Source organism: Dermacentor silvarum, chromosome 1, assembly GCF_013339745.2.
Source record: "Dermacentor silvarum isolate Dsil-2018 chromosome 1, BIME_Dsil_1.4, whole genome shotgun sequence".
Taxonomy (NCBI): Eukaryota; Metazoa; Arthropoda; class Arachnida; order Ixodida; family Ixodidae; genus Dermacentor; species Dermacentor silvarum.
This window is the reverse complement of record NC_051154.1, coordinates 45,407,194-45,510,368: the sequence shown is the minus strand read 5'-3', so window position 1 is coordinate 45,510,368 and position 103,175 is coordinate 45,407,194. Positions and strand designations below refer to the sequence as shown.

The window sequence follows — 103,175 nt, the reverse complement described above, 5'->3', positions numbered from 1 at the left end:
CTTATCAAGTGAGGCATAACCAGAAGCCCGCCGCAACACAAACAGGGATGACTAACAGCGAGGATGGAGTGTAATCGGGGCGCAATATGCTGCGCGGCATCCTTGTGTTGTCTCTCCTTGTCCTGTCGTTTAGTGCTCCTCCAAATAGGTTTCACAATGTACCAACAAGCTCAATTTTCAACCCACCCTTCCAGGGGTGTAGCCAGGGGGGGGGGGGGGGGGTTCAACCCCCCGAAATCCCCCCCACTTACCCACCGTTTGTTCTCGTTGCTTCGCGCTGACGTAATTCATGAAACCGGTGCTACTATCACAATTTCATTTCTGGGCGCTTCCGTTTGGGTTGGCAATTTACAGCGAATCATGTCTGCATATGGAAAAAACTGTCACGGTGTTTGTCAAGGCTTTGACACTCTGTGAAGTTTTGGGCGAGAATTTGGCGGCCGCATTCTGAAGCAACAAATGCGCAACAAATGAAGCAACAAATGCGGCAGCCGCATTTTCGATGATGGCGAAAACGCTCGAGGCCCGTTTACTTAGATTTAGGCGCATGTTAAAGACCCCATGCAGGTGGTCGAAATCTCCGGTATACATTTCCGCCGCTTCCCTTCAGGTTAGGCCGCGCTCGCGCAGGATTTAGTCTGCGCGAGAAACGTCTCTTGTTTGCGATTGCGCCCCTACCGAAGGCTGGTAATTACTGTTGTGTTGTTGAATCCAAAACCAGTAATTACGGAAGGCAGGTAGTTGCTGTTTTGTTGTGGAATCACAAACCAGTAATGTACACACGAAGGGGTTGATGACAGCAGTGAAATTCCACCGACTCGCAACAGAATGCACGAAACAGATAGCCGACAAGCATGAATTACTACTGTGCGCAGTACAGCGTAAGTAAACTCTTGTTGCAGGCGCTGACAGTTCTCGTCGGAGTTCACGGGTCCTGAGTAATTGATGATGTGCACTATGCACTGAACAAGACCGGAGTTCATTCCTGCATCACTTGTACACCAATCAGTCGAGATTCTTTGAGGTACGAGGCCGCTTCCTGTTTGCACCGGCGTAATTAGTGAAGCAGAAATGAGTTGCACGCACTACTTAAAATGCGTACACATGCCATATCGATGCTGTGCGGTGAAATATTCTGTACAATTCTGAATCTGTTGACGTAAAGGCAAATGACGGCTGCACGCTCGCACACAGCGGTAGACACAGCGGCCCATGCACTTGCCGCAGGAAATGCAACCTTCTCGTATGAGGGAGCAGGGCGACGAAAGCATCGAAAAAAAAAAAATAAAATAAAAAAAAGCCTTACGCGTTTTTGCGCGTATTTAGGTTTTCTAGCGCAAAGACGCAGCGAACAAGCTATTGCTATGGGAGTATAGGTATAGCCTGGTCACACGTGCATTTTCACGCGTATAGCCGTCCTTGACTTGTAAAACGCACTTCGCCCCGACGAGACGACGCCATCTACGCTTAACGGAAATTAACAATTAATGATGTCTTCTCCCATCGCACGGGTCGTCTCAATGATGCGTTTTCGAAGACTGGTCCATTCAGTGGCGCGATGAGAGACCGTTGCTCCAAACACCCACTGTACCTGTCGTACTTACCGTATTTACTGAGCTTACTTTACTGTTTACTTAGTTTCTTCACAAGCACACGCACACGCGAGGGGGGGGGGGGGGGGCGGTCCCATGTCTTTGATATACATGTATAGAGTCTGCTTAAACTACCGATATTTACTATCGATCACGTGACGTAGAAGAAAGCAGAAGCTTGCCCCCCCCCCCCCCCCCCCCCCCGAAAAAAATTTCTGGCTACGTCCCTGCACCCTTCCCACTTCGCCCTGCTAACCCCCCCCACACGGGTCCCCATTCACACTCCAGTTCTGTATCGCGGAGGAATTTGAGGAGTAGGCGAAGCATCTCCCCTCCTAAATATACAATGTTCTCGCGGTAACAAAATGTCACTTGCATTTGTGGGTGGATCTCGCTTAGTTTAGTATCAAATGCAGGATACAAATTATGGTCAATGTCACCAACAGGTTGACAGCGCACATACGGCGCCCCGCTGTCCTGCAAAGGACTTTGGTCCCGTCTTGCACCGTTGCGCTGCAGTTTGCGCCGACCCTATATGCGAATGCGATAGAGGAGGCCAGATTCGGGCCGGTGTATATAGTCCTTTATAGTGACAAAACATTGGCGCAAACGAACGAAAATGGCCCAGGTGTGTCCCGAGGATTCTTCTTCCATTAAAAGTCGCCAAGTGTCGTAGTGCGAAAGCATGCCAAGCTAGCCACAACTATCTGCTCGTGATTCAAGTTGAAAGGCAGACTGCATATTTATAACCAGAGCGATATAGACGAAAGCAAATAATTAGGAGCTTCACGTTCATTTAGTTAAACCGTTTCGTCCTCAAGAAAAAACAAAAAAAAATCATGTAAGTTCTTTTACCTGGTAAAAAAGCAGTCATATGGCTCAAAATGCCGTGGGCCATCATCGCCGTGAGCCGAGTCCGTTGCTTGGAGGCGATTACAAACAGAAACCTATACGAGTCCCGCGCAATTAAAGACTTTCTACCCCGAGATACAGTTGCTACTGTACCTGGGATATACGCAAGCGATATACGCAAGCTATGCAAGTCTGCTAGAGCCACCCTTCAACACATGTTGTGGGGATGTAAAATGTATTAAGACAAATTTTGGCAGTCTCCCCGGAAAATCTACGAGCGCAGTGGGCGGCCGCGCTGCTCAGCTCAAAACTCAAGACCAAGTTTGATCCGTCCAACGAGCCAACGAGCCATGGAGGCCGTGCGGGAGCAACAGCTCCCAGGATTCCATATAAAGTTCTCACTCATCGTCATCGTTATGGACGTGCCCGTCCGCAGTTTCTAGGCCCCATTTACCTGCCTGCTTTTCCGCTTGCTGGCATTTGCGAAGCGATCGATGGAATGGTGCCTCACGATTTTTGTGGGTGTGCAGAACGGCAAGCAACAATGCTCTCGAGCAAAGGTAGTGCTTGGCGCTCCATGTAGTGCCACGCATGGAAACATTGGCCACAGATGATTTGCCTAGCTTGGGCCATGGAATTTGTGCCCTCCTACTAGAGCATGGCATGGAAATCTTGAGCGCACGGTGCCTATGGGAGCCGGGCGCCGTAACGTGCAAGCTTGTATTTCAGTGGGCGGGAACCACTTTGCTAGGCGATTTCATTCGAACTCGATGTCCTTTTTGAACTCTTTTGTTGACAGTCACCGCCAGAAAAGCTAGTAGGCTTAAGGAAGTTGGAAAACGATCTCGCTTGATTTGCGAATCTCGCCCAAGCTGAGAAAATCTCGTTCGAATAAAAAAGCCTACTTTGGTCAATGGGCTCAGTATTTTTCAGGCCGACGAATTGGGAAATCTCAAGGGACCAAGTACAGCTTTGTTCATAGCTGTTTGATGCAGTATGAACATGCATTTTGGTGTTCACGTTGCCACGTAAAACGATACGCAATACACACGTTGACCGGTATCACAATGGCCGACTCCGCTGCCCGTAACAATTTAAGAGAATGGTGTGAAAAATGAAGTTTTGAAAAAAAAAAAAAAGAAACCTGTTTTTGAGACCAATGTTCAGGCATGAAAGAAACATCCAATATGCCTAAAATCCACGAGGCTTGTAGCTTGGGCTCTTTTAAGTAGCAATCTCATTTTGCACGAGCTGCAGCTCAGCTTTCTTTTTTTTTCCAAAGTTTTGTGTCCCTAGTATGCTAACCCACCACCTTGCTTAGGTGGTGTTGGTTCTTGAAAAGCTTCTGTGAAAACAGTCTTTTTACAAAGAACTTCGCCATATGTCAAGAAATATAGAATATTGTCCTAAACATGCTAAATTAGGAAGTCAATGCTCAATTCGGAGCTGCTACCGAATGAAAACACTTCGTCCGTAGGACATTTGAATAATGTCCCAATGACGATGCACCACTTTGGAGACAAATAGGACATACGCCGGACATCCACTTTAGGATATTATACCACAGATGTCCCAAGGTTATCCATATTGCGCATTCCTGGAATTTGATGCTTTTGGTTTCAGTCGACAATGCATACATGTAAAAAATGACCGTAACTTGTGGATGGGTTATTGTGGAAAATAAATTCTTTTTGCTAAGCAATCCTATTAAATGGACAGGAGTTTTTGAAATGTGAAAAATAGAAAAACAATGTTTCCTAAAAAGATGCATTTTCGAAGGTGGTGACATATCTTAAAATACATTTTTGTGTTCCCTCTCATACTGCTCATGACTGCACATTTGTTTAATGTTTGGGAACTCGCCGTGGTGGCTTAGCGGCTATAGTGTTGGGCTGCCAAGCACGAGGTCGTGGGATCAAATCCCGGCCGCGGCGGCCTGAATTTCCGAAAGATGGGGGCGAAATACAAAAATGGCAGTGTCTTGTGCATTGGGGGCACGTTAAAGTACCCCTGGTCAAAATTAATCCACAGTCCCCCACTACGGCATGCCACGTAATCAGACTGCGGTTTTGGCCCGTAAAACTTCAGTAACAGTGGTGGTTGCATTCAAGATGGAGACCATGTCTTGGGAGCAGTTTCCAGAACTGGAAACGTCCTCCATGTTTGGTAAATACACTGACAAATATTTTTCAAACATACAATGATTCCTTTGTTTTTGCATCATTAATCAAGTCAATTGCCGTAGGAAAGAATGAAAAACATGCCCCGCAGAATGAATGTCTCGCAGAACAAAGCCACCCACGGAACAAATCAAGTTCGTGCTGCGAGTCACAACTGCACTGTGAACGCCTCAACAGTGAGGACCACGGCAGCGAATTAGCCTGTGCAAAGAAACAAATTAAGCATCCCCTAGGACTGAGTTATTGCTTTAGAACGAACACACACAGCAGCACCATCACAGCTTTCCACAGCCGCCACAAGATGCAGTGTGCATAGACATCAGAACAAACATAACGAAGGTACAGACTCAGCAGTAACTGTTGCAGCCCCACAACGTTTAAAAAACAGTGGCCAAACAGCTGAACGTGTTCACGAGTAGCACTGCCATGCCGTGAACCTTGATGTCACAAGGTTGGCTGCAGTCCCACATTCCGTCTGACCAAGTGTGCTTAAGGAAATTAGCAGCTTCTTTCCCTAAATGTCTTGAATTTATGTTAACCCTTTCTGGTCAAATGATTCGTGCAGGAATCAAAATTCTTTGCAAGAAATATCTGACAAGAAAAAAAAAACTGTACTGAGCCGGCAACTGGTACATCTGCAAGGGCTGCACAGATGGCTATACGTATAAGCCAACTCAATATGTGTGTGCTGTCCCGTGTTGAGCCATGTTGGGCGACGATGTAGTTTTCGTGAATCGTAAGCCTGCGGGAGACCTGGAGAAAAACCGTTTTTGCAAAAAAATAGTCTCAAAATAATCTGTGCTCATACTTTACACCATTATGATTGTGAATTTAAGAAGTCTGAGGAACCACACACTGATTCCAACTAACTCCAAAGCCTTGAGTTAGAAATTCACGGGAAAAGCTCTTGATATAACCTTCAATATGTTGCTAAACCAAAATATAAATTTTTCATTTCAGCAATAAACTTAGGGCAAGAATGGGTTCACACATTATGGACGAGTGTTTCCAACAGGCAACATACCAGAAAAAATTTGTTATTGCCGAGTTTTGATACTAACTGGGCACGAAGTTTCTGCCTAAATGTCTGGTCAGAGGAGACAGACCGATACAAGATCTTCAGCTGCAGTGGTGCCATACACATGATGTGAAGCAAATGAAATGTACACCTATGGTTCACATATGACGAGAGCTGTCTGTACAAATTCCAAGCAAAGCCAAAGGTGGCTTGGGGTGAAGCTCACTTCCAGTTTCCTGCCTGCAGTTTTTTCCCAATTCCAGAAAAAGTTTCCTCAAAATATTTCTTTTCGTTATGCTAATTCTCAATGTGTCTCAAATTTTCTATCTAAATATTCAAAAATTTTTGGGCATTTATATTTGTATATATATATATATATTTATATTTATATATATATATATTTATATATTTTATATTTGTATATTTTATATTTTGTAAAAATATAAAAAAAAACATTTCTACCATTTGACCAAACAACAAATGATTTGGTGCTACCTTGGAGTTACCTTGCTATAAAACAATATTAAGAATTATCTCAAACGCATTCTGATTTAGCACTTTAGCACCAGCACAGACGTGAAGGAAGCTACCTAGCAGGTAGAAAGTGAGGACTCTAAACTAGTTTGGAACACAAGTAGCACATGAATGCTCAATTTTATTCACCTAATGCCATGAGTTTGAAATTCTTGTACATCAGCTGCCACAAAGCACATTTGCAACAGCAATAAGTTGAATGAAATAAAACATACATAATGATATACAATGCCATGACCCTTCAACATTTAAGGTTGTCAAGGGACAGAAACAGATTCGTCAATATGACCACATATTTCAAAGCATGTGGATTAAATAAGAATAGGCCTGAAGGGAATGTAGTACAAGATGTGAAATACACCTTCCTTCAATAACTTTTATGGACCTCATAAAACTTGTGTGTTACTATAGAGGATCCAGAAAGAAGGCGAACTTGAGAGGTGAGAGGCACTGAAAACATAAGGCAAACAATGTCAAGGCCACTGGCACTGGCACGGTCACGCATCATCTATGGCAACTTTCGGTTGATCTAGAGAAGCCACATGAATACCACAGCAAATACCTGAATTTGTTGGATTTTGATTTGTCATAACATTCCACAATAGAACATTGCAGAAGTCACACACAGACAGTTTTGCAAAAGGTGCGTATGTGCCACCAGCTTCCTACTTTTCTAGGACACTGTCATTTTGAAGTGACTGGTGCTAGCTCTATAGTGGCAACCAACAGTGTAATGATACAAATTGTGCAACACTGTGTGCAATATGCTGCACCCTTGAACATCCAGCTAAATATATCCAGGCCTATGTGCACAGCAAGAGCTAATTATTTTACTGCAAAGAAATAAAGAAAAAAGAAAAGAACCCTCTTAGAAGAGAAAGACTGCTCCAGATCACCAATCTCCATTACACAGCCCACACAATTTTTCAGTGCCTCTTGAGCATACATTTGCACAAAAAGAAAGGGGAAAACAACAATTTATCAACAGCACTCAGTGCTTGAGTATGACAGGCCTGTTACAGCTAGTGCATTCACTTTCTACTTCAAGTAATGCCTAACTGTTTGAAACGGTCACAATACACATAATGTTGTTCATAATAAGAGCACAATTAGGTGCTCCGTTAATGGCACATATGGTGAAGTCAAAATGAATACCAGATTTGGAGAATGAGACTTCATTATATTAATATATCATTTGAGTCAAAGTGCATAATTACACAGTTGAGATCTGCATACCATCATTCAAAGCATAAAAAATGGATAAAAGAAAATCACACACACACACAAAACTTTCATCCATTGTTCTGAATAAGTACTGAATCGATTTAGCACAACACCTGCTGCTAAATAAAACAAACAATCAAAAGAAAAGTCACCCCTAACTCATACTATTTAAACTGAATTTCATAAAAAGTATTAGCACACACCTTTTAATAAGTTTTCATTCAGGATGGAACAAAGAAAGAAACAAACTAGAAACCAACTCAAACAAGGCTGCTCCTCGAAGCTTTATGGCAATGAAGATGCCGCCTTCTGTAGAAACTGCCGCACTTTATCAGAATCCCTTGCGATCCATGCTGCATTCAGCCTGATGTTCTCCAGGGACTGCTGGACGACACGCTCCACACCAGGAAAGTAGTTCTGGCTGAAGAACAACTGCAGTAGCATTAAGAATTGTCAGAATTTGTACCAGGTACGTCCGGGGTCAGTCCGAGGTCCTTTTGATGCTTCGACGTATATTCAAATGTGGATGCAAGCCTCAAGCACAAAAACCTCCGACAAAGCCAAACGTGGCCCCAAAAAACTAGCATTGGAAGTGGAAATACATTTGTTAACTTGGTGGTTTTAATAGACAGCCCAAGCAACTGCTACAAACAATTGCACAATACTGCCTGCCTATATGACATGCATCTGAAATACTAACAATGCTAAAATATAAGAACCCTATTGCAAAACTGCAGCATTGTTATAAGCGTTGCATTTTTAACAGCGAGCTGCACGTAAAAAAAAGCATATGGCATGCCTTTTGTAATTCGTAAAAACAATTTAAAGCTGTGTCACAAAAAGAAGTTTACTGCTATAATTAATACTGTTGCAGTTATAATGGTTATAATTAATATAATTAATACTGCTACAGACAAGAGTACTCTTGTTCCATTACAGACATAGCACTTTCTGTATGTGATGATGAACAAATTTACCGAATTTATAGACAACCATGTCATGGACACAGCAATACCACTTGGCGAGGAGCTTAGGATTTTGTTCAAAAGACAGCCTGTCCTTTCCTGCAACTTTTTCAAATGCAAGTGATCTCTTGCGCTTGTTATGACAGTACATAAAAATGTGACGGCTATGAAACGAGTTTATTCAGAAGTCATGACTTGTGCTGTTAAATTGCTGTTAAATGCACTTTTGCCAAATAACCATCATAGAGCAGCTCAAAAAGAGCAACAAAGGATTTGAATTCGGTATTACCGGTCGTCTCGAGCATGAGGTCATCGCAACAGCAGACAACTGTGATGTTGCTAACTTTGTATCTCCCTTACGTCTGCATGCCCCAATGCCCCCCCCCCCCCCCTTTTTTCATATGAACTCCATGCAAGCACAGCAGATTCATGTCCAGACACTACCAACTCTGTCTTCTCTGGTGGAGGTAGTAGCACTAGAGCATACTTCAACTCTACTCTGTGGAAAAAGTCTGCAGCAGTGCTGATTTTTCTCTATTGCAGCTGGCTCGGCCAATTCACCCTTGCTTGTAAAAGAGAATACAGTGGACCCCGATTTATACGACTTTATACGATTATGCAAAACCGTTGTATAATCGAAAAACTAATAATATAGCCAGTGATGCTCAGTCTTGCCCAAAAAACGGGTACAGACTGCCTGAATAAGCCCGCGGCACGAACCTGTGCTACCAAGGAAGGTAGATTAAATTATTAAAAATTACCGTATTTATTCGATTATAACACGAGTTTTCATAATTTTGGTTACCTGAACTCGACCCTTGCGTTATATTCGAATAACAGCAAAAGTGACTATTTTAAACCAAATACTCTAAATCCCATGATTTTTAGCGTTAAGTTGACAACCTGTAATTTATGTCTCGATCCAATCCATAGACAAGTCACCGAAGTCGGAATTTGTTTATGGTTGGAATCATGGAATAAACAAACAAAATAGGAAAGGCCCTGAAGTCACGTTTTTGAAGTCAAAAGTGCAGCCATGTTGGTGTGCCATCTCCCTCTTCGCCTCCAATCAGGGGTTCTGCGGAACTGTACGTTCGCGCTGTTCGCTGAGAAGCATGACCACTTTTTCAGCGCGCATGTTTTACGGTGGTGCATTTAGTGAAAGCTTCTAGAGGTCCCCGTTATCAATAGCTTGATTTTGAGGCGCACACAGCTGCAGAATCACGGTGAGAAAGAACAGCCACATCTACAGTACCGCCGCAACCTCATCCAACAGCTGGTGGGTGACATGAGGGCTAGAGCCAAAAAGCGGGGCCCGTCTGCGTGGAAGGAGTGCAAGGAAAGGCTAGATGGGAGGAGCCATTTCATCTACAAGCTCACAGGATGAAGCAGCATTGCAAGGACTGTGCTGCTTGTAGCGATCAAAAAAACAACAAACGGAGGCAGGATGGAAACTGTGTTTTTCTGCAAAACCTGCTGTAACAGCCCTGGCCTGCACCCAGGAGAATGCTTCAAGCGGTATCATCACACACTGCTCTAATATCGGTAGATGAGTTGCCTGCAGAATCCAAAAGAAAAAATAAATATCCTGCAACTTTTTCCTCCATACTTTATGGTTTTCTTCACGGCGCCACAAACTGTCAAAATAGTTTCGGACCAGGACAGCCCGAAAGTGGGTAAAAGTTTCGGACCGCAAAGGGTTAAAAGCTTAAAGCCACTTTCAGCTTGCATATGAACTCCATGCAAGCACAGTAGATTCATCTCTACATAGCCCGAGTTCTTGTTCATTATCTCATCACTACGTTCTATGTGCACCTCACAGCCATAAGTTTTTGCCTGGGCTTCAGCTAAACACTTTTAGTGACAACTGTGTGCTCTATTCTAAACGACCCAAACATGTAGCCATCGCTTTGCACTGCTGCTACTCCCAGCGAACCATGAGTGCACAAAAAGGAAGGAGACATTGTGAATGAGCAAGAGGGACAAAATCTGACTGGACGACACGCTACATGTGGCATGCACACATAGACACATGCCACACATACACACATGTGGCATGTGTACATGTGTACATATGTGGCGTGTACTATCGACCAAAATAGTTTACGGACCACAAGATCTCAGAAAACAGAAAACAGCCTTTAAAAGTAGCCAGTAAAACCGTACATCACAATGTTGTTCGCATATACCAGTAGAGGCTGGAAATGGGAAACGAGGCTGCGGAGATAGTCAGCTTTTTGTCAGATCCCTTGGTGCGTAAACTTCTTTGGTCAATAGTACATGCCACACATGGACACACCACAGTGTGGCATGTACATGCATAATGTACATGCTACACTGTGCACCGGACCAAGGCCCCTGTAAGACCATGTGGTAAGTCTTCCATGACACCTCGACAATCCAAAGCCATTCAAATTTAGGATTAAAATTATCACTTCAGAATTTCAAAGTCATGTAGACACAAAAGGGGCCCACAAAAGGGTCTGAAGTCATCTCTGGTCAAGCACTGTGTGGCCTGTACTGCACAATTACAAAGGGGGCACTTGCTAGTCTATAAAACACTTTCTGAGCTTCAATATTCTCCATGCATAGCACTATAATTTCTCAGTATCCACTAAAGTGGCACTGTTCGCGCACAACGAAGCACACAAAAAAAAAATCTTTTGATTGAATCATAATTAAAAGGTCCACAAAGAATAAATGCAGAATTCAAGTGGCAGGAAAACTATGGCAACTGCACCACAAGGACATCATGAGATGTGTGCATTTTTTCACTTACCTCTATCTCCAAAGCTTTTTCTTCAGTGGCAAAATTTTCAGTGATGCACTAAAAAATACAATACACACATGGTGTTAAATTTAAAGTACTGACAAATAAATTGTGCTTACAGATCAATCACTTGCTCACACATTTGAATGTGCATTATAATAATGGTGATCAACACATTTTTTGTCACAACTTAAGTAGGCTCTCCAACTTGCAGGGGAAAGTCTAAAGAAGCAAGAGGGAGGGCGGAAGGAGGCTGACTTCAGCAATATTTCTTCCTGCTCTCCCCACACCACTATGGAGTGCTGAGTGATGGAGTGCCCCCCTGCACCCCCCAACAAAAGTGGAGAATCATGCTCTGCCCGTCGCGCCGCCTGCAGCAGAGAACGGCAGCGCATTTGGGTTATCGCCTATTAAAAGCGTGCAGTGCATTTACAAGTTCCGACAGCACTATGCCACACACACGCGTGCTGTGAGAAAGGTGAAGACACTTATCACAACAGGGTTGGAGATGATAGCTGTGAATGGCGTCGTGCGAAGACCCGCGAGATTTGCTGGTCGGGAAAACGAAATGAAATCGAGCTGGTGAGCCACACCGGAATAACTATGTCACCAGAGCAAAACATGCCACTCACTTCGCACCGCCTACAGCAGGTAAATGCAGCGCAGTTGGGTAAATCGAATATTAAAAGCGTGCAGTGCATTTACAAGTTCCAACAGCACTATACCACACACATGCGTGCTATGAAAGAGACAGGTGAAGACCGAAAATGCTTATCGCAATAGGTTTGGAGATGATAGCTGTGAATGGTGTCGTGCAAAGACCAGCAAGATTTGCTGGTCGGGAAACCAAAACGAAACCGAGTTGGTGGGCGGTGGGTGAGAGCAAAACATGATGCTCACTCCGCACCGCCTGCAGCTGGGAACAGTGGCGTGTTTGGGTTATCGCCTATTAACAGCGTGCATGCATAAAAATGTCGCAGTTTCGCCCGAGAAGCAAAGCATTAATTGCGATAGCAAATTAGTAGAGAGCTATTCGGAGTAGGGATAGTAGTTTTATCGGCTGCATAAACTTGGACATATTCGCTTACTAACTGAATTAACAAGCGTGGTGTCAGCACGCACAAGCAAACATGAATAGATCACACTCAATGACCACAGATGACTGTCAAAATGCTGGCAGCAAGCGCAGCCGCCGCAGCGAGCGAAGGTTCGTGCGGTCTATCGCTTCAACAGAAACTGAGCGGCGAATGCACAGCGCATACAAAGGTCAGAGCCGTGTGGAGATCGCTTTTAAGAGATGGTGCGGGCGACCGCCACAGCCGGGCAAAGTACAAGCGCTGTTGTTGGTAGAGTAGAAGCTCCCCCCCTCCCTCCCAGCGCTGCCTTCCCGCTTTCTTGCTTTCGCGTGGGAGATTGAGTGGCCAGTTCCCCTTGCGCCCGGTTGCAAGATACGCATTTGGTGCCGCAGCACAGCGTCGCCCCCCCCCCCCCCCCTCCCATACCCCCACGGCCTTTCACGCGACGGAAGTCGCGTTTGCTTTTCGCCGTGTTCACTCTCCGTGATAGCGCGCGTCCCCCGCGCGCTTTCACTCGCGCATACGGCGCACGGCGAGGATTTTATCGCCCTTGGACTTTATAGGGAACCGCACGGCGACGGCAGAAATCCGGTGGAAGTGTCCATATAATTGCTATCGCAATAAAATACGGGCATATGTGCAAAGGACCATAGCCTCTGTGAGACCATGTGGCAAGATCTCCCATGGTACTCTCTTTAGGTTGACCAAAAGGCAAAGCACACGGACAGATTTAGGTAGAATAAGAACCAGCAACTGCACTGTGATGACAATGCTGTATCTTTTCTTGCTTTCATGTCTCCCACTAAGACGCTAGAATACACCTCAGCACCAGGAAGAAAGGTTTATAGTATTCCACACACAAAGAAATGTTTCAGTGAAGCATATGACATCATCCTGCTCATCTGTTAGCAGGGGCTGTACACAAGTACTTATAAGGACTGGCTGCAGACACTGAGAAAAAATTCGCATCAGCTTACTAGAAAAGTGGACAGGGGCTATTCACTGAGCACACTATCAGACTTTGCACAAGTAAACCTAAGCAATATTACAAGTAAATCTGATACCTAAGCACACATGTTCAAACACATCAGCTGTGAGCCAAGGGGGCCTTTCATTTCAACATCCCCAGGGCTGTGCATGCGACTTTTATGAAACTGGATCCTACCCCAGAAGCATTGTGCATGAGGAGAAAACAAAAATTTAACATGAAAACCCAACCAGAGCACAAACTTGTAAATATTTTCTATGTCTTGCACACCTAGATTGGGTACTGCCACAGACATGTTTGTGTTTCTGCATTCATGGGACAAGCGCTCAGCATCGCTCCCGTGTGTGAGCTCACAAAAAATTGCGCATGTGATGTCATGAAGCTTTCATTAAAATTGAAACATTAAAAAGAACTTAATGTATTATTTCTAACTACTTTTAACATCATGCCTAACAGCACTCTTGTAGATGAAAAAGCACTGCTGACTAAACTTTGCAGCACCAATTTTTGCCAGCATTTCCAATACAGTCGAACCTTGATATAACGAAGTTGTATTTGCAGCGAAAAACTTCGTTAAATCGCGAATTTCATCAACTCGAGGTTTTAAAGTTTCACCATTAAAAACAACTTCAATAAATTCCCAGAGTATTCTTCATGGATAGTATCTTGTCCGTAAGCATTTATAAACAAATTGCAAGAAGGTCGGGTCATAATTGCTCAATTATGAGCACCAGCGCGTGCGGTGCAGACTGCGCCGAGAGCAATGCATCAACGTGGCTCATGGCGTCTGAGATTTGCATGTGTTGCATCATGTGGCACCATAAATCTTGGACGCAATGGCTGATCGCGCTTAGTGCCCACAGAGCGCGCTGTTGCATCCTGAATCGGCAGTGCGCATTCTTTGGTTGTTCGAGGCAGCCCCTTCAATCAGCGTCACCTCCTTCCGTGGAAGCGGTGACCAGCACAAAGGCCACTCTCCTGACCTTGACAGGATGACCGTCACGGAGAGCAAGAAACCAGCTAGACTACTTTTGTGGAAGCAACGTGAACCCCCAGTTTCCAGAGTGCCTTGTCCTTGCTTCGAAGGTTGGATATCAGAGGCGGAGTTCTGTGAACAGTACGACCCCTCTGATTGGCCGCACCAAGGTCATCGAATCCCCTTGTATAGGGAACTAGGGAAGACGGCTGTTTTATAAGCGGACACCTTGGGTGCAGTGACGTGATCTGATGTGTGCTGAGATATGTATTGAGTCAGACAGTCAAAGTTCTCCTACATGGAGTGGGCTTCCATATCTGGAGCCACTGTAAATACGATAAAATAAACCCTTTTTCTCTCGCTCCTACTCCCGGACGTACTCTTCCCAGTGCCTGGATGGATCACCGGCCTAAACGCCACCCCGAGTCCCAACAGTGCCCACAGATTAAAAATAAAAGTGTAAAAAGATACGGATATTGGTCCTGAACCAAAAAATAAAAAAAGTCAGTTTCCCCAGAAAGGGGGAGCATTGATGGCGATAGCGAAGAGACAATCACAGGAAGTAAGGTTCTTAGTTTTATAGGTGTCACGCATGCTCAGGCAAACATCAACAGATCTCACTCGATAACCACAAACTCGCAGTCACAGCGTGAGTGAGCGCTTCGCACCATGTCTCGGAAACTTGAGATTACCCGACTGCCAACACTAGATGGGTGGGAACAATGAAATGCGCGTGAAGGCATTAACGATTTCAGCACCGGCCTTTGCACTTGCCGCAGAGAGATTACCTCCAAGACACAGCGTGCAGCCTGCGCATGGACGCACATCCTTGTGTGGGCCTCCGTCAGCGTAGGTTCTCCTCTGCCTATGTCCTCCTCCGTGGCACGCGAGGAGTGAAAGGCAGATAGGCGCGCGTTCCTGCCCCCCCAGTGTGTGCTTGGTCACGTTACCACACGTTCGTTACTTGCGCAGAAGGAATCGTCAGCTCTCGTATTCCTCCGAGTTGTTTCTTTACTCACTCGACAAATGGCGTAGCGGTGTTTCCTGCCTACCGTGTCCCGTGGGCGCATGCGCTTTGACAGCGGTTTAGCCGCTCAAACTTTTCATGCAGAAGGACATTTGAAATAACTTTTGCCTCAGTTGACATAGTTTTTGGGTAGATTTACTAGCCATACAGTCCAAGTACATGCTTAAAATGGCCGAAAACTTTGTTAAATTGAAACAGTGTCACAAAGTTACTTCGTTAAATCGCGAACAAAAATACATGATTTTCAGTGCAACTAAGATCGGAAAATGAAAATAGTTCATTACAACGCGAATTTCATTAAATCAAGGTTCGACTGTATTTCAGGACTGCAGAATACTAAATTCCAAGTTCTCAGACATACCTTGACAAGCCTGGCAATGAGGAAGCCAGAGCCATAGCGCTTCCTCACAGCATCTTTGTTGTTTTCGAAGAACCTCCAAGTGAGGTCCCTGCCCACGGCAGTGAGGGCACAGTAGATAATCACAAAAACAGCATCTTGCGACTTTACTTCATCCTGCACATCACAACATTGAAAGACAAAATAATTTTGCCATAACAGTGCACATCTTGTTCTGCCATAAGTATAAATAAGACAGGACCAGTTTTTTTCTGCACACTGTATACAGTTCATACCTGCCAACCTAGCAACATAAAAATTCGGGAGACCACCGCGCAAGGGGGGGTAAAAACATTTTGCCACCGTTTGAAACGGCGCACGTGGTTCAGAGTCCATACTTGTCACCTCTCCACAAAATGACAAAGCATGGAAACTCCGTCGTGTACGATATCATAAAGTGCCATCTGTCGCTCTAAGATTAGTTTGGCATTCCGCACTTCACTCGACAACCTGACAAAGCCAAAAGCGTAGCGCACTCACGATCATGTAATGACTGGATTGCTAAAAATGCGTGAGCCAGCCACAGACGAGCCAATACAAAAAATCCAATATGGCAGCGCCCGTTGGTTTCTTGCGTTCGAGGTAGTGCCGGTGGCCACTACCACGATTCGAGGTGCATGCTGGTGACTAACTGCTCCTGCGCTGCTTTCTCGCATGGTTATATTACAGGGCATATTATAATTATAGCGATAGGACATAAAAAAAAAATCAGAATGAAAAAATTTTAAAAGACACTGTGCTGTGGCGACTACTTTTCCGGAGATTTGAGGTCGCGTCTGTACAATCGGGAGATGCGGGCAAAATTCGGGAGGCTCCCGGGAAACTCGGGAGAGTTGGCAGGTATGACAATTCTAAAGATACAGAACATTTGCACTATGCACGCCGAGGATAGCGCACAAGAATGGCTGAACAGAATGGTTTGAATCTTGGCACCATTGATCTCTTAACCTAACTTCAGACCAGAAGAGGAGAGAATGTGTAAAGAGCTCTGGCATGAAAGGCCAGAGCGGTAGAAGATGGATGACATGGGCAGTCTGTCGATTGTCTCTCCACTTCTGCCCTTTATAGATTGCCAGACACACAGCTGACAAAAATTAAATTGCTTGAAATTACTGCCACTTATGGATATAAGTAGGAATTCTTCAGAAAAAATTTGCCATATACCATGCATATGTGAGAATCGCTGATAAGTGAAGCTTTTTTTGATGTTTACGAAAATAAAAATGAAGCGGGTGGGGATACAAGGTTAAATGGGACCGTGTTTACTCTGCAGAAGATAAGGCCGGTACAACCAGTATGGCGGAACGTTAGGCTAGCCCCACTACGTCGTCTCCTTCATCTTGTTGGCGATTGTATTCTTTGTCACCCTCGTGGCACCGTGACATAACCCCCGGCGGCGAAAGCGCCGACCCGGCGCCTGCTAGATGGTGGCCGCATGGTATAGCTTGAGACAAACCACGTGGATGACATCAGATGACGCGGACGGCCGGGAAGCATTGGCTGGAGCTATTTATAAGTAACAGCACTGAGCTGTCGGACTACGTGGTAAGGGCCAGAGTACCGGGAGAGCAGTTTTTCTGATAGGCCCACACGCCGTGAAGGAGTCCAAAGGAAGACGAGGTCGCCAGCAGAGAACTGGACATCACGATGACAGTTGTCATAAAGAGACGTCTGTCTTGCCTGTGAATCAGAAAGGTGATGGTAGGCAATCTGGCGTGCCATGGCGGCAGTAGCTATGGTGCCGCAAGCGCAGTTGGCAGGAGCGTGTCGACAGGCAATGTCGGGTCACATCCAAAGAGGAGATAGAAGGAACAGTAGAGAGCGGTGTCTTGACGTGACGTGACGAGTTGTACGCGAATGTCACAAATGCGAGGGCGGCATCCCAGTCACGATGATCTGAGGAGCCATACATCGAGAGCATATCTGCAAGTGTTCGGTTCAGGCGTTCAGTGAGGCCGTTCGTCTGAGGGTCGTATGCTGTCGTTAACTTGTGTTTCGTGGCACAAGAGCGAAGTAGATCTTCGATAACCCTAGATAAAAAGTAGCAGGCCCTGTCTGTGAGAAGCTGGCGAGGAGCTCCGTAGTGCAAGATGACGTCTTGAAGTAGGAATTCTGCAACGCCGGTAGCGCAACTGCTCAGGATGACTCGTGTGACGGCATAGGGAGTTGGATAATCCGTCCCCAACGGTAATATACTTATTTCCAGCTCTGGGGGTAGGGAAAGGGCTCACTGCCCATATTTTTGCTCACTGCCCATATTTTTGCTCACTGCCCGTACGAGTGTGAGGCACTCATGCTTTGTAATAGAGCAATTGCATTCAGCGTGTGAAAGCAGGTGACTTGCGTGTGCAATAACTCTGTCATGCCCACGTTGACACTCAGCTAAAACAGCGCCAATTCCGTAGCCACTAGCATCTGTATGGACCTCTGTTGGGGCATATGGGTCGAAGTCAGCAAGAATGGCGGAGTAGTAAGCAGGGTGATAAGGCGTGTGAAGGCAGTAGCTTGGTCAGGACCCCATGCTCTGGCATGGAGGCGCCTTTCTTGAGAAGGTGAGTCAAAGGCCGAGCAATGTAGGCAAAATTTCTGACAAATCGACGGAAATATGAGCACAAACCTACAAAGCTGTGGACGTCTTTGGCACAGGTCAGTACAGGAAAATCAAGAACAGCACAAAGTTTTGTGGGATTGGGGCGGACGGCAGACGAGTCAACGAGATGACCGAGGAGATTCATTTTCTTAAAATTTTTGCGCAAACAAACAGGGACGAAGAAAAAGGAGAACACAAGGACGAGCGCTTTCTAACAACAGTTGTTCGAAAGCGCTCGTCCTTGTGTTCTCCTTTTTCTTCGTCCCTGTTTGTTTGCGCAAAAATTTTAAGAAAATGAATCTGTTCCAACTAGGCCGACTCGCAGTTATGCTTAAGACCGAAGAGAGTAATTTGGCGGCGACCAAAGTGGCACTTCAAAGAATTCAGTTGTAGTCCAGCAGCACGGAAGACAAAAAATAGATGAAAGGCGTTCAAGGTGTCTCGCGAAGGACAGTGAGAACACGATGGCGTCGTTGAGCGTGTCCATCATGCGCTCAAAGGTGGCTGGAGCATTCCACAAGCCGAACGGCACGACTAGAAAATGATAAAGGCCATCTGGCGTAACAAATGCGGACTTCTCACAGTCAATGTCGTCAACGGCAATCTGCCAGTAACCGGAGCGCAGGTCTACTGATGAAAAATACATCGCACCGAGTGGGCAATCAAACGCGTTGTCTATGCGTGGCAGTGGATAGACATCCTTCCTTGTTATCTTGTTTAGCTGTCGGTAATCTATACAGAATCTCCAGCTGTTGTCCTTCCTTTTGACCAAGACAACAGGAGAAGCCCACAGGCTCGACGATGTTTTTTTTTTTTCTATGCCACCAGCAAAGTTAGAAACAACTCTATATGGCTGCCAGTACAGTTATTAGACATGTTGCTGCTTGTACTGCCACCAGAGACTGGATATACAGGCCTGCATAATTAAGGAACGTGTACTAGACCCTGTTGCTGTCTTATATATGGGCGTCCAAGTTGGGCGAAAGAAGGTGTCAAATCGCCACAGCCACGTCAGAAACAGCTCTGAAAAGTGTCAGTTCAGATATTGTATGTCGTGGCACACATACTGTGACCGGAGACTGTGTGCACACATGTACAATGAAGGAACTTGTACTATGTTCCGTGACAGAGGTCCCTTTCCACTTTTAATGTGCTTCACCACACAACACGGCTATGTAGCGGAGAAGCTGACTTAAGGAAACCAGCGATTATGCAATGCATATTAGACCTCTGCCTCATGCACTCTGCTCAACGCATGTCTCAATCTGAAGTGAACTGAATTACGCCTACACTGGCTACACACAAATGGCTTGGATTAAATGTGACTTTGGCTACCTACCTAATGCATAATGAGAATTACGATGCGGCTGTGCTGCATGACGTTTCTTTTTTTCTTTTTCCTTCTTTTTTTTCTTTGATAATTTTTTCTTTTCGCTGTTTGGTTGGGGCAGTTTTTGGGGAGATTTATGGCAGTGTCCATGCAATCAAGAGGATTAGTTGAAATTTGGGAGTCTATCGAAGAAATTAGGAGTTGGCAGGTATGCTGTTGGTCTTTTGCATTGTGCATTACTATACCACCACTCACAAGACAGTTTCTTCACATTACACGTCATAAGAAATTTGTCAGTGTTCATAATCACGTTGTGTTTATGCCTAACGCCATTTCACGCAGTTGCACGGGTGTCATGTGATCAATTGAGGCAATGCACCAACCAAACTCACGCCTTGTATCTACTAGAGTCTGTTCTTGTCTTAGTGTTGTTGGCGAGTTGGCATAACGATCAAAAGCGGAACTTGCATCGAGAGATAACAAGACATAATAAGAAACATTCGTTTCCAGCCTTCTGTCATGCGCATGATTTCATGTCATGCCCCAGTTCTCAATGTGTGCAGTCTTTGGTGGCTAGAGAGACAGCTTACCAGACAAACACCGAAGTAGTCTTCCATGAAGGTTGGTAACCACCAGTATTCATAGTTAGACATTAATGTCTCCAGTGAACTGGTCTCCAAAGGGGTCGTCTTGTCGTAGCTGTTGTTATAGCTAGGAACCATTGCCCCTGGTGCGTACCAAACGAAGCACCAGAGTGAGATACAATACTCACTCTCTGCCAATGGTCACTACACATTGTTGGCGCGCTTTCCGCTTGAGGGTGTAACGTTCATCAAGCTCCACATTGCTTACAGCCACTACGCAACGCTGCAACTGACCTCCACACTCGGCTGCTTCTGTTGCCAACTTTTTCCACTTCTCTTTGCCGACTTCTTTGCTTTTTGTCTATGGTTGCACAATACCGCAAGAAACACAAAGCCGGGACAGCATTGCAGCATCATCTACGAGGCCCTAGCATCACACAGAGGCAACATTATTGGTGTGGTGATTGATAGTGGGTAGTGTGGTAGCAGATAGTGGTTAATGGGCTTGTGTCTACTCAGCAAACCAGTGAGATTGTGCCTAAAAAGCATCGATACAAAAGAAAACAATGCGAAGCTTGCATGAATACCATCAACGGTAAATACACTAGTCTGCTATAATGACACAGACATCAGCTGCACTCACCGAAAGAGCAAACTCCAGGGTGGCTTGAATGAGTTCCGGACTGGTTACACCAGCCAGGGCAGCTGAGAGTCGGTTCTTCTCCTCCTGAAGGTCAGTGCTCCTATACAGCTGCACAATTTTAGAGAATTTGTGCTTGGACATTTCTGAAGAACCCGAGCCAAACGTGAGAGAATACAGTACACACAGCAATAATGAGCGAGAAAAAACAAACCTTGTATAAATTCAGAGCATAAATTACCCCGAATGAACAAAGCAGGACATGTAAAAGCAAACGTGAAAACCCAACGCATTTTTTTTATTATCTCAGCCCGATAATGATACCACGTCACAGGCCACGTCTCCCAATGCCATGTTTCAGGCCACGCAATAGTCTTGTATGGCGTATTCACACTTTTTTAGCCCATTTCAGTTCTTAAGCCAGCTCTTTCGACGTTTCAACTCAAATTAAAAAAGTTGACACAATCAAACGTAACAATTTTTATTGGCTAACAATGTTTTCAATGTATCTAAATGGAACAAGGCTATTGGTTCACTCAAATAATTTAGCTTCGCAAGGCACAGCAAAAAAATGGCCGACATGAGCATGGCCACATGACATGGGCAGTCAAAATTTATTCTCATCTGGTGTTGTGGCTGCTGTAAATGCTGGTGATGTGCAGTGCTTAAAGTCAGAGGAAGCTCAGGGGGCCCGCCCCCCCCCCCCTCCATTTTTTTAAGGAGGGGCTGAGCCCCTCCTCGGCAGGTCAACTGTGGCACTGCGGCATCCATTCGACAAGCACTGGAGGCGATCTTATTACCAGTAGTGCTATCTGTGTGCCAATTCTTATTCTCCAATTTTTTGAGTAATGATTTAATTGAGATTAATCAGTTGATGTGGCATGAGCAAAGACACCAAAACGGGTATCGTCGTACTACTGCATGCATTTCCCCGAGGCACTGCACATGAGTCACCACCCTTGCTCGACTAAGATTCTTGGCACAGCATACTGTTTCATGAGCCGCCTGAGCGTGAAGCCTTCCTACTCGTGAATTAGTGAAAGTTCACCTTGGTGTCCTTTAGGTTACCAGTAAATTTTCATTCGCTTAGTTGTGCGTTATGAGTGCTGTGTTATACCAAAGACGCATGCAGTAAGTGTGAAGCCATGAAATATATTGTTGTAGTGCCAGAGGTTGTCAATGAAGCAAAGCAACTAATGTTCTGTGTTAAAGCTAAACTTATTTGCTGCAAGATCACATATGTTTAATTCTTTACTTCTCGAGTTAACGTTGAAAAAAAAAAAAAGTTTCCAAAATGTCAATTTCCAAGTGCTTCATTGCTTCAGCACATTAAATAAATGCCCGAAATACACTCAGAATATTATATTCATTTGCAGAACACCTATACCAGTTTGTGTAATTCTAGATAAAGTTGGCTTCACTACACCTGCTTGAAGCTGCGTTTCTCCGTGCCAAATAAGTAAAGAAAAAGTGAACGTCCCAAACACAACTTCTGTGACAGTGTGAGGTAATAGGGCACACACAAAAGATAACTTTACTAACGTTTCGGCTAGTGGTCCTGCCTTCGTCAGAAGACAGGATCACCCTATATATATATATATATATATATATATATATATATATATGTGTGTGTGTGTGTGTGTGTGTGTGTGCATGTGTGTGTCTCGGTATATATCTGTGTGTGTGTGTGTGTGTGTGTGTGTGTGTGTGTGTGTGTGTGTGTGTGTGTGTGTGTGCGCTGTGTGTGTGTGTGTGTGTGTCTCGGTCGGGGTGAAGGCTGGACCCCAGCCGAAACGTTGGTAAAATCCTGGTATTTTTCCTACATGCTTCTATTGTTTGACCTGTTTCACCGTCGGATCTTGCAAACAATAATTTGCGAGTGTGTGTGTGGCGACAGCACCAACCCAGTCGCATATATAAATCCCCTTTGTGATTGTACTCAAACACGACTCGGTGCTCATGTAATAAGTACAATTCCATCTTGTACCTTATTTGATTGAACTTCAGCGTTGCCAACTGTAGCCAAACGTTTTTAGCATGCAGAAACCACGAACACAAAAGTGATGAGATGTTGCTTTTACCTAGAGATGCTTCACATCCTAACTATGGCGCAACCTCTCAACCAAAACAACGGTAATTTGCCACCAGTAGGATGGATAACCGTTGGACCATTAGAGTTACAGAATGGATACCAAGAGAAGGGAAGCGCAGTCGAGGGCGGCAGAAAACTAGGTGGGGTGAGGAAGTTAGGAAATTTGCAGGCGCAAGTTGGAATCAGCTGGCGCAAGACGGGTAATTGGAGATCGCCTTCATCCTGCAGTGGACATAAATATAGGCTGATGATGATGATGATGACATGCTAGGTGTCTCAGTCACATTGTATGACCTACCGCTTAAGCAGCTGTTTTATCACTTTTAGTCTAATTGTGAACAATGCTCTTATGCAGGAGCCGAAATGTCATCTTTACTAAACCTTTTGTGGTTGGCATTTGGCTTCATCTTTCATCATCAAGCAAAATATGTGCAGTAATGTTCCATTTTAGTTGCTCTGTATGTGAATATTCTTTTGATATTCTTGTTGCAACCACCGTACTACAGCTTTGTCACTTGGTTGAACTTTGCTTACTTAGTTTCTTTTTCTATGACAGGCTGATTTTGCATCATAAGACACTGTACGAGCTGAATTTGGTATCACCATAAAATTCTGCACTTCTATGTTGTGAACAAGCATATACATCTTGCAGAGTCCCCAAATATAATTCACCTATTGAAACTCAGCATGCACCAAGCTATATAGTAGGACAGGAAAACAATAGGTGATGCTAAATCCAATTCTGGATTAATACATCTGCCATTTATTCACTGTGAAAGCTAAAACACCAATGTGGTTCATATGTGTCACAGGTGCCAAAGCAGAGTTCTCATCAAGATGAGCGACGAAATACTGCCCACCACTCCGGTTTACTGCCCACCCCTTTGAGGGGGGAACTCCGCAATTAGAATGATCACTTTAGTCAACACTTGTGTGTTTCGTTTACGCCACTATCTTGGTGCCATCGTAAAGAGGACAGGTTGGAGCATCAGATTGTCGCAGCGCCGTACTTAGCCATGCAAAAATAAAAGCAAAAGAAGTGAGCAAAAAGAGGAAAAACTAGCATCGCAATTTGTGTACTTTTTACATTTTCTTTAAGACAGTCTTTGAAAAATGTAAAACTCTATCTAGAAGCAAATCCAGCCTTACTAGAGAAATTACCGAGGCTGCCGCAATTGCACGTGCGGGAAGTAAGTGCATCAGCTGTCTATCGATAGCCTTATGTAAAAAAGAGCTGACCTTCCCGAGTTCAAATGCCAGGGTGCGATAGCGTTATGAGCAGGTTCTGTGCATATGTGTGATCTTGTAAAAGTGTTCAAAACTAGCTGTGCACCAGCAAAATAAACATTATTGTTGAAAGTCAGCGCTATGTCTGTGTGTGCCTCTCGTGTCTTCATCTTCATCAGTTCCGTGCTGTAGCCTTCTACGATGTTCAGCCAACTAGCCCAACTGGTCACTCTGCTCAGCCCATGGGCGCTGCCGAAACAGCCGTAGCCAATGTTTATTGGCCGGAGCTTCAGGATAAGGCGACGGCAGCGCCGCCGCAATTTCAACGCTTTTTGCATCAGCCTCGGAGCTTGCCAAGGCGTTCGCTGGACCCACTCCCCCATTCTAGTAGTACACTCTCTAACCTCACTGTGTTTCCGTTTATTCCTCCTTCCGCCGCCTCCTCCTAGTACACTCTATCGGCAGTATTGGCATGCGGAGTGGCGTTATTGTCATGGCCCCAAACAGGCAATGCCACTATAGTGCCGCTTTCAAAAGAGAAGTTGTGCTAGCCGGAGAGGCATTGTCAAACATTGAAGCCAGGCAGGACTTCAACATCGATGTGAAAAACGTCATTGTTCCGAGGGGGCAACAGGAGATTCTTTTTGAGTGCGCTGCAACAAGGATGGCATTTACCCAGGAACTTTGATCGTGTGCTTCTCCAAAAAGTGCAGCATCTCTAATGCGCTTGATGATACTGAATAGTGCACCGTTTGAAGATGGCAGCAATAAGGAAGATAGCGACGAGGCTAGAGGCAATGTTGATGTAGAATGAGCTTCACATGTTCATATTCAATAAATGCCGTTTTCATTTTGTGAACGCGGTCCTCGCTTTTTTGTTTGGCCTACATTCCAGGTAATTTCTTTTTTTTTTTTTTCTGCCTTTGTACTTATGGGGGTCGGCTTAGAATTGGGGTCGGCCTAGATTCGAGTAAATATGGTAAGTTGTTTTTGATGTAGGAAAACATACATTTCATACATTCAGTAGCACATATTTCTGTTATGGAAGGCAATCAAATTATTCTGTGCTCAGGACCAATAAGCAAATGTTGCCTACTTTCACACACATAGCCCACATTGCAGAAAAGTTACGCTCTTAGAACAATATGAGAGTACTACAGGGTCCTGCATATTACGCTTAGCATGTTCAAAAAAAGATTTCGCGCTTATCGTTGCGCTGTTCTTGCTGAAATTTTGCAAAAGGATAGCATTCTGTAAAATTTCAGCAAGGACAGCGCAGCAGTAAGCGCAAAATCTTTTTTCGAACGCACTTAGCAAAATGTGCAGAATCCTGTATATGTCTCAAGATACATATTCCGAGGTTTTAAGGAATATATAAGGAACATACCTTCAAGAACTCATTGTACAGCTTTCTATCAGCAACTGATGCTGCTGCCTGGTACACCTTTAAAAAGAGAAAACATATTAATCTTACACGTCAAATTTAAAGAACAGAAGGTCAAATATAATAGAAAACAGAATATAACAAACTCTTCAAGAGACTAACAAGTAACTGATCAAGCAACTAATACTCCAAACAATACAGTGTTGACATCAAGAATTATTTTTTTTACTAGACAGTGTTACCATTCCTTGGGACAATTCTAAGGGGAAGAAGAGTGCTGTAAATGCAGAACAAGCTTTGAACTCGTCACTTACAGCGCCACGAATGTCGGCAGGAATTATGGCTTTGCCTGCGATGTGGGCGTCAAGCCGCTTTCTGGCTTCAGCCAAGACATCTGGATCCTTGAAACGGGCCAGACGGTCAATCACAGTGCTCCTCAACAGTGTAGCCAAGTGACCTTGAAAAATATTTCACAGGATATTTAGTTTAGTTGCACAGGTACTGTTTTTACCAGAATCTAACGTGCACCTTTCTTCCAAGAAAATGGGTCTAAAAATTGTCTGTGCATTAAAATCTGATACGAAACCAAAACTACGTTCGCGGCGTTGGCAACCGCCTAGCCTCAGAGCCATTAGACGCAGTGTCATCGCTATCACAAAATGGCAACAGAGCACAATTTTGTGAAGGTTGCTGTCGGTTCATTTAGTGCTCGACTACCATCTTGACCAGTATTTTCAGCCAATATGTTCTGGAGATACTAGGGAGGTTTAGAATAGGGGTCTGGAGCTTAGGATGCCCCAACAAGCACCGCTTTGCATTCGTGGCTTGCCCCGCCGGGTAGGTGCTTTAGAATAGGGTTCCCGGCTTGCATTAGTGTCACACGATTGCAGCGCCCTTCTTGCATGTGGAAGGAAAATGAAAACTTAATGCCAGAGAAAAAAAAAAAAAAAAACATGAAATAATGCAATCCATAATATTTGACAGGATGATAGGTATACCTGAGAGTATTATCTTTAATGAGGATGGTTCATGCGTTTTGAGATGTTTGCGGCGAGGTTGAGACGATGCAAAGCAGGTTTGGGGCACTAAAGCTATTTTTGAAATTTAGCATTAGGGACATGCGAAAACACAAATCCAAAGATATTGTTTAGGTTCGGCGCATGCGCTATGGCGCGACACTAATCGTTAGGGGCCCAATATCCTTAGGGGCCCCTATTCTAAAACAGCCTACTATCCCTCTCGCGAGATTTCAGGCGACTCGGCACAGGATGTATCGGTGCAATCGGCCCCAGCGTTTCTGCCGCTGTACCAAGCTTGCTATCTGTGTACAGTGCCAGGAACGCTGTCGGACGCATACTGCGACAAGTCCGATGCAGTCTCGTGAAAGCGACAGTAGTATCACTAAAAGTGATTGCTCAGGAATAGCGCTCCTTTATGCTTGGAATCATAATCATGAGAAGGAAATTTACAGAAGAATAAAATTGGGCTGGAGTGCATACGGCAGGCATTGCCAAATCCTGAGTGGGAGCTTACCACTGTCGTTGAAAAGAAGTGTACAATCATTGCATTCTACCGGTGCTAACATATGGGGCAGAAACTTGGAGGTTAACAAAGAGGCTCGAGAACAAGTTAAGGACCGCACAAAGAGCGATGGAACGAAAACTGTTAGGCCTAACGTTAAGAGACGGGAAGAGAGGGGTGTAGATCAGAGAGCAAACGGGGATAGCTGATATTCTAGTTGACATTAAGAGGAAAAAATGGAGCTGGGCAGGCCATGTAATGCATAGGATGGATAACTGGTGGACCATTAGAGTTCCAGAATGAATACCAAGAGAAGGAAAGCGCTGTCGAGGACGGCCGAAAACTAGGTGGGATGATGAAGTTATGAAATTTGCAGGCACAAGTTGGAATCAGCTAGCACAATACAGGGGTAATTGGACACCGCAGGGAGAGGCCTTCGTGTTGCAGTGGACATTAACATAGGCTGATGCTGATGATTTTGGAATCTGTGGCCAATGAAGCGCAAATGGTGACTGTGAAGGTAAATTTTTTTCTGATCGTGAACGTGGGGACATGTTTTACTCATAATTTTAAAAATCAGGCGCATGTTACATTCAGGTGCATTGTACATTCAGGTGCACTTATATTTCATTACTTAAAGCTCACAAAAATTGGCTGTGCGTTAGATTCGGGGCTGCGTCAGAATCGGGTAAACACGATACTTATATTCACAGCTCATTTATTTTATTTTATTTATTTACAAATACCTCACAGGCCTACGAAGAGGCATAGGGTGAGTGGGGCGTGTGTTACAATAAATACAATCGGTTAAAAGATATCGATGCTACAAGGAACACAATAAATTTGCAAAAAACCAGACATATCGTCATGCACAATACAGTCAACGGCCAGTTTTTCAGGACATGCCTGATAATTCGCACGTCTTCATGGCACTGCGACGTACCCCACGGAGCCAATGTATAAGAACATAGGAAATTCCGGACATTAAAGCCCTTCGACGTTAAATTTCTCGGACTTTTTTGCCATGACCGCAGATCCGAAATGGCATTAATCAAAGCCACCACCACACCCGCCATTTTGATTATCTCGCAGCATCAAACAGGCGTTCTTGTTATCCTTGCCGTACGAGCACCGTACGTTGCAGTACGAGCACCGAGACACCTAATAAGTGCAGTGGCAGGCCTTTAGAGCTATTTTGGACGTTGCTGTAGTGATTTGAGCCCTTGAGGGCAGTAAAAGGAACGCATTTGTTTTTTGGACCTTTTAGCGGTTCCTAAGGAGTCCGAAAAATCAACGTTGACTGTATTCATGTACATTATGAGGAAGCTTGAAAGATAAAATAAAAAGCACTGCACAATCTGACAAACCAGAACTACATTTGAGGTTCCAACTGCATACAGGCACATAAACAAAGTGCTCAGGTTACTCCATTGGTTTTAATAATGCGAATTCTAAACTTTCTAGACTGGAAAAAGTAAAACACAGCTACCTTCTTACCAAACACATCCCACATAGGTCCATGATTTTCAGTTCAGTGTAATCCCGTTAATACATACCTGGCTGGAACATAGTATAACTACGCTCTAAACGGTAGTATGCACTAACCGGCAAGTACAAATGCTTCTCTCTACGCGCGACACGAGAAAAAAAAAAAAAAAAAAAAAAGCACAGTAAGTAGCGTAAAGCATGTGTAAATGGTTCTTTTTTTCATTGAGCACAGTGGCTCAATGAGCTTTGCTCAATGCGCGCATGTGTGTGTTCGTACAACCATCTACAGAATGAGAACCGGCATCGTTTCTTTGAAACAGAATGTGGTGCCAATCATTTCATGCAATTTGTGTGCCTATGAAATGCATGTCATTCTTGTGCCAGTACCACTTGCATGCATGTGTGTTTGTGCATGCTGACCTAATCCATGTTACACGAAAGCATCTGTGCAGCAAGCTGTCTTCATGCCAGCATTGCTCCTAGCCATGCACGAATGCAGCGCATAGCTTGTTGAGCCAGCACAGTGACTGTGGGTTGCTTTTTTCTGCAAGCGACGTATGCTTGCAACACCGCTATGCACTATGACCTGCAGACAGGTTAAGATGCTTATCACGATAGTGTTGGCAGCGACAGGCCATAAAGATGTGTCCGTTGGTGGCTATGTTATTTGCCGAAGCCATCACCATGTCTCCGTGCATTTTCAATGCTTATCTATAGACCTTTTCATCGGGTGAGGAGGAAAGGGAGCACGGCGAGCCTTTCCTCCTGTCTGGCTTGTGCGAGCCGGCGCGGTGCTGCTTGAATGTGTTGCCGCCACACGCTGCGAAATGATTTGGAGATGTTTTAGTTCTTCCTCCGTGAAATTTACGTGATGTCAGTTCATACGAGGTTGTCGAACAACCACTGTGTAGCCTTTAGGTGCAGCAGTAGCTACAGTATGGAGAAATTTCTCTTGGGTGCACAAAAATGCGACGCATATTATCAGCCACAGTTTGTGTATGTGTTGTGAATTATTTTGGGTGTATTGGCTTTCACTCAACGAACAGAACCGGCATCTGTAAATTGCCAGTGTGAATTCGAAAATCTTTTTACTGTCTGATCGCTTGGCGTAGGAACTAAAACAGGAGATTGCTTGTTTACAGTCAACCCAATGCAACCCTGAAACATCGAAGCGCCAATTGTTATAAAGCATTTTCGTCAGCCACCGGCATCATTCTCACACATATCAGGTCTAGTAGACTTGAAATCACTTTACTATGTGTACGTTAGCCTCCTGTATGAGGCTGATGGCCTTGCTCAACAGTAATTACTGCGGTTGGTAAACCAGCATATTATACATACTATAAGCATTGCCATTTTGCCCTGTAAGGCATAACATCCAAAAGAAGCGCATAAAAAGAATCCAATGGCTATTTGTGAAGACATGACTAAGACATGGCTAAGCCGCACTAAGGACTCACATGGTCATGCCATGTGCTTAGACCATGCGCCATTTAGAACAAAGGGATATAAAACACAGCATCAACCTCTGCCTCGGATGCTCGTGCAGTCTGCAACTGGTTGCTCAACCACTCGACAAACGTGATTCACACTGTACAGTATGCTGTAATTACTAACCAAAACTATTTTATTTGGGGGCAGAAACCTCGTCCAGCATACAAGGTAGTTGTGCAATGTATCTGCAGAAAAGAATTTGAACACTTGTCAAAGTAAACAGCACAACATACTCCACAGCAGAATGGTGACCCCGCTGTTGGGATCGTCATATGTTTTTTAACTACTCATTGCTGGTAAACAACAGCTTAGAATTACAGTGAGAATGCTGCAGTACGGTCACATTCAGGAAACAAGCTTTTAGAATTACACAACTGATCTCTGAGGCTGATAATAGACTCAAACATGCGTGCGCACATCGCGATGGGTGCCACCTCAACGCCACAAAAACTCCAGCCATGCTGACTTAAATCACTTCAGTATGTCTCTCAGAACCCACGTCTTTTATGTGCGAAACAGTCATACTAAATAGACCGAGAAAAAAAAAAAAAACTGCCGCCAAACGTACACCAAAGCATACCACATGGAATGCTTGCCCGAGCCAGCATGCTGATTGGCCATAGATGGCACCACTGCCTAAGCAATATGGCGGCCCCCATGAAAGAACAGTATTTATATACATCACCACATCCGCGCCAAATCTGGTATCACTGGTAGACCAATCTATGAACTTTCCGAAAAGGCGTAAGTAAGATCTTCTGCAGCAGAAAGTGATATAAGCCACACTGTGAGTCAAGGCAGAGCAGTTGGCCTCAACGTGACAAAAGGTGATCACGAACAGGTAGATATAGAACGAGGCACAGAGAGCCAATACATTGACTTTCGGTGTCTGGTTCGGCTATTCTTTGCCATTATGTCTTGACTGTTATAATATAGTAAGTGGGTATGCATTAACTTCACAATATATTACTTCACAAACTCCCAGGCATGCTCACACTATTACAGCATTGCAAGGTGAAATTAGTGGGAGACATTACATGGTGCACTTCCTGTGAACAGGTAATTTCTAGGCCATAGGTGCGTGGATTGTGTGACATTACTATCAGTACTAAAACAGACCATTTCTATCCAGAGAACTCACTTTCGTCAGGCTTAGGGTCCCAGCCTAATTTGCTGAAAATACTGGCTAGGAGACGTCGGCCATAGAGGTGCAGAAGTGGCTGAATGTCAGTATGTGAAAGCAATTGATTCAGTTTTCCCAGACATGAGTTGATGGAGTTCCAGACAGTGTAGTTGTCTTCTTCAACATAGGCCTTCATTAGGCGAAGCATATCAACAGTCGATTTGTGGCCACTTTGTACCTGAAGAAAGACCAATCAGCAACAAAACATTATTGCCCCTCTTGGGTTACATTCTTATACAGTATAGACCACTTATAACGTAGCCGTTTATAGTGCAGGACCGGATATAGTACGGTCTTTTCAGACTCCTGTTAATTTTCCCATAGCACTCCATGTATACGCATACCGCTTACAGTGCAGCCGCGTGAGACGAAAGACCGGTTATAATGCGGCTTCCGCGGGAAAATCTCGCCGACAAGGGCGGCAGCGAGCACGCTTCTCAACAAGGTGCCTGCTCTCGGCCGACGTGTGCATTATTCAATGCAATCAAACTCTCGTTAATTCGGACTTATTTGGCCGCACATCGGTTAATTCGGACTACTTTCGGAGCGCCGCAAATGTGCGACGCAAAAGAGCAAGAACGGCGCTGGCGTCCAACCGAAACGAAGCGGCGGAGTCCGCATCGCCACAGTCATCAGTTGAAAACGTACGTGAATGAGAGCAACGCTTCTAGCAACGCCGGTACGCTTCGAGCCTATTTGTGTCTTTAAAGCCTGTATTCTTGCTTTTACCGCTGCGCATAACACCGCGTTGACCGCGGGCTTTCATAACTGCGTAGTCGTCATCCACGATCGCATCGATAACGGCCGCGTTTTTCTCCATAGCGGTTGCGGTGAACAGTAGTTTCGTTTTTACTCGGTACGCGCGTCGGTCGTGTGCCAAAAAAACTGCGTAGTCGCCATTGATGATCGCATAGATAGCGACCGTGGTTACGACTGCAGTTGCAGCGAACGGTAGTAAATTCGTCCAGACTTGGTGCGTGCGTCGGGCGCGTGCCTTCAGCACCGCAATGTCGCCGTTCATAATCGCGTCGATAGCGGTCACGGTTTTTTCCACAGCGGTTGCGGCAAACTGTTGTTTCGTTTTGACTCGGTGCAAAGCTGTCGAACTTAAAGAGCACCGGCTACATCGCGATAGTACAAAGCGTGTCTACATGCTTGGTCTACATGCTTTGCATACGTGCAGGGCTTGAAAATCGTTATTTTGGTTATAGTGCGGTACCGCTTATAGTGCAGATATTCGCGCCTCCGGCGACTTACGTTATAAGCGGTCTACACTGTATTAGGATTAACAATGTGTCGTCAGTACATACTACGCACATAAAGGTAGAAAATTTACTTTAGGATGCTATTCAGCAAAACACCATAGCCACTTAGCCACCGTAGCGGGTTACCAGTTTTTTTAACATGCCACAGTAGCCATTTTGATTTCTATGCTTTTATTGAATGTGATTTTTCACCCTAGATGGCAGAGCGGGCATTCCTTCTGTGCTGGGGTCGCCCTGTTTGAAATCGCCCTGCTTTGGGGTCGCCCCGTGAGATTTTTCCACGCTTTCAAACAAAGATGGCATCATCCATGCACCATTTTAGTGCGGTAGATTCCTATCTGTTAGATGATGATAGTAAGAGTGACGAGCATGTAGACTTCTGTGTTTCATTCTTTAAGCAATAAAGACGGTGATGACACTCTAGACGACAGTGAAAGTATGGACGAGACAGATGCGGAGTCCCGTGAATTATCTGCCGTACAATGTTTCCAGATTTATTTTGGCGTTCTGAACACGTTAGTGAAGTATTTCACATCACTAAAAAAATTTGCCATTTTGGTACTGTTACTTTGGAAGAAATTGCTGGTAAGGGGAGAAAAAGGGCACCTTACCAGGCTCCACTGCAAATTTTGCTTATACACCAGAAGTTGTAAGCCACCATTTATGGAGCGTTTCACCGGAAGAAATTTTAAAATTGGTTTGTTATTGCAGGAGATAGAAGAAATTGAACTGTCCTGTTACCATGCCACTAGGAGGCAAGCGTCACTGTCAACAGACACTCTCTCCCCCTTTGCCTCGACTAGCGTCTGCAAGCGACGTTCCTTCCCGGCCTTCTCCCATACCAGAGATGAGGGACCGTATCACATTCCCGTGACGAGCCCCGTCTACTTTTTTTCTTCTCTTCCTTTGTTGCTGCTTGACACATTACCAGTGGTGGCATTGTGCAAAGGATGAATCATAAAAGTCACATGCCATGGTCTGTGATGTTGCAAGCAGTGCATCTTGACAAGAGGCTTTTGTGAGTGTGACCTTGACTCTTATGCTCAAAGCGCGACTCCCTCAAGAGAAAGAGTGTGCAGCCTTCTCTTTGACATTTCAACCATTTTCGCGCCACACAACCGTTTCATACTTTGCAGACACAATCACCAACACATGATCTACATGCCACACTTGTTTTTTACCTGGTAAGGCGCCCTTTAAAAGCATGCATACATGGGAGGTCCATAAAGTGGCTTAGAATCTCCATACAGGGACACATTATTCTCATTTTTGTGGGGCAGAGGGGTAAAAAAAAAATTGTTTAGAGGATGTTGATAGCTATAATCAGGCTCTTCTGAGAACAAGAGGTAGCATTCTCATCAGTGTTCAGAAAGGTACTATCAGGAAGACGTAACATGGCAGGAGAGCTTGCTTTAATTCCAAGACATGCTTTGGTCCCGTAATGCTTTGTGTACCGTTTCTTCATAAAGTACTATGTCTGAAGCTATCAAATGGTGAGTAATTCCTGCTTGAATTAAGACATCTGCTTTTGTAGGCTTGTGTGGACCATCTCAACGAACAGAAGCACTCCTAACTATATGTTATCACCTTCACATAATACAATGGCCCTTGAAATCAGATACCTTGCTAAACTGGCAACATCAGGAAGCATCAGACTAGTATTGCAGTGGTGCTACTTTGGTTATGTTTCTACAGGTTACTGCACTAATTCTGAATTTACGTTTGAGAGCACATTTTTAAACATGCTAATTCTCAGCATAAGATCACTGTTATAAAAACATAGAAATACTGATTAATCCATACTTTGTCATAACTCCGCAGCATGAAAAATACGATAGTACTTTGTTAGTATGTTCCTATTCGTTACATTTTTTCCACTTATATACAGCGACGCACTGGTCCCATTTAGTTTCCGTAGAATCATGTGTACAGTGGAAACCTGGTTATGTGTCCTCCGATTATGCAACGTCCCGGGTTTTACAAGTTTTGTAAGATCATATACAAGTGAACCCCGCAATAACAAAATTGATGGGGAACGTGAAAAAATGCACTTTCGTGAGAATTTCGTTGTTGCAAAATGAGACAGCACAGAAAAAATCCACTGAAAAACGAAAGCTTATTGTCAAGTCTATTAGCCTACTTTGGCGAACCTTGCTTGAAACTACAAAGAACTGCATTGCCGACAGCACAAAGTGCCCCCCATGTGTCAAGTCAGCAATGGCGGCACTAGCATGGAGCAGTATTCTAGATCCCTTTCGGGGATATGATCACTTTTACAAAGAGTTCACGTGACCAAGCATTGGACAAGTTGGCATCTATGAGCAACAGCGTTCCTGCAGTGCTTAACACACTGTCTTGGCACAGCAAAAGGAACACAGTCGCCCGTAGACGCTGACGGCGTCCGGTGCTGAGTCGTGCGAAATCTCACTAAAGTTTTTGACCGAGAATATGGCCATTTTCTAGCAAATCTCTGTCCGGCAATGCCAAATCTATCAAGATTCCTACTGGGTGGTATCGAAATTCAGCGTGCCTGAATCATGGGCTGTATTTTAGGACGATCACTTTCCGTGACAATACAGGTGGAGGCGTGGCAGTCCATGCAGTGGCTACCATCTCGAGCGCCATAAACGAGTTCATGTCAGTGGGAAATAGATTTCTTTGCTTTCACAGCACTTGTTTTCTGTGTACAAGTCAACTTAACACAGACCGAGCTGCAGAGTTATCATACACTACAGTGGAATCTCGGTGATACAATCTTCACGGGAACCGGAAAATAAAGCGTATCATCCAAAAATCGTATTATCCGAAGCAAGCTCCAAAAAGTATGAAAATAGGCGCACTCGGTGACAAACTCAATAGCAAACTTACGTGTGGCGTCGAGTGATACTACTCCGCCTGACACGCTATGTGGAGCAGCATCACTCGACTCCACGCGAGAGCAGCAACCAAAGCACTTTTATTCAGTAACGTTGAAACAGCTCGTCCGTAATGTAGATAAAAAAAGTTCCTTCCAGAAGTTAAAAAACAAAACCGCCATTTCCTCACTCAACTAAGCAGCGGCGCACCGCAAGTCGGTGTGGCCGCACTGCCACCTTTTTCCTCCAGTGTGGCTGGGGCTTAACACTCTGTTCAAGGGTCGCTGGAATGTCATTTAAGCTAGCACACTAGAATATAGAGCTACAAGCTTTAGAACTACCAGTAAATGCCCACTTCTGTATAGTCGTATTATCCAATTTAAAGTGAAAACGCGATCACAATAACCATATGAAAATAGATTGTACTCGCATATACGGAAACGCTCACGCATTCAATTGGTCGGCGCTTCCTTGTGCCATTCGATTATGGAATGCCCTTCCCGGTTCCATTGTCTCTGAAAAAAATCCTGACAAATTTCGCCAGCTTCTTCATCAAAAGTCACCTCTTTTACTTGTAAACACTCCATCCCTACGTTCTCTTATCACATAAATAACAACCCGATTTCCCCAGCCACTTCATACAAGTACTTGGGAATTAATTTCGTGCCAAACCTTTCCTGGAACCATCACATTACTACCATATCTGTTAATGCCTCAAGGTCACTGGGGTACTTACGTCGAACCCAGCGCAAATCACCCTCCAACATCCGGAAGCTAGCTTTCCAAACGTTTGTTCGCCCGCAGCTCGAATTTGAAATCAGAAATCATCTTTAAATTGGAAATCAGAAATAATATAACCAACCTCAGGAAATTACCAGAACTAAAGAAAAAAGTATTAGGCTATCCAATAAGACATGGCGAGGAATGGATAGTACTGACACCTCAAGTTATTCTTGGAAAAGAACGCCTTCACTATACTCTCCCGTCTCTTCTTAATGGCTATGCTCTCATTAATTTTGATTTGTTTTCCCGTTTGTGCGAAGAACTTCATAGTAAGTGTTTAAATAACATGGCTCAAGTTTAATTACGTGTACAAATTGCTGTTTTGTGTATTCGTTGGCAATTCCTTGGTGTACTTATCTATGTTTTAAAATTTTACAACTTCTAGTACTGCCCCCCTGCTGAACATAAGGTTTGTAGACTCGTCAAGCTGTCCTGGCGTAGCTTTTTTCTACAACCCCTCCATATGTACTGTAAGATGGGAAAATAAAGTTTAATTGAATATAAGCAGATAATATGGGAACTAACATTCTTGCAAATTTCGTTAATGCAGAATTGCAGTTCAGTGACCTTTTGTTGTCGAGAGATACGAAATGCATTGAATCCAATACGGGTTTATTGGGGCTATGAAAATATTCCTTTGTGGTGAGAATTTCGTTTTCTCAGACTTTCGTTTTCACAAGGTTCGACTGCATTCTTTCTCCATGGTCCATTAAAATAAACCAATGGGGTTCTATTGTAGTTAAAAATATGTATTAACAAGTACAACGGTTCTAATCAAACATGCATGGAATTAAGCATAAGCACACATTGAAGAGCTTGCTTACAAGAGCAAACAGGTCACTCTGAAGACCCAGCCGGTCCAATGGAGGCAAAGTCTTGCTTTCCACAGCAGGGATTAGCTGAGACAGCATTTGAGGGCCGTACATGGCTCTGTAGCAGCCTACAGTTCCAACGTTGATCTGAGCACATTCAGAATTAACATTTTAATGCCCAAGAATGATAAAATCTCTCTCACACATACACACACACAATGCTCCCAAACATCACACATCTGCACATATGTGAGGAAGTGAAAACCTAAGAGATTATCACGGTTAAAGTATGGGTCTGCTCATACAAAAAGAAAATGCACTGCTGTCACCTGAAGAGCACAATGCGCGAGTGCCTGGCTCACATGCACCATCTCCGTGGAGTATTCCCTACTGGGTTGCAGACAGCACTACTGCCAAGCATGTGACATGTATTGACAATCACTTCCCTTCCACCAGCTGCTGAAGTGAAGCCGCGGCAATTACACGATTGCCGAAGTGCTGTTTGGGTGCAGCATGCCAGCCGAAGCTACACGGTGCTGGCACCTACGCTATCCTTGCACTCGTACATTCGGGAATCAGTACATTGATGGTGTTTTCTCTCGTACAATTTCAGAATCAAATTTAGTTTACAGAATTTGTTGGTAGGCTTTTAGGCAAAAAGCTGTTGCAAACACCTTGAAATTGCTTGAAGGCCCTTCATGACAGCAGAACAGTTAGCATGCATAAAGAAAAAAGGTACACATTGTTAGAAACTAGTGCTTTCTATAAAAGAATTCAAATGTTTCAATAGTTTTATTGCTAAATGAGTACTAATTACATAGATAATTTCAGCTCTTTTTGCTGCACACTGGACAAAAAGCACAAGCAACAAATATTTTGCCAACTTTAGCGTTCACATTCATAGCACAAATAGGAGAGCTGTTTCAATAGGAGAGCTAATCTTATTACCTTGACCCAGTCAGCAGAAGTCACGCCATCAAGTATCAGCACTGATGAAGAATGCTCCAGCAGGAATTGCTTCATGATCGTATTGGGTGCGCTTGAGGTTGTGATGCTAATTGGAACCATCCAGAGTGAGCCGTCCTCTGAAAACCATTCAGTTTCTGCTCAGTTGGAAACAAGCATCAGAGCCTCACAGCACAGACACATACTTGTGGCCTTGCCATCAGCATTGAACTTCTCCTGGGTCAACATCATCACTCGGCTATCTCCATCTTGGCAGCTTGTTACCTGTACAGGACGAATTGTGCACCCATGTAGTTACACCTGGCTGTACTTGCAAGATCAGCCCACTAGCTGCCATTCTTGCTTACAGATATCACAGGGTAGCCCTTCTGTTTCACCCAGGTGTTCATGATGGCTTCAACAGGGACATGACAAACTTCACCAAGGCAGTGCCACAGGTCCTCAGTGGTCGTGTTGCCATATTTGTGCTTGGTCAAGTACAAGTTCATGCCTTCCCTGAATTTCTAAAGAACAAAAATTAAAACAAATTATTTCTTACATATCAACAAATGTTTAAGCATAGAAACACCACCACACTTCAAAAGGTCCGTGTTGGCTACACACAAAGTAAGAGTTAGGCCTCTGGCTTCTCCACCTTGCTTGCCACAATAGATGGCAAAAAAACTATACAAAGCAAACACGTGGCTCTTTGCTGACCTGAAGAAAAAATGTTTTCATCAGGACAAAATTAGGGTGGAGAGGGACTCGATAGTATACAGTCAAACCTCAATATAAATAACATAAATATCAGTTATTAAACAACTTATCGGATATAAAAAATCTAGAATTTCCAGCCCGACATTAGTGTATACCAAATACAGCCAACTTCCACTAATTCAACTCTGATAGGGCCATTGAAATTGATCGAATTAGCTGGTGGGTCGAACAAAAAAAAAAAGATGCTGAAAAAACGCGAAGACACACCACTGATTCATTTGGCAGTAATGTTTACCTGATTCTAACACACCCCCGAATCAAACGCACAGCCTTTTTCTATGTGTCCAAAGTAGAAAACTAACAGACAAACTGTAAAGCTCCTAAACAATGTAGAAATCCAACGCGCACCAGATTTTTTTAGCAAGAAAAATGGGCAAGAGAATATGTGTTGCACAGTGGAGGCCGGTTTCCTAAAAATACAGCTGTCCTATACCAGCAAAGCATATGAACACCACAAACCCGGTTCTGAGCCCAATTTTCTTGGGGAAAAAAAAAAGCAAGCGTTAGAATCGGGTAAATACCGTAATCACATTGTGAGCTACCATTATTGTTTGAAAATCTTCCTAGGCCAGGCTGAAAATAGGCACTTTTGACGCAAGATGACGTGTGTTCAACACATTCACTGTCCCCTAAGCACTGCCGAAACAAGACGCTGCCAATAAAGGGGTCGCTACTGGGGTCCCCATAATGATCAGGCCTGTGCATGCTGACTGGTCAAGTGAGAATTATCCGGCGAAGGCCCGTATCAGGATCGAAACAATGAAAGTTGGGGCCTATAGAAATGCATTGGTGCCGGTCGGGACCTCCAGCCGAGATCGAATTAACAAAAAATTGATTTAACCGAATTCAAATTAACAGAATTGTACTGTACATCTTTAGAACAAACATAATGAAAGTATTTTCCTGTCAGATTTGTCTTTATAGCAAGCTTCACCTGAATTTGCAACATGGTTTCAAATATAGTTTGAGCAAGTGCTTCCTCAAACTTGTAATTAGGAGAAAGCATTATATACTCATGCAACTATGGTAATCTGACACAGCACTCCTTAACCTCTTCAGTGCCTTGGTACCCAATTGTACACTTTGCTTTTATTTCTATTAAAAAAATTCACCAACGATTACGATACTCCCTAATGTGAAATTTGAGCGCAGCTGTACATGTGTTTTCATTTCCCGATATATTGGCTGGTACGGAAAACCTGTTTCGTGCAGCACGCTGCAAACGGAGCGAAGTGCAGCGCGACTGCCTCACTAATCTGGAGATCGCGAGAGGCAGTGCGCGGGTGGACGCGTGGGCGCAATTTACAGCAGCCGCCGCCAACAAACCTCCCAGACGACGCACGTTACTCTGGCACCATCTCGTAGTCATCATCGCCGCATTATGCTTTTCTTCTCGCGCTTTTGCCACACCCTCGTCCGCTTTCCGCCGCATGGTTCCACTGCACCCTCCTCTCCGCTTTCCCCCTCACGCTTCTTCTCTGTCGCCATTCTTTGCATCCCCTGCTGTGCTCCGCGTTCGCTCTCATCTTTCGCTGTGCTTGTTCACTCGGTTACAAGGTAGGACGCTGACGCTCGCCGCAGGAATGGGCACCTAAGAGCTGCGCTCTAAATATAACTCGCCAGCGATTACGTAAAAGATTTATCCCGAAACTGTATGAAAATTAAGCGCATTATTGCCATAAGCTTTTGTGAAAATTTTCATCAATTTAGTCTAGACCACTGTGGTGTCATAGACTATGAAAAGCACCCGTAAAGTGCCTTTAGAATATTGCAAGTTGACATGAAAATCCATGTTTCAGCATCAAGATACCAACCCACCTGGTGAATATCTTTATTTCTGTATTTTGGCCAATAAAAAAAAAATTTTTATGAAAGCATCACGAGGAGATACTAGTCATTTTCTCCACTTATAAAGTGACTTGAAAAGCTATATAAGTCCCTAAACATTGGGCCTGACGACGTTATAGCATGCTACAAAGAGAGGATGGGATGGGTCAAACAGCTGGCATGATCAAGCAAGAAAACTCTGTTTATATGAAACCAAACCCCATCACCGATTTTGCAACATGATACACTATGTAAAGAAAAATAGTACAGCCGAATTAAAGAACTTACAGCATCACCGATGTAGTTGTGGAGCATTCTAATAACCGATGCACCTTTGTGATACGAAATGTCATCAAAGATTTCATCTATGTCACTGGGATGTCGTACAGGCACCTGCAAAAGACATGCTTCGGTCAAGTCAACTATGTTAGCCTAGGTTAACTTTGCTGATATTAAAAATTCTTCACTCAGATGTTAAAAGAGTGCTTACATGTTAATTTTTGAAGCTTTAACAACTCTACCACATCCTTCTCACACATAAAAGTATGACACTCCGCAAGTATGAAGGTGAGGAAAATTATAAAGTATTTTAGTTTGATATGTACTACAGTTAGTCTCGAAATACCGAACCTGGAATCATCAACATTATCATGACGTCCTGACACAGTAAAATTTGCCAACCTTGTGTAGCAATAATGCTAGACGGGATGACGTTACTCGTAAGAACAAGAATGCTGCTTGCTTTTCTTCTAGCTGCGCTTGAAGAAATGCAGCAAGCCAATGCATTAAGGCAGGGGTTCTCAAGTACAGTCATCCCACGGAACCCTGCTAAGCTCCATAAAGTGCCAAGGAACCCCCCCCCCCGAATTAACCGAATGTCGAGTTATCGAGGGTATCAAGAAAACAATAAACAAATACTTCACTACGTCATCACGCTTCTATTTACTCAATGAATCGTCAAATCTTGTTTATATTTAGCACAAGACCAGTGCGGAAGCTGAAATTCTCTTCATCTCATGACTGATTAGCGCTAGCAGCGGCGAAGGCCTCGCGACATCCTTCGCAGCGGCGAAGGCCTCGCGACATCCTTCGCGGCGCGCGTTTTCATCTGAGACGCGCTTTGCACACCAACGGGCGCACATCTCGATTATTTTTTCGCCACTCAGCTGCTCGCCAACAAATTGTCCGGCCATCGCGATGTAGCTGGTGCTTTTTATCTTCGACAGCCTTGTATTGAATCAAAGCGAAACTACTGCTTGCCGCAACCGCTGCGAACGAAACCGCGGCCGCTATCGACGATCATGGACGGCGACTTTACGGTTCAGAAGGCAGGCGGCGGCTGACGCACGCACAAAGTCAAAACGAAACTACCGTTCGCTGCAAGAAGTGCGGACGAAACTGCGGCCGGTCGCTATCGACGCTGCCATGGGAGGCGACTGCGCAGTTGTGAAGGCACACAGCCGACACGCGCTTACGATCGCCGCTGAGGACCACGGCGATGCGGACTACGCCGATTCGTTTCGGTTGGACGCTACGCCGTTCTTGCTCTTCTGCGGCGCGCATTTGCGACGCTCCGCGCATTTTTGTTTTTTTCCTCCAACGTATACGTCAGTGCGCACACTATCGCCACCGACCCTCTACAAATAGGAGAAACGCGCATGGTGGTAAGCTACGGCCTCCGAGATTCAAGTGTGAAAGCTTAGGTGCGCTGCCCATTCTCAGAGGTTGGGTGGCTAAAAGCTGCTTGCGTATTTATTGCACAGTTCGCGCGTTGCTGTTACGCACTGTGATGTGCTTTTCGACACTCGGGCATGTGTAATGGAGGTTTTTTCGATCAAGCGCACCTCGTGTTCGCCGTTTTAGACACTTGTCGAGAGCGGGACCAGGGAAATTTATCAGTGGCTCGCGCAACCCCGAGCAGGGGCCTGCGGAACCCTAGGTTCCGCGGAACCCACTTTGAGAACCCATGCATTAAGGCATCATGATCCATCCACCTCTTAGGTGTTGAAACAAAAACTGGTTCATAGAAACAAGTATTGTACAACAGAAACCCACTGATACATTTGTTAGGGATCTACAATAACATAATTCATGATACAGAAAAATTAGGGATGCGTGAAGATCAAAATTTTCGAATACGAATCAAATACAAACACTGAGCTTCTAATATCAAATAATGATATCCCCATCAGTCACGAATTATGATCGACTGTCGATAAATGTATGAAATTTACATAATTTTATGCCAAGGTGCTGCATGCTCCATTAAGAGCAAGTCAAGGTGGTAGACCTTGACTTACGGTCAAGGACCTTAACCGAGAAAGCGTAAGAGTGGGGTTGAAGATTAATATTCAGAAGACAACGATATTGTTCAATAGCCTGGCAAGGGAACAAGAATTCAGGATCACCAGTCAGCCTCTAGAGTCGATAAAGGAGTATGTTTATCTAGGTCAATTACTCACAGGGGACCCTGATCATGAGAAGGAAATTTACAGAAGAATAAAATTGGGTTGGAGGGCGTATGGCAGGCATTGCCAAATCCTGACTGGGAGCTTACCACTGTTGTTGAAAAGTGTACAATTACTGCATGCTGCCGGTGCTAACATATGGGGCAGAAACTTGGAGGTTAACAAAGGAGCTCGAGAACGAGTTAAGGACCACAAAAAAAAAGCGATGGAACGAAAAATGTTAGGCCTAACGTTAAGATACAGGAAGAGAGCGGTGTAGACCAAAGAGCAAATGGGGATTGCCGATATTCTAGTGGACATTAAGAGGAAAAAATGGAGCTGGGCAGGCCATGTAATGCGCAGGATCGATAACCAGTGGACCACTAGAGTTACAGAATGGATACCAAGGGAAACGCAGTCGCGAACGGCAGAAAACTATAGGTGGGGTGATGCAGTTAGGAAATTTGCAGGCGCAAGTTGGAATCAGCTAGCGCAAGAGAGGTGTAATTGAAGATCACAGGGAGAGGCCTTCGTCCTGCAGTGGACATAAATATAGGCTGATGATAATGATGAAGGTGGGAGAATGATTCTTTCTGCATTTTATTCACCATAATTACAGTTATAAGTATCTAATTATTGTGCACTCAGTAATGATACATTTCTTCATAAAAAACAATTAAATCACTAGCACCAATTACTTGCACAAGTTAATTATTGGTAGCAAACATTACTAGAAAAAAAATTATTTCACAATTGCTACAGAAACATCCGTCACACCTCCAGTAGCATAGAAATGAAGGTACTTCAGATAAGCAGAATGATCCATTTACCCTAAGCTTAATTTTTGTGGAATATTCCTTGCCACAACTGCACAGAAATGGCAAAAATAAGTCGCATCCACAAATGCGTAAACTATGACTGCAATATATGCACATGCATTTATTGGTTATTTAGTTTGGTTATATTAGAATGTTCAAATATTACAAGTACATTGTCAATGGTAAAAAAAAAAAGACTAGTGGTTACACTTCTTAAACGGTTGTGTATTTGACTCATGTTAACTAGGGAAATCGAAGGTTCCCACTAGCTGCGTGTTCTCGCCAACCTGTGCCTTATTGTACGGGGTGATTATTTTTAAGTATTATGGAACTTTTAAAAAGTGCCTGCTGCAGATAACAATTTTAGTCCTTGAGCTGGATTGTTCAGAGAGGCGGACAATACTTGCATAAAAATCAAAATACATATTCAAATAATGAATAAAAATTTGCTAATTAACTTAATTATTTACTTTACTGCCCACATATTGTAATTTATGAAGTGTAGCCAGCAAGTTTGCCAGGCGTATCCACTTGGAATGAATTTTCAAAATGACACCAGTTTGGAAAAATGCGTCATGAAACTCGTGGGAAAGTGTGCTGTTGGTCCACTTAAATTTTTAACAAAATGCTTTTTTATGCATTGAAGCACAAAAGTAACTGCAACGCCTATGTATTTTGTCTCACACTTTGAAATAATATCTCGAAACTGGCGTCATCCTAGTAATTCATTTCAAGTGGATGCATCTTACAAACTCACTGGCTGCAATTTGTAAATTGCAATATGTGCCACAAAGTAATGAAGAAGTTAATTGATCAGTTTCTGTTAATTAGTTGAATATGTGTTTCGATTTCTTGTGCTAGTAAGAGCGCTCGCTTTTTAAATAATCCAGCTCAACGACAAGAATTATGCTATCTGCCACAGGCAATTTCTAAAAATTCTAGAAACATTAAAATGATCCCCTGATACAGCATCAAATGCCTGTAAACTCGGAAGCATTTTATCCTGTGCTAGCCATCACTCATCGCATTTGCTGTCCAGCAATAAGCTCAGGACTCGGACATCGCAGCTGTGGATCTGCTCATTGGACCTGTACTCCCAGAAAGTGAATTCTTATTGCAGTTCGATTTTTTTACGCTGTCGCATCCATCCCTCTTTGTCACGTTTTAAGTGCACCCTCGTTCAAAAACCTGCATGCCATGCTACAGAGAGGCTAGCTTTCCCTCACAGCTTTGCTGTCTAGTGGCTGAGCATGCTTTACAGGCAAACTTTCGCCAGCAGCACTAAATTCATCACAAAATTTAGCACGAAATTGCATATATTCTCAGATTTGATAAAAACAAACGCTAAATGCCGTGTTTGCTCCCGAACAGCCATCAATATATTCGATTTCTTTCGAATATTCGTATCGAGCGGAATATTCGAAAATGTTTTAATACCTAGTTTTCGAGTTGAATACAAATACAGTATATCTCGTTGATACGATCTTCACGGGAACTGGAAAATAAAAAAATATCCGAAAATCGTACTGTCTAATTCCAGCTACAAAAAGTATGAAAATAGGCGTACTTCGTGACAAACTCAATAGCAAAGGTTTGTGTGGCATCACTCGATGCAACATGAACCGCAGCCATCGCATTTTATTCAGCAACGTTGAAATAGCTTCTCAGTTTGCGCTGAACTTTCTTCATTGCTATGTCCGTAAAAACCTTCTTCTAGAAGTTAAAAAAAAAAAAAAGCTGCCGTTTCCTCACTCAACTGAGCAGCAGTGCACTGCTGCAGCAGCTTTTAACCGCCACCGGCTCGCCGCGTGCATGAATTTTCCTCCAGTGTAACACACTGTTTGTGGGTCGTTGGAATGGTATTTAAGCTAGTACACTAGAATACAAAGCTATGGCTTTTAGAAATACCAGTAAAAGCCCACTTCAGCAGTCATATCAAATTTCACGTGAAAATGCGGTTGCAATAACCGTATGAAAATACAGTGGAATCTCGATACGATCTTCACAGCAACCGGAAAATAAAACTTATCATCCGAAAATCGTACTAACGTATCATTCGAAAATCGTGCTATCCAAACATAATCGTATACAGTACACGTCTGATTTTTCGGACTCACTAGGGGGCGCTAAACCGTCCGAAAAAAACTAATGCATGCCTTTTACTGCCCCCAAGGGCTCAAATTGCCACAGACACGTCCGAAGTAGCTATGAAGGCCTGCCAGTACACATATTAGGCGTATCATACTTCGTACTGTGCTACAAGGTGGTGGGTGCACGCGTGTATAATTAAGGAATACACACCGTGTACCGTGAAAATTGCCCCTTCCCACTTCAGATATGCATCACCACAAAACTTTGTGTATGCTTCACTGCGTAACACTGCTGTATTGAGGCGAATCTGACTTTCGGAAACTGACATTATGCGACACGCCGTGCTTTCAGAGTTTCCAAGACACTGGCGAGGATTTAAAAGGGCAGAGTCAGCACCATTGCTAACCGCAGCGAATTATTTCAATGAAAAACACGGCACCGAACAGAAAGAAGCTTGGTAACGTTGCCACGGTGGTGGCTACGGCTGCCAGCGGATCTGCGTGCGAGAGTGCCGGTTCGAGGAGGCGGGATAATCAAAATGACGGGGGTGGTGGCTTCAATTAATGCCGTTTTGGACCTGCGGTCATGGGAAAAAATTTTTTAAATCAGACCGGCGAAGGTTTTTTGACTCCAAAATTTCAGATGTTTTTATACATTGACTCTATGGGGTACGTGGCGGAATCGCGAAGGCGTCCGAACTATCGGGAGTCCGAAAAATCTGTCGTTGACTGTATAAGAAAAAGGAATGGTATACAAGAAAAAAATGTAATATTCCTAAAAACATACTATGCAGAATCGTATCAATGAGACTCCACTGTACATTACTCTTACTAGTAATGGCCAGGAGAAAACAAAATGTAAGAAAAAAGTCTTATACAGAATCGTATGAACGATTCCACTGTAGTATTAAAAACATAATATGCGATGGTATTCGAAATTTTCCAAATATTCGCACACTCCAAAAGAAAATGTAGCATTTGATAACACATGCGGCAGCACTACGAATGAGGCAAAAAGTTACGCACCCCCCCTCACTTGGGCATCGCGATTATGAAAAAGAGGGGGTGCTTATAACCGAGTAAATACGGTATATCCAGTTCCGGCTTCGCGCTATTGGCTAGTCGCTCATAGCACTTCCAGGCGACGAGCGACGAATTCTAGATTGCCAGAACCAAGCGATCGAGCAACAAGAACGAGCGATCTGTTCGCGCGACAGCCCGTTTCGTCGCTCGAAACCATCGCTTATCGCCGTCGCGCACAAAATCGCTCTCATGCGGTTTCGGCTTTACACATAACCCTATAGAAACTAAATGAGACTAACATTTCATAACGCAGGAGCCGATAAAACGTAACCAACAGGAATGCACCGATCTATGCAGTTCTACTCTAGTAAATTATTTAGGTTACTGATGCTTGCCAGTTTTTTTTTTTTCTTTTTTTAGAGTTCCGAGGGTATAGACATTTATTTAACAAAAAAAAAAAAAAGGCCAACAGAAAATGTGTCAATATACAAAAGGACAAATACCTCACCTCAATAGGATGACTGTTTTGCAAGGCATCTAGTTCCATTGCCTGAGCATAGCAGTCAGTAACAAACTGTGTCCAAATTTGGTATTTTGGAAACAGATGATCCACACAGAGGAACTCGATGAATGATGCAAATCCTTCGTTCAGCCATAAGTGGGTCCACCATTCCTAAAAAATTGAGAGAGACAGACAAAATTCAGGGCACTAATACCGAATGAGCAGTCATTTCAGCCCTAAAAGTAAAGCTGCTTTATAAAGGCACTAACGATATTGCATACACAGAAGGTGTCAATTATGATTACCACATTATTCTCCCATCCACAAAGCGCACAAAGGAACTTATGGTACATAAAGTAACAATTAGGAGGATGCACCAGTCCTGCATGAATTCCTATTCTCTCTATGCCCTTGAACTTGATTTTCTTCAACGACTCTCTCAGTGCCTCTAGCTTCCAGAATATGCGATGGTTTCCACATTATTATTTTATACTTCAGTGTCAGATGTCTTCGCTGCTGTGCTCACAACATGTACAGGGGTCGTCAAAAGTTCCCACGCGACAGCTTGCGCGAACACGTTCACTCTCAAGCAAGTGGCGCGGCTCCTGGAGTAATTTTGGCCGTCGAAAGCTGTGGATGGCAATAAACAGTGTCCCTTACCCTCTTCAAGAAACCTTGGGGCACTTAAAATACGATACATGACGCGCCACAGGGCACGAAATCAATGTGTTCGCGCAAGCTGTGGCTTAGAAACTTTTAACAACCCCTGTACCTCTTGTTGCTCATGAGCCAGTGCGAGTCGGTTGTTATGTGGGCTCATCTCGTGCACCATACCAGTGTCCAGCCATGCACAGCCTTTATCAAGACACAGTGCCTGTCATGTTTGCATACAGCACTAGCGACATGCACACTTCTTTCCATCTATCAGAGACTGCATGTGCTGTCGGCAAGATTCATACGTTCTTGAAGCAAGCACAAGAAGAAAAAAATTCAAGTAAAGGCCACCTCACGGAGCGCTCGCTAGCCAAGCATGTCTGCATGTCCTGCTGGAAATGGATGGCACTGTGAGAAGTGTGCCCATGTTGCTGCATGTAAGCTACATGTTTTTTTATAAAGCAGGAGAGCCTCTTAGCATTGTCTAGGAGTTTCCAGGAATTCTTCTGGTGGCACTAGAGTTGTTCCAATGTCTTTCAGGTGTACTAGGGGAGGGGGAGAACTCTTCTTAGATTACGTGGTAATCTCTAAATGTATTCAGGGATCAAGGAAAGTTCGGCCCTAGATTTATTAAAAAAGAAATTTTTATTCTTACATTTGCAGTGCTGAAAACTATTTCAAATATGAGGTCCATTTTTGTATATCTCATATGGTTCTAATTTTAAGCAAGTTTCCTTTACTTATTCTTCCAGAAAAGTTTATAAAAATGAGTTGCTCAGATTTCACTAAGCATGGTATCAATGGCTTCTGCATGATCTAAGAAAGCCAATAAGACCAGCCTTATTGCTCTTTCTATCTTAGAACAAAAGCTAGATTTTGAAGTCGACTCTTGGAAGAGTGTACGGGAAATCAGGTCAAGAAAACATGGTACGATTAGCCAAGGGAAGTCTAGTATGTATGGTCCAGCCATTTCTGACAGCATTATCTAGTGCAGAGGCATTTTTTTTTACATGTTCAAAAAGTGTTGAGAGGCCCCTCTAATGTACATCTTTAGCTTGGTTCCTTCTTGCTCCCTGGATTCTTTGACAAAATTCAAACTAAACCACAAACATAGTAGTTCTGTGCCTCACACTGAACTGGCTTCTTATGCTGGGTATGTGTATACAAAGGCAAGTGTGGTCGTTTTTAGAAAGAATACTCATGTTTTATGTGAGATGCAAACATAGCAAAGTACAATCGAAACCTACCATGGTAACCAGATTGCCAAACCACTGGTGGGCAATTTCATGCGTTACAACCAGGGCAATGTTCTGTTTCCTTTCAGCAGATGTGTTCTGCTCATCGACAAGAAGAGCTGACTCACGATGGGTCACGAGGCCCCAGTTTTCCATAGCCGCTGGCAAAAAACAAAGCAAAATAATTTTGGGTTTTACATTACAGTAACAACCCCTAACACATTAGCAATATATATATTTCAGAACACCTGTAATCTATAGTAATTCAAATACTATATATATCTCATTTCAGTACCCTGCTCTGCATATGTAGGTTCTCACTCAAGTACGGTAAAAGCTTGTTAATTCGCACCTCATTAATTCAAATTTTGGATGATTCGAACTGACTGTCGCAATTCGGTCATGCAGCATAGGCCTCTATGGGTAAACCAACTCGTTATTTTGCATGCGCATCGGCTCCTCCATCAATAATTCAAACTGCACGCTGCCGAACTGCGCGCTGCCATGCAGTGATAAAAAAAAAGGAACCCACAATAAGTGGCTATGACGATAGCGCTGACCGAAAACGGAAAAAGTGCCGTCCCCTGGAGCGTTTTGTCAGCCAAGGAAGAGCGAGCATGGCTTTCAAGACGAGAGCATGGCACGCACTCTTTACTGACAGCGTGCACTCCCAATCTTGGAGGCCATAGAGCAGGCCACTGGAAGTTAAGCCAGCGGAAAATACAACATGGTGGCACCCAAGATCGGGTAGTGTGGCTCGGAACGAGCAATTTCGTCCGGAAAATCATACTTTGGGGCCTAAATTCCTACGAAAAATCAGTCGAAAAATTGCATTAGCTCTATGGGAACCCTGACGGAGCATATATGAAGTCCGAAATATCCATCAAGTCCAAAAAATTCATTGGCTACTGTAAAGGAAGCGCTCAGTGTCGCGCATCTATTTTTCAACTTCAAGAAGGGTGAAGATGAAGCTGTCCGTCACTTTCACGCTTTGAAAGACAAACTGGTGACCATCATTTTCAGAAAAGAAGCAAAAAATGATCACAGACTATTTTGGTCGATAAATATTGTGAGTTATAAGTGCTTTCTAGCAACCCGATCTCTATTCTGGCTGTTATTCAATGACTTCCTTAGCTCGAATTTGGCTTAATTCGAACTCCTTAAGCATCCCTGTGAAATTCGAAATTAACAAGCTTTTACTGTAGTTGGTTTGTACAGTGAAACCACAATATAACAGATATGATTATAGCGAAGTAAATTAAAAATCTTTCTCGCTAATATCAGCATGTAATGAATATATACGTATAACGAATATTGGCTATAATGAAAGCATAGTCATGTCAGCTGTGACTTCTTTATAACAAGGTTTGACTGCATATCAAAAGCATGTAAAACAACAAAGGCATGCCAGTAGCCCAATATTTTTAAAATCTTCAGTTGTAATTCCGGCTTGTGAATTAGTAGAGGGCAATGTAAGATATTATGGCAAAAGCATCTATGCCGATAGAGTTAACAATAGAGAGTTTTAGAATAGGGGCCCCAAAGAAATAGCGTCGACGCCACTGCGCATGCGCTAGGCGCTAACTGCGTTTGGGTTTTGCGTTGGGCACGCTATTTCACCGATTTACCGGGAGCCCCAAAAGCAGCCCCAAAAGCTTTGCGTCAACAAACATGGCGGCACCCATCGAAGCGACGGCTCTCCGAGTACCAAACTCGGCTTGATTCTTGGTAACGCGTGAAGTTCATAAGCTAAGAGAAGTGACTGCGGTTATCGCTTTCTCTAAACTAACGTGTGTAGTGAAGATTGATTCATTAGACGCCGCTGATTCCGAATTCGATTGTCGATTTCATGGCTCGTAGGCCTAACGTGGATTAGCTTGGCTGGTGAAGACACGTCAAGTTGGTTACTCAAAATTAGGCGCAACAAATCGCTTGCTGCTAATAAAATAACCTCTCAATTGTAATTAAACGCAAAACCACGAAAGTCAAAATTACTCTTCCTATCATAAAATGGTATAGTTTATTTTAATATTTAGAATAGTTTTGCTTTGACACCGTAGTGGCGCTGCAAGCGCAAGATGCTATTCGCAAACGCAAAGCCCTATTCTAAAACTCTCTATTATCATGCATCATTTTGCAAGAGAAATCAGAAAAGCGATATTTTTCAAAAAAAAAAAAATTGTTCTTCAACCCACACCTTCTATATTGAAGATATATTATTAAATTTTGCACTTTATGTACCTTGAACAACATATGTATAAAATAGCATTGTGACCATGGAAGTTTAAAGAAAAAACACTGTGCATAAACTGAAACCAACTAGTCAAGACTGTGAAAGAAGAAAAACACATGCATTTTATAGAGATGGTTACAAAAAACTGAACTAACTAGCATCTGCTTTCTTGCTGTACCTCCTACCAAAACACAAAACGTATGAAAGATAGCCCCGGTGCAAACTGCAGTCATGAAGAACATCCACAAATACAACAGACAGACAACTGTGTAGGTTACCTGCAGCAAGGTCAGGTACAGCAATCAAGTCCATTTTTGGCAGTGGGTAGGCAATTCCAAAGTAGTTCTTATAGTAAGGCAGAGCACGAGTAGCTACCTGGAATGTAGACGGTCATTGATCAAGTACAGATATGACACCAGCTGTACATTACTGGCACAAAATTTCGAAGTCTGATAACTTGTGAGATCGAATTCCATGGACACACGACTTCATCTACAAAATATCAATGACCGAATGTAGCTTAAAACATATTTAAAATCAGTTTTAAAGTAAGTGACATCAACAAGGTCTGTTTGTAAACATCTCAGAACCTATCATCAACAGCAATACGTCACGAGTATGTGTTGAGCACCATGCTCATTGTACGTGCTCTTGCTCGTCCCACAATCTAGCCCTTCATTGCAGCACTCCCAGTCTTCCATGATAGTTGGTCATAGTAGGATGGTCTCTGTGTCGCTGCAACAGTTTTTGTCATACCTGTTGGAAGATTTGCTGCACTATCCAAGTTGACTGTGCTGCACAGACTACGCGTAAAATGAGTCAGCACAATGTAGGATGCACACTGCATCCTTGACTTCAGCCCAACACACCCAGGATTGGGTATAGTCACCTAGGTTTCCCCGCAATGGCCCTCAGTGGCAGAAGTGGACCGAGTTCGTACGTGCCACTGGACACAAAGAATGGACCCTGCTGAAGAGCAGCCGCATTTGATCACTTTATTTCGAGTGTAGAAAAAAATTTCATTTTAAGCTTACCTCTGCTTTGCTTTACTGAAAATTTGCAGAAAGATCGCATTTTATTGTCTGAATGGTTCATTATAACACTTAGCACTCTAACTTGCCTGGTATTTAATAAAAAAAATACGAATTTGCCTTCATCTATGGGGAAGCGAGCTGTTGCCAAGGCAGCGCTAGCATAGAGATGTGTCGTTGCCTACCAGCAGTTGCTGAAAGCAAAGCAGTCATTGTAGCAGGGTTCTCACATGGGAAAGGCGGTTGGTTTGAAGATGCCTATGCCTAAATGTGATCAGCCACGTCTAGTATGGCAGAGACTTCCGCCTGCATAAAACTGTCACCGCTGGATGACGAAATAAGGACGAGGATGGAAAGGACATCGCGCGACAGATGTATACGTAGATGGACAAAAATAACCAGCAACAATGAATCTCGCACGGCATCATTGGTGTCACAGTTTTGTGCAATCACATAAGCAGCTGTGTATACAAACCGACCGGCCTCTGCCACTGCGCTTTGAAATCAAAACTTGGACTGTTCGCTATAAACAAAGCTTCAAATAATTAACATCGCACACTGAAGCAACAAGGTTTCGTTCCATGATAACTGGGCCATTAGCTACTTACTACAACAGAAAAGACAAGATGTAAATTTTTTTTGTGTCAGTACTCCTTTACTTATGTATAATACAAAAGCAGACTCGTGGAGTAGTGTACGTGGCAAGTATATCATGGCCCCTCTGCCCCCCACCCTCAGTGACCGCCCCTCAGTGAAATAGACCACAAATTTAAAAAAAAGTGACTTTATGGTTTATGGTGGTATTTCATAAAAGGGGGAAATGGATATCAGTTGCAAAAATACCAAGAAAAGAAAAGAGGGGGGCAGGAACCAACTCGTCCGAACATTTGCAACACCTAATCGAATGCAACAACTAAACTGCGGCGATTGTTGAGGTCATACATACTAGCCATGCATATTTACCCACAACACTATACAAAGGGTCGCCTTGATACAGAGCGGAAAGTATCTTCCGATTCCTTGCTGCGCTGTATCACGTTTGTACTACAGTACCAACGCACTCAATCTTCACACTAGTATCCAAAAAGAGCTACGCATACAGTTACACAAAGAAAAGTACCTGGAAAATCATTTTTAAGAATAGGTTAAAAATCATATCACCTGGTGACACTGCATTGTTCCTTTTCACAACAAAATCATTAACTTGTACCAAACAGTAAGGTTGCCGCGAACATAAAATTGTGGTTTACATGGATGAATTTTGGAAATGCCAGTTCTGTACTACAGAAGCCCTGACTAAACCAAATTCAAACAAGACACAAAGGAAGATGTAGACTTGCGGTGTGATCACCAGTGGTCAAACGACTGATATATCTCAGTCTAGAGCCAGCCTTATTCGATCCCTTTTTTGACCACTGTCAAGTACTAACAACACTAAATGTAGTCTAACCTCTCAGCCGAAAGTGTTCAGGCAGGTGGCTCACCTCAAGGGCATAATTTCCTTGCTCAGATTTGCCTTTGGGTGTGTAGATCCTGACCAAAACTCCATCATCGGAAGTTCCTTCAACATAATCATACTCGCCCAGAACAAAGGCCACCAGGTAGGTGGACATCTTTGGTGTTGTGGCAAAGGTGACCACGCGCAGCATTGGGTCGCCAGGAAAGTCCACATCACTGACTACATTCTGTGTTTGCAATTAGAAACAAACAAAATTAACAACCACTACCCACCTGACACCACAAGCACTGCACAGTATATATATATATGCACTGTTAGGGTAACTTCCACTGCGCAAGGACATTCCTGAACATGCATGATCAAAAATTAACACTTCACCTTTTACAGTACATTGTTTAAGTGCTATTGATGAACAGACTACTGAAAAAAAATGCAACATGAAAAGCTCACGATACAGCTTTCTGTTGCTCAATACGTGCTACATAAATGTGTTTTTCCGAGCGTGAAAGAAGCCCGCGAATACACGCAGAATTGCTGCGCGACTGGCCGCTCGAGGTACTTTGCATGTATTCGCGGGCTTCTTTCACGCTCGGAAGAACACTTTTATGTAGCATGTATTGAGCAACAGAAAGCTGTATTGAGAGTTTTTCATGTTGCTCTACAATTTTCTCATTGACACTGATAATTAGGACAGTACTTCTCGAGTTGGATAATTAATTACAATTACCTAATGAAATCTCAGTAACGAAAAAATTACTGACAGCTACTCCACTGTACTGGAAACAATACGCAATAGGCTTGCTTTGCGTAATGCTGTTCCTGTTTCCCGTTTTTTTTTAAATCGTGTTGCGCGATAGCTGGGACACCCTACCCTGTATATAATTTTTTTTTCTTTTTTTTTAATCTATCAAAATTGCAACTGCAGACATCTCGCACAGCCCTCTAGAGGAATGTATCTTTTTTTGCTAACATGGACATTTTTGAGAATTTGGGTGAATTATTTCTAAAGTAATATTCAGAAAATGATTTACTGATACACTGGATGTTGAAAATACCACTGTGAATTCATCTCCAGTGGAAACTGGAACACACTGATGGAGAACAAAATTCAAGAAGGCTGTATTTTTGTTGAAAGAGAATTGTCTGTTCAGGAAGAATGCAGTCTTTTTAAAATCATTTCTGAAAGTGCAATTCACCTGACTCTCTAGCAGAACAAACATTAACAAGAGAGGCTATAAAATTCTCAGCATGTGGCTCTTAAATTCACTACAAAACTTTTATAAGACATCAGTTTATCCAAATCAAGGACTCTAAAGCAGTTTGTCTACTGCGACTTGTCAAGATGGCACATGATCTTGTTCAAGGTATTCATCAAAAGTTTCAGGAGGCATTCGTTTGTTAGCAGAACAACTGACTAGATTTAGTGCACAGACTTATGAGAAAACTATGTAAAAGGAAACAAACCTTTTGAAGTAACTTTCAGGCTAGACTTTTAGGTGCTCACTATATCAGCTCAAACCCTGAACTAGACATCATTGTTATTCTTTTTTAATTTGTTAGCTCATAATTGACTCCTCTGCAACACTTGTTTCAAGAGGAATGAAACATGGCATTGGCATCTAATAGATAGTCTTCATAATGCACTGCACTTTTTATTCTATGCTTGTAAAATAAACCAAGCAAAAATGGCAGCAATAATGGATGACACACTGCTACCTATCACTGTTGAACCTTGTTATAACAGTCACATCCAACACACACACACATTGACATTTTGTTGGGAGGGGGGCAGAACGCCCCAATTTTACACTTACTTCGGTGTATCGGACAACTCGTAACAGTGTTATAGCGAGGTTCAACTGCATTTGCAAATCTAGGCCCAAGTTAAAAAAAAAACTAAAAAAAAACATAGTATTACGGTGTTGGAGAGTGCCGTGTAACCCTTGGGGACGACAAGTGTCAGATCAAAGGATGCCTTCAGGGCTGGTTCGTCCCAGCAGGGGAATGCTCGACGCGCATCAGTCGGCTAGGGAAAAAAAAATGGTGAAAGCATACATACAGTTAAATCGGGACATATTAATAAACAAAACAACTGCATGTCTAGGTTGTCTGCTAATTGGTACTAATCTATACAGAAGGCCAACCTGCAAGCTCCAAGAGTTATGATTTTGTTGCTGCTGTTACGATTCTCCCTTAGAGGTGCGATGCCCGGACCCCGTATATAGTGAATTCCGATTCACATTCAGCGACCATGCTCGGACCACGTGCAAACGCATGGTGATCGGCGTGCCTAACGATCTCGCTCGCCAACATGAATAGACTTGTCAGTCGCAAGGGTCAGAGACAAAACCTGTCGTCCAGCCCTCAACCTTGCTCCTCCACAAAGAACGTTCACCCGGCTCCGGTCGCCTACCATTTCTGCTAACCTTTGGATTGCCCTAGCCTGCTGTAGGGCAGAAGAGAGGGAGAAAGTGCCTGGATGGTGGAGGGTGTAAGGCAAGCCAGCAGCCACGTGGAGAACACCTTTGCTTTGCCCTAGCGTGCGGGTGCATCCACGCTGAACTTTTTTTGTACGTTGTTCTTTGGAGCATACCGCTCACCCGTAACCTTGTATTAAACTTTTGTTATTTGTTTTTACGTCACCTCGTCTTCCCTGCCGGACCCTCTCCAATGGTCAACCTGGTTCGAGCTCCAAGCAGACGCTGTTGAAGGTACCCCCGAACCTTGGCCCGTAACATTGCCTGCAGACCCTTGCATTCATTATATACAATAGTGGTCTTTCAGGAACAATTTGTCACAAACAGCACCAACTGCTACCCATGCACACTCAACCTGCAGCCTCATGATACCAGTTAGCAGTTGTGACAACTGTTGGAAGCAATATGGCTGCCAAATATGGATACATCCAAACCGACAAGCTCTGGTTACAGCAAGCCCTGTTTATTGAGAGCCTATGAAGTTAGTACAGCAGTAGTTTACAAGCAGATAGCAATACCTCCAGTACCTACACTTAATTATACATTAATTGATCTCTTTGCAAGATAACAAGACAAAGGTCCCATGAGGCAATTACCTGAACTTCGAAGCTTCTGAACTTTCAATAGAATGCTGAAGGCATTGCAGAAGCTTCAAAAGGTTTGATTATTCACGAAATATCTAATTCAACATAATCAAACAAGCTGCTTTTGTTTTACTCTGTTTTGTAAGGTAATGCCAGCAAGATTCCACTGATATGCTACTGACAGTGGCAGACATAACTGATGGGGTTTCAGGCTATGTGACGGCACAGGTAGAACTGCGGATTAATTTTCACCGATCAAGGGTCTTTAACGTGCACTTAAATATATGCACACAGTTTATTTATTTCAGTCTGCTACAAGTGATATGCTGTTGTCGCAGTTGGTAATCAAAATCACAACATAATGCTATAGCCAGCAAAACACACTTTACAATTCAGACGCTACAGCAGGCAACGGTGGTGGCACTCGAAATGAAATTATGGAGCTTATTGTCCCGAAACTGCGCACAGACATGAGGGACACTGTAGTGGAGGGCTCCGGATTAATTCTGACCACCTGGAGTTCTCTAACAAGCACACGGTACGCAAGCATTTTTGAATTCCGCCCCCATTGAAATGCAGCCATAGTGGCCGGGAGTCGAAGCCATGACCTCATGCTTAGCAGCACAATGCCACAGCCACTGACCCACTGCGCCAGATCGGTGCCGACACTAAAAGTGTAAATGTAATGCTCAACTACCACTGTCAGAACAGAAAGGCTAAATCCTGCCGTGTAAATATTGATTGATTGATAGGGTTTACCATCTCAATTTAACCAAACGTCAATGAGAAATGCCATAACAGAGGGCTCCTAATTTCATACGGCTGAAAATTTTTAACGCACACCCAAAGTTTAGCGCACAAGCATTTTTGCATTCTGCACGAATTGAAATGCGGCCACGGTAGCCTGGAATGGGAACACGTGACCTCATGCTCAGAACACCACATCCACTAAGCCAACACAGCAGGTGCATGCACAGGTTAGAAACAGCCTTGATGTACAAGTCTACGAAATGCTACAGCCCTTCCCCCTCCCTCACAAATGATGTGGGGGTGAAAGGAGCATCATCAGTCTTTTTAATACACAAAGCAAAACCTCACTACAGCAGAAGCCAAGGAGCGGTAGTCACAAGCAGAGGAAGGTATTATTGCGAGCACAACGCCTAAAAAAGCACCTCGGAGCTAAATAATGTGAGAAGTTGAGCAAGTGAACACATCCATAGCTGATTTGGGCAATGCAACAGAAAGAAGACAAAGAAATGTATCACCAATTTATCATGAATAAATGCGCAAGACATGCATAAAATAAGAGGCATATACACATACAACACTATCACCAGAAGCACAATTTAAAAGCAGGAAACGCAGAAAGAAAGTAACACCTCCACATTACCTAGCCAACACACCGCCCAGTGAGCTCAGTGTTGCATGATGAAATTGCATGCAGCATATACACCTGTGTGTGTGTTGCTTCTTTTTGCACATTCTGCAATGGTTTATTATGCGAGACCCCAGAGTTAATTTCTTCTGGCCACGGGAGCCGCATTTCGATGGGGGCAAAATGCAGAAAACACCCGTGTAATTAGATTTAGGTGCACACTAAAGAACCCCAGGTGGTCCAAATTAATCCGGAGTCCCCCACTACGGCATGCCTCAATCAGATGGTGGTTCTGGCACGTAAGACCCCAAATTTAATTTTATTTAGAGTTAATTTTTAGATGTGTTCAAATAGTGAAATTTCAAAATCAAATTCAATAGTGTTTCATTTCTAAACAAAGTGAAACAAGTTTGTGTGAAGTCCATTTGATACCCAAAAAATATACGGGGTGATCATTTTTAAGTTTTATGGAATTTTTAAAAATCGCCTATTGCAGCTAACATATTCTATAGTCCTTGAGCTGCATTATTAAGAGAGGCAGACATTACTTGCATGAGAAATCGAAATGCACATTCAAATTAAGAAAAATTCCTAATTCCCTTCTTAATTATTTATCTTACAGCACATACTGCAATTTACGAATTGTAGCCCGTGCATTTGCAAAATGTATCCATTTGAATAATTTTCCAGAATAACACCACTTTGGAGATATGCACCATCAAACTCACTGTAAAAATGCATTGTTGTTCCACTTACTTCTTCAACAAAACGCTCTTTTATGCATTGAAGCACAAAAGTAACTGGAATACCCATGCATTTCCTCCCACACTTTGGCAAATCATATCTCGAAAGTGGTGTCATCCTGGAAATACATTTTGAATGGATATGTCTTGCAAACTCACCGCCTACAATTAGTAAAGTGCAATAAGTGGCATAAAGTAATTAATTAAGTTAATTAGTGAAATTCTGTTAATTAGCTGAATATGTTTCGATTTCTCTTATAATGTCCGCCTCTTTCAATAATCAAGCTCAATGACAAGAATTTTGCTATTTGCCTCAGGTGATGTTTAAAAATTCCATAAAACTTAAAAATTATCACCGTGTGTGTGTGTATATATGTATATGTACGTACACACACACACACACACACACACACACACACATATATAAATATATATATATATATATAAATATATATATATATATATATATATATATATATCCAGATTTACACTGATACATGCATGTAATGCAATCTGTAACTGGACATCCAGTCAGGCGAGGAGTTTGTATATTAAAATTTTCTTTCGATTATCTGGCGTACCATGGAAATGGCATGTCACCAGACACACACCCAGGATGCTGTGTTCCTCACAGAAGAAAAGTGATACTACAGCACCACACATTGTTTTAGAGGAAGCCAAATATAGAAGTGATGCTCGTTATATAATACATTACTTTGCCTAAATCAAGAAACATACATGCACAGGCTGCCTAAAAGCGACGCATTCTCACTGAAAGACTGGGAATTGCTTATCAGTAGTTATCTGCCCCATGCATTCGCTCAGCAACTGATGCTTTTGTGCAACCACTGTGGCTCTCCTGCAGCAGAATAAGTCACTACCCAGTCCTCACTTGCATAGACCACTCTCTCAACTAAACTTCAGTGAATGCTGTTATGCCTTATATTTGGACAGAAACAAATATTGAACAATTTCGAATAGTGAATTGTGTAATCGCATATGAATTGAATAGCCCACAGTCTTTCAATTTGTATTTGAAATTTCGAATATTCACACATCCTTACTCCATTCCAAACAAATATTTTCCTTACTTGCAATCAAACATAAGGCAGCATTTTTTTTCTCTCATTTAATGTTACATAATTTCCTTGAATGATTATGTAAAATGTTGCAGAAAAACTCACCTCAAAATGAGTAACACCTCCAAACTTGTCTTCACCATTTTGTCCTTTATATTTCACCCAGTAGAAGCCTTTTAATTTTCCATTCATTTCACCTGAATATGAAATGCCAAGTTTTCCTCTGCCTGGTGCAAGCGTAGTGTCAAATTTTATTGTTATCCTCTCCTCTTCTTTAGATGTGGCAATGCTGCTCACCTTGTGCTCTGCAGGGCATGCCAAATCAAACCCAACAATGTAAGCTCCCCCTTGTCAGAAATACGCACGCCACAATTACACAAAAAGTACCTTCAAAGACCATGGAAGGTCCAATACATAAATATGATAAGGGCATTGTTTACAAAATTTCATGTGCTGACTGTCCAGCCACATATATTATGGAAGGAAACAAAATGAGAAAAATCAAACAAGAATGTTATCAAAACTTTTGCTCAAGAGTGCAGTGCTGTCACAAAACACCTAGATGCTGACCACACAATTCCCTTTGAAACACTGCAAACTAACAAAAAAAAGCCAACTCGCCAAAAAAGAAAGGTTTTGACATGTTTTGAATGTGCCATCAGTAATTACTCATGGCACATTCAAAACATGTCAAACAGCGTCAATTGTTTGGAGGGATATCCTCCCCACCGTGTGCGTCCACAGCTTGCATTCCAAGACAAGGAGAGAATGAGATAAAGAATTTAGGTGCATGTTAAAGAACCCCAGGTGGTCCAAATTTCCGGAGTCCCCCACTACGACATGCCTCATAATCAGATCGTGGTTTTGGCACGTAAAACCCCAAAATTTAGATAGAGATAAAGAAGGATAGGCAGGGAGGTTAACAATGGTTGCGCCCGGTTGGCTACCCTATACGTGGGGAAACAGAAATGATAAAAAGCAAGGAGAGAAAGAGGTTATATGCAACAATAGTAGCCTTAACAGCATCACCACAACAGCAGTTCCACGCAAGCCCCCGTCTCTCCTTCGCCAATGATACTGAAAAATAACCCAATTCCCACCTACATCAACACCCTTCACCCCATATTCCAAAACTCTTGAGGAAAATTTGATAAGTTGGCTTCAAAATAATAGGTTTAATCCTAGTAGCAGCATTTCCAAGTCAAGTGAAAGTAGCATGATGAAAGCAGTCTGGGTGGCTTTCTTTCAGTCCACTTAGGGTATCTGGAGAACCTCTTGCTATAGCAAGTTAATCTTGCCAGCTTAGCTTTGAGTCCTCATGTACAGACAAATAGCATGGTGATCAAGCATGCGTCCAGATAAATTCAGCTGCAGTATGCCTTTGAATGACAAGAATACCCCAGTTCACTGCACGTTTTAACATCAGACAATGCAAAGTAGCTGTCCAGCTAAAATTTCCTTTACCATTTTGTGGCAAGATGGCGACCCAGCTCCACTTTGTGACATGCACTTAGGAGCATGCTCACATGCGCCAGCTCATGCACAATGCAACTTTTACTAATGTACACTGGTACTACTGCAGCTGACAATTTCGCAGCACACCATGGTTGCAGCCACTTCCTGATGGCAAGGTCGTCAATACTACATCAATACTCGCATAACTAGTGCTTGTACATAGTTATATTTAATTGACCTTTTCCAATGTCTCTGAAATAAGCTCCTCTGCAAAGCTCAACTCTAACCAGAAGTGTCCCCTGGAAGTGATGCTCGCATTCATTTTTCAGAAAAGGAAATGCATTCTGATCCACAGGGCCCAAAAAGTGGCAACCGGTTTCTAATTGCACAAGCCCAAAATGTTTACTGGCTATCCAAAAGCACTTGCACGCAGAACAACTCTCAGGGGTAAAAAAAAAAGAATTGCTGTGCCTCCTTTGTTCCTTAGGGCATGTACAATAACTGCCACCAACTATTTTTGCCTTATCTCGAGAAAAGTTCGACGCTGTTCTGTAACTGGAGGCATGAACTCACAGAGAGTACAGCCACTATCAGCCTTGCCTTTAACAATGAAGATGCAATCTAATGGCATAACTTTAAACAATGCAAGGCTGTAGGGAGCAAACATTGAATGCGTAGGAAACCACATTAAGCTAGCACATTTAATTTGGCAAAACTAGAAATCTCCCTCCACAGGAGACAAAAAAAGGCACTCAAGGCACAATCAGGCTAACTATGACAGACGCTGTAGAAAACAAAACAGTTAAAGAAGGACTTGGTATTGGGCAAGTTGGTGTTTGCTGAACGACATATTGTAGCACAAAGGCACAATTACAAAGAAAACAACTTCATTCGAAACACAGCGTGATACAGTATATATCAGGTCCGTTTGATTCGCCTGCACCATTGTGAACCAGTTCACGTTGGTTCACGAGAAGTTCAGAAATTGTGCAGCTCGATTTCTGCGGTGCAGGCACAGCGCGACACTCAAAACGAATGCCAAGGTGCATACGCGGTGCAGGCGTTTTGTTATGTCCGACTAATGAGCACGGAGTGCGCAAGTTTGAGAGGTCCTGAACTGCAGATATGATCAGCTTCTGGGGCATACATACACACCATACTTGTGTCGACACATCAGACGTGCATAAGCGGCTGTTTAGCAGCGCCCGCGCCTGTGTGCTGCGTCGTCTGCTGCTTCACACCTGTACACCTGCACCAAGGTGGCACCGACAGTGGAGTGGGTGCAGCAAAATCATGAACCAGCCCTGCTCCTTTTGAAACGAACGGCGCGGTTCAGCGGGCGCCATTGCTACACCGCTGAAACGAATGCCAGAGTGCAGCATCTCGTGAACTGTTTCAGTCAGTGCAGGCGAATTGAACGTACCTATACTCTCCCCAACAACTGCTGTTTTACCCTTGTGCCATTAAACACCACATAAAATCATCATTGCTGTTTCATTCATAGCCACCCATGTTTCAAGTGTGTGTGGCAGTAAGACTGCTGCACATAGTAAGACCCTACAAGGAAAGGCAATCAGAAGACACGAGTTACATTAAACGATATAGAGCAATAGATAAACGTCTCGCGAATCTCAGCTAAAGGAAATTGATCACGTTCACTTAAACAGCACATCCATACCTTTTCCGTCATCGGAAATGTATTCAGCAGACTTAATGTCAAGTTCAAGTGAATTGAGCACGAAGACATCACTTGGCTCAAGGATCTGCAATAATTCAGAATGCAATAAAAATAGATTAGCGCAAAGGTGCGGGCAACTTCTCAAATGAACAAATTATTACTAATCAACTATGTCGCAACCTGGGGCGAGTACTTGCATTCAAACGTCCCGCCATAGATGCAAGCAAACGCAAATATCCGGCTTAATACAGATTTTAAATACATATTCCTTAATATGTGCCATGAAAGATGCATATGAATCGAACGTGTGGCGGACAGTAGTTTTATGAATTAACTTCCACAATTTGGGCAGGAAGACCAAAAGGATTGGCGTTCCATGTGCAGTAGTAAGAGCGCTGCTCGAAAAACATCATTTACGGATAATAAGCGTCCGATATGTAGAGTATTAGAAAATGGTTACCCGAAGAGCAAATTGGAAGCCTGTTAAAATTAAACGAGTGTGACGAAAAGTGACAAACTGTTTCCTGCGCGGTCTGTCGGCAATCACGAGGCACAACTCAAGAACATCGAACGCATAAATGGCGGAATACTTGCCTGCACTGTCACCACTGTTCGGCCGTCAAATGCCAGCTTTTTCAGGTCCGGCTTCAGCTCTATCTTGTAGTTCACCGGTTTAACATTTGCAGGCAGGCGTTCTGATCGGTTCTCGCCAGACATTGCGGTGTACCTGAGGGTGCTAGAACGTACGAGGCACAGCACTTCTGGCTACAGTCGCACGCAAGAACTCTTCACGGACGCATCACAAATGGTTAATTACCACAATGATTGGCAGATCCTCAGGCGCGCGCTGGTCTCGTGAACGCGACAGGCAACTGAAGAACGTGCGAGGAAGCTGCCGTAACGAGACACCACGAAACCGAGACAGCGAGACACGCGCACCGCAGGAACGAGCATATCTTTGGTTTCTTGCAATGAAGCCCCAACAAAATTGCACAACTTGCTTGTGCTTCTTTTCACACAACTTTATTAGTAATGAGGCTGTAGACAACAGCCCTCATAAACAAAATTAGGAATAATTCAAGTACAATGGTGTTTACGCAAGTGCGGCTGGTACTATTATCATACTGTTATGGTAGATTTTTTTTCTGAAAGAAAAACCACATTTCAGAAGCTTGCAAAACAAATAAGAAGTCGAGATAAAGATTAGGGTTGTGTACAAAATTAAAATAAAAATATACGTTTATCGCTAGCTGTCGGTTTTTTTTTTTTTTTCAGTGAGTTGCTTTGCAAGTCAATCCAAGTCAGTAATGCCGTATTACAAGTATGATGCCAGGCGTTTCAAGCGCTGCAGCTTCAAGCAGTCTGCCTGGTATTCCTTGGCACCGTAATAGCTCTGAATTATTCCTATCGTCTACAATGGCTTCTATAATACCAGAAATACGGATATATTCTCCTTCTGACAAAGGCGATGACACTTCGGATTCCGACCGTAGCAGAATAACTGGGGACGCAAGTGATCGCAAGAGTGCTATGTTGTTCCGTGGTTCTCGTGAAGTGTTTTCAAGCGACAGTTCAAACATGGTGCCCTGGCTAAATACATTTAACATGCGGCCGTATAATCTGTCATGCTTGCCCTCTACCATGACCTATCGTCCATCCTGTCGGTCGCAGTCTGTGGCCATTAGTCGTGCAAAGCTTGGATGCATCACAAGTTCTGCAAAATCGCTTGACGTGCTACGGCAGAATTTGCAGAGGAGCATTAACCGTGAAATAGACGAAATATTACAGCGGTATTTGGAAAAGTTCTTCAAGCCTGGTCTGGAGAATGTGCGCATCAACAACGGCGAGCACTCAATATCGGAGCAGCACATACAAGCCGTGTGCCGACAGATCTTAGAAGAAGCCAAAAAAATGTACCACGGCAGTTACACTAGAGGTAACAGCCCCACTTCCGACTACAACATTGACTCGGGCCGAAATAGTCCATCAGACCTAAAATTAGGTCGGTTCTTGGGCAAGCATGCGGCGACGGGCCGCAAGCGACGCGATAACTCGGACTCTGACTCCGAAGCGAGTTTGCAACTGGTGAAAAAGAAGAAAGGGCGGCCACCGCTGCACCAGGGCGGAGTACTGTCGGGTCGGTCGACGCCGTGCAAGCTGAAGGCGGATGCGGTGAAGCGAGAAGGGCCCAAGTGGGATCCGGCGCGACTGCAGCCGAGCTCGCAGTTTATCATGGGTGCCAAGGCGAACAAAGCGCTGGGTTTGGGCGCCACGCGCGGTCGTCTCTACATCAAGCACCCGGAGGTGTTCAAGTACTCCGGCGACCAGGAGGACAAGCAGTGGCTGTACGAGCACAACCAGATGCCGGCCACGGGCGGCAAGGCCTACATGCTGCTCGTCGAGGACATCCGCGAGTTGGCCGAGACGGACGAATACCGCGGTAGCCCGGGACTCATGCTGGACGAAATCGTGGGCTTCTCTGTGCCCGAGAGCATGCTGGCCAAGATGCAGGCCGCCATGCTCGCCATGCGGACCGACCTGCCGGCCGGGTCGCGCCGCCGCGGGGCACGGCCCAGCGGTGATCCACGGCACGACGACGGCTCGGCTTCGCCCGCCGAAGAGCCACTGGGCGCGTCACCGTTCGGTCAGGGCTTCGAAGACGTCTCGCCGGCTGCCTCGGATGTGAGCGCCACGTTGGAGCCGCCCCTGACTGCGCCCTTCGAGCTGGTCCTGAGCCCCTGAGTGTCGCGCACAACTGTTGCTTTGATTGCTTCTACAGCGAATGTATGCTGGGCTGCATTCCAGTAGTGTCTATGGTGATCCACTAAATTTCTCGTTGTAAAACGCTAGCTTATGGGCCTGTAGTGCACGTGGAAGCATGTGTGACTGTAGTGTGTGGCCTGGTAGCAGATGTGGAGCCTTTGCACACATCATGAGTTAAGCAGAATTGTTGAGTAATAGCAACACTTAACTATGACTGGATTGGCTTGTGAGTGTAGTTAACAACTTTCATGTGTAAGCATAAAAGTGCGCTCCCACCATTTCATTATTTTATGTAATACTTCAGTGGGATGAAGTTTAGACGCATTTTAAGCTGTGGAGCACCAGTGAAATCCTGATACCACTGATGATTAGAAAAGCTATCAGTGTTTTCATAGTCATATTTTTGTAAAGCAGAAGTGTGAATAAGTGGTATGTTATTCAGATGTTGACTGTGAACATCAGTACAGTTGTTAAGCCAGCTCATACATGCTCACTGTGAAAGCAGGAAACACAAACTTCATTGAGTGCACAGTTTGCACATGGCACTCCACTGACAACTTGTCTGCATTTTATAAAAGGAATGAACATTTCAAATATAGTGGCTTCTTTGTGTGAAGTTCACTATTTCTTGTTGAGGTGAAGTTTATTCAATGAGAGTTTATTTAAAAAAAAAAAAGGAAAGCAAGAAAGGAAAGCCTCATGACCATATCCTTGGTATTGTCCATTTCAGCATTGGACAACTCTCTGCTACAATAACCATTCCCATCTTCTATTTTTAATAGCATAGCAGAAGCTCCCTTCTGATGCAAGAGCACACTTCAAGACCTCTAATGCATTAAGTGTAAGGGCAACATATGGCGCATACAGTGTTGTCTTAAGCCGTAGTGGTAAACATAGATTCTTTAGATTCACGATTCCTGAATGCATTAAGCGTGGAGGCACCAATATTTTGCTGGAGCTTTGTGCAAAAACTTGTGGCTCAAGAAGTGTGGTGCCTGCATTTGTCTGAGGATGCACATATGAATGAGTACATGATGCCTTAAAACGTTGGTGGTGAAAAGTGAAATTTATTAGGAGGTGGCAAAAGTTTCCATGCACAGTAGCTGAAGAGAACATTAGGGTCGAAAAATTTCTTAGTTTGTTCACAGTCCTATTGGATGCGTCTCATATCAGTCATGAGAGTAGAGCATGTCTCTTGTAGGTGTCATGTGACCTTTTGTTACAGAAAGGTACTTGACATCTCACACTGGAAAAATTTTGGTAGCCATATGCACACTTGTTTAGAATGACTGAAACAAGCAACGTGGTTTAGTTCTAGCGACATCTATATTACGTGATTGCCAGGTTGGACTTTAGCTGATGGCTGCTTTACTGTTTGCCAAAAAGGCCTCAGAAGACCTTTTGCTAGAATATATTAAAGAATGCTTTCTTTTCCCAAATTTAGGTTTCTTACTAAAGCAGTAGAATGGCTGTATGGTTCATATCTCAGCTTATTCAAGAGCCACAGCATACAAGCTGAACTAAGTAAAAATATTGATGGATACATATAGCAGTTAAGCAAATTAGCCTGGGTGATGCTGGTAATTTAATGTAGTGCGTTACAAAAATGAAGTGCCAGATTACACTTAAATGCACTCCTTATGAATTGCCTGTACCATTTCCTGATTCTTGAAATTACATCTGTTGTGTGAAAGTTAGTTATACATGATGGTTGACAAAGAGCAGGAGATAAAGTCTTAACAGGATTTCTTCAGTCTTGTTGTGTAAAATGTATTGGTGATAATTTCTATACCAGCCAATAACGTTTTGTGATAGGGTGTGCTATCTTGCTATGTTCGTAGATTTTGTATCTGAATGCAACAACATGCGTATCACACTCGTGCAGTTCAGTGCGCACATGGACTCTTTGCCGCATGAGTGTGATATGATTATTGTCAGCCTATCTTTATGTCCAGTGCAAGACAAAGACCTCTCACAGTGATCTCTAATTACCCTTGTCTTGCGCTAGCTGATTCCAACTTGCACCTGCAAATTTCCTAATTTCATCACCCCACCTAATTTTCTGCCGTCGTCGACTGCACTTTCCTTCCCTTGGCACACATCCTGTAACTCTAATGGTCCACCTGTTATCTCCCCTACGTAGTACACGGCCTTTTCAGCTCTATTTTTTTCTCTTAATGCCTACTAGAATATCAGCTATCTCTGTTTGCTCTCTAATCCACACTGCTGGCTTCCTGTCTCTTAGCGTCATGCGTAACAATTTTCCTCAGAAATGAAATATGTTCAGCTTGTTACTATGCTTTTTCGAATACAGTTGCATCAGATCAACATGTCAAGCCACTTCTTGTGACCTTTGTAAATTTCTGCTCATTAAGGCTCCACTTGGCTTGTCGTATCACTAAGCTATGCTTAAACATGCGGATTTAAACATCGCGCAAATCAGCTAAGGATGAAGACTTGGAGATACACATTGTGTTTCCAGTTCATCATACATGTCTGGCTTGTGCTACTCTCAAGATTGCATGGATTATGAGCTCACCCGAGCTGTCAAATCATACTTGTTCAGTTCATGCATGCAGAATGTGCTTATTTTTATTAATCTGCTGTACAAGCCACAATGACATAGAATTCTTGGCTGACATCTTGTACAATGTGTTTTTGAAAAATATGTAAATAGTGTGTAGACTCTGCATGTTCATATTTACAATATGACATTGTAAGCAGCTCCAGCATTACTTATTACCATTACACTTTCTGAATTTGCCAAGTGTACCATAAGGCTGCTAGAAACTACTGCCCAAAACACAGTAATTCAATGCTGTGCTGCAAGACATTGTTATATTTCAGACTGCTTTTTTATTGTTGTTTATTCTACATTTTACAACTGCTACATTGTATCATGTTCCTTCATGCGACGCAGGTTTCTTCTGCCGTGCACATATCAAGGTATGGGGGAGCTGCAAGTGTTGCTCATGAATTTCCTTAAACAGGAAAATGACTTTTTCTCCCTATACAGGGTGTAAAGATGTGTATTTTAATCATGTTATAATGGGGCTGGTCATTTTTTTACCCTATACTAATTTGCTTCTGAAAAGGCTGTGTATGCAACACGGGCTCCATCTTTGTAGCAGTAGTGTATGGCAGACAGACATATGTAGCATTTGACTAATCAACTGAAATAGATATATTAGCTGCAGGGGGGGGGGGGGGGATTTTGATGGCTTTTTATTGTCAAACTCTCTTGGTTGTTTTGATGGACATGCAGGCCAACAGTGGTTGGTTGTTTTGGTTAGGTTTAGGTGCACGTTAAAGAATCCCAGGCGGCATAATTAATCTGGAGCCCCTCACTACGACATTCCTCATAACCCACTGTGTAGTTTTGGGATGGTAAACTCCACAATTCGATTTGGTCATTTTAGTTTTCCTTTAGTCTGCTAGCAATGAGTTGTCATCAGTTTCAGCCCATTGTGATTTATTATTATGTGCCGTGATCCAGTTTCACTATTCCCCTACTCTATTGACAACAGAACATACAGTGTCCCTAGTTGAGTAATTAAGTGAATTGAAATTATTACATATTTGAGAATTGATGTCATAGTATGTGCCCATCACAATTTCATTTCACTTCATTTATTTCACAATGTTTTGAGAATTGACTTACTAATTATCTGCAATCGCCTGAGAATTAATCTGCATTGAACATCTGCGTGGCCAAGTAAGCCATCCACTAAGATGGAATTTCACCATCATCATCATCAGTCTATATGTCCACTGCAGGATGAAGGCCTCTCCCTGTGATCTCCAATTACCCCTGTCTCGCGCTAGCTGATTCCAACTTGCGCCTGCAAATTTCCTAACTTCATCACCCCACCTAGTTTTCTGCCATCCTTGACTGGGTTTCCTTTCTCTTGGTATCCATTCTGTAACTAATGGTCCACCGGTTATCTATCCTATGCATTACATGGCCAGCCCAGCTCCATTTTTTTTCCTTTTAATGTCAACTAGAATATCGGCTATCCGTGTTTGTTCTCTGATCCACACCGCTCTCTTCCTGTCTCTTAACGTTAGGCCTAACATTTTTTATTTCATCGCTCTTTGTGCAGTCCTTAGCTTGTTCTCGAGCTCCTTTGTTAACCTCCAAGTTTCTGCCCCATATGTTAGCACCGGCAGAATGCAGTAATTGTACACTTTTCTTTTCAACAACAGTGGTAAGCTCCCAGTCAGGATTTGGCAATGCCTGCCATATGCACTCCAACCCAATTTTATTCTTCTGTAAATTTCTTTCTCATGATCAGGCTCCCCTGTGAGTAATTAACCTAAATAAACATACTCCTTTACAGACACTAGAGGCTGACGGCGATCATGAATTCTTGTTCCCTTGCCTGGCTATTGAACATTGTGTTTGTCTTCTGCATATTAATTTTCAACCCCACTCTTACACTTTCTCGGTTAAGGTCCTCAATTATTTGCTGTAATTCGTCCCCATTGTTGCTGAATGGGACATTGTCATCCGCAAACCGAAGGTTGCTGAGATATTGGCTGTTGATCCTCACTCCTAAGCATTCCCAGTCTGAGAGCTTGAATACTACTACTAAGCATGCAGTGAATAGCGTTGGAGAGATTGTGTCTCCTTGTCTGACCCCTTTCTTGATAGGTATCTTTCTACTTTCCTTGTGGAGAACCAAGGTTTCTCTGCAATCCTGGTAGATATTTGCCAAGGTATTCACATATGCCTCCTGTACTCCTTGATTACGCAATGCCTCTATGACTGCTGATATCTCTAATGATTCAAATGCTTTTTCATAATCCGTGAAACCCATATAGAGAGGTTGATTGTACTCCGCAGATTTCTCTAATACCTGATTGATAACGTGGATATGATCCATCGTAGAATATCCCTACCTGAAGCCAGCCTGTTCTCTTGGTTGGCTGAAGTCAAGTGTTGCCCTGATTCTATTGGAAATTATCTTGGCGAATATTTTATACAATACTGAAAGCAAGCTAATGGGTCTATAATTCTTCAATTCTTTAACGTCCCCCTTCTTATGGATGAGTAAAATGTTGGCGTCTTTCCAGCTTTCTGGTACACTTGAAGTCGGGAGGCATTGCGTATAAAGGGCTGCAAGCTTTTCAAGCATGACATCTCCTCCATCTTTGATTAAATCGACTGTTATTCCATCTTCTCCAGCAGCTTTTCCCCTGGTCATGTCTTTTAAGGCCCTTCTAACTTCATCGCTAGTTATAGAAGGAGCCTCTGTATCCTGTTCATCACTACTTCGAATGAAAGTAGCTTGGCTGCTCTGGGTACTGTACAGGTCAGTATAGAATTCTTCCGCTGCTTTTACTATGTCATCGAAATTGCTGATGATAGTACCCTGCTTATCTTTCAGTGCATACATTTTGCCTTGTCTTATGCAGTCACTATAGTGGCAACTTATGTAGTGGCTATAGCTTTTTCTTCTGTATGTAATAAAAATGGGTCCATGTACTGGCCATGCATGTAAATAAAGTGTACATGTAATAAGTAAGGTATCACTGTAAAGAGAATTTGACATTTAGCATTGTATTATCATAGGTTATGACCAGTTTGTTTTTCTTTCTGTGGACTGAGCGCATTTCGTGTTATCAACAGCACGAAGCAGGCTAGTGTAACTTAGCATGGCCTTGAACATCACAGTTGAAGTAGTGGATAGTTTGGTTAGTATTTCAACATGTGCTATGAAACTGTCACTAATATCAGAGATTGATTTTGCACCTTTATTGCCTAATGTATTTATTGAATTGTGAAAAGCACGTACTCAATCACTGTCTACATTCTTTGTTAATAATTAGCTTTGGTACTTCTCGGCAACTTCTCGGGGAGATTATTAATGTCTTCTGTATTGCCAAAAGTCCTTCATTGGATCGTTTTTGACAGACTGGCAGTTGTGACAGCTTGATCAGCGGAAAATTTGAAAGTACACCGGATGGGGGGGGGGGGGGGGGGTAAAGGCTTTCCCAGTTCATGTTTTCTGTTGCTGATCTCACATTTGCACCCCATGGGTATGCACTGTTGTGTTTTGGAATGACATGATGATGTCGATTTGATTGTTTGTTTATTGTTTCCTGAGCACAGTGGTGTTGCTGACAGTATAGTGCAGAGCAGATGCCTTGGTTCCTGTGCACCATTTTTTTTTTTTTTTCAATAGATAATGCTTTCCACGACACAACAGGAATATGGAAGAATGTTCTAAGAATGCAGGCCTATATTAGTTATCATGCAGGGATTCTTGCTTAGGATGATCTTACCTCCTTAGGAGTGCATCAAACTGTTCATAAGCTTAACAAAGTGTGTCATTGGGCATTTGGTTCATTTCTTTTAAGAAAAATGTCCATGAAAAACAGACATAACTGGCGCTCAACTAGCAACTGATTTATTTTGGGAGAAAGCGCCTGCTTAGTTTTGTTTGAAACCCTGGTGGCATTTTTCTGCACATGTGCAAACCATGAAGTTTTTTTTTTTTTTTTTTTTCCCCAAAAAAATTTAATCTCTCACTAGTGAGGTGCCACTGCTGTTGTCTGTCTTCACCTGTCTCTCTTTTTTTTTTTTTTTTGCTTGCTTGCTCTTCTAAAGGCCAATTGCAACAAACTATTGGGCTACATAAAGAGCCCAGATTCAGATAGCGTAGATACAGAACATTGTCCACGCAAAATGTTACATTTGAAAAACGAGTGGATACGCCACGAAAGCCTCACAAAAGTGTTTTTAATGCTGGAACTAAAGCATTGCAGCTCACCGGAAGTGACGCGTGACTCGGATTGCGCGACCCCTCAGTATAACCTTAAGAAATTAGGCACTGCCTGTGGCTGCCCGCAGCACGCTGAAAAATCTCGAAGAGTGACATGCTGGAACTTACGACAAAAGCCGCTAACCACCATGTGCATGCATTTTCTGCTTAGGCTCTATTAAAGGCTGCTAATAAAAAAATTTGGAAATTACCAGCCTGGCAGCTTTGCCAAGATTGCTTCAGTAGTATATGCTAATTTATTGCCAGTTTAAGCAAAGTGAAATTTTGTGATATCATCATCGTCAACCTACTTTTATGTCCACTGCGGGACGACGGCCTCTCCCAGCAAAACCTGATTTCAACATGCGCCTGCAAGTTTCCCAATTTCATCACTCCGCCTAATTTTCTGCCGTCCTTCCCTTCCCTTCGCACCCATTCTGTAACTCTAATGGTCCACCAGTTATCTCCCCTACACATTACATGGCCTACCTCGCTCCATTCTTTTCTCTTAATGCCAACTAGAATATCGGCTATCCCTGTTTGCTCTCTGATCCACACCGCTCTCTTGCTGTCTGTTAATGTTACACCTAACATTTTTCGTTCCATTGCTCTTTGCATGGTGGAATGGTAATTTATTACCAATTTAGGCCAAGTGAAGTCTTGTTGCAATTGGCCTTTAATTTCTAAGGTACTTGTACGCTGCCCCCTCAGGAATTCGTCCTCACTGTACGCTTGTTGAGTGGCCTCTAGCTGGGGATTCTTGATTAAAGTAGGTGAAAAGTTGTCTACAATAGTTCTTTTTGCTAACTCAATGCTCTGTGCTATACAGAAACATGCATCTAGTCAATCTGTGCATCAGTTGGCCTAGTAAGACTGAAGTGAATCTTTACATGCTCCATAAATGTAGGGTCGGTCTGGGCAGGAAGAATGAAACAAAACAGTGAATTTCTAACTAACCTTGGCGAAGGCCTCCTATATCCATGTCTGTGCTTACAAACAACTTGAATTAATGAGTAACTGTTGCTTCAGCGCATATTGATCTGTACTTACTTGAATTTTTTTTCTTGTTATTTTCTGTGCTCTTATTCTTACAAACTTTGGAAGGATTTGTCCAGATGCTATTTTTTGGCATTTGTGAGCCATCTGCATACTTCTGGTTTACTTTCCTGCTGATGCTGTTGACGACACACTTCTATTTCTTATTTTTATATATATGGTTGTCACTCCTGTGAACAATTAGGCAGTCATGTTTGCAACTGTGCTTAATGATGGTTGCAATGGGACTTCTGTTAGTGTATAAATACTTTCAATGCTCCCTTTTTGGGTTATGTGTATAGATTTCGATACTTTGCCACTGTATTATCATTTTCCACCTCTAAGCAGGATTCTGTGAAGACTAAAGAGTAACATGTTGTCACTATTTATTGTTTCACTTGACTCCTGAGAATATTTTTAAAATTCTCGGGAGCTTGTTGATACTAAAAAAAAAAAAAAAAAAGTAATGTTTGAAGTCATTTCTTGGAGTTGCTGAAAGTTATGCAGTACGTTAACTTCAAACAGCATTGCTCGTTATGTGCATAGATTTTGTAAATACATGCAAGCTACATTTGGCTACTGCTGTTATATATTGCCTGTTTTCATCAAATGCCTGTTTTCATCACATTTGAAAGGAAAGTTACATAATTTTTTTGTACTACACTTGTTAATATTAAGTGGTGCATGTCGCTGTATATAAAGTGAAGAGCTTATGAACAATGATATTGCTAAGTGTAATAAAAAACTAATAGTGCTTTCCTATTGTGTTGTTTTGACTGCAGAATGTTTGTTTCTCAAAGCACCTGCTATGTTTTGTACTGCCATGTGGGCACAGCAAACATGGCCAAATTACCTGGGTCTGTACTCAAGTGGCTTAGAAAGGAAGGCACACTAAACATTGCTTGATTGGCAAATATCAGCTTAGTATAGGTTCGTAGCTTTGGTTAGTATGAATTCAAGACAAAAAATGACAACCACTAGTGCTACTTTCAATTAATGTTTATTCAAGAAACATATGACATATATCTGCATTCATCCTGGATCCGCCAGTGGTTCCATGAGGCCATGTAGTCCAAGGTGCTGCACAAGAATGAAACTTAGATGGAAACATTTTATATTCTTAGCCGGAACACTTTTAAACCTTAACTCTGGAATGAAACAGAAAAATCAAGCATTTTATTTCTTCATTCAAGTTGTAAATTTATTTCAGTGCTTCCATTCATACCTTCATGGCATACAGAATCTCAATTGTGCTATCTTATTACAGACGCTGAAATCACTTGCTGCAAGATGGCTGCTCTATAGATATAAAAATATAGTAGCTAAGTAAGAAACGGGTGCTACAGAGCAACTTGCCAACATAAATTAGTTGCACCAATAGTTTAAGCAAGGCTCATATCACAAATAGCGCTGCACATTTTCAAGATCCGACTGCTAGGGTGGCATAACATGCAACTCCATAGTACAACATTGTGTTGCCTTGCCCCAAGGCAAGAAACGCACTAGAGGATGACTGGTGAAACAACATCCTAAAATGGTAGTTGAAGATAGTGCTTTAGCAGAGTATATAGTTGGGCAAGTTGGTGCATAGCTTTAACGAAAGATTTGTGGCACAAAGTAAGTGACAGGAAGCAAAAGAGAGAGAGGATGCCAAATTTCAGCTAGTTTATGTTCAGAACACCACCCCAATATACATATTTTTTAGAGATGTGCACATGAATAGAGCGCAGCACGTGCAAACAAACTATTTTGCAGCACTATTTAAAAATAAGCATTCAGGCCCACTGATGCGACCATCTCCCTCCTTAATATGAAAGGCTTCAAACACTTCTCGTGCTAATGCGTGGTACGCAGCCGCATGAAACACATTGGAATGGCAGGTGTGAACGCACACCATTCTTAATCGATAATTCCCTTGCGCGGTCATTAACACAGCGGCCGGTTTGAAATTCCATTGAGCTGCGGCATTGTTTATGCCAAACCGGCCGGCTTTTTTAAAATTATTATTTTAAAGCTAGATATGCCCCGATTACAGCCTCACGTCCCCGATTTCGAAACTGCTTCGTTAGTTGTTTTCAGTAGTTGCGTTGCCTAGCAAATCTAATATGCGAAGCATCAGGTTACACGATCAAGCCCGATCCGGATCGAAATTCTCGGGTGCGACTGTTTTCACAACAAATCCGTGCAAATCCTCGCCTCAATGACGTATCACCATTTTCTTTTTTCTTTCCTCTCTGGGGATCGATGGTATTCCTAAATAAACGCATCGCTGTTTTCATGATGCAAATGTAATCTCACTATCAGGGAGGGAGCAGTCTACCTGACTGGAGCAGTATTTTCTTTCGACCGCGCCGCCAAACAGAGAGGGGGGAAAAAAAAGAAAAAGAAAATGGTGACACGTCAACGAGGCGAGGCTACAGTGTACTTCTAGTATAGCGAGGCCCCGCCACTGCACGGATTTGTCGTGAAAACAGTCGCAGTAAGTGGTTCGTGAGGAAAGGGAAAGGTTGACGCTATCTTCTGCAGCCCTTGAGGGAGCACGGCTCAGCGCCAACAGGGAGGGGTAAATGGGAGAGAAAGGGGGATAGGGTGGAGTCACCATGGCTGGGCGTAGCAAACCGGCAGGCTGTGGCGGCACGTATCAGGCCGAGATGGAAGGCCTTGGAGTGCTGCAGAGACTGCAGGGGTGTAGTTCCGGGCCTGTCAGGCCCGGGACGGGTTGGGAGGCCGCGAGGCCGTTCCGCTTGCAGAAATCATGTCTTAGAGGCGTGCGGAGAGCCCTGACGAGTCAAGGTACTCCACGACGCCTCGAAGTGCAGGAAGGTGGGGTCGGCCGGGGAAGAGAAGGTCTTCCTCCTTGCTTGAGGGGAGGCCCAGGCGGCGGAACTCGTGCAGGAGTGGGCCCCGCTGCTGGAGGTAAGCCGGGCAGGCCAGCAGGAGATGCTCGATGGTCTCCGGCTCCCCGCAGGAAGTGCAGTCCGGGGATGTCGCTCGTCCTAGTCGGTGGCTGCGTGCTGCCGTCCAGCTGCAGCCGATGCGAAGCCGAAGAAGGAGCGAGGTCTCCCTGCGAGCCAGGCCTCGCTGGGGGAGTGGGCGTGGGGGGCATCCCAGTGACACCCGTTTGTCAGGGTGGAAGGTCGCCAGGTATCGCCGCAGCCTCAGTCCTGTGAAGTCGCCCTCCGTCACGGCCCGGCTGAGGGGCACAGTGGTGTGGTGGGCGTCCTTCGCCAGGGTGTCGGCTGCCTCGTTGCCCGGGATCCCTACGTGGGCGGGGATCCAGTGCAGGGACACCGGGTGGCCTGCATCCTGTAGCGCTGTCAGCCGGGTAGACAGCAGCGCGACTCCAAGAGGGCTGCCTTGGAGTCGCAGAGGATGGCTGCCGGTACCTCAGGGAGTTCCTCGGAGAGTAAGTCGACGGCCAGGTGGAGGCCTGCCACCTCCGCTACAGTCGAGCTGGCGTGTCTGGGCAGTCGACACTGCCTGCTCTTCTGCAGGGCTGGTGCCGTGCAGGCCGCCGTGGCAGAGCCGGTGTCCGGTACCACTGATCCGTCGACGTACACCAGGAGGTGGTCTCCGAGGGTCTCATCCAGGAGGCAGGCGGCCGTCTGCTGCAGGGCGCAGGTAGGCGAGCGCCTCTTGGAAGTCCCGGGAAGCTCCGTGGCGATGGGGACTGGAGGCCTCTGTGGTGGGGGCAGCTGTACCGCGTTCGCCGGAGGATTGCCGACCACCTCCTCGTAGAGGCGGCACAGCTGACCCATCCTTGAGGATGGCCGGGACTGCTGAGGCGACGCAGCAGGCCTCTGCCGTCAGGAGCATGGTGGAGGCGGTCGACGTCCCTTAGCCCCTGCTGCAGGAAGAGGAGCGACAGGGGCCATACTCCCGCCTCTGCAAGGGTGGCGGCGATCTGTGAGCTCCGAGGGACGCCCAGGCAGAGTCATAGAATAAAGATCAACTTTAGGCAGAGTCGGATGGCCGCCCGGTGCTGCAGCTCCAACTTTAAAACCATGGAGGAAGGAAAGAAATGTTTAAAACAGTCGCGCTCGAATTCTCGACTGCGATTGGCTCCCTCGCGCAGCTCTCTCCCTCGGATCGTATCGAGAGATGCGATCTGGATCGGGCTTGATGGCAATCAAAAGTGCGCCGTCTGACATCCGTTTATGCTTATGAAAGTCGAATCAACATTTTTTTTTTTTACACTGAAACGGTAGCAAGCAAATATTCCATGGTAACAAGCCACTGATGCTCATTTACAGCGGTTGCGGCTTCACAAATTTGTTAGCAGTCTGCTAACACTGTACAGCTCATGCATGCGCGCATGAAACTTCGCAACCGCGGACATTCGCGATGTCCCGAGTATTTTCAAGTTTCGTGCGGCGCTTACAGGTTGGTGTCTTTGCTGAGAGAGAGTTTACTGTTATAAGAATTTGCGGAACGTTTCCTTTTAAAGGGAGAGAAGATCGTAAAGTGATGTTGGTCTGTTTTGTCCATTCCAGGTTTTTAGGCATTTATCAAACGAAGCGCTTAAAACAAGTGGTGAAAAAAGTTTGTCCACTGTTCTTCAAAAAAAATTTCCGGAGGCGGAAGACATACAAGTGAAGGATATTTCAGGTGATGAGTGAGCACTGCACAATACAACAAGCAGATACATTATCGTGAATATGCAAAGCAAATGTCTTATTTCGTCAAGGGCACAACACGAATGAATCGTTTGGTTGTACTGTACTTGCGCTTGCGTGATTTTTTTTTTCTTATTTTTTTTCTTGCAGGTGGCTGTGGTGCAATGTACGAAGTGTACGTCCAGTCGACTGTATTTAAGAATCTATCTAGGGTACAGCAACATAGGTTGGTTAACGAGGTGAGTAACCGTACCACTACCATATTTGAGTTCCTTTCCTGCACAAGCTGCATTGAACACTCATTCTTTTACTTCTCATGTGCTGCAATGTCTTACGCAGGCCTTGAAAGCGGAGATACAAGACATGCATGGGATCAGAATCACTACAGCTCTTCCCGCCAAAGAATAGAGGTCTACGTTTTTTAAAGTATGTTATGTGTAATTTTTGTTTGAAGAAATGCTGTAAAGATATTTGTGTACAGCAACACCTGCCATGTCATTTTAGAAAAATAAATGGCTGCTTCATCTGTACTTGTGCACAAGTTATATATACTTCCTTCGGTCGTAGAGCTGTGGCCAGTCAACCTCAGAAAAATACACCTTGTGAAGGGTATGCATCATGCCTCGTGTTAATTAATAGGGTCGCACAGAACAGTTTTGCAAGGAACTTTGCTTCTTCAATGCAGGCATAACCATCACTGCTCATGGATTATGTTATCCAAAACTGTCTGCCACAACAGGAGTCATGCACCAGTTCCAGTAATTTCTGGTGAAATGGGTTGAATTCAAGCCATGGCAATGTAGATACAGAGCACATGGGCAGGAGGCTTACGTTTCAGTACATTCAGTACAGCCACTGGTTATATTTCATTCACAGAAAGCTCCACATGAAATCATCTTATGTTGAGTGTGTGTTTTCATCCCGTTGCACTTGATGCTTGCATTCTCGAAGTGGACCTGTGTAGTCTGAATACTGAATATCTGAAGATACACTGAAGTAACACCACAAACCGTGGTACCAGTATACACTGCATGTGCCATTGTCTTTTTGCTGTGTAATACTAAGGTTTAAAAATTTGCCCAACTAAGCATTCTTAATTTACTGTACCAAATATTGCAGTACTTAAATGTTTGATTGTTACAATAAGAATGATGACAAACAAAAGTCCATGGTGCTTGGGGTTGGACTAAATACAAACACAAGTGATTGAAGGAATAGTTGTTATTAATAAAGCAATTGGGGGGGGGGGGGGGGGGGGATGCTTTTACTCGTCATACTCTACCACTTTTTTTTTTTTTCCCCTGCTAAGAGGGAATAAGATACATAAGGGGCAAGTCATACCCCTTTAGCTGTTTCCTTACCACTAGAAATGTGCTCATTTTGGGTGCTTTCTTGTTTAACGTTTTATTTCAAGACTTAGTAGTCGCAATGTATGCCGTGATACATTAAATTTTAGCCTGATCACTCGTGTTTTGAGTGGAGGTAAAACGGTATTAATTGCTCGGACAGTTTTTGAGAATTCTTATGTGAAACTTGAAAAAAAGCACCTCAACGAACATGACCGAAAATAATAATTAGCTAATTTTAGTATAAGTACTGAGATTTAAAAGAAATATGAAATATACAAAATATGTGCCTGGGCAAACTTTTGTAAATCAGATCACAAAACAATTATGCAGATTTGTTGGCGCCAGTAATACCCATACTCATTTAATGTAGGTTGCCCTGCCATGGAAGAGTATTCTCATATGTAAATCACTGACCACTTCACACACTATAATGACGTTTCAATTTATGCTCATTTTCAAGCTGCCCAGTTAAGCAAGCTTTCAATTGCAATGAGTACACTCAAAGAAGTGTCTATTTCTTTCCTCACACTTCTAAGCATAGGACACATTTTCAGCCAATCAATCTGTATTTGATTCAATATCCCAAGGCTGTATTTTGCAATGTTGGTACTCATTCGATCGAAAATTTTCAACTACTCAAACACCCCTAGTTTTATCCAATAATCATCTACAACAGTGCTTGGTCATAACAATCAGTACTCACAAATGTGACAGCCACACAGATTCACAGTATAAAGTCCCATACCTTGACCAGGGGCACAATGAGTCCCGTGGGCAGCTCGTAGTACTGCATGGTGGGCACCATGCACTCCAGGGCCTCCAGCGAGATCCCCATCCCTCATGCCCAAACTATACAGGAAAGCAGTAACTTTGCAAATGTGCAAACAGGAAGTTCCTATTGTGCAGTGGGCATTTGCTTTTACTCATTGCAGCGGGCACGTGGTTTGTTTTTTACTGCGTTTTTTGTCAGACCAGGAAGCATGCAGGAGCCTCATACTTCATTATTACATTCGATCAGCCTTTCTGTGCAAGCAAGCTGGTCTACTGCGCATTCAAGTGGCGCTGGAGCCTACACGTGCTTTGTTCTGTGCCTGTACAGTAATGTGGAGTGATGCGCATTATTGTATAGTAATGAATAAGGGCATTTGCACGCACTGCTAGTCTAGCTTATGTCGAAGGTCGGTCTGAAACCAACTGCGTTCTCTTGTGCGAGTGAAAAGTTCACATGACGGGAAGGGTTGCTTGTAATAATTCGTACATACACTGTTGAAATGCTGATGGACAAAAGCAACCCACAATCGGAAAAATAACATTGCACTTGATATTACTTGAACGCAATTATCAAAATAGCAGGCACTCTTGAACTACCATTACTTGAGACTGAACAGTCCAGACGTCGGATCGGAAAATTAGGCAACCTGACAGAAGCTCCTGTGTCTGCACTGCTGCTGTCATTTAAAAATTAGGTTGCCGAGCCTACCAAAGTGCAAATCTTGCATCGTTTTATTGAAGTGCTAGGAGCACTGGAGGCTAGTTTTGACGATACCTCCAGTCGAAGTTTTATTTTTCTAGACTCCCCAATCTGCCAAATATTGGCAAGTCTGACCAATAGTTCGGTCATCATTTCAGACAGTGCATCTGGTGATGCTAGTAGAATTTTAATGGAAATGGTTATCAATTTCTATAGGCCCATTAGGGGGAAAGAGTTAAATCTGCCCCTGGGGTGACATGTGCTTTGCACAAATTGCAGTATACATCTATGTCTGGGCACGAGTGCAAAGTGCTTAGAAGTGTTCCACCATTATTAATATGTCATGAAAAATACTGCGCTGGCTTGTACCTAGACTTCAAGCTACTTTTCCATTGAGTAATTCTGACAACTTAATGTTTTAACAATGTAACCGCCTATATTGTGATGGCATCTGCTACACAAGGACAGCAGAATGGAGAACAAGGCGGCTTTGCCTGAACGAGGTTTCTCACCAGGTAGGACAAGGCTCTTGCCAGTCCCCACTTGTGGTGACTGACATTGCCACCACTTTTTTTGGCCATACTGAAATAGCCCTCTCACCCGGTGATGTACCAACTAGTTATTGAGGTGGGGGGGGCAAGTCTTCTGACCTCTCCCCACCCCCTATATATATATATATATATATATATATATATCATCAGCCTATATTTTATGTCCACTGCAGGACGAAGGCCTCTCCCTGCGATCTCCAATTACCCCTGTCTTGCGCTAGCGTATTCCAACTTGCGCCTGCAAATTTCCTAACTTCATCATCCCACCTGGTTTTCTGCCGACCTCGACTGCGCTTCCCTTCTCTTGGTATCCATTCTGTAACCCTAATGGTCCACCGGGTATCCATCCTACGCATTACATGGCCTGCCCAGCTCCATTTCTTCCGCTTAATGTCAACTAGAATATCGGCTATCCCCGTTTGTTCTCTGATCCACACCGCTCTCTTCCTGTCTCTTAACGTTAGTCCTAAGATTTTTCGTTCCATCGGAGTGGTGCCTGACACCAGCAAGAAAAAATATATATATCGCCGAGAGCTAGTGGGGCTATACTAGTTCAGGTGCAACCAAACTAGGAAGGCCCACTAAGCTTCATCAAAGTCACTCCCTCACCAGAACAGGAATTGGCCTCCCTGGTGCAGTATTCAGCCACTACCTCCCTCATGACTCTGACAATATATATATATATATATATATATATATATATATATATATACACAAACGAGATGAAAGGAAACCGGGAGCCCTGATTTTTATTAGTCATATCAGAAGAAGCCTACAAACAATGACACCAAGGAGAGCATAGGGGAAATTATCTGCAGTTCTTAGTTGAATAAATAAATGGAAATGAAAGTGGATCCCACTTGCGACCACTTTTTATCGAAGTGGAGAAATGCGTTTGAAGCAGCGTTGTGGAGTTACCACGGCAGAATTGGAATGACTCCAGAATCATTCCACATTTTCGCAATCCCGGAATGGAAATGGAATTAAGTCTTTTTCCGAAAATAGAGCTTTTTCGTCTACGCTGTTTTTTTTTTTTTTTTCGAAATATGCCGAAGAACCAACCAGCCCACATTTTCGTAAAATGGCTTGGCTGATTACAAGCAGAGTACATTTATAAGCAACGCGCCTACTACAATTCTGTCCTTATAGACTAAGTAGCACCGACGTTTGTCATGCTGTTGGTGTCCGTCGAGCATAACTACGGCGGCAGCATACTCCTCCACCCCCCCTTACCACTTGTGATTTTTTTTTTACCTCGGCGGCGCCTTCGCCCTGGTTGCCTGCTCTCACCCCACCCTTCACTTTTTTGTTTTATTGCGATAGCAATTATATGGACACTCCAAGCGCATTTATGCCGTCGTCGTCGCCGTGAGGTTCCGTATAAAGTCCAACGGCCGTCGCCGTACGCTGTGTGTCCGAGTGAAAGCTTACGTGGGTGAACCGGCAATCGCGGCTCAATGTAGCGCATGCGATTGAGGAAGGCAGGCCGAAAGCGCGCGAGGGAGGGGGGGGGGTGCGTTCTGCTCCGTCGGGCGCCATATCTTGAAAGCGATCTCTGATGTGGGCAAAGTGCGCACGGGCCTCATCTTCAGAGCGATCTGCGATGTGAGCTAAGTGCACGCCCACGCGGGCCTCATCTTCAAAGTGATCTGCAATGGGGACAAAGTGCATGCGCCGACCGCTGGTTGCTTCGTTTGCGCTTCCGGCGTTTAGTTCGCGTTGAAGCGAGACGAGAGAAAGCACGAAGGTCAATTTGCCCGCTGTTGCTGGTGCAGTTTCTCACTCCGGCGTTATCACAGCTAGTTTCCGTGGTCATTGAGCGAGATGTGTTCATGTTTACCTTCACGCGCGTGACACTGTGCTTGCTATTTAGTTAGAAAGCGAATGTTTACAACTTTATACGGTCCATTGAACTACTATCCTTGCTTTGTATAGCTCTCCACTAATTTGCTATCGCAATCGATGCTTCGCCTTTCGGGCGAAACTGCAACTTTTTTTGCTTCTGTCGCCGTCGGCGACTCGGACGCATATTTGAAAAAGTGCTTCTCTAAGTTGTGGTGCGTATTAACGTTGGCGCGATGCTTGTGTTCACTGCAAGCTTTCGCATACCAGCTTACGCGCCGTCTCACCTTGTACTCCTCCCCCCACCCCTCAACCCATCTGCAATACTGTCCCCCCTGTCTAGACAACGGCCGCCTTTGCTCGAAACTCTGTCGTACACAATGAACTTTGCGCCCTCTCCCTCCATATATATATAGAGAGAGGGAGAATAACATTTTGAAAGCATTGGTTCGGCAAGCCAGCTGAAGAAGGAGAGCCAAAGTAACTGCGGCTACGGCGGCACCTCCTCGAGCCCCGACGTGACGATTCGTGCTGAAGAAAACCCACGTTTGCGAGGGAAGGGGGGTCTGGGTGGCGCCGCTGGCGGCTAGCGAAGCCCAACGTTTCATTTAGTTGTTCGCTCATACTGTGAGTGCTAGACAATGCTTCGAAGCATCCCCCTCGGCTTTCTGTGCTACCACACCCGCCCTCCTTTCCAGCCTTCTATTGCAAAAAAAAAAAACACTTCCATAACACACTGCCACACTGGCTCCTGCGCCCAGCGGCTCACGCACGCAGTAAGTCCGCCAACATGAAATTACCCGTGAAGAAAACAAACAAGCTGCACGCTGCAAGCTTTGCTCCGAAACTATACATGCTGTAGTCAGAGTTTCATCTAATTTGATTCGGCACCTAAAAAGAAAGTACGAACGTGAGTACACACAAGAGAAAGGGCTGGCAAGCCAAGTGAAGATAATGTCGGCCTTCACTGGATACAGCTCTGTGTCTGTTAATTGAAAGGCTGCTCTTGATGCCGCCATAATATAAGGTCTTCTTGAATACTACTTTTGTCAGCATAAAAATATGCTACGTCGTCATTTTAGCATTAATACATTTAAGCTTAAGCAATAACATCACAAGCCGTTAAAACATGCTGACCATGCAAATATTATAGGTAGCGGGAGAACTGCCCCTATGGGAATGTGTAGGGTGATTGTGCTGTATAAGATATGTCACCAAGATACTTTCCCTCGACTTTGGTAACATGTTTTGCGTATTTTTGCAGTTCTTAACGCATCTGATGGCATCAGCTTTATGGTGTGTTCATCGTTAACTTAATAAAACTATCAAGATGCCTTTCCTACATTTAGGAATTACAGGAATGGAATTGAACTGCCTGGCCATTCCCGGAGTGGGAATGGGCTAAGTTTTTTCATTCTGAGGAATTGAAAGGAATGGAATTGCAGCAAGTTCTAATTCCCCGGATTGGAACTGGAAAGGAATGGGGGCGCCCATTCCGCAACACTGGTTTGAAGTTAAAATAGGCTATTTCAGAAATAATTTGCCGCAAAAACTACTTCAGTGCATTAAGCAGAAGCGGAGTTCATCATCAACAGCAGCCTATATTTATGTCCACTGCAGGACAAAGGCCTCTCCCTGCAATCTCCAATTACCACTGTCAATTGCGCTAGCTGATTCCAACTTGCGCGTGCAAATTTCCTAACTTCATCACCCCATGACAAGTGCAGTTATTGGCAATCAAATACAGCGTTCACGGTGCTTCCACTCCTTCAATAATTTGCACTGCGAAGGCCACGGCAGACCAGCGTGCGCCCACAACGCTCTGCCTACTGAACGTCTCCGTGGCGCGCAGTTCAAGTTTGATTTTGGATGTTAATTAACGTATATGCCACTACCAAAGCGGCATCTACGACACGCCAAACATTAAAGCCCCATACATAAGTCAAATGTTCACCTTCCAGCAGCGCTGGGGTTCATCAACAAACTGGTCAGCAGTCGAGATAAGTAAGAGACGTTTGGAGTACTGGTGGAAAAAAGTTAGCATAGCTTGCACTGGAGGCACAATGCTAAAGAGACAGTGGAGCTGATGGGCACCTAGCTAGTCCTGACTTTTGGGCTAGGCTAAGCACTATTAAGTCATCCCCAGCATTTCCCGAATTTATTGATTATTGATTGATTATCAATTAGCTGTTGATTGGCTATCGATTGGCCATCGCAAAGTATTGGCCACGTAGTTGGGCTAGGCTAAGCACTACCAAGTCATCTTCAGCATTTACCAGAATTCATTGATTATTGATCGATTAGCTATTGATTGGCTATCACAAGGTATTGGCCACGTATTTGGGCTAGGCTAAGCATTATCAAGTCATCCCCAGCATTTCTGGAATTTATTGATTATTGATTAGCTATTGATTGGCTATCGATGACTGACTAAGCTTAAGTAGTCCCAACCATCCCCAGCCAGGTTCAGTTTCGCTAGTTCACAGGAGTATGTGCCATTGCGCTTGGACCCTTTCTGCACTGCCGCCAGGATCAGCCTACATTTTTGGATTCAGCAGACACATTATGCCCGGCTTAAACAGCTCCGCTGTTAAAAGAGCAGGGAAGAGATTGAGAAAACCGGAGTGCTTGCAGGCATATAGGTACAATATAATAGAGATAGAGGTTTTAATGAAGACAAAAAAACTCAGAGATATAGGCAAAATGCTAGACTGTCATAAATGTAGTTAAAGCCCCTCCATCTGCACGCCACTGCCCTGGTAGGGAAAACATGTCCGGAGGGGCTTCAGATGTAGTAAAACCTGATTAGATCAAGCAGACTATTTGTCGCCGCTCCATTTTAAAGGGGGTGTAAATAAAGTAACTGTTGCAGTGCGCGTTCATCGCCAAACTCGTCTTACCGGTTGACCAAAGCTTCACAGGACACAATGGCCGAGTTGGTTCATGATACGTAATAAACGAAAAGATCGCAAAGAAAAAAAAAAGAAGGAAATAAAGAAAACGAAAACGAACAAGGTAGGGAACAGAATTTTAAGCACTCTTGTGCTAGTGCCTGCTCCCTGTTTTGTCTGTGCCCCCCCCCCCCCCTTCTTCCTCTCTCTCTCTTTCAATTCTCATGCTCTCTTAATTTATTCTGTACCCAACCTTCGCTTACACCGATTCCCGCAATGCGTGGGATCTGCATGGTTTTTTATTCTTCTTTATACCCATGGCTATCACCTCGGTCCCTAAGGCGAACGAGCTATCCTGACGAATAAATGGTTAACCGTCCTGATTTTTGGGTAAAGGTACCGAGTCCCGAACTGACCCAGTTGGGAGGCGGGCCAAAAGTTCTGACCAGTGGTTATTTTCTACTGAATAACAATCAATACATTTCATTTTTATATTGCCTGACAGCTAGCTCGGTTGCGCATTCTTCTCTTTGGTCGTCTGTTGTAGTGTCATAAAGGTAAAGGTGTTTTTGTCATGCTTAGAGTTCTGCTCGACCGTTCGCAGTGTCTCTATTTGTATTGGTAGCTGTATTATCCAGGCAACTACTGCACATTTCTCATTGTAAATCTAAAATGATAAGACTAAAGAAATTTACAGCTTTGTTGCACGTACAGGCTGGCGGCTCCCGACACTGACAGAGTCGGTCATCCTCGTGTACTTAGATTTATGCTCGGAGGTTACGAACAATGGCGAATGACAACGCCTCAAGCAAACACGTCTCCCTGTTTGTTCTGTGTACTACGCAGACAGTGGCGTAGCCAGAAATTTTTTTCGGGGGGGGCTCAGGTTGCAGCGCGGCCTCCTCGTTATAGAATTTGTCGAGGGATAAAATGCATGAATAATAACTGCATTGCCAATGCTATTGTATATTAGATGCTGCAAACGTATTGAATGCTATGCACTGTCAAGTAAAATATGAATTTTTTTTCATAAAAGAATATATTCGTATGCCCCCAAAATTGTGGCAAAAATAACTGATATCAATGCTTCCGGGTTTTTTTTTTTTTTTTGGTCTATTTAATAAAGAAAATATCACACGAACTTTAGAACTATATCAGTTCAAAACCAGCAAAGCAGTGCATGCAGCTGATATGAAAAACGTAAAGGCCATGAAACGATCGAATAAGTTGAGTACAAATATTTTCATAAATCTTTCCCAGTCAAAAAAAGCAATTGACTCCAATTGGGAAATTTCCAATTGGTACGTACCAATTGGAAAATTTCCAATCGTAAATTAGTACATAACTGGACCAATTGAACCAACTGGAATGTGACCAATTGGTTTTTGTTGGAGTGACCAATTGTACCCAATGGGTGCCAATTGGTTTGAAACCAATTGGTTAGAATGGCCAATTGCACCAGCACTGGGCAATACCAATACACATATATACCCCACAAAGCAAACCTAAATAGGATTCCAGCTGTCAGAAACAGATTTGCTATAGCCTTAGTACTGCATGCATATATAGCTATAACTCATACCAGTTTGCTTGAATTGGTTCATAATCTAAAAGTATTATTTCCCAGTTGGTTACATTCTAGTTAGTTTATTCGACCTATTGCTAGTCCAATTAGACTCAGTTGGGAATGTAAGGTGGGCCTAGCTGGATCAAACTGGCAAGTCCAATTGGACTCAATTGATTCCATCCCTGACTCAATCATAACCAATTGGAGGTAAGGATTTTCCAATGGGGCCAGTTGATTCCAATTGGCAAGTCCAATCGGACTTAATTGGTTTCACTTTGACTCAATCGTAACCAGTTGGAACTAGGGATTTTCCAATCAGTTCCAATTGGGTCCAGTTCATTTCAATTGGCAACTCCAATACGTTTCTCCTCTGATCCAATCGTAACCGGTTGGAAGTAAGCATTTTCCAATTGGTTCCTATTGGTCCCAGTTGATTCCTATTGGAAAAGCCAATTGAAGTCAATTGATTTTTTTGACTGGGTTGTCATTCAAGAACCTTGTTTACATTTTTGTACATATGCAACGGCCAGGAAAAAACCTCAATGACGCTGTCCCTCGTTGCAATAGATTGCGCAGGAGCAGCTGTAACTGGTCGTGTATTGTAATTACACCGAGATTATACTCGCAACAGTGAGTACATATAAAAAGTAGGAGTTCTGCAAAATACACATTAGAAATGCAAAGATAGAATGGAATAAACAAATGGGAAGGTACAACTCGCTAAAGGGTAAAAAAGAGTCGCTGGAAACAAAGTGCACTGCTTGTATACATAAAACCTCGCAACAAGATATTTAAAGATACGTTTAAGTCTCCAATAAATCGATGTATTTAAGCAAACGTCACTGTATATAATGCGTCAAACAAGACAAATAAACATGTTGCGCAGTCACAGATAGTAAACTTTGCGCACAGAAAGACAGATGATCTATGCAAGAACAAAACTATGATCGCAGAAATCGTGATATGTACTCGAGCCATTCGGCGGTCGCGACAGCGCCATATGGGTAGAATAATAGAGTAATAATGCAGAAATCAATATGAAGATGTGTAATTTAACTGCCTGCACAGCGCCAACAATTATTCTGCACCCAAAATAAAGGAGGGTATTGCTTCATTTTAAAACAGAAATAACAGCAGGTAGCTATAAAGGAAAGAAAAGGACAAACGAAAGCCACAGATGATGCGGCAAGTTGAACTACCCAATATCCGAGTGTGTTTTTGGAAAACGCCGCGTGGGCCGGGCTTTCAATGAGCAAGGTCGGTAAAAATTGGTTATTAATGTCCCCATAATTTTCGTATTCACATGATAACTTTGATCATGATGCTAACTGCTAGAATAAACAGCGAAAATTTCTGCGGTTTTAAAAGCTAATGAACAGTCATACGTTTTCATAATTAAAAGCTTATGGACCTGTAGGAACAGAGATTTTTACTTGCATTGATTTTTGCTGCTTCACTATCTAAAGGACAAACTTCTCTCGGCGGGGAAGTTGAGCGAAGCGGCCAATGACTTCGGACATGTTGATGTCGACGTCTCTGTGGGTGTATAGAAGCGCCAGCCTAACCATGCGTTCCACAAACATTGTAGAGCGCAAGTAGTTTTTTAGTAAACTCTTGTTAAAAAATATTCTCTCTGCGCTGGCAGTGGTCACTGGAAGGGTACGTGACTAGAATCAGCAGAAGTATTTACACATTTGCATAGAACCTGCAGTGGCAATGAGAGACGGGCATCTATTCCGGTGCTAAAACCTAAAACACTCCCTCGATGTCGTTGGCATACTTGTTTAGGTACCTTGCACAAACAGTAGGCTGTTCGATTCCAGCGATGTCCGTCATTTCGCCAGGAAGTATGGAGAAGTAGCCTGCTTTTGCATCTAGGCTTCCTTTGATAATTTCACCACAAATTTTTATAATTTGGTTTTCTGCATCTGGGCTTAAATACGAGGCATTACTGGGGCAACTTTCCTAATGGTTCTTCAGATATGTATCTCCACAATCAGCTCACATGAAAAGAAGCGCTCTGAAAATACCTTTATTTTCAGTGGGGGCTATGCTTAAAGCCATAGGCCCACGCCCCTGTGGCCACAGAGAGCCAGACCTTGTCGCCCGCAAAAAGAATTTCCTCAATAATAGGCCATTTACTTTCTTCTGATTTCTCATGCTTTACTTTGCCTGCCCTGGTCCAGCTGATCGATCACATTGGGCACGCTTCCTGAACATGTTCGGAGAAAATTAGCAGCTGCTAGCTGTCGGTCACAGTGATATTTAGTATTTTCGTGTGTGTGGAAGATTGCGAGCGCGTGCTTCAATTTCTGGAACAGCTTGGACACGAGGGCTCCAGTGCGCGCATGTTGGCCCAAGTTTATAAGAACATTAACCCCATAAAGTTGCAGAATTAAAAATCTTTTAAAGCATGCCTTTGGAAATGTCAGTGCACCTTTCGCGTCAAAGGTTTATGAGAACTTTATACCCATAAAGTTTCGTAATTGAAATCCATGTGCTCCGTAGATTTCACGGCCGCTGCGAGATGCCACAACGTGCCCGCTCGCTATCGAAAAGCCCTTGAAAGTTTGTGCTCGGATGGGGCTCCTTGCGTTACGTGACTCCAGGTGCAAGGGCGTTGCCACGAAATCCAACCCGAGTTCGCAATGTTCGTGCCGAAATGTCTTTTCGAGCGTGAAAAAGATATTGTAGACAAAATCCAGAATGATTCCCAGCGTCGGTGGTAGTTTTGGGCGGCAGTGCATGCCAGCACGAAAAAATTTCAGGGGGGGCTGAAGCCCCATCAGCCTCCCCCCCCGGCTACACCCCTCTACGCAGACAAACAGCAGTGGTGCACGCAAGGTAACGTTTAAAATCAACTCACCACTCTCCTATTGGACTAAACTCTGCAAAAATTAAACATTCACCTCCAACATCACCACTAATGATCGCCAATCAAAGCAAACAGCATAGAAAGCTTCGCTTACGTTGATTCCCAGATTGCGTGGGATCAGCATACCCCAGCATATGAAATGTAGTCGCAAGACATCGCGCTCGTGAATAACAATTCGTTTAAATACTTTGACCAAAATAATGTTACCTCCAGTGAGCCTTCATTGAGGTGTATGTTTGCAATTATTCATCCTCAGATTCGTGGTATTTCAAGCCGAGGAGAGGAGTCGTGCAGTCAAAGCCTGAAGTCATGTGCACGATCGGCGTTCGCAGTCAGGAGCATGAAACACAAGCTTTATTAACTGGCGCGTATTTTTCGTGGTTTGCAACGAAAATCAAGCGATGCAGACCGCATTTGCTTCACGAATGAGAGAGATATGGAAACGTTACAAGTTCTTGGCCTATAGCCAGCAAGCAAACTTTTATATTTCTGGCTAAATGTAATTCACTTGCCAAATTGGTTAATTTATTGTGTTCCTATTATCTGCATAAAAAAGGTTTACAACATGCAATATAAGATTACCCCACTGCATATACCCCACATTGCTAGGGCAGCCAAAAAGAAGAGGAACCGAGCGGCTCGACTTATGTTAGTCGCAACGTACCATATTAAGCAAACAGACAATGAAGCCAATGAAACCATAAAATTAACTACGGTTTTAATTAAAATGACGCCGGCACGTGAGGCCGTCAGTTAAAAGGGTATATATGTACCCTTTATATATGTTTGTACTAACTCAGTGCATAGAGATTTCAGTAGATCAGAATAGACATTTATCGACATCATTTATAGATATTAAATGAGCCTATGACAACATAGACAGGAAATTGTTATGGGATATTCTTAAGCAAGAATGCATATATGACGATATCGTGGAGCTGCTGAGGGAGACATATAGAGACAACCGAGTATAAGTTGTATGGGAAGCTCAAAGAGATTAATGAAGTGGTGGAATTCACCAAGCACTGAAGCAAGGATGTCCTCTGTCTCCATTGTTGTTCACGCTTTATGTTAAGCGCATAGAAAGAAGACTGGAAAACAGCAAATTAGGGTTTGATTTATCCAACATGCATAATGGACAAATGGTGCAACGGAAGGTCCCTGGACTGATGTATGCGGAGATTGCAGACGACATATACTAGCGGACAATACAAGAGATTTACAGACACTTGCGAATATCTGTGGCAACGCAGCGACAAATCTAGGGCTCAAGTTTAGCACACGTACAGAAATAGGGAATTATGATCTTTAATGATTAAAGAGACGAGTAATTATATAGACCTCCAGCAGTGCGTGCAAAGGTCGTGCAAAATAATTAATTTAATGCTTTTGCTCTCCTAGCTTTCCATTGTTAGGCATTAGAGACAATTTGCTTGTATTTCTGTGGCATAGTGCGTGCATCGACTCATAACGCACAATGTACGATCAATGCACGAGAGCTTTGAATGTGCAAGAGATGTCCAAATCATAAGGACATTCGACGCCCTCTGGATGACCCTTGACTGCCACGTACTAGTCGAACATACTATAGATGTAAACTGGACGTCGTTAAATGTCGTGGATATTTGGTCTTTTGTGGTACATGCAATGGATATTTGTGGTTCACTGGGTACGTGGTGTCAATTCAACAGCAAGCCATACCGACAGTCAAGCAATATAAATATATCGACCGTATACATAACCTAAGGAAACACTTACTCAAGCACCCACCATCGTTAATCTGAAAATAAAGGGAAAGCGGAATGCAGCAATAATGAAACACAGAGCACTGTGGGGCCACAATAAGTATGAGGTGGTGCGTGGAATCTGGAAAGGAGCAATGGTGCCAGCGCTAACGTTGGCAAATGCCATTCTATGCTTAAAATCGGATATCTTGTCAGGGTTGGAAGTTAACCAAAGATAGGCAGGCCGGTTGGCTTTGGGAGCCCATGTTCAAGCCACAAATGAGGCACTGCAGGGTTACATGGGTTGGGCCACTTTTGAAGGCAGAGAAGCACAGAGCAGAATTAGTTTTGAAGAAAGACCCAGGAACATGAATGAAAATAAACTGGAGGCTAATGTGCACAAATACGTCTGTAGATGAAAAGCGTGAAAACGGAATGGAAGAAGAGGTCAAGAAAGTTAATTGGCAACCAAGCAGTGCTGGATTAAGAAATTTTGGGGCCCGGGGCTACCTGCATCCTTGGGGCCCTAATGACAATGATTATGATGATGACTGGTTTAAGACACTGAATTTTTCAAAGCCCACATGTTACGTTCGCTGATTAGTGATAAAATATACGTCATCTTAATGTGTTCGGGAAACTAATTTCTTGGCGTGATTTCTAGTATTATATAACGGTTATTATCTGATGTACACGTCGGTATGTTTAAAGCGTCAGTCCATCACAAATTCACAATTAGTTGAAGTGCCGCATCGGCACGCAGCACGGACCAAAAAAACAGAAGAGCACCTTCTTTAAAACAAGAAACATTTTAGTCGGCATTCAATCTTCAAGTTATAAACACATAACTTTCAACAAAACGTATGTACAATTGCAACATTTGAACATTGAAGTAACTATACGAGTCATGTACAATGATTTCACTTTTAAATCAATGTTTACATTCAATACGACAAGGAAAAGCAATCACGTCGAACTTCATCACTCGTGACAAAATGAGAACAAAGAACTTCACGCTGTTCATTGACCAAAAGCAAGCAAGTGAGAAAAACTACCACTAAGCTAAAACATGAACAAATCTTACATTTAAAACGACATCTTGCAGCTTTTCATCCTCGCAAATTCACATATGGCTTCATCAAAAGAAATGTCTCTCAGCAGGTCCCTTTCGATCGACTTGATGGCTAAGGAATTCAATTTTCTCTCGCCGGGAGTGGACCGCAAGCAGCTTTTAATTAACGACAGTTTTCAAAAGGAGCACTCAGTCTCGAGAGGGAAACAGCACTCAGTCTCGTAGTTTGTTGCAGGAATAGTTAGGTATAACCTTAGAGCATTTGGAAAAACGCATACAATACCTTTCGCTCTAGCATTTTCAGCAGACCGCTCGCGCTTCTGTCTTGGCAACTGCAACTCTGCAGGTAGTGAAAGAACTGGACTAGTTCTGCATAAAAAGTCGAGTCAAGATCGCCCTTGTACGATTCCACTAATGCACTAGCTTGATTGACCAGGTCGTCATCGCAATGAACTTCATAGAGAAGCGCTATGCACAAAAATTTCTCGCAGAGGCTGGTGTACGCAGATATCCGAGCCTGTAACACTGTGCTTAAGTTGTCAATAATTCCATTGAAGTATGTCCCTATTTCGAACTTTCTGCTGCCACATGTCCTGTTGTCATCCTGTTCTGCTACAAGCTCCGTTGAAGTGAATCGAGTGCGTTCACACTGATGAACAGTTTTTTTTTTTCTTTCTTCTTTTTGCGAGCGGCGGCGATTTTTACCAGTGTTTCAAAGATTGCAGTTCGCTTCATTTTCACGAAGTTGGCAGATACACCGGTCGCCGGCGGACCCTCGCGCAAACGACATTCTTCTGGCGATTCTGTCGCCTCTGCAAGTGATTATTCGGCTTGTTGCTACTGTTAGACATTGTAATCTGAAGCTTCATTTGTTGCTTACTCAATTTAGAATTTTTTTTATGGTAAAAGCATACCTTACGGCGTTTTGGTGCCATGCTCAGAGTTATGTTTCGCCGAAACACCCTGTACCAAAAAGACTGGAGCTGAGCTCTAGGGCTTTCGCCGAAACGAATGCGACCGCTGTCAAGAAGTTGCCCCGGATGTCGGTTTTCGATGACAACGTGGATAATACGCTTAGCAACTTTTATTTTTTTTTCAAATGGTTGAGCGGGGCCCCTGAAAGTTGGTGGCCTGGGGCTGCAGCTCCCTTAGCCCCCACCTTAATGCGGCACTGCAACCAAGTACAAGGTAATTGAAACTGTAAATAAATGAAACTGCCACAGGAACACAGCCACATAAAAACGTTGAACTGTAACAATTTATATATACAGTTCCGCCTTTCTGAACATACTCTAAATGAATGGCACCGATACTCGGTGTAATTATACCATATCCATCAAAAATTTCCGCTATCGTCTGTCGCAGGCCCGTAGCCAGGAATTTTTTTCGGGGGAGGGGGGGCACTTGCTGAACGCCTTGACTATTTAAGGAAAGCACCTCTTTTTCTGTAATTATTTAAGTATGTAAATTATGTGACTTTTTAAACACTATTATATTAATAGTTTTATATCTTTAGTTTTTAGATTAATCTTCCTATAGTATAATATTTTTATACGGACGATTTGTCTCAATAGATTTCATTAATAAAAAATTCACCACCAAACACTCCGTACAGATGGTTAACCAGCGAAGCTGAAACGTGCGGCCCCGGTGTTTAGCAGTGGGTTAATCCCGACACTGTATTGAAGCGTTTCTAAATTATTGGTTACAGGTTTGTGTTTCTAGTGGAACGCAAGCGCCAATGGCGGGCGGATGCTGCTAACCACGACGCCGAGCTAACTCGAGATATCGAACGCATGCGACAACGGCGAGCCGAGGAGGCGGCGTTGCGGGCAGAGCAGGCGCGCGTGCTTGGGTACGACGCAGAGAACGACGTAACTGACGGCGCAGCCAATGGAGATCGTTATCGAAACATGTGGCGAACGGTTTTTTGTTTCGCCTAGCCATATACAGCGTTCGCTGTAAAATAAAACAGCGTTACTCAGAGCCAAAAATAAAAAGACGTTTGGACGATGTACAACGCTGATCGCAGGACATGGGCACGAAAAGATCTGCTCAGTCTTGGACATTGTGAGCAGCTGTTGACAAGTTTCTTTGCGCAGCGGGGTGGCGAGAGCTCTGCTGGAGAACCCCCCGCCCCCGCCAAGAAAATTTCAGAGGGGGGGGGGGGTACCCTCCCCCCTGGCTACGGGCCTGGTCTGTCGCATATTTTTGGCCAGTTTGAATAAAATACCCGGAACTCTGCCTGCTTAAAAAAAAATTATACAAGCATTTCCAAAAAAGTCCACACGCTGCATTTCCGGCAACGAAGCGAAGACGACGAAGATCGCGCGCGACCAGCGAGGCGCTGGCAGCGAGAGTATGACGTGGCTCGTTCTGAAGCGTCTAGGCCATGGTCCAGACCTTCCAGTCCGCCATAGAGAACACATCGTCAGCAGCTGTGACAACCACTGCGGAGCGGGCTTCAGGGAGACAACTGATGAGCTGCCACATTCCTTCCCTGAAGAGACTGTTCTCGACCAGAAGGCTACTGGACAACGTGCACCGCAGCATGCCGAGGCGGGCGGCGCTACAGCTCGGCGACACAGCGGGACGCCAACTTTGGCTGGCGGAGGATGGCTGGACGCGACGCGGCGACCTGACTTTTTGCAAGGCGACCACCACGCAGCGGAACATCCAGCGCAGCAACGGGCTACGCGGCATCTGGCACAACACAGCGGACCACGCCGTCTGCACTACCGACATCCCGCTGCTGCTCGGTGACGTGCCCGCTACGAAACGCACGCTCAAGGCGATCCTGCTGACGAACCCTACGATGGGCGCAGCTTCGCAATACTCCCCTCCAAGCAAGTGTGCGACAGCGAGCGGTCCAGATCTGTGAGTGCTGCCGGAACCGAAGGACTGACCCGACCAGGGTGGTCCTCGACTGAAGCTGTTTAGTCCATCAATGTGCGCGGAATATGTTCCACCGCAAGCGTAACGCACGCTTATTAGCGTCGCCGTGTTAAACCTAAATAATAATTAGTGAATACGTTTTCTTATTTCCATTCCGAAGCCCGCATCTTTTACGGCCGGGCAACTATGACCTCACAATAAAAGCTTATATTCGAATGCCCCCGGCTAGTTTCACTCGCATGTATTCATTTATACATATGGACTGCCTCTTTTCTGTTATTCAGCGATAACAAAAGGATAGTGAATTGTATTAAATCGCACCATGAAGAACCACGGACAGCATGACGAACTGCGACAGTTTTCTACTGACACAACTGGTATTTATTATGCATAAAGGAAGAGACGCTTAATTCTGCAGCCCATCAGGGAGCACGGCGCAGCGTCGTAGGGGGACTACTGACAGAGGGCGTTTCTTGTAGATACCAACTAGAGTTACTGCAACTAGAGTTACTGTAGTCACGAAACTTCCCCGAAAGTTTCATGTAGGAACAGAAGGTGGCACCAGAGGCGCTGGCGTAAGAAGCAGCTGATTAATGAACTAGGACCAAAAAAAAAAAAAAAAAACAACCCTTCCCCTACCAGAAAATGAGGGTAAGCGACATTTGTCCTGGGTGCCCCTAAACTAACCATGATGCGACGGCTGCGACCGAGAGAACGACGTCACTGACGGTATGCCAGCAGTTCGGCGTCGTCGCTTGCGTTCGATGTCTCGAGTTTGCTCGGTGGCGTGGTTAGCAGCATTCGCCCGCCATTGCCGCTTGCGATTCTTCGAAATTAAATTGCTTCAAAATTCAATCTGTTCGTTACAGTAAGACAATGAATGGCTCATACCCCCGTAAACGCGGCCTCCCCTTTACGACGACAGATGAGAAGTCAAATTCGACGCTGGAATGATTAGCGGCAACGCAGCCAGCTGTGGATGCAGACGACGAACGCGGGAGCAGTGGCACGAGCGCGTGCCGAACACGAGCACGAACGCAAACCTAGGGGCGCCAACGAGCCAGCCGCGGAAGAAGACGACGACGCTCGAGCCAATGCTGATGACAATAGTTTTTCGCGTACACGGACGCCACAACAAAAAGTTGAAAGGAAAAAATTCTGGAGTGGAAGCCAGGCCGCCGCCATCTTTCTCAGGGCACGAAGAGACATCAGGGAATAGTGGAACTGAGGAAACGCCTGCTTTTCGCCTCCTTCATGTTTGAGATGGCTAATTTCCCACTGAACACACATTGGTCTAGAAGCCGTCTTCAAGACGTCTTGACAAGATAAGCAAGACGTCTTGAAAGCCATTTTAAACGTTTACAAGACGTCTTGAAGACGTTTTGGCAAGATATTAAATACTTCTTCAAGACATCTTACCAAGATTTTGTCGGACGTCTTAAAACGTCTTGTAGCCGTCTCTAAGACCGTCTAATGCACCGCCAAATTTGGGATATCAGACGTATTACAGGACGTCTTGTAGACGTCTCTAAGACGGCTAGAAGACGTCTTGCAAGACATCTTGGGAACGTTTTGAAAACGGCTACAAAACGTTCTCCTGGACGTTTTGAGGATGTCTTAAAATCTTTTTAAATGCTTTAAACATCTACTGGTCAACTAAGGCGTGACATTTTCTAGTCGCTCGTATCTAGCTAAGCCCTAAACATTGTTTCACAGTATTTATAGCATTTACAAAAGATAGTGACAGTGGAAATATACTTAGATCTAAAGTGGAGAGGATGTGAAATCTGAACACGACGTAGGTTATTTCAACAGAGAATGTATTCCATAAAGTTACGAAATCTTCACTTTGAGGAAAAAAAAAGTGAAGAAACAAATAAGCAATAAACATGGTACGAATATATACACTAAATAGAGTACAACGGACTTGACCTCTCTAAACTTTAGTTCAACACCTGATCTATCGTCAGCTAGGGGAGGGGAAGCACTAGCACAAATATGACATTTTAAATAGTCTCCAGAAGCTAAAATGAGGTCATATTGCAATCCAGATGGTCTGTCTCCTACCGATGTCAACTATCCAACAAAATGTTGCCTACCTTCAGTGATCTGGCTAGAAACAGCATACACTGCCCATTACGTCCAGGAAGACCCAATATCATTTTACTTACCTTGTCAACACTGATCTAGATTTGCAGATGGAATAATATCAAAGCCTCCTGCAACACTAATACAGAATGTTTCCTTGCATGGATGTTTGGCACGCACAAGAATTTAGATACAGAAAACACCCTTCCATAATAGCATTAATTATAAAGGAATTGAGTGTCTCCCTCTTATCTGCCACATAGAGAAATCAATGAGGATGTTCGTATTCCTCGCAATATTGAAAAAAAGGTTGGCTTTACCGACAGCACCAATCCCTATGGCCCATTTCTTACAACCCACCATAGCAACACTCAAATATTGGCAGAGCCACAAAAGCGATAAACACGTGTCAAAGCCACGTACGCTTAATATAAAGCATGATTGTTCACACAAATGAAGCGCTAAAGTGGTCAAAGGTTTCAAAGAATTTTTAATAAATCAGTAACACGCCACCACATAAGCAAAATGTTTCTAATGCACCTCCTAGAGTTTTGCGTTGTGGCTGGCTGTTATAACAAATTGGACACTTCACGATTCAGGGAACTGGCTAAGACATTTCCACAGGCTGATGCACCCACAGAAAATTCAGCGTGTTCCAATGATGCTCGACCTCAGATTACCTGCAATTAGAAGGTTAGACAAAAGATTAACAATTATGTTACAGTGAAACTTCGTTATAACGAAACGGGATATAACAAATTATTGTATACAACAAAATGAATGACATTCCCGCTGAAATCTCCGAGGATATCCATGTTTTTATAACCTCGTTTCAACGAAGTAAGCTTATCCTGCCAATAGATACACCAAACTTCAGTTTTCCCCGAAAAAAGAAATGTCCGACCCTTGCAGGCTCGCTTCTGCTTTCCGCAGGGTAGAGCACACATTCGTTGCCGGTGTTTAAAACGTTTATGTATTTGCGTTGAATCCACCCTCGAACACTGGTCCTTGTCACCACTACGCGTAGTTGCGCATAAGCAGACTCTAGATCGCCATTGCAATTCCTCTCACTGCGGCACCGCGCAGACTAGTTATTGTAGCTATAGGCGTAGCCTCGGAGATTGCGCCGGTGCAATTTCAGAGGCCACGCCTCCCTGTGTGTACCACGTGCTGCTCGCACACGACGAACATTGTTGGTGTCGCAGCGTGCAACCTATTCAACCGCGTCGCCGTTTCGCCGGTTTCGCGATGCTAGAGACGACCCAACTAAAAGCGGTAACGAAAGATCATCACATTGAAACAGAAGGCAGCTATCGTAAAGGCAATCGTGACAGATGCTAAGTGGTGTGTTAAGGACGCCGAAGTTTCCTTTGCTGTTTTATTAGAAATTCAGCGAGCACGTGGCCATGTAGTACTTCTGCTGGCCGAAAAGCCGTTTTCTTCTGTACAAGTTCAAACTTGTGCGCGACATTGCGCATATATTGCAGTGAACGGCAGTAATGAATATAGTGACGTAATTTTGGCTCCTCCTTCAACTTCGCTATAAAAATATTTTATTGCATATGACTGAAGACTTCCCACTCAGTTATACCGCAACCTTGTTCGCAAACAGTAACTGTTAGAAATCCGACCTAGGTATCTTCCGTACGCAGATGCAATAATGCCATCGCTGCGATTCGGCCTTATCTGTAGCCTCGGTAGCAAGCCCCCGAGATATACCGTGAAATCCGGATTCTTGGCGATAACAACAGCCTTGTCCAAGAAGGCCAGTGCCAGGTTGGAGGCTGCCACGTCCTCCGCAACTACGTCGCAAGCGACATTTTTCGTTTCAAATCATACACATGCTGCAAGCCCTTTTTGAAATTGCATCTTTTGTTGATTTAAACGTAGTAGCAGTTTGCGCCGAAAAACAATTCTACACCGTGTCCACATGTACCAGTTCATGATGAAACGTGCAGGCAGGAACATATATGCGCCGCGCGTCACAGGTTTTCAGAACACGTGACAAGGCCTCCTTTTGGGGACATGTTGAATGGCAGCGTCGACTCAAGGACGCGCGGCCAAGCGAGGTCACTGGTCAACTTGAACGATGTTATACGCAACGAATGAAACACTTCCGGGGTAACCGCACTCAGAATGTTCGCGACGTAATTTGAGCCAGGCGCTTAGCCCGGATATTTTTTTTCGAGGGTGGGGGTGGGGGGAGCTAATGCATCGCGATCGTCCTGACTGCGGTGCTTCGTTCTTTTAAGTTCCCAGGCGTCGGAGAAGCGTGGAGACGCGAATGCCCATAATAGCCGCACGTTCGAAGGGTACGCGCCTTTCTTAATAGGCGACGTGCCAGGCACAAAAGGGAGCAGGGCGCAGACCGTAAAAAAAAAAAGCCATATTTGGAGAGGGGGGGGGGGGGGCGGAAGCCCGGTCACCCACACCCACCTGATACGCCACTGCCCTGAGCGTCCTGATTTAGAGCAAATTTGCCGGGATCGCTGTAAAATTTTGCTTTAATCCTGGCGACCAGATTTCTGACAACGACTTGCAGAGATTACGTCCGAGTGCGCATAACCGGAAATGTTCATTCGTTCGACGAAATATCGTTGAGGCCTGCCACATTGCCGGTCACACGCGCCCTCGAGCTCGCACGACCCTCGCCTATGTCCCTTGAGTGAGCAAGGCCATCGCAATTGTTCTGAAACCCTATGAAGTCAATGTCCCACGTTTAGGCCCACTATAGTGGCAGCATGAACAGGCAGATGTGAAGATTCAGAAGATATGTTCCAAGCATTGTATACAGAACAGCCTGCGCGAATCACGACTATCTTTACATCAGCGAAAGCAGTCATTCTGAAAGTGCTTGAAGCATGAAATCTATGTCAAAGATATCAATTAGAAATGAATCAGCAGTGAAGAAACAATGTCGTTTGAATTGCACTTGCGGAGCACGTGGCAGGCTGAATATGCCACCGACGAGTCAAGGCTTCTATCATTGCTAAGGAAAGTGGATTTGAAGGGAGTTTCTGGAATCCCTTGCTATCCAGACTACAAAAAAAAAAAAAAAAAAAAAAAAAAAAAACTACAGAAAACGCTGTATCGCAACGATGGCAATATCCGCCTGCATACGCAGAATGTCGTCGTTTCGAGCAGTTCGTGTTGTGAACAAGGCTTCCGTGCGTCCAATTCTTATTACCACTTTTTGATCGGCGTCCTCTGTTTTTTTTTTTCTTGTTTTTTTGCTTGTAACATGAACTCCAGAACCAAGAGAAAGCATTAGCCAGATGCAGCACTGAATTGAATTATTATCCTAGCTGTTGCGAAGTATGGAAGTCAATGTGAGCAGAAAAACTGAAGACGGCAAAATTCTACGTATTAATCATTCTTGTGGTTTAAATTAGGAAAGATAGATTTGTCAAGAACCAAGTGAAGCAGCATAAAAAAATTTCGGTCCAAACTATCAGTTAATGAGGACACAAAAATACATATGCCACACATACAGGTCACACTTAGAATTTATTTATTTAAAGGCGCAAACGATAGGACATTACATCCGTTTGTTATTCTGAAGGCCAACATCTTGTTCTGTCATTACTGAGGCCATAATGACGTATTCACCTTCTGTCATCCTCGCCTCAGTGGTAAGCTCAACCTACTCAGCGGTTGGTTCAGCTTACCGGTAACAGCATACTCAATTAAAATGACAATTACATGACAAGCGCCATGGGCTAGTCATATCACTACTTCAAACCATTACGTTATTAGGCGCCTGGAAGAGCATGTCAGGCGAATAGCCAGGCTAACATCTCCAGCATCTCAACAAAGAATAATTCTTTTTCTCTCTCTCTTGTTACACAGCAAGCAGCTAATAACGAAATGGTTTGAAGCATGTGATATGACATGGACCATTGCGCTTGCCCAAGTGCTATCTGCCACATGCAATGTTTTTTTTTTTTTTTTTAATTTGGTTCAGTCTAAAAAAAAAAAAGCCTTGTAGAATGAGAACATACGGTATGTTGTCATTCTACAATTTTAAGAACATGTGGCAAACAGCACAATTGTGCTGTCCAAATTGTTCTAAATTACTCGATGAGGTGGCCTATTCTACGAAAAATCAAAACGTTTAATTGCACAATTTACAGTTACACTAATTAACTTTATTAATTACTTCACTGCACATATTTTAATTGTAGCTAGTGATTATGCCAGGCATATCGACTTGGAACAAATTCTGAGGATGGCAGCGGTTTCGAGATATGCGGTATCAAACTTGCAGTAAAAATGCAGTTTTTACCTTAATTTTTGAGAAAACACTGTTTCATACATCGAAGCACACACTAACTGGAACGCCAATGCATTTAGGTGGACACATTCAAAATTAATATGAAACTAGCGGAGT

The 103,175-nt window shown here is 43.7% G+C and overlaps 4 protein-coding genes across 4 annotated transcripts; 2 read left to right on the top strand and 2 right to left on the bottom strand.

Annotated features, from left to right (window-relative positions):
* Positions 1–6,277: 6,277 nt before the first annotated feature.
* Positions 6,278–64,362, bottom strand: LOC119461967 (puromycin-sensitive aminopeptidase). The gene is made up of 21 exons (XM_037723330.2): positions 64,097–64,362; positions 63,874–64,015; positions 63,280–63,364; positions 60,252–60,451; positions 55,807–55,914; positions 53,914–54,114; positions 51,677–51,773; positions 49,178–49,326; positions 47,283–47,447; positions 40,685–40,789; positions 38,161–38,316; positions 37,999–38,077; positions 37,796–37,932; positions 36,860–36,994; positions 31,091–31,310; positions 25,761–25,903; positions 25,450–25,506; positions 20,747–20,854; positions 15,564–15,716; positions 11,145–11,192; positions 6,278–7,832 (listed from the first exon to the last, which is right to left on the bottom strand). The coding sequence occupies exons 1-21, from the start codon at positions 64,231–64,233 to the stop codon at positions 7,686–7,688; spliced, it is 2,772 nt and encodes a 923-aa protein (XP_037579258.1). The 5' UTR covers positions 64,234–64,362; the 3' UTR covers positions 6,278–7,685.
* A 241-nt stretch (positions 64,363–64,603) lies between these two features.
* Positions 64,604–66,561, top strand: LOC119461978 (deoxynucleotidyltransferase terminal-interacting protein 1). The gene has a single exon (XM_037723341.2). The coding sequence runs from the start codon at positions 64,606–64,608 to the stop codon at positions 66,019–66,021; it is 1,416 nt and encodes a 471-aa protein (XP_037579269.1). The 5' UTR covers positions 64,604–64,605; the 3' UTR covers positions 66,022–66,561.
* An 8,264-nt stretch (positions 66,562–74,825) lies between these two features.
* On the bottom strand, positions 74,826–77,602 carry LOC125945532 (uncharacterized). Its single transcript, XM_049667370.1, has 2 exons — positions 76,444–77,602; positions 74,826–74,924 (listed from the first exon to the last, which is right to left on the bottom strand). Exon 1 carries the CDS (start codon positions 77,600–77,602, stop codon positions 77,162–77,164), a length of 441 nt encoding a protein of 146 aa, XP_049523327.1. The 3' UTR covers positions 74,826–74,924; positions 76,444–77,161.
* Positions 77,603–78,082: 480 nt separating this feature from the next.
* LOC119449691 (bolA-like protein 3) lies at positions 78,083–78,990 on the top strand. The gene is made up of 4 exons (XM_037712931.2): positions 78,083–78,227; positions 78,338–78,452; positions 78,611–78,699; positions 78,800–78,990. Exons 1-4 carry the CDS (start codon positions 78,189–78,191, stop codon positions 78,866–78,868), a joined length of 312 nt encoding a protein of 103 aa, XP_037568859.1. The 5' UTR covers positions 78,083–78,188; the 3' UTR covers positions 78,869–78,990.
* The last annotated feature ends 24,185 nt before the right edge of the window (positions 78,991–103,175 follow it).

Bases quoted from the DNA above. Each gene is read 5' to 3' on its own strand.
- LOC119461967 (XM_037723330.2), bottom strand. From the start codon at position 64,233: ATGCTCGTTCCTGCGGTGCGCGTGTCTCGCTGTCTCGGTTTCGTGGTG. The intron at 55,915-60,251 runs GTGAGTTTTTCT...TTTTTTCCCTAG, and splicing joins GAGGTGTTACTCATTTTGAG to CCGACTGATGCGCGTCGAGC. The intron at 54,115-55,806 runs GTAATACTATGT...TTGCAAACACAG, and splicing joins ACACGGCACTCTCCAACACC to AATGTAGTCAGTGATGTGGA.
- LOC119461978 (XM_037723341.2), top strand. From the start codon at position 64,606: ATGCCAGGCGTTTCAAGCGCTGCAGCTTCAAGCAGTCTGCCTGGTATT.
- LOC125945532 (XM_049667370.1), bottom strand. From the start codon at position 77,602: ATGGGTCAGCTGTGCCGCCTCTACGAGGAGGTGGTCGGCAATCCTCCG.
- LOC119449691 (XM_037712931.2), top strand. From the start codon at position 78,189: ATGTCCCGAGTATTTTCAAGTTTCGTGCGGCGCTTACAG. The intron at 78,453-78,610 runs GTGATGAGTGAG...TTTTTCTTGCAG, and splicing joins ACAAGTGAAGGATATTTCAG to GTGGCTGTGGTGCAATGTAC. The intron at 78,700-78,799 runs GTGAGTAACCGT...TGTCTTACGCAG, and splicing joins AACATAGGTTGGTTAACGAG to GCCTTGAAAGCGGAGATACA.